At 45.1% G+C, this 135,617-nt stretch overlaps 3 protein-coding genes, 1 long non-coding RNA gene and 3 other non-coding genes across 7 annotated transcripts; 5 read left to right on the top strand and 2 right to left on the bottom strand.

Annotated features, from left to right (window-relative positions):
- Positions 1 to 18,837: 18,837 nt before the first annotated feature.
- On the bottom strand, positions 18,838 to 19,652 carry LOC144578759 (uncharacterized). The gene is made up of 2 exons (XM_078346609.1): positions 19,499 to 19,652; positions 18,838 to 19,304 (listed from the first exon to the last, which is right to left on the bottom strand). Exons 1-2 carry the CDS (start codon positions 19,617 to 19,619, stop codon positions 18,964 to 18,966), a joined length of 462 nt encoding a protein of 153 aa, XP_078202735.1. The 5' UTR covers positions 19,620 to 19,652; the 3' UTR covers positions 18,838 to 18,963.
- Positions 19,022 to 65,935, top strand: EIF3A (eukaryotic translation initiation factor 3 subunit A). Its single transcript, XM_035269247.3, has 22 exons — positions 19,022 to 19,210; positions 27,001 to 27,191; positions 27,362 to 27,498; positions 27,926 to 28,089; positions 30,322 to 30,521; positions 31,770 to 31,978; positions 36,099 to 36,270; positions 39,947 to 40,051; positions 40,441 to 40,539; positions 41,621 to 41,737; positions 41,924 to 42,109; positions 43,060 to 43,407; positions 44,815 to 44,919; positions 45,001 to 45,114; positions 51,324 to 51,446; positions 51,952 to 52,105; positions 52,669 to 52,853; positions 56,077 to 56,165; positions 57,517 to 58,235; positions 61,965 to 62,166; positions 63,245 to 63,435; positions 64,718 to 65,935. Exons 1-22 carry the CDS (start codon positions 19,162 to 19,164, stop codon positions 64,951 to 64,953), a joined length of 4,095 nt encoding a protein of 1,364 aa, XP_035125138.1. The 5' UTR covers positions 19,022 to 19,161; the 3' UTR covers positions 64,954 to 65,935.
- LOC118146620 (U1 spliceosomal RNA) lies at positions 26,745 to 26,910 on the top strand. The gene has a single exon (XR_004732467.1). It is a non-coding gene; the product is annotated as a U1 spliceosomal RNA (small nuclear RNA).
- Positions 40,168 to 40,297, top strand: LOC118146577 (small nucleolar RNA SNORA19). The gene has a single exon (XR_004732431.1). It is a non-coding gene; the product is annotated as a small nucleolar RNA SNORA19 (small nucleolar RNA).
- On the top strand, positions 41,184 to 41,316 carry LOC118146576 (small nucleolar RNA SNORA19). The gene has a single exon (XR_004732430.1). It is a non-coding gene; the product is annotated as a small nucleolar RNA SNORA19 (small nucleolar RNA).
- On the bottom strand, positions 65,772 to 71,147 carry NANOS1 (nanos C2HC-type zinc finger 1). Its single transcript, XM_078346608.1, has one exon. It carries the CDS (start codon positions 71,057 to 71,059, stop codon positions 70,178 to 70,180), a length of 882 nt encoding a protein of 293 aa, XP_078202734.1. The 5' UTR covers positions 71,060 to 71,147; the 3' UTR covers positions 65,772 to 70,177.
- Positions 71,148 to 71,779: 632 nt separating this feature from the next.
- Positions 71,780 to 72,403, top strand: LOC144578760 (uncharacterized). The gene is made up of 2 exons (XR_013525140.1): positions 71,780 to 71,909; positions 72,245 to 72,403. It is a non-coding gene; the product is annotated as an uncharacterized LOC144578760 (long non-coding RNA).
- Positions 72,404 to 135,617: the final 63,214 nt, after the last annotated feature.

The raw sequence follows: 135,617 nt of genomic DNA, 5'->3' as shown, positions 1-135,617 counted from the left end.
GTGGGGCACAGATGCAGAACCAGTCTGAAACCCAAGTAGAAACTGTGCACTCAGCAGGGCCCAGTGGATCACGCCTGTAATCCCAGCACTTTGGGAGGTCGAGGCAGGCGGATCACAAGGTCAGGAGTTCAAGAAGCCCGGCCGACATGGGTAAACCCTGTCTCTACTAGAAATACAAAAATTAGCCAGGCATAGTGTCGGGCACCTGTAATCCCAGCTACTCGGGAGGCTGAGTCATGAGAATGGCTTGAACACGGGAGGCAGAGGTTGCAGTGAGCCGAGATTGTGGTACTTCACTCCAACCTGGGCAACAGAGTAAGACACCGTCTCAAAAAAGAAAGAAAGAAAAAAAAAAAAAACCGGCTGGGCACAGTGGCTCACACCTGTAATCCCAGCACTTTGGGAGGCCAAGGTGGGCAGATCACCTGAGGTCAGGAGTTTGAGACCAGCCTGGCCAACATGATGAAACCCCATCTCTACTAAAAAAAAAAAAAAAAAAAAAATACAAAATTAGCCGGGCATGGTGGTGCATGTCTGTAATTTCAGCTACTGGGAAATCTGATGCAGAAGAATCACTTGGACGCAGGAGGGGAAGGTTGCAGTAAGCTGAGATCACACCATTGCACTCCAGCCTGGGCAGCAAGAGCAAAACTCTATCTCAACGAAAACAAGCAAACAAACAAACCACTCTTGGGTGGGGCGAGGTGGCTCACGCCTCTAATCCCAGCACTCTGGGAGGCCAAGGCGGGCAGATCACCTGAAGGCGGGAGTTTAGACCAGCCTGACCAACATGGAGAAACCCTATCTCTACTAAAAATGCAAAATTAGCAGAGTGTGGTGATTCATGCCTGTAATCCCAGCTACTCAGGAGGCTGAGGGAAAAAAAAGAGAGACCCTTAAGTTCAAATGGGGCCATCCATGGTAGGCCTTAATCAATATAATGGATGTCTTTTTCTTTTTTTTCGAGATGGAATTTCTTTCTTGTTGCCCAGGCTGGAGTGTAATGGCACGGTCTCGGCTCACTGAAACCTCTGCCTCTTGGGTTCAAGCGATTCTCCTCCCTCAGCCTCCCGAGTAGCTGGGATTACCCACCACCAAGCCTGGCTAATTTTGTACTTTTAGTAAAGACAAGGTTTAGCCATGTCAGCCAGGCTAGTCTTCAACTCCTGACCTCAGGTGATCCACCTGCCTTGGCCTCCCAAAGTGCTGGGATTACAGGCAAGAGTCACCTCGCCTGGCCCTTGGATATCCTTATTAAGAGAATAAATGTGTGCAATGGCTCAAGCCTATAATCCCAGCTACTCAAGAGGCTGAGGCAGGAGAATCACTTGAACCCGGGAGGCAGAGGTTCTGGTGAGCCCAGATGGCGCCACCACACTCCAGCCTGGGCAACAGGAGCGAAACTCCATCTCAGAAAAAGAACAACAGCAACAAAAATACAATTCTCGGCTGGGCACAGTGGCTCCCGCCTGTAATCCAAGCACTTTGGAGGCCAAGGTGGGTGGATTACCTGAGGTCGGGAGTTCAAGACCAGCCTGACTAACATGGTGAAACCCTGTCTTTTTAAAAATAATAATAATAATAATACAATTATTGAGGTCAAATAAAACAGGGAAAAGAAGCCTCAGAGGTGATCAGAATGAAAGCATCTTAGGTTTATTGCTCTCCTTGCTCCTTGTCCCTGAATCATGGTAGGCGTTCTAAATATTTCCACAATGAGCCATGGCCCATGGGTGCCATCTTTGTCTCTGGCACACAGGAAACATTTACGAATAAATGAGGACTGGCCAGGCACAATGGCTCATGCCTGTAATCTCAGCACTTTGGGAGGCTGAGGTAGGTGGGTCACTTGAGGTCAGAAGTTCAAGACAGGCCTGCCCAACATGGTGAAACCCTGTCTCTACTAAAAATACAAAACTTAGCTGGGCATGGTGGCAGGCATCTGAAATCCCAGCTACTCAGGAGGCTGAGGCAAATGGCTTGAACCCAAGAAGCAGAGGTTGCAGTGAACCAAGTTTGCACCACTGCACTCCAGCCTGGGTGACAGTGAAACTTCATCTCAGAAAAAAAAAAAAAAGAAATGAGGATGAAGATGATGATGAACAGATGATAAAACAAAGGAGAGAGAGGTGATAGTGGGTTCCAGGAGGGGAAAGATCATGAAGGGTGTGTCCGGGCTTCAGTGAGTGGGAGGATGCCTGGAACTGACTTCCCTCCTATTTCTCTCTCTATGTGCTGTCTAACCTGCCAGACAGGTTCACCAGGGTGTAGTAAAAAGGAGTAGAGAGCAGACAGAGGCAACACATCTCCAACATTTAGCAGTTAAGACTGACCTCTGCGCTGTCGCAGACAGATGGAGCTGGGTATGGAAACAGACAACCTGAGTTCCAGCCCCCATTGCCCATCTTAGCTGTGAAACCTCACACATCTTCCCTGTCTTTTCTGTGCATGTTTTCTCAGTGATCAATGGAGCTAACCACACTTTCCTCTGTGACTCTCCCAATAAAGATTTGAATCAGGGAAAATATTTAAGCTAATTTTATAGATAAGAATAGCCTAATTTTATAGATAAGAATATAAAGGGTCCTCAACATAGACCTCCCAGATTCAATGATTTGTTGGTAGGATTCTCAGGATTCAGCATATAGCTATACTCATGGCTATGATATACTTTTTTTTTTTGATGGAGTTTTGCTCTTATTGCCCAGGCTGGAGTGCAATGGCTCAATCTTGGCTCACCGCAGCCTCTGCCTCCTGGGTTCAAGTGATTCTCCTGCCTCAGCCTCCTGAGTAACTGGGATTTCAGGCATGTGCCACCACATCCAGCTAATTTTTTGTATTTTTAGTAGAGAGGGGGGTTTCTCTATGCTGGTCAGGCTGGTCTTGAACTCCTGACCTCAAGTGATCCACCACCTTGGCCTCCCAAAATGCCTGGATTACAGGCATGAGACACTGCGCTCCACCTGACTTTGGCAGTTTTGAAGATTGGTCAGGTATTTTGTAGTCTATTCTTCTATAAGGATTTGTCTAATGTTTTTCTCATGATTGGACTGCCTGAAACATTTTTTGTAAGAAAGACCACAGAGGTAAAGTGCTGTTCTCATTAAGTCATATGAAGGGTACATCAAGGTGTTGACCTTGATCACCTGCCTGAGGTTGTTTGCCAGGTTTCTCCGCTGTAAAGTTACTCTTTTTCTTCCTTTCTTTCTTTAATTTTTTTTTTTTTTTGAGACGGAGTTTCGCTCTTGTTACCCAGGCTGGAGTGCAATGGTGCAATCTTGGCTCACTGAAACCTCCGCCTCCTGGGTTCGGGCAATTCTCCTGCCTCAGCCTCCTGAGTAGCTGGGATTACAGGCACGTGCCACCATGCCCAGCTAATTTTTTGTATCTTTAGTAGAGACGGGGTTTCACCATGTTGACCAGGATGGTCTCGATCTCTTGACCTCGTGATCCACCCGACTCGGCCTCCCAAAGTGCTGGGATTACAGGCTTGAGCCACCGCGCCCAGCCTCTTCCTTTCTTTCTATTTTCCTTCTTCTTTTTCTTTCTTTTTTTTTTTTTAAAGACAGGGTCTGGCTCTGTTGCCCAGGCTGGAATGCCATAGCGCCATCTCAGCTGACTGCAATCTCCACCTCCCAGGCTCAAGCAATTATCTGGCCTCAGCCTCCTGAGTAGTCTATTCTTCTATAAGGATTGCTTGAGTCCAGGAAGTGGAGGAGGCTGCAGTGAGCCGAGATCATGCCACCACACTCCAGCCTGGCGACAAGACCCTGTCTCAAAATAAAAAGAAGAAGAAGAAAAGAAAAGAAGAAAAGCACTACATGAAGTATCTCATTTAAACACCACCACAACCTTATTGTGGCTGTTTTGCAGATGGGAAAATTGAGGCTCACAGAGAGATTACGTGCCTAATGTCACAGAGCTAGTAAATGGCAAAGTTGGGGTTAAAAGCCACATCTGACTCCAAATGGGGCGCATTTACAGGGTGAGATGAAATGCATTTATGATCCTATGTCTGTAGAAAATAAAATGCAAAGTGGGTGTGGTGGTGTGTACCTGTGGTCCTAGCCACCTGGAAGGTTGATGTGGGATCACTTGAGCCCAGGAATTTCAGGCTGCGGTGAGCTTTGATCAGGCCATTGCATTCCAGTCAAGGAAACAGAATAAGACCTTGTCTCTAAAAAAAAAAAAAACGAAAGAAAAGAAAATGAAATGTACTTTCTAGTTCTAAAAACATCAATGTGGAGTACAATAACATGTTTATAGTCCCAGTTTCCCTGTAGGAGGTTGTTGCTTGAGCAGTCTGAATTGTACAGTTAAACCTTAAACAATCTCCTTACCTCCAGTGAGCCGTATTTCTGTTTTCATTTCACGTAAGGCAAAAAGGTTTTAAAATTTTAAATTGTCAGTGTTTCATTCTCGCTTCTCCAATAGTTAATGCTGGCCAGGTGCAGTGGCTTACACCTGGAATCCCAGCACTTGGGGAGACTGAAGCAGTGGATTACTTGAGGCAGGAGTTTGAGACCAGCCTGGCCAACATGGTGAAACCCGACCTGTACTATACAAAAATACAAAAATGAGCGGGGCGTTGTGGCATGTGCCTGTAATTTCAGCTACTGGCGTGGCTGAGGCTTGAGAGTCGCTTAAACTTGGGAAGTGGGGGTTGCAATGAGCCAAGATAGTGCCACTGCACTTCAGCCTGGGCAACAGAGTGACTCTCTGTCTCAAAAAAGGAAAAAAAAATAGACAAGGCTTGGTGGCTCTCACCTTAATCCCAGCACTTTGGGAGGCAGAGGTGGACAGATTACAAGGTCAAGAGATCGAGACCATCCTGGCCAACATGGTGAAACCCTGTCTCTACTAAGTAAAGTATAAAAGTTAGCTGGGCATAACGGCATGTGCCTGTAATCACAGCCATTCAAGAGACGCAGGCAGGAAAATCACTTAAACCTAAGAGGCAGGGGTTGCGGTGAGTCAAGATCACACCACTGCATTCCAGCCTGGCGATAGAGAGAGACTCTGTCTTAAAAAAGAAAACACACAAAAATAACCAAAAGAAAAAAGAGTTAATGGCAAGAAAACTGTTAAGGTCTCTGTGTCTGTATCAGTTTTCTGTTGCTGTGTAACTAATAAAATTTAGAGGCTTAAAGAATACCCTTTCAAGGCCGGGCGCAGTGGCTCACATCTGTAATCCAGCACTTTGAGAGGCCAAGGCAGGCAGATCACCTGAAGTAGGGAGTTCGAGACCAGCCTGACCAACACAGAGAAACCCCGTCTCTACTAAAAACACAAAATTAGCCAGGCATGGTGGTGCATGCCTGTAATCCCAGCTACTCAGGAGGCTGAGGCAGAAGAACCGCTTGAACCCGGCGGGCGGAGTTTGCAGTGAGTCAAGATCATGTCATTGCACGCCAGCTTGGGCAACATGATCAAAACTCTATTAAAAAAAAAAAAAAAAAAAAAAGGCCGGGCGCGGTGGCTCAAGCCTGTAATCCCAGCACTTTGGGAGGCCGAGGCGGGTGGATCACGAGGTCAAGAGATCGAGACCATCCTGGTCAACCTGGTGAAACCCCATCTCTACTAAAAATACAAAAAAATTAGCTGGGCATGGTGGCGCGTGCCTGTAATCCCAGCTATTCAGGAGGCTGAGGCGGGAGAATTGCTTGAACCCAGGAGGCGGAGGTTGCGGTGAGCCGAGATTGCGCCATTGTACTCCAGCCTGGGTAACAAGAGCGAAACTCCGTCTCAAAAAAAAAAAAAAAAAGAACACCCTTTCATTGGCTTACAGTTCTGTAGGTGAGCTGTCCAGGAAGCGTGTGACTGGATACTCTGCTCAGCATCTTACCAGGCTGTGAATCCAGGTGCTGACAAGGCTGCATTCCTCTCTGGAGTCTCTGGGGATGCATTTGCTTCCAGGCTCATTGAGATTATTGACAGAATAACTTCCTAGCAGGGGCAGGGCTGAGGCCCCTGTTCTCTGCCTGGCTGCTGGCCGGAGGGCTCGCCTCAGCCCTTGGAGGTGCCTGCAGTTCCCTGCCATGGGTTTCCTTCTGTGTGCCTGCTCATGCTTTGAATCCCTTCGTTTGCTTCTGACCTCTCCACATCGATATAAAAGGCTTATGTGATTGGGTAAGGCTCCCCCCCACCCCCACCCCCAGCTAAATACTCTGCCCGTCAATCTTTGTGTGTGTGTGTGTGTGTGTGTGTGTGTGAGACAGAGTCTTGCACTGTCATCCAGGCTGTAGTGCAGTGGTGTGATCTTGGCTCACTGCATTTTTTGCCTCCTGGGTTCAAGCAGCTGGACTACAGGTGTGCGCTGCCACGCCCAGCTAATTTTTTTTGTATTTTTAGTAGAGACGGGGTTTCACCATGTTGGCCCGGATGGTCTTGATCTCCTGGCCTCCTCTTCCGTCCCCTCGGCCTCCCAAAGTGCTGGGATTACAGGTCAACATAGTGAAACCCCGTCTCTACTAAAAATACAATAAATTAGCTGGGCATGGTGGTGCGTGCCTGTAATCCCAGCTACTCAGGAGGCTGAGGCAGGAGAATTGCCTGAACCCAGGAGGCAGAGGTTGCAGTGAGCCGAGATCATGCCATTGCTCTCCAGCCTGGGTAACAAGAGTGAAACTCCGTCTCAAAAAAATAAATAATTAATTATATAATAAAAATAATGACACCTTGAAAAACAATCAAAAACAAAAAAACAAAAACAAAACAAAATGACACCTTGTTATCATGCAGTTGGAATCATCGAGGTGTTCTGAAATATACTGAAGATCTCTCTGGAGAGAATTAAAATAAGTAGTCTTGGCCAGGTAGGTGGCTCACACCTGTAATCTCAGCACTTTCGGAGGCCGAGGTGGGCATATCACAAGGTCAGGAGATGGAGACCATCCTAGCTAACATGGTGAAATTCCGTCTCTACTAAAAATACAAAAAATTGGCTGGGCGTGGTGGCTCATGCCTGTAGTCCCAGCACTTTGGGAGGCTGAGGCAGGCAGATCACGAGGTCAGGAGATCTAGACCATCCTGGCCAACACAATGAAACCCCGTCTCCATAAAAAAAAAAAAAAATTAGCCAGGCATGGTGGCACGCACCTGTAGTCCCAGCTACTGGGGAGGTTGAGGCAGGAGAATCGCTTGGACCCGGGAGGCAGAGGTTGCAGTGAGCAAAGATGGCATCACTGTACTCCAGCCTGGGCAACAGGTCAAGACTCCGTCTCAAGAAAAAAAAAAAAGGAAAGAAAAAAAAGGTAGTCTTTTTTTTTTTTTTTAATTTGTTTTGTTCTTTTTGAGATGGGTTCTCATTCCATCACCTAGGCTGGAGTGCAGTGGTGTGAGCATGGCTCACTGCAGCCTTGACCTCCCAGAGTCAAGTGATCCTCCTGCCTCAACCTCCTAAGTAGCTGGGGCCACAGGTGCACCACCACACCTAGCTAATTTTTAATTTTTGTAGGGAGGTCTCCCTATGTTGCCCAGGATGGTCTTGAGCTCTTGGGCTCAAGTGATCCTCCTGTTTCAGCCTCCCAAATTGTTGGGATTACAGGCTTATGCCACTGTGCTTGGATAAAACAGACTTAGAGCAAATGACCGTGAGAAGGCTCTCTGAGGAGGTGCTGTTTAAGCTGCTCTGTGAGAAGCTCATACAATGAAAAGTTATGTGTGAAGATTATCTCATATACACACCCCCAACATAAAAGTCCACGCCCCGTGGTTTTACGTTTCCTTCTAATCATATTTAACATATTTAACAGAGATGCTTGTTTTCAAACTACACCCCAAACCACTATGCATAGTGGATTACTCACTCTGCTTGATTGGCCCTGGCTGGTCTGTGTGGCTTTGGGCATAACCTCCTAAATCCCCAGGCAGGAGCTGTGCTTCATGACATGCCAATAATGGCATGTGTGAATAAATGCACTGATCCCACACACATGCTCCTCTCCCTCCCCTCAGCCTTCTGGAGTCTGGTAGAACCTTGAAGGGTGAAGACAGCCAACTGTATGATGCATTTCTCCCAATAAGTAACAAATACTGCCAGGACATGTTTTTACTAAATATACACTTGAATGAAGCTGCATTCCAATTTTCCTGATTTGAATTTGCAGAATCCAAAGGTCCAGCAAAAACCGTCTAGCTCAGGCACAGTGCACCTCACATCTGCACCTCACATCATGGACCACTACTGAAAATTGCCAACCCCGGTTGGATACTTTCAGACCTTGTTATGACACGGTTGGAACCATCAAGGAGCTCTGAAACATACAGTGAACAACTACTTTCTGCTGTTAACTATGTGGCAGGCACTATCTACACACAAAAATGAACCGTCCCAGTGACAACCTTCAGGGACTTCCAGGCATACAGGAGACCTACATGCAGACAGACAATCATAACATAGGAAACTTCCTTAATACTGCAAAAATCCTCTACTACAAAAAATACAAAAATTAGCTGGGCATGGTGGCACATGCCTGTAATCCCAACTACTCCAGAGGCTGAGGCAGGAGAATTGCTTGAACCTGGGAAGCAAAGGAGGCAGTGAGCCAAGATCACACCACTGCAGTCCAGCCTGGATGGCAGAGCAAGACTCCATCTCAAAAAGATAAAAAAATTGGCTGGGCATGGTGGCTCACACCTGCAATCCTAGCAATTTGGGAGGCTGAGGTGGGCAGATCACCTGAGGTTGGAAGTTTGAGACCAGCCTGACCAACATGGTGAAACCCCATCTCTATGAAAAAAAAAAAAATTAGGAGGGCATAGTGGCAGGTGCCTGTAATCCCAGCTACTCAGGAGGCTGAAGCAGGAGATTCACTTGAACCTGGGAGGCAGAGGTGGCAGCGAGCCAAGATTGCGCCATTGCACTCCAGCCTGGGCAACCAGTGAAACTTCGTCTCAAAAATAAATAAATAGGGCTGAGCGTCATGGCTCACGCCTGTAATCCCAGCACTTTGGGAAGCCCAAGGCGAGTGGATCACAAGGTCAGGAGTTCAAGACCAGCCTGACCAACATGGTGAAACCCGTCTCTACTAAAAATACAAAAATTAGCCTGGTGTGGTGGCATGCACCTGTAATCTCAGCTACTCAGGACCCTGAGGCAGGAGAATTGCTTGAACCCAGGAGACAGAGGTTGCAGTAAGCTGAGATCATACCATTGCACTCCAGTCTGGGCGACACAGCAAGACTCTGTCTCAAAAAATTAATTAATTAAAAATTAAAATAATAAAAATCTTAGCTCCGAAAATCTCAATTTCAAAATTCACTTTTCGGCCACTACCTCCTATTGTTAACTCTATTGTGCTCCAACTCTAACGACCCTTCTGCTTTACCAGGACCTGCAATTCCTTCATTAATCCTGCTTTCTTTTCACTACCCCTTATTTCCCCTGGCCTCTATTTCTTCCTTTTCCAACTCAGATTCTACAGTTTTGTTCTTTTCTTCCTCACCTCTCCCTTTATTCTACTTGGCAAACCCCAACCCTGGTCAAATTCAACCCTCAACCTATCCCTTGCCTGCAGCCTAATGTGGCCGAAGAAGAGTGTACAAGCGTTTTGACAGGTTTCACCTTAAATTCAAGGCCACAGGCCTCAACAAGCACGTTGTTGCTGCTCAGCTGTCCTGCTACACGTCTCTCTGCCCTATCCCTTTCTCCCAGATGGCTGTTTCACGCTTTTTCCTCTCTCCAATCCTCTAGTGCCTCCTTGCTCTACTTTACTCTTAGCCATGTCCTGCTTTCCTACAGCACTGAAAACAGTGAGGCAGCTAGAAGAGGACTTGGGCACCTCGCCATCTCTCCCCCAACTCATGGTCTGCAGCTGTGTTCTGATGCTCCACCTTCCCTCCTCCCACTTTGCAGTCTGGGGCTCCTCTCTCAAGCCAACTCCTGCACAGCCACACATTTGATTCCATCTCTCACGTGCAGGGGTGACACCTTCGTGTCCTTGAAATACTTTCTTCAGCTGGCCTCCACTCTCACCCTTTCCTGATGTTCTCCCTACCTTGCTAACTACTCCTTGCTGGTGTCTCCTCATCTCTCTGGCCTCTGAGGTTGAAATATTCCAGGGCTCAGACCCTGGACCGTATCCTTTCTCTAACTATGCTCATCAGTTGGTTTTAGCTCATAGCTTTAGAAATCATTTTTAGGTTCAGGCACAGTGGCTCACGCCTGTAATTTCAGCACTTTGGGAGGCTGAGGTGGGCAGATGACCTGAGGTCAGGAGTTCAGGACCAGCCTGGCCAACACAGCAAAAATCCATCTCTACTAAAAATACAAAAATTAGCTGGATGTGGTGGCATGCACCTATAATCCCAGCTGCTCAGGAGGCTGAGAAAGGAGAATCACTTGAACCCAGGAGGCAGAGTTTGCAGTGAGCCCAGATTGCACCACCTGCACTCCAGCCTGGCAGCCTGGGTGACAGAGCAAGACTTCATCTAAAAAAAAAAAAAAAAAAAAAAAAAAAGGCTGTGCGTGGTGGCTCATGCTTGTAATCCTAGCACCTTGGGAGACTGAGAAGGTGGATTACCTGAGGTTGGGAGTTCGAGACCAGCCTGACCAAGATGATAAAACCCCGTCTCAAAAAAAAAAAAAGAAAAGAAATCATCTCTAGGGCCGGGCTCAGTGGCTCATGCCTGTAATCCTAGCACTTTGGGAGGCAGAGGTGGGCAGATAACCTGAGGTCAGGAGTTCAAGACCAGCCTGGCCAACATAGGGAAACCTCATTTCTACTAAAATTACAAAAATTAGCCAAGCATGGTAGTGCGTGCCTGTAATCCTAGCCACTTGGGAGGCCGAGGCAGGAGAATAGCTTGAACCCAGGAGGCGGAGGTTGCAGTGAACCCAGATCATACCACTGCACTCCAGCCTGGGCAACAGAGCCAGACCTCATCTCAAAAAAGAAATCATCTTGGCCGGGAGCAGTGGCTCACACCTGATATCTTAGCACTTTGGGAGGCCGAGGTGGGCGGATCACAAGGTCAGGAGTTCAAGACCAGTCTGACCAACATGGTGAAAATCTGTCTCTACTAAAAATACAAAAATTAGCCAGGCGTGATGGCACGCACCTGTAATCCCAGCTACTCAGGCAGCTGAGGCAGGAGAATTGCTTGAACCCTGGGAGGCAGAAATTGCAGTGAGCCAAGACTGTGCCACTGCACTCCAGCCTGGGTGACAGAGTGAGACTCCATCTCAAAAAAACAAAAAAAACAAGGAACAACAACAAAAAAGGAATCATCTCTAGGCTTATAAGTTACAAGACTGCCCTAGACCCCTCTCCTGAAAGCCAGACCTCTCACATTCAAATGCCTGTTTGGCACATCTATTAAATGTTCAATGTACTACACACATTCAACCTGCCAAACACCAGACTCCTGGTCTCCTCTACCTCCAATCTTCCCCTCCTGCCATCTTTCCCATGTTAATAATGGCAACCTGGTTCTTCCAGTTGCTTGATCAAAAAATGTTGGAGACATCCTTGACTCCCCTTTTCCTGCTACCTCCCCATATCCAATCAATCCATCAACGAATCCCATATCTGCCACCTCCATGGCTGCCACCTGGCCCATGTCACCATCATTTCTCAACTGGAGTACTGAGTAATCTGCTACCTTGTCTGTGAGTTTCCACCTTGGAAACCTTACCTTTACTCTCCCAATAGCAAGCAGAGAAATCTTTTTACAACAAAAGTGAGATTATTTCAATCCCTGATCAAGACCCTCTTGTGGTTCATCAACTCAGTGAAAGCTGGTGAATGTCCTTACAATGGCCTGCAAGGCCCTACCCAGTTCTTCCTCACCACCCCAGTGTCACCTTTTCAGCCATGATAACCATTCCTTACCTCTTTAAAGTCATAACATCCCTTCCACCCATACTTCCTAGCTCCCTTCTCTTCTTGATTTTCCTTCTCTCTCTCTCTCTCTCTCTCTCTCTTTTTTAGACAGTCTCTGTTGCCCAGGCTGGAATGCAATGCAAGATCTCGTGGCTCACAGATAACCTCCACCTCCGGGGTTCAAGCGATTCTTGTGCCTCAGCCTTCCCAGTAGCTGGGATTACAGGCACCTGCCAATATGCCCAGCTAATTTTTTGGGTTGTTTGTTTGTTTGTTTGTTGAGACAGAGTCTCACTCTGTTGTCCAGGCTGGAGTGAAGTGGCATGATCTCCACTCCCGGCAACCCCTGCCTTCCGGGTGCAACCTCAGCCTCCCAAGTAACTGGGACTACAGGCACACGCCACCACGCTTAGCTAACTTTCTTTTTATTTTTTATTTTTTTAGTAGAGACAAGTTTCCACACCATATCAGCCAGACAGGTCTTGAACTCCTGACCTTGTGATCTGTCCACCATGGCCTGCCAAAGTGTTGGGATTACAGGTGTGGGCCACTATACCTGGTCTTTCCTTCTCTTTTTGATCAGGTTTATCACATCTGATCCCCATATATTTTATGAATTTATTTATTTATTTTGAGATGGAGTTTCGCTCTTGTAACCCAGGCTGGAGTGCAATGGTGTGATCTCAGATCACTGCAACCTCTGCTTCCTGGGTTCAAGCAATTCTCCTGCCTCAGCCTCCCAAGTAGCTGGGACTACAGGCGTGAGCTACCATGCCCAGCTAATTTTTGTATTTTTAGTAGAGACGGGGTTTCACCATGTTGACCAGGATGGTCTTGATCTCTTGACCTCGTGATCCACCCGCCTCGGCCTCCAAAGTGCTGGGATTATAGGCGTGAGCCACCGTGCCCGGCCTATGAATTTATTTCTTTATTGTCCACCCCTCTAGAATACAACGAGCTTGATGAAGGCAAGGATTTTGCGTCTGTTTCATTCACTGCTGTACGTCTAGCACCAATGAGAGTGCCTGGCACATAGTAAGCACTCAGTAAATTTCGGTTGAATAAATAGCTGGATTAAAGGAAGCTTCCTATATTATGATTGTTTGTCTTTTTTATTTTTGAGACAGTCTGGCTCTGTTGCCCAGGTTGGAGTGCAGTGGTGCAATCTCGGCTTACTGCAACCACTGCCTCCCAGTTCAAGAGATTCTCCTGCCTTGGCCTCTGAAGTAGCTAGGACTACAGGTGTGATTCACCATGCCTGGTTAATTTTTGTATTTTTAGTGGAGATGGGGTTTACCATGTTGGCCAGGCTGGTCTTGAGCTCCTGACCTGAAGTGATCTGCCCGCCTCGACCTCCCAAAGTACTGGGATTACAGGCATGAGCCACCATTACCAGTCCTAAGATTGGCTGACAAGGTCTAGCATGGGTGTCAGCAAACTATGTCCTGTGGGCCAAATTTGATCTACTGCCTATTGCTTTCAGCCTTGATCTAAGAATAATCTTTACATTTTAAAATATAAAATACCAAAAAAAGGCTGTTATCCCTTTAGCAAGCACAGTTGCTCAAAGAGTTGAAGACATTGCCTCTTGGCTCACAAAATCTAAAATATGTACCATCTGGGCCTTCACAGAAAAAGTTTGCCGACTTCTGGTCCAGACTCTAGGGTACGACCATGTGTGCAAGTGGCTGAGGTAAGACAGAGGACCCAATCGTGAAGGTCACAGTTGGTCACTGATGCCACCTCCAGGCGTCAGCTGCCTGTGAGGGTCCAGGGGTAGCAGAGGGCTCAGGAATGGGTGAAGATGGAGTTAATGGTTGCATGAGCCAAGAGAAGAGACAAAGGGGCAGTTTAGTCACCCCTCGGTTGTCAGGAAAGGCTTTGCAGAGGAAGCCTTTGAGCTGAGGCTTGAAGTACTAGAAGCAGATAGTAGGGTGAAGGTGGGTGGAATGGGGAGAAGGAAAGGGATATTTAGGTATAGGAAAGCCAGTATCTTACTATTTTTTTGAGATGTATCAATCTGTCGCACAGGCTGGAGTGCAGTAGTGTGATCTCAGCTCACTGCAACCTCCACTTCCTGGGTTCAAGGGATTCTTCTGCCTCAGCCTCCCGAGTGGCTGGGACCACAGGCATGCGCCCCACCACCTAATTTTTTTGGATTTTTAGAAGGGACGGGGTTTCACCATGTTGTCCGGGCTGGTCTTGAACTCCTGACCAGGAGTTTTAATTTTAATTCTTTTAATACTGTCTTTCCAAAATCACAAATAAACTTTGATACAGTCGGAGGTTCAGAACCAGGGTAATTAGGAGCTTTGGGTAAAGAACACTACTGTTTCTTTATTCATATTTACGAGCTTAGGTATACTGGGATCTCTGTGTAGACGCTCTGTGAATTAAAGACACACATTGGACTTTAAATCTTGTTCTTAGTTCCCCACAGATACAGTGGGAAGCTGTCTTATATACATCTTTATATGAAGATTCATTTTTTTTTTTACCAGCATTGTTTGAGAGCAGTCTATCTGCCCATTGCTCTACCAGGCATTAGGGATATTGCAGTGAAGAATAAATCTGGTTCCTCCCTGCTCTGAGCTTTCAGTGTACAAGTAATTACATTGAAATAGGATCAATGCTAAGACAGGATGTTATTGGTGCTCACTGTTTTGGTATCTAACCTAATCTGGGGGCCAGGGAAGAATCCTGGAGAAAGTGACATTTAAGTGGAACCTGATAGAGAAACAGGTTGTTGCCAGAGCAAGAAGAAATGAATGGGTAGTGAGGACGAATGTTCCAAGTGAAGTGATAACGTGTCAAGTTTCGGGTGGGAGAGAGGTCTATCCAGGGAAATGAAAAGACATTGCATATGGTGAGATGAGTCTGGACTGTAGTGGGTCTCAGTCTTCACTGAACTCTGGGTGAGTGTTTTAAGTCTGGCTTCCCTCAGAGAATGCAAAATCTGTGAAGTCAGAAAGCTAGTCTGTCCTGTTCATAGCTGTAAACTCTACACCTATCAGGCATGTACCCACTGTGCCTGATACTTGAAATGCACTTGATAATAGTTTGTTGAAGGAATGTGTTACTGTGAACCTTAGTTTACCTCTTTGAAATTCGTTATGCTCATCGACCCTCATCACAAACTTGTAAATAAAACTAAAAATGTGAAAACACTTTGTAAATTGTAAAACATGCTACTTGTTTAAAAGCTGTATGATACTATGTTGCAAACATGTCTAATGCAGTACCTCTGTTGTACTCCTAATGGTTGTCTTTCTGGGAATCATGTTTACTCCACTCAAGTCAGAAAAAAATCCCTAAAACATCATATTAATGATCCATTCATATGTAATACAAAGTAATTTGATTAGTTAGGAAAAACCATCAGCCTGTTTACTTCCTCTTACCATTTCCCAAAGTGGTTTCTATCATCTTCGCCTATTTTCTACTAAGTAACCATTAATCAATGGGAAGTAATTACGCTTTCCCCCGGCCCAGATTAGATCCTATCTTGTTGCTCATTGTGTACTCATTTTATTTACACCAGTGAATCATTAACTCCTTGAAAGCAGGCATCTTGATCCTTTTATCTTCAGCATCCAATGGCTGTTAGCTGCTACTGAATATTTGTTGGTAGACATTTTTATTTTATTTGAGACGAAGTCTTGCTCTGTGGCTCAGGGTGGAGTGCAGTGACGCGATCTTAGCTCACTGCAACCTCCGCTTCCTGGGTTCAAGAGATTCTCCTGCCTCAGCCTCCTGAATAGCTGGGACTACAGGTGTGTGCCACCACATCCGGCTAGTTTTTTTTTTGTTGTTGTTGTTGCATTTTTAGTAGAGATAGGTTTTATCCATTGGCCAGGCTGGTCCTGCCTGACATGGACTTCCAAAGTGCTAGAATTACAGGTGGGAGCCACCTTACCCGGCCACATTGGTTAAATTTAATAGGTAAATTTATCCTGGAAATTGATGTTATACCTTTACTCATTCCCAAAATGGCAACAGACTGTACATAATTTTATTTGAATACACTTATATGATCACTGGTTATTATATTACCAAATGCTTTATATACTTTAAATAATTTGAGAGGCAAAAGGATCAATATGTAGGGCTACTGGATTTCATTTTATTTCCCAAGTTTCCAGTGTTTTTCTTGTTGTAGGCATACCAAATAATGAGTAATAATGAATGAGGCCATTTTACATTTTTTTTTTTTTTTTTTGAGATGGAGTCTCACTCTGATGCCCAGGCTGGAGTGCCGTGGTGCGATCTTGGCTAATGCAACCTCTGCCTCCTGGGTTCAAGTGATTTTCCTGCCTCAGCCTACTGAATAGCTGGGATTACCGGCATGCGCCACCATGGCCAACTAATTTTTGTATTTTTAGTAGAGATGGGGTTTCACCATGTTGCCCAGGCTGGTCTCTTATTTCTGACCTCAGGCCATCCGCCCGCCTCAGCCTCTCAAAGTGTTGGGATTACAGGCATGAACTACCTCGCCTGACCCATTTTACTATTTTCTATAAGAAATGATAATGGGGCCGGGCGCGGTGGCTCAAGCCTGTAATCCCAGCACTTTGGGAGGCCGAGGCGGGTGGATCACAATGTCAAGAGAACGAGACCATCCTGGTCAATATGGTGAAACACCGTCTCTACTAAAAATACAAAAAATTAGCTGGGCATGGTGGCGCATGCCTGTAATCCCAGCTACTCGGGAAGCTGAGGCAGGAGAATAGCCTGAACCCAGGAGGCGGAGGTTGCGGTGAGCCGAGATTGCGCCATTACACTCCAGCCTGGGGAACAAGAGCGAAACTCTGTCTCAAAAAAAAAAAAAAAAAAAAAAAAGAAGAAGAAATGATAATGGAAAGTTAAGAATGTCAGCAAGCATTTTTTCGGATTTTTAAAGGCCTACTTTATTTTGTTTGCATCTCTCTATGGTCTGCTAAATAGTTTCCTGTTTACAGCACTTAAAAGAAGTATGTGCTTATATGTTTTGCTCTTTAATTTTTTTTTGAAATGTAGTCTTGCTGTGTTGCCCAGGCTGGAGTACAGTGGCAAGATCTTGGCTTACTGCAACCTCTGCCTCCCGGATTCAAACAATTCTCCTTCTTCAGCCTCTCAAGTAGCTGGGACTATAGGCGCCTGCCACCATGGGCCTGGCTAATTTTTTATATTTTTAGTGAAGATGGGGTTTCACCGTTAGCTAGGATGGTCTAGATCTCCTAATCTCTTGATCTGCCGGACTCAGCCTCCCAAAGTGCTGGGATTACAGGTGTGAGCCATGGCGTCCAACCACTTGCTCTTTAATTTTGACTTAATTATTATACATACAAACAAGTCTCTTGATCTTGCCCATAAAACAGTTCCTGAAGCTTCTCAGTACTTGTTGCTTTCATATCAACCCTGCCTGGCAATTAGCTCTTATTTTTTTGTCAAGTAAGTTCAGACACAGAATAGTCTAAGCATTCTGGAGGAAGAGCTCTCTGAAATTAATTTAAAAATAAACTTCCTTAGAATTTGTGATTTTTTTTGGGTTCATGTCTACATTTCCCACATCTTCTTTCTTTATAGTGATAAATTTAGTTAAATAGAAAAACCTCTCCTGTTCATGTTTAAAAATAAAAGAAAAACCTTTTTGTGAAGGCAAAAGTAATGAGGCGGGAATGCTTTTTGTGTGTATATCCTGTGGTTTCCTTTTTCTTTGAGACAGAGTCTCGCTGCCACTCAGGCTGGAGTGCAGTGGCGTGATCTCGGCTCACTGCAACCTCTGCATCCCAGGTTAAGCGATTCTCCATTCTCAGCCTCCTGACCAGCTGGGACCACAGGTGTCTGCCACCACGCCAACTACTTTTTGTATTTTTAGTAGAGATGGGGTTTCACCATATTGGCCAGGCTGGTCTTGAACTCCTGACCTTATGATCCACCCACCTCGGCCTCCCAAAGTGCTGGGATTACAGGCATGAACCACAGCGCCTGGCCGACTTACTCATTCATTAATTCACATATCTCATCTATTAAATGTGTAACACATTGCCAATAATCTAACGCACTGATGTCGTTTAAATTTTCCTTCTGAGGCCGGGCGCGGTGGCTTACGCCTATAATCCCAGCATTTTGGGAGGTCGAGGATGGTGGACCATCCTGGTCAACATGGTGAAACCCCGTCTCTACTAAAAAAAAAACAAAAAAATTAGCTGGGCGTGGTGGTGCCCTCCTGTAGTCCCAGCTAATCGGCAGGCTGAGGCAGGAGAATTTCTTGAACCCAGAAGGCGGAGGTTGCGGTGAGCCGAGATCACGCCATTGCACTTCTGGGTAACAGTGAAACTCCATCTCAAAAGTAAATAAATAAATAAATAAAATTTCCTTCTGAATTTATCTTTATTTCATACCAAGGTCTTGAGAATTAGATTCGGGTTAAACGGTTTTCAAGTTTTAGGGACAGTAGTTCGTTGTCTGCAAACATTGAAATTGTTAAGCAACAATAAAAGACAGGCCTCTCAATTTGATTTTTTTCACTAATTTTTCTTAATATGTCTGTGACGTGCGTTGTAAGTAAAAAGCGAGGACACTCCCTTGTGTTTTCAAACACCAAGCAAGTCTGCTGTGCTCCCGGGCTTTTTCTCCTTTGGCAGGTCGCTCGTCTCCACTCGCCCGGAGTGCCCCTATTCCTCAGGCAATCCCTCTGACACCAACTTTTTACTTTACCAAGATATAAACTAACCTTGCTTGTTTATTTTCGGCGTCAATCCTCCCCATGCTTGTCCCTTACAGTTGAGCGGCGCTGGCCTGCTCACTGCATTTCTGTTAAATAAACTCAGCATTTTCAAGTAGCCAAGACCAGCCATTCCCAGCGTGATGGGACATTATCGTAACTTTGCAGGACTCCGTACAAGTCGCAAGTCGCGTGGAAAATGAATCTGCAGACGCTTGCTTGCTCTCCAGACAGAAACTCTGACCTCACACTCACCCTTCCCACCCCAATTCTCGCTCGGGTATTGAAAGGCCTGGGAACCGTCTCTCTAACTTTACCCAGAAAAGGCCTAGGTAAAGACCTGATCTCCCGCGCCAAGGACCCCGGTGTCGCCACGTCTATTGGCGTGCGTGACGTTAGCGCGCTTGCGCGCATGGAGGCCCGCCCCCCCCCTTACATCCGGGGCCTGGGCGGCGGCAGGGCCGCCGCGCGGGGGTCACGTGGTTTCTTCCTTTCCGTCTTTGGCCGGCTGGGCGCGGGCGACTGCTGGCGAGGCGCGTGGAACCTTACGCTGGTTCCCCTTCGTCTCCTCTCCCGGCCCGGGCCATTAGGGAGTTTGCTGACGCCGGGTGAGCTGAGCCAGCCGCCAAGATGCCAGCCTATTTTCAGAGGCCGGAAAATGCCCTCAAACGTGCCAACGGTAAGTAGCTGATCCCTGGCGTGCCGGGCTGGGGCGGCCCGAGGCCTCGGAGGTCGAGAGTCCGGGCCTGCTTCCCACTGCTCCGCCGCCCGGCCTGCGGCGAGAGAGGAGACCGATGCGGCCTGTCCGCCGCCGTCCCAGCCCGTAGTTGGGCATTGGATTTCCTTTTCCCTCCACCGACTGGGGTCTGGGAGGCGCGGAGCCCGGAACCGTCGCCCAGGGTCCCTTCCTCCCTCCCACCGCCTCAGGGTGCGTCGCGGGGACTGCAGCCCGGGAGACAGCCCTTACCCGGGCCGGAGCTCCTTCCCCGCTGCCTTACTCCGCTGGCTCTCCAGGTCCCCGGGGCTTTGGTCTGCTTAGGCCCCGCGCCCCTGGCCGCCATCTGGGAGTGCCGGGGAGTAAGAAACATGGCTCCCTCCCGGGGACAATGCGTGCTAGAGCCTCGGCTCCACCTCCTGCCCGGGCCGGGAGCCCTACGGACCCACCTCCGGCCTCCCCGCAGCCACCCTCGCTCTCTGAAGCCGCGCTCGGTGCTTTGCTGGGTCAGGGTCCACTTACTTTTCACCCAGCCGCTTTATATCCACTTAGGGGCCTCTAACCCATTTAACGTGATTCTTTTTTTCCCTAGCATTCATTAGAAGCAGTCCGAAAGCCTGTTTTGAATCACTGAAGTTAGAATAGAGTTAACGTAAAAGGGACTTGAGGTCTCCTTTAAAGATAAACGAAACAGGCCTAGAGAGAGGTTTCCCCAAGGTCACTCCGGGAGTTGTCGAGCCAAGAGAGTAAAACCAACATCTCCTGACATTCAGATCACTCCTTTTTTTCTCGTTTTTTTCTGCCCAGCACTGCTGTTCTGCTATTTCTATTTCCGTATGTGTGCTTAAGCCTTTGGGGCTTGAGGGAAAAAGTTGTGTGCCCCGATCGCCAAGGCATTTGTTACCTTGGCGTTCTGAGGATGCACGTTCTTGCTTGTCTCTTAAGAAACTTTTGTTTTTTTTCCCCCCAACCAGGCATTTTTTTTTTAAATCATTGGGCATGCATAGCTCTTATTTTCATCTTTACTTCACCAAAACAGAAGTTTTGGGTCTTATCCATGTTGTAGATGAATATACCATGTGAGTTACAGTCTCATGTTTGGAGAGCTTATTTTGTTAGGTTCTTTGAAAATACATCTCGTGAAAACAGCAGTTTGAGTCAGCACATAAACTGATAATCTGGCAGGACCAGAGATATGTTGGTCATACACTTTTTGTTTGAAAGTAACACTTTTGTGGGGAGGGAACTGGTCGATGGAATAGGATAATTCCACAATGTGTGGAATGGAGTCATTGTTTTAAAAAACAAACTACAACCTAGGTGTGATCATGAATTCATTCTAATGATAATCAGTGATCTAATGATAATCAGTGATCTAATGGTTAGAGCAGACAAATTTTAGGATGTTAATTAATATGTTGGAAAGAATAGATTGAAATGGAACTTTGTCACTATAAACCAAACGGTAGCAAAGTTTGACAACTTAGAATTTGTAGTATACAAAATGACCTGTGTGAAATTACTGCTCTGCATGGCTGTTGTCGATGTCTTACAGTCATCTGCATGCTTTGCCCAACAGGTATTTTTTTCCCCATGCTAGTAGGCTGAAGCACTATAATGGCCTAAATATTGCATATTTGTTCAGGCCTTGCTTTCTTCATTGCTTCTCTTTTTGGAATCTTCATAAGAACTTGATATAGAAAAGATACGTAATGTGCATCAAACATTTTTTTCCTGTTTCTAAATTGGCATAGGCTTGATTCATGAAGGGCAGGTCCAGGAAAGTATCTGAAATTTAAGTAGAGAAGATGAGGGGCACTGTTGAGGGAACTTTTAATTTTGCTTGTGTAGCTTTTTAAAAAAGACTGTGGACACCTTGCTTGCAGCCCTTTGAAGCTGTAGGATGGGGACACATGCCTTACTGTCAGAGTAGAAATTCATGCCTTTGATCTTGTGAGGGATCCCTTCTCAAAGTGAGGTTGTGGATGGCCCAGTGCCATGCTTCCAAAGTCAGTGAAGGATCAAAGGGCATTTTCTTTTTTTTTTTTTTTGAGATGGAATTTTGTTCTTGTTACCCAGGCTGGAGTGCAATGGTGCGATCTTGGCTCACCGCAAACTCCGCCTCCTGGGTTCAGGCAATTCTCCTGCCTCAGCCTCCTGAGTAGCTGGGATTACAGGCATGTGCCACCATGCCCAGCTAATTTTTTGTATTTTTAGAGAGACTGGGTTTCACCATGTTGACCAGGATGGTCTTGATCTCTTGACCTCGTGATCCACCTGCCTCGGCCTCCCAAAGTGCTGGGATTACAGGCTTGAGCCACCGCGCCCGGCCTAATTTTTGTGTTTTTTTTAGTAGAGATGGGGTTTGACCATGTTGCCCAGTCTGATCTGGAACACTTGGCCTCAAATGATCTGCTTACCTCGGCCTCCCAAAGTGTTAGGATTGCAGGTGTGAGCCACTGTGCCTGGCCAAGGAATCATAAGTTTTTATTGGCTGTTCAGGAAGTGAAAAATGGTTTCAGTTCCATGTCTAAACAAACTCTTTTGAGATTGGGAGTTGGGTACAGTAGTTGCTGCTTTGATTTTCTTAAAGTATAAATTCACTTAAAGGCATTTACTCCCAAGTTTTTTGATAAGAGACTGTTTTTGTTAAATAGTTACGAAGGACACCTAATTTATTGTTAACATTTTATTTTATATTTTTATTGTTATATATTTTTTTGAGACCGTCTCCCTCTTGCCCAGGCTGGAGTGTAGTGGCACAGTCTTGGCTCACTGCACCTCTGTCTCCTGGGTTCAAGTGATTCCTATGTCTCAGCCTCCTGAGTAGTTGGGATTATAGGCGTGTACCACCACACCCAGCTAATTTGTGTTTTTAGTGGAGACAAAGTTTCACCATGTTGGCCAGGCTGGTCTTGAACTCCCTACCTCAGATGATCTACCCCCCCTTGGCCTCCCAAAGGGCTGGGATTACAGATGTGAGCCAGGGCGCCTGGCTGTACTGTTAGATTTTAGAAAACATTATGTGCCCTATAGGAAGAAGACTGCAAGTTTTTCCTCTCCCACCCCCACCCCCCACTATCAGGGAAGACTTTTTTTTTTTTTTTGAGATAGTCTTGCTCGGTAGTGGAGGCTGGAGTGCAGTGGCATGATCTTGGCTCCCTGTAACTTCCACCTCTGGGATTCAAGTGATTATCCTGCCTCAGCCTCCCAAGTAGCTGGGATTACAGGTGTGCACCACCATGCCCGCTAATTTTTTGTATTGTCTTATTTTTGAGGCGGAGTCTCACTCTGTAGCCCAGGCTGTAGTGCAGTTGCATGATCTCCCTCACTGTAACCTCCACCTCCCTGATTCAGCAATTCCCCTGGCTTCAGCTGATTTTTTTGTATTTTTAGTAGAGACTGGGTTTCACTATGTTTACCAGACTGATCTTTACCAGACTGGTCTTGAACTCCTGACCTCAGGCAGTCTGTCCGCCTATTCCTCCCAAAGTGCCAGGATTATAGGCCTGAGCCACCAGGCCTGGCCATTTTTTATATTTTTAGTAGAGGGGGTTTCACCATATGGCCAGGCTTGTCTCGAGCTCCTGACCTCAGGTGATCTGTCCATGTCAGCCTCCCAAGGTGCTGGGCTTACAGGTGTGAGCCACCATGCTCGGCCACAAACTTTTTAATATGTTGGAGAGGTGGAGTATTTTTTGTGGTTTTCCTGGAGGAAAGAATGTTGGGAAGCATCATTTCTGGAAGATATGATAGTTGAAAGAAGAAATGGTAGAAAGAGAATTATTAATTTGTGGATCTAGTAAGCCCCCCAAATAAGGGACATGTTTGCCTATTGGTTGCCTAGCAGAGTTAGTAGATAATGCTATATATTATCAACTCTTAAAAGAAAAAGCATTCTGGCCAGGTGCAGTAGCTCACGCCTATAATTTCAGTACTTTGGGAGGCTGAGGCAGACAGATCACAAGGTCAGGAAATTGAGACCATACTGGCTGACATGGTGAAACCCTGTCTCTACTGAAAATACAAAAAATTAGGTGGCCATGGTGGCAGTGTGTACCTGTAAGTTGCAGCCACTCCAGAGGCTGAGGCAGGAGAATCGCTTGAACCTGGAAGGTGAAGGTTTCAGTGAGCTGAGGTCATGCCACTGCACTCCAGCCTGAACGATGGAATGAAACTGTTTCAAAACAAAACAAAACAAAACCAAACCAAAAAAAATTCTTCTAAGGAAAATAATGATATTTTTAAAAAGGAGATATGCATAGTGTTTTAAGGCTTTTTTTTTTAAATAGTGTAAACTAGTGTTTTAGTTCCCCCAAATTATTTTTTACATGTTCAGTGGAAAGTTTGTGTGTGTGTGAAATTTGGCAATTAGTGAATGTTAAGATGAATTTAACCAGTTGATTTAGGTTAAATAATCTCTTTTCTCCCCCAGTCTATTAAGTGTACAAAAGAAAATAAAAGATGATGAAATGTAAGGTTTTTTTTTTTTTTTTGAGACAGAGTCTCGCTCTGTTACCCAGACTGGAGTGCAGTGGTGCAATCTCAGCTCACTGCAACCTCCGCCTCCCAGGTTCAAGCGATTTTCCCTGCCTCAGACTCCTGAGTAGCTGGGATTTCAGGTGCCCGCCACCATGCCCAGCTAATTTTTGTATTTTTAGTAGAGACGAGGTTTTGCCATGTTAGCCTGGAGTTAGACTGGTCTCAAACTCCTGACCTCATGTAATCCACCCGCCTTGGCCTCCCAAAGTGCTGGAATTATAGGTGTGAGCCACTGCGCCCGGCTCCCTGTTGATTTTTAGTAACAACTAATGAACCAGTACTGACACATTATTAACTGAAATTCATTTTACATTCAGATTTCCCCCCAGCTTTTCCTAATGTCTTTTTCTGTCCTGGTATCCTATCCAGGATACATTATATTTAGTTGTCATATTTCCTAATTCTCCTCTTGATGGCTACAATTTCTCAGTCTTGTCTTTTGTTTTTCAAATAGTCGTGGGTACTTCTTCATGTCTTTCCTTATTTTTGATGACTTTAATAGTTTTGAGGAGTACTGGTCAGGTATTTTGTCAAGTGTCCTTTTTCTTAGTCTGTGGCTGCTGCTGACATAATACCACTGCTTGAACATTGTAAACATCGGGAATTTATTTCTCGGAATTCTTGAGGCTGGGAAGTCCAGGATCAAGATTTGTTGACAAGACACCCACAGATTTGGTGTCTGGCGAAAGCTGGCTCTCTGCTTTTATGGTGGTGTTTTTTTTTTGAGACGGAGTTTTGCTCGTTACCCAGGTTGGAATGCAGTGGCGCGATCTCGGCTCACCGCAACCTCCGCCTCCTGGGTTCAGGCAATTCTCCTGCCTCAGCCTCCTGAGTAGCTGGGATTACAGGCACGCACCACCATGCCCAGCTAATTTTTTGTATTTTTAGTAGAGACGGGGTTTCACCATGTTGACCAGGATGGTCTCGATCTCTTGACCTCGTGATCCACCCACCTCGGCCTCCCAAAGTGCTGGGATTACAGGCGTGAGCCACCGCACCTGGCTATGGTGGTGTTTTTTTACTGCCTTTTCAGGAGTGGATGGACAAGCACTGTGTCCTCACACTGGAAGGGACTAGCTATTTCCCTCAAGCCCTTCCACAAGGCTCTACCCTGATGACTACCTATGGGCTCTACCTCTTAATCATCTTGTATTGAGTTAAGTTTTTCTTTTTTTCTTTTTTCTTTTCTTTTTTTTAAGATGGGGTTTCACCATGATGGCCAGACTGGTCTTAAACTCCTGACCTCAGGTGATCCACCCGCCTCGGCCTCCGAAAGTGCTAGGATTACAGGCGTGAGCCACCGCGCCTGGTCATTTTTCCTTAATGTTTTTTTTTTTTTTTTTAAAGACAGGGTTTCCCCATGTTGGTCAGGCTGGTATTGAATTCCCGACCTCAGGTGATCCGCCCGCCTTGGCCTCCAAAGTGCTTGGATTACAGGCGTGAGCCACTGTGCCCGGCCAAGAATTAAGTTTTAATACGAATTTTGGGTGGACACAAAACATTCAAACCATACCATCCTTCAATTGGGGTTTATCTATTTATTTTTTCATATTTAGAATGGGGTAAATAAGTGGGGAGAGATTCTGTATTTAAACTTGATCTATAGAGTCAGTGCAGTTCAATTAAAAGCCCAGTGAGTTATTTTGTAGATAACTACCACTGATAATAAAATTTACATGGAAAGATAAAAGACCTACTATAGTCTGTACAGTCCTGAAGAATAAAGTTGGATTTTAAGACTTTAGTAGAAGACACAGCAGTAATCAATACAGTGTGGTAGTGCTGAAAACTAGACACATTGGCCAGGTGCGGTGAGCTTCATTTCAGCACTTTGGGAAGATGAGGTGGGCACAGATCACCTGAGGTGTCAGGAGTTCAAGACCAGCCTGGTTAACACGGTGAAACCCTGTCTCTACTAAAAAATACAAAAATTAGCTGGGTGTGGTAGTGGGCGCCTGTAATCCCAACTACTTGGGAGGTTGAGGCAGGAGACACACTTGAACCCAGGAGGTGGAGGTTGCAGTGAACCGAAATCATGCCACTCTACTCCAGCCTGGGTGACAAGAGTGAGACTCTGTCTCAAAAAAGAAAAAAAAAAATGCCGGGCACAGTGGCTTACACCTGTAATCCCAGCACTTTGGGAGGCTGAAGCAGGAGAATCTCTTGAACCCAAGAGGTAGAGGTTGCAGTGAGCCGAGATTGCACCACTGCACTCCAGTCTGACTTGTCTCAAAAAAAAAATTCTAGACACATTGATTAGTAGAGAATGATCAAAATAGAAAGCCCAGAAATAGCCTTACTTAGCTATAGTTAACTGATCTTAAAGTAGCCAAGGCAATCTAATATATTTCTTTACCTCATATTGTAGCATGAACTAGTAAAAATTTCATTAACTAATTCAGCGTGACTGTAAAGTCATATTTGAATTTTTCTGTGTTTGCAGTGGGAGATTTTCTTCTTCACTAGTCATTTCAGTTTCTGGAACTTTTTTTTTTTTTAGATGGAGTCTTGCTCTGTCATGCAGGCTGGAGTGCAGCGGTGCAATCTCGGCTCACTGCAACCTCTGCCTCCCAAGTTCAAGCAATTGTCCTGCTTCAGCTTCCCTAGTAGCTGGGACTATAGGCGCATGCCACTACGCCCGGCTGAGTTTCGTATTTTTAGTAGAGACGGGGTTTCACCATGTTGGCCAGGCTGGTCTCACAGTCCTGACCTCTGGTGATCCACCTGCTGCGCCTTTCCAAAGTGTTGGAATTACAGGCTTGAGCCACTGCGCTTGGCCTGGAACTTTTAAATCACAGTGTAATACAGTTATACTTACAGATCATGTTTTGATACAGTACAAATCTCTTTATTGTTTTACCTTTGATAATTATGGCATATCTTTAGAAGTCAAAAATAACTAACCTCATAAAATGTTGGGAGTTGGGGAATTAAAACAGCTGGTCAAAAAAAGTAAAGTTTAACCTGGCAGGGGAGATACCATGATCACGAAGGTGGTTTTCCCAGGGTGAGGCTTCCATTCATTATACTCTGAATGTGCTGACCCCTGCGATTTCCCCAAATGAGGGAAACTCAAGTGCATAGTTTGTGATAGTGGGGGACTGTGTTTGCGCTTTCTCCTGGTTTAAAAATAAAAAATAAAAAAATAAGAAAAGTGAAGTTTAGACTTTTTGTTTAGTGTACATGACTAATTTTAATTCTGCATTTTTCAGAATTTCTTGAGGTTGGCAAAAAGCAGCCTGCTCTGGATGTTCTTTATGATGTTATGAAAAGTAAGAAACATAGAACATGGCAGAAGATACACGAGCCAATTATGTTGAAATACTTGGAACTTTGCGTGGATCTTCGCAAGAGCCACTTGGCTAAGGAGGGCTTATACCAGTATAAGAACATTTGTCAACAGGTACAAACAGAACTGGGTTGTATATTTTTAATAAGTGCTTTTAGTAATCTGCAGAAGAGCTAACCTTTCAAAGTTAATATATTTTATTTCTCTTAAAATTTGCCTTGAAATCATAGTTCATTGGAAAAATAGGTTTTAAGTTCTGAAGAGTTTTTGTATCTTTGGATTAGGTGAACATAAAATCTCTAGAGGATGTGGTTAGGGCATATTTGAAAATGGCTGAGGAAAAAACTGAAGCTGCTAAAGAAGAATCCCAGCAGATGGTCTTAGATATAGAAGATCTGGATAATATTCAAACTCCTGAGAGGTATGTGGTTTAGACATCTATTAAATGCTGTGTTAATTTAGTGTTTTCCTTTACATGGGTCTTCATCCCTGTTTGAAATAGATGTTTATCAGAAAAAAATGTTAATCTTTGAAGTTTTGAATGTATGGTAACCAATAAATTTATGTAGGTAATAATCACAATTCATAGAAGTGGAAAATGAAAAGCCTTTTTTTTTTTAAATTTCTTTTTGACAAGCCTTAAGATAGAAGGGCAAATACTAAATTAAATGATCATAATGCAGATTGGGAATTCAGGGAGTAGATAGTGACACCTTTGCAGTGTATACACAATTGTGAAAGAATTTGCACTGTTTTCTGATGGAAATTGTTGGTTTTGGTTTTTAATCATATGGCAAAGTAGGACACTGTCTAAAATTGTTTTCAACGTTTTTTTTCTGTCTTTGTAGTGTTCTCCTAAGTGCTGTAAGTGGTGAAGACACTCAGGATCGTACTGACAGATTACTTTTAACTCCATGGGTTAAATTCCTGTGGGAGTCTTACAGGCAGTGTTTGGACCTTCTTAGAAACAATTCTAGAGTAGAGCGTCTTTACCATGATATTGCCCAGCAAGGTAAGATGAGAAGATAAAATCTGAGTGACATGCTGTGGAATTGACTGAGGAGTAAATTTTGCAAATGAACCCCTTTTCTGAAGAGTGCTTAAAATGAACTAGTTTTTATTCTTACTGAAATGTTGGCATTCACATGAGTGTTAAATGACTGAAGCCTGATGCGGTGGCTCACACCTGTAATCCAGGCAGGCAGATCACTTGAGGTCAGGAGTTTTGGGGCAACCTGGCCAACATGGTGAAAACCCCTTCTCTACTAAAAATACAAAAAAAATTAGCTGGGCATGATGGTGCATGTCTGTAACTGCAACTACTCGGGAGGCTGAGATGGGAGGATTTCTTGAACCCAGGAGGTGGAGGTTGCAGTGAGCCAAGATGGCACCACTACACTCCAGGCTTGGTAACAGCAAGACTCTGTCTCAAAAAAAAAAAGAAACACCAAAAATGACTGAATAAGAAATTTGTTTTACTTATTAAGGGAGTTTCATGTGAATTGTATTTAATTGATGCCTGAAAGATCTTTTGTTTTTCTTTTTACACAAACATCAGTAACAGTGAAAGACATTTTATAGTCATTTTTCATTTTGGAATTCTCCATGTGACTGGAACAATAAAGTCCCCCGCCCCCGCTTTTTTTTTTAATAGGAAATTCAAGTACCCTACTGTTGCTTTTTTTCAAATTTTATTTTATTAATTAATTAATTTATTTATTTATTTAAGATGGGGTTCACCATGTTGGTCAGGCTGGTCTTGAACTCCTGACCTCAGGTGATCCTCCTGCCTTGGCCTCCAAAGTGCTTGGATTACAGGTGTGAGACACCACGCCCGGTTCTAAAATTTATTTTTAAAAAAAGAGCTAGGGTCTTGCTTTGTTGCCCAGGCTGGTCTTAGACTTCTGGACTTAAGTCATCCTCTTGTTTTGGCCTCCTGAAGTGCTGGGATTACAGCTGTGCCCAGCCTGAATTTTCACTTTAAACACAAGTAAATTTGGATTTTTTGCTAGCTGTTGATATAAATATGACCTTGAAGTTAAACTGCAACTCCATTTTAGGCCTGTTAAAATAGACATACTTTTTTTTTTTTTTTGAGACAGAGTCTCGCTCTGTCACCAGGCACCAGGCTGGAGTGCAGTGACGCAATCTCGGTTCACTGCAACCTCCCCCTCCTATGTTTAAGCAATTCTGCCTCAGCCTTGCGAGTAGCTGGGATTATAGGCGCTCGCCACCACGCCCAGGTAATTTTTGTATTTTTAGTAGAGACGGGGTTTCACCGTATTGGCCAGGATGGTCTCAATCTCTGGACCTCGTGATCTGCCTGCCTCGGCCTCTCAAAGTGCTAGGATTATAGTCATGAGCCACCATGCCCAGCCTAGGCATACTATTTCTTCTTTTTTTTTTTTTTTTTTTTTTTTTGAGACGGAGTTTTGCTCTTTTTGCCCAGGTTGGAGTGCAATGGCATGATCTCGGCTCACCGCCGATTCCACCTCCGGGTTCAAGCGATTCTCCTGCCTCAGCCTCCCAAGTAGCTGGGAGTACAGGCGTGTGACACCTCTCCTGGTTAATTTTGTATTTTTAGTGGAGATGGGTTTCTTCATGTTGACCAGGCTGGTCTTTGAACTCTTGACCTCAGGTGATCTGCCCGCCTCGGCCTCCCAAAGTGCGGGGATTACAGGCTTGAGCCACTGTGTCTGGCCCTAGACATACTATTTTTAAAGGCAAAGGAAGTCTAAAAAATACTCTGATATTACATATGTGACAGTAAAAAATTAATGTGTGCATTTAAATGACAGAAAAAGTAGTTCATACATGCATCTATGTAATCTGTTGAAATTAGGTTACCATAAGCCTTCAATTTGTATTTTATAGTTTTAATTCGTATGGAACCTTGTTGCTTTCTATGTAAGTTAGATATCAAAGTTCATCGTATTTCAGACTGGAATTTCTTAGGATTTAAAGTGATGGGCCTTTGAAAGTTGACTCTTAGATCTAAATTCTAGTTTCCTATTTGTAAACTCTGCCAGAACCATGTTTTAGTTCTAGGCAAGGACTGATGATTATGTCTTTGGTAAAAAGGTGGTCTAGATGAAATAGTTGATTGTCACTGTATCACAAAGACCAATGATAAGTTTGGGGAATCCTATTAAAATAACTGATTTTAATGTGTGAAATAAAACCTATTCAAATACTGAAGTAGACAGTGGAAGGTACCTAATATATTTTACAATTATGCTTATAGCTTTCAAATTCTGCCTCCAATACACGCGTAAGGCTGAATTCCGTAAACTGTGTGACAATTTGAGAATGCACTTATCGCAGATTCAGCGCCACCATAACCAAAGTACGGCAATCAATCTTAATAATCCAGAGAGCCAGTCCATGCATTTGGAAACCAGACTTGTTCAGTTGGACAGTGCCATCAGCATGGAATTGTGGCAGGTATGTTGGAACTATTAGTTTTTCTTTCTAGAAATAATAGTTTGTGTTACTTTTTTACCCCCTTAATGAATAGCTTCATCTTCGTATGCATTGGTTAATTTCAGTAGATTAGGTAAGGAATTAAAATTGCCTGATGGTCTGTGAAAAGTTCTCAACAGGAAATCTCAGAATATCTTTGTTCTAGTTGGCTTCTATGAATTCTGGACCAAACCATGTAATATCTTTCAGACACAGTTTCTCGGCATATAAAACAGTACGTCGCCAGTACTGCTCAAATGTGGTTTCATGACTGCTGTCATTTGTGAACTGTCTGGACTGTGATGAAATCAGTATAGAGGAGAAAAGCATATGCAGAGTTTCTTAGTAGGCATTTTATTGTAAATTTTTTGTGTGTTTACTATGATAAAAATTGAGCTTTTTCTGTTTCATTTTTGTGGTAATTTTGCATTTTATATTCTTTGGTAAGAGGTTAGAAATTAAAAAAAAACAAAAACGAATCCTTTACTACTGGTTGTTGCAGAAGTGCTGCCATAGGTTATTTCGAGATTTCTTAGTGCGGCTTTAGCTGACTGTTGTGCATTGGAGATCTCTGTGGTGGTGGCGGGAAGCTAGTCCTCTACCTGGCCCTTCTCTAAGAATTCTACAAAGATACTCCATACAATTGTGTAGTCATGTGACTTTGAAGTCTTTTATATATTTGACGGACAATATTTTATTGAAATTATAGAGGAAGAAACTAAAAATTGGGAGTCTTTGAGCCAAGTGAAACTGATTCCATGTCTTGTTCTTCCCTATGTTTCCTTTTCTGTAGGGACACCCATGTTAAAATACTACCAGTAGAAGATAAGTAAACATGCTCATGATAGAAAAACAATGTATAAGTTAAGAGAAATATTCATCCATTATCTTATCACTGAGAAATAACTTGTTGTATGTCCTTCTAGATTTTTTTCTTATTGCCTCGAGTGATGGGATAATATGCAAATATTTTCTTTAGTCTGTTCTGTCTACTTTCCAGTATTTCCTAAAGAACTTAAAAGAGTTTAACAGGAGTTTGTGTTTTTGTAATTATGGCAGTTTTCTAAAATATATTAGATATTAAATTATACATGAATAAAGAGAACCACACATCAAGGTATTTTATTTGCTATTTTTATGTTTTCCATGTTGTAGATTTTATAGAAATTTGAATTAGATTTATTTTATGTTATAGAATGCAGTGACTTTAATTTATACTACTAATTTTAGGAAGCGTTCAAAGCTGTGGAAGATATTCATGGGCTATTCTCCTTGTCTAAAAAACCACCTAAACCTCAATTGATGGCAAATTACTATAACAAAGTCTCAACTGTATTTTGGAAATCTGGAAATGCTCTTTTTCATGCATCTACCCTCCATCGTCTTTACCATCTTTCTAGAGAAATGAGAAAGAATCTTACACAAGATGAGATGCAAAGGTAAGAATGTTATAGTTGGATAATGTTGAAATTCTGTAACAAATACTGTCTATATGACACGGTATTATATTCTAGGCCATGGTTTTCAGCCTCTGCGCTATTGACATTTTGGGTTGGATGATTCTTAGTTGTCGGGCTGTCCTGTGTTCTGCAGGTTGTTTAGCAGCATCCCCAGCTTCTACCCATTAGATGCCAGTAACAGCCACCCCCAGTTGTGACTACCACAGATGTCTCAAGACATTGCCCTTCCTGAACAGTATTCTTGGTCTTCAGTAGTTTGACAAGTAATCCCACTAAAAGCCCAGTTGAGATATTTGAATATTACGAAAAACACATTTAATGGATGAGCTTTCTACAGGTATTTGAAGTCTATTTTTTTTTTTTTTTTGAGATGGAGTTTCTCTCTTGTTGCCTAGACTGGAGTGCAATGGTGTGATCTCAGCTCACTGCAACTTCCACCTTCTGGGTTCAAGAGATTCTCCTGCCTCACCCTCCCCAAAAGCTGGCATTGCAGGCATGCCTACCCCGCCTGGCTAATTTTGTGTTTTTAGTAGAGACGGGGTTTCACCATGTTGGCCAGGCCCGTCTCGAACTTCTAACCTCAGGTGATCTGCCCACCCTGGCCTCCCAAAGTGCTGGGATTACAGGTGTGAGCCACCATGTCTGGCTGTTCTTAGAACAATAGAAAATTGAGATAAATGCTGCTGCTCCTTTTTTTTGTTGTTGAGATAGAGACTTCGCTCTTACCGCGCGGCTGGAGTGCAATGGTGTGATCTCGGCTCACTGCAACCTCTGCCTCCCTGGGTTAAAGTTTCTCCTACCTCAGCCTCCCAAATAGCTGGGATTACAGGTGTGTGCCACTATGCATAGGTAATTTTTTGTATTTTTGGTAGAGATAGGGTTTCACCATGTTTCGTCAGAGTTCGGCTGGTCTCGAACTCTGGTCCTCAGGTGATCCTCCTGCCGTGGCCTCCCAAAGTGCTGGGATTACAGGCGTGAGCCACCACGCCCAGCAAGGTAAATACTTCGATCAAGTCATTTTTTCCTTATTGTAAAATATTAACTGTAGACTATTTGGGGCATTTTTATTCTCGTATAAATCGATATGAAAAGAAGGGTCTGTAACCTAATAACCTATAGACCACTTTTTCCCTGTATTCCATGTATTCAGAGAGACGTCTCTAGCAACAAACTACAGAAATGAGCCCTGAAGGCATCTTCCATTTTATTCTTTTTAACGTTATGTATAATCTGTTTTCTGTCACTTTTAAAAAATATGTTTCTGGCCGGGCATGGTGACTCATGCCTGTAATCCCAACACTTTGGGGAGGTGGGAGATTACTTGAGGTTAGGAGTTCAAGACCAGCCTGGCCAACATGGTAAAACCCCGTCTTTACTAAAAATATAAAAATGAGCTGAATGTGGTGGTGCGCGCATGTAATTCCAGCTACTTGGGAGGCTGAAGCAGGAGAAAGGCTTGAACGAAAGGATTGAACCCAGGAGGCGCAGGTTGCAGTGAGCCAAGATTGTGCCTCTGCATTCCAGCCTGGGCGATAGAGCAACACTTCTTCCTAAAAAAAAACAAAAAACAAAAAACAAAAGCTATTGTATTTAGATAACACATATACCACCCGTTTTTTGTATTGGTAAACTGGTTATTTTGGTATTCAGTATAATTATGTACAGCAAATTGTCTTATATAAAACTATTTAGAGTAATTAATGAGAACAATTAAATGAATCCCGCTAGTATATATTGTTTTTTCCTTTCTCTCCTTTGTTCTGTTTTTCTTTCCTTTCTGATAGCGTCTTGCTCCTTGCTCAGGCTGGAGTATAGTGGTGTGATTGTAGCTCACTGTATGCATCCTTGAGCTCCTGGGCTCAGGCGATTCTAATACCTCAGTCTTCTGAGTAGTAAGGACTCCAGGAGAGCACTACTATGTCCAGCTAATGTTTATTTTTTTATTTTTTATTTTTTGTGGAGACAGGCTCTCGTTATGTTACAGGCTGGTCTCAAAGCTTCTGGTCTCAAATGATCTTCCTGCTTTAGCCTCCCAACGTGTTGGGATTGTTTTTAAATTTTTTTCAGATGGAGTTTTGCTCTTGTTGCCCAGAACAGAATGATGCCATCTCTGTTCGCTGCAACCTCTGCCTCCTGGGTTCAAGTGATTCTCCTGCTTCAGCCTCCCAAGTAGCTGGGATTACAGGCATGTGCCACCACGCCTGGCTAATTTTGTATTTTTAGTAGAGACAGGGTTTCTCCATGTTGGTCAGGCTGGTCTTGAACTCCCAATCTCAGGTGATCCATCTGCCTTCGCCTCCCAAAGTGTTGGGATTACAGGCATGAGCCACCGTGCCTGGCCACGTGTTGGGATTTATAGGATGAGCCACTGTGCCTGGCCACTAGTATATTTTCTTAGAAACTTTTGAGGATGGTGTCCATTATGGCATCCACTGTCACTTATGTAATTCACATCCTTTTTTTTTTTGAGACAGAGTTTCACTCTTGTTGCCCAAGCTGGAGCGCAATGGCATGATCTTGGCTCACTGCAACCTCCACCTCCTGGATTTAAGTGATTCTCCTGCCTTAGTCTCCTGAGTAGCTGGAAATACAGGCGTGCGCCACCACACCCAGATAATTTCTCTCCCTCTTTTTTTTTTTTTGTATTTTTAGTCAAATGGGTTTCACCATGTTAGCCAGGCTGGTCCTGAACTCCTGACTTCTGGTGATCCACCTGCTTCGGCCTCCCAAAGTGCTGAGATTACAGGCGTGAGACATCATGCCTGGCCCACATCTATTTGTTACGAGAAGAACATGTTCTTCAAGACACCTTTTAGAGAATACTGTAATAATAGTAAGCATTAGGCTGTCCAGCCCTTTGTACATTATTTGGTTTAACCTTTGCAATAGCTTAATAACTCAGAAAATTAAGTATCTTGCCTTAAGGTCACAGTCTTGGAAATGGTGAAAGGGAGATTCTAGCCCTTTGCCTCCAGAGCCCACAATCTTTGAGGTCTCGCTGTGCTCTGAATGCAGCCCGATTTCCTGTCTTTCAGGGATGTGAAAATTTAGCTTCTGGTTCCTGTCTACTTCTCTCCCTCACTACTACCATAATAGTGTTTCACTTGTGATTTTTTTTTTTTTTTTTTTTTTTTTTTTTTTGAGATGAAGTTTTGCTGTTACCATGCTGGAGTGCAGTGGTGCAGTCTCGGCTCACTGCAACCCCCGACTCCTGGGTTTAAGCGATTCTCCTGCCTCAGCCTCCCAAGTAGCTGGGACTATGGGTGTGCGCCACCATGCCCAGCTAATTTTTGAGTAGAGGCGGGGTTTCACCATGTTGTCCAGGTTGGTCTTGATCTTCTGACCTGGTAATCCGCCTGCCTTGGCCTCCCAAAGTGTGGGATTACAGGCATGAGTCACCATGCCCGGCACACTTGTGATTCTTACAGTTTTTTCTCCCTTATTGTCATTTATTTCTTTAGTTTTTTTTTTTTTTTTTAATATGGAGTCTCATTCTGCTGCCCAGGATGGAGTGCAGTGCTGCAGTCTCAGTGCACTGCGCAACCTCTGCCTCCTGGGTTCAAGTGATTCTACTGCCTCAGCCTCCTGAGTTGCTGGGATTGTGGACGCCCGCCACTATGCCAACTAACTTTTCTGTTTTTAGTAAAGATGGGGTTTCACCATGTTGGCCATGCTGACAGCAGTATAGTGTTATCCCGACCTTAGGTAATCTGCCCACCTCAGCCTTCCATAGCGCTGGGATTACAGGCATGAGCCACTTCACCCAGCCATTTCCTTAGTTTTTAAAGCTGCCTTAATTTTGTAAGGAAGTATGGGGTATATGAATGTGCCTTTTCTGCCATTTAATCACAGTCTTTTTCTGTAGCTTGAAAACACTGACAGTACTGAGTGCACAGATGAAGTTCTGATTCTCCAAGTATTCATTTAAACATAGTCTGTTTCTCTTACTCCCATGCTTTGATGGGATAATATTTATAAGTATAGTGCACTGTGGCGATGCACACGTTCTGTCACTTTCCATAAGATTAAAGAGAAGTGCTTTCCTGCTTATCAAGTGTCATTTACAAACCTAACAGGTTTAAAACTTTGTTCTCTGTAGAATGTCTACTAGAGTCCTTTTAGCCACTCTTTCCATCCCTATTACTCCTGAGCGTACGGATATTGCTCGACTTCTGGATATGGATGGCATTATAGTTGAAAAACAACGTCGCCTTGCAACGCTCCTAGGTCTTCAAGCCCCACCGACACGAATTGGCCTTATTAATGATATGGTTAGTATTAATTTGCATATTTATAGCTTTGGGCAGAAAACTTTGTGGTCAGGTTTAATACCCATGATTAAATACTAGGAATTCTGATTCATTGCCAGGGGATTCTGATGTATAGACAGGGAAGCACTGGTGTCAATCACTGTTCAGTTGAGGCAGTTCGCTCCAGTGGGTGAGCTGGGCTTAAATTGTTGGGAGTTTTGACGTAGGAGGACTTGGGTTGGCTCTGAGGAATACTGTGGACCATTCAGTAAGAGAATAAGTATTGATGGGCAAGAGGGGTCATGGCTTATTTCATGGGGGCTCTAGGAAAACTAAGCCGTGTGTGGGAAATATAAAGAGGCTAGGTATATTAGTATGTTCTCGCACGGCTGTAAAGAAATACCTGAGGCCGGCTGTGGTGGCTCACGAATGTAGTCCCAGCACTTTGGGAGGCCGAAGTGAGCAGATACCTGAGGTCAGGACTTAAGAGACCAGTCAACGTGGTGAAACCCAGTCTCTACTAAAAATACAAAAATTAGCCGGGTGTGGTGGCTCACGCCTGTAATCCCAGCACTTTGGGAGGCCAAGGCAGGTGGATCACGAGGTCAAGAGATCAAGACCATCTTGGTCAACGTGGTGAAACCCCGTCTCTACTAAAAATACAAAAAATTAGCTGGGCATGGTGGCGCGTGCCTGTAATCCCAGCTACTCAGGAGGCTGAGGCAGGAGAATTGCCTGAACCCAGGAAGCGGAGGTTGCGGTTGATATTGCGCCACTGCACTCCAGCCTGGGTAACGAGAGGGAAACTCCATCTCAAAAAAAAACCAAAAAAACAAAAATTATCTGGGTGTGGTGGTGCATGCATGTAATCGCAGCTACTCAGGAGGCTGAGTCAGGAGAATCTCTTGAACCTGGGAGGCGGAGGTTGCAATGAGCTGAAATCATCCCACTGCACTCCAGCCTGGGTGACAGAATGAGACTCTGAAACAAACAATCAAACAAAAAAATACCCGAGATTGGGTAATTTATAAAGAAAACAGGTTTATTTGGCTTACGGTTCCACAGGCTGTATAGGAAGTATAGTTGCTTCTGTATCTGGCAAGGCCTCAGGAAAATTACTGTCATGGTGGAAGGCGAAGGGGAAACAGGCATGGCTTATATGGCTGGAGCAGGAGGAAGAGAGAGCGGGGGAAGGTACCACACAGTGTTTTCCTCGAAATGGAGTCTTGCTCTGTTTTCCAGGCTGGAGTGCAGTGGCACAATCTTGGCTCATTTGCAACCTCCACCTCCTGGGTTCAGGAGATTCTCCTGCCTCAGCCTCCCTGGTAGCTGGGATTACAGGCACCCACCACTATACCCAGCTAATTTTTGTATTTTAGTAGAGACAGGGTTTTACCATCTTGGCCAGGACTCGAACTTTCTCCTGAACTCGTGATCCACCTGCTTCAGCCTCCCAAACTGCTGGAATTACGGTGTGAGCCACTGTGCCCAGCCCAGATATGTGTATCTTTTCAGTGTTTCACACTGATGGAATCTTCCATTCAGTAGAAATTTGAGTGCCTATTAATGTGCCTAGCAGGTGAAACTGAAGGCAGAAGTTGTATTCTAGGGGAGTTAGATTGTAGGGATTCTCATCATAACAGTCTGAGTTGGCGATTATTGTAATCACCTCCAGTAGATTACTTTGGGATAATAGAAAAAGAGGGGTAAGTATTAGAGAAAAGTATTAAGGAAAAATCAAGTTGGCTGTATGTTTACCAAAAATGGAATTTAAATCATTAACAGACCCTAATTATTCACAAATTGAGCAATTAAAGAAATCATGAAGATAATGGCAAGCTCTCTTAGATATTTTTAAAATGTGTTCTGAGAAAACACCTGTAGTCACTCTGGTAAAAACTAGGTAAAAGGCCTAAATTTTCTGTAGTAGTCAATTTAAGAACAAATACGTTTTCTAGATAGTGGCATTGTTCTTTTGTGACACTGTAATGCAGATCTGCTTTATAGTTAATTTTTGCAAAGAGTTTCTACAGAGCAGCTTTTTCCTACTTTGTGCCTCCATGTTTTACTCTGCTGCCACTGCCCACAGAGTTCAACTTTTTGTTTATGGGACTGATGTAGGACTCAGTGTAATAAAGCAACAGCAGTTTCTTGAGAAAGATTTTATTAGCAAATGTTTTAAAAATTTGCTTCTAATTTTTTAGGCTGAAGAAATGTACCACACTGAAAGGATAATCCATGTCACCTTGCTGTTAAAGGTGATTTCTTAGACTTAGATTTAATGAACTGCCATATGTTGTCCCAGAGCGAAAGACATTTACAGTTGGCTGGAAGTAGAATTTTTAAGCCACTAAAACTCTGTGAGTGAGTCATAGTGATCACTAATGGGGAGCATTGGATCAGCAGCTAGGGCATCTAGATTAGGGTCCTCCTTGTACCCCATAGAGTGTAGACTTCTATAAGGGTACCTGTTAGTGTCAAGTGAATGGATTAGCTGACTGCCGAGAGTCATTTATCAGCTTTTTAGTTGACCATATATCCGAGGTCAATACCTGAGTGTGAGGGTGCCATAACTGAAATTTGTGAGACAGTGTGATTCCATTATCTCAGGAAGACTCAGGTGTTCGTAAGAGTGACTTTTAAATCAGAAAGCAAGCCAATTGTGTATTTTAGTGAGAAATGTAATTCAGTAGGTTATGGCAGCCTTTTACATTTGGAGGCGAGCTGCATGAAGAATCTAAAATAATTTCATAGAAATGAAATTAGAGCAGGGAACTTTTTTTTTTCTTAAAGACAGATTTCAAGTTAGTTAGGGAATTAAAGATAAATGGATGCTTATAAGGGCGAAGTATTAGACTGTTGTAGGTTGTCAGTCTTGTACCCATTTTACATTGGAGTGAATCTTAGACCAAGTGCTGGTGTGTTTGGGGGCACCCTCCTTGCTTGGGGATGGGATCTGCCAACATTTGCCTCAGTTTTGTCACCCACTCTCTGTGGGAACACGCTCCTGGCCTTTGCTGTGTCCCAGCAGTTATTCTGTCCTTGGGTTAACAGTTCCCAACAAATGACATATTTCTTGGTAAAATTGAAGTCCATATAAATGGGGTGATATGTGAAATTCTTTTTCTTACATGTAAGTTTATGTTTGTGAGATTGATTCATGTGTTCTATATAACTTTTGTTTTTTTGAGCATTTTTATTTATTTTATGAACACACCACCCTCCTCTTTATAAGTAAGTGAATTCTTCCCAGTTTGGGGCTATTAGAAATAGTGCAGCCATGATAATTTTTGTGTGACAATTTATATAAAAGTAAAACTCTGTGAATCTAAAGCCTGAGCTGAAAGTGAAAAAAACAAAAAAACAAAAAAACTAAAACTCTGGTATTTTCCTTGTTATTGGTAATAAGCTATTCTGTTGCCCACAGTTTAATTGGTTGTGGTTGTGTGTTTTAGAGTTTCATTTCCTTTTTACATACTTCTCACTGTAGGTTAGTGTCATAGTGTGGGGCAAGAGACCTAGCAGAGTTGTACTTGGATTCATCTTTGGTAAATTTAGAGGAGGTTGAGGCTTGGTGATTTTTTAAAATCATTTTTCAGATTTCTAGTGCTATCATTTTCTTTAATTCATAGTCAGATCGGAATCTTAGTTGGAAAATTTCCTTTGGCAGTTACAGCTTTTGCTCTGCTTACTCTAGGTCAGATTTAATGTACTGCAATATGTTGTCCCAGAAGTGAAAGACCTTTACAATTGGCTTGAAGTGGAATTTAACCCACTAAAACTCTGTGAGCGAGTCACAAAGGTAAGCCTTTGGATTTAAGTTCTTTCTGATTGTTACCATGGAGTTGGCCTTATTGCAATTTTGGGTTGTACTGATATTTGTTAAGAAAGAAGTATTGTCTTATGTGTTAGAGTTCAGCGCACATTTCATTGTCTTTTTTCTTTTATTTCAAAAGAAAAGGTATTTCCAATGTACTAAACAAACCTTTGGAGGTTAATTAGCAGTATGACTAATTTAGTCATTGCTGTCAGTCACCTTCAAACAAGTATCAGTAGCTTCATGATACCTTTTGTATTTCTCTGCATTGGATGATGTTTTTGTATCTTAAAAAAAACTGAAAGAATTTCAGATGTTTTGGATCTGTTAATTGTAGAAAGTATGATTCTCTTTCAATTTAATGGCTTTTATAGGTTCTAAATTGGGTTAGGGAACAACCTGAAAAGGAACCGGAATTGCAACAGTATGTGCCGCAACTGCAGAGCAACACCATCCTCCGCCTTCTGCAGCAGGTACAAATTAAAAAAGGTTTTGTGGAAGAATTGGAGTTTCCTTGTTTGTGTGTACTGATCATGAAACGAAAAACTGGAAAAATCTAGAACTGTTTAGGAAGTGAGAACCTCCCCAGGTTCTACCCTTGACAACAGTTAGTCTCATACTACTTACTAACTTGAAAAACAGGATAATTGTATTTACACATTTTGTAACTGACTTTTTTTTTTTTTGGATGAACATTGTTTTGGGCATCTTTCCTTGTTGGTAATGTAGGACTACCTTATTCCTTTTAAGATAATGTGGTTTATTTATTCTGACTCTCTTGATGAAAACCTGTATTACTAGATTCTTTTTTCTTGTTAAAAATCTTGTAGCATTGAGCATCTTTCATACATGTATCTTTACATACTTCTGTTACTTTCTGTGGCATAAGAAGTGGAATTAGTTGTAGGGGTTATGCATTTAAAGCTTTAATAGCTGTTCAGAACCCTGGATTAATAGATCCTCCCACCATGAGTGAATGAGAGAGCCTTTTCATGTATTTTAGTCCAGGGGCTTGAGTAAGTTTTAATGTTTTGGCTTATAATGGGGGCTTAAGTGTTCCCATTTTGTTTTTCATTTGGGAAGGAAGGCCTTTTATTATATTTTTACCTCAGTGTTTGTGCACATTTCATTGACCTGCTTTCTTTTGTACATGTGAGCAGTGTTATTTCTTCTGTGCTATACAAATAGTTGAAGGCTAATTAGCAGTATTAACTATAAATAGTAATGCTGCCAGTCTCCTTCAGACAAAAATTATTTTAAGAAGTGTTTATAAATATATTCGGTAAGTAGTAGATTTTTAGTTTTTTTTTTTTTTTTAATATAATGAAAACTAGGATTTGAAAGGATTATAGGTTTGAGGAGTAGTATGATAATAGTTCTCAAAGCATGAGGTTTGGAGTTGATAGTCTGGGGATTAGAATTCTGGCTTTAACAATGTACTGCTAACATAATTCACTGGCGTAAGTTCTACTTCCCATGACTGTCATGAGATTGCACATAAAAGGTGCTGAATAAATAGTGGTTAGTGTTATTAACGCTATGTTTTCTATGCAGGTGGCACAGATTTATCAGAGCATTGAGTTTTCTCGTTTGACTTCTCTGGTTCCTTTTGTTGATGCTTTCCAACTGGAACGGGCCATAGTAGATGCAGCCAGGCATTGCGACTTGCAGGTAGGTATGTTCTGTAAGGGGACAGGTAGAAGGCCCTTAAGGGCTAGAAAGACACGTATCCTTTGTTTCTCATTTTAAAGTTTACTGAGTGAACTTTTCTAGCTTTTGTATGTGACTTTTTTTGTTGTTTTTTTTTGACTGCATGCTTACATATGGATTTAACCATTTATAATTTAATTTTCAAAGGTTCGTATTGATCACACTTCTCGGACTCTGAGTTTTGGATCTGATTTGAATTATGCTACTCGAGAAGATGCTCCGATTGGTCCTCATTTGCAAAGCATGCCTTCAGAGCAGATAAGAAACCAGCTGACAGCCATGTCCTCAGTACTTGCAAAAGCACTTGAAGTCATTAAGCCAGCTCATATACTGGTATGCATCTTCTAGGGGAAATAAATCTCAGAAGTTTTGAGAGAGTCTTATGCCATGTCTTTCACAAAAAGGTTTGAGATGATATCTAAGAGAAGGGATTTATGATATATTTTCTATAGATTGTACTTGGTAGAATTCTGTAGAAGTAGAATTCTATAGAATTGTTACTTTATCAAATACACAAACCATTGAGCTTTCTTCCACTAAACAAAATAATATTACTCTGTATAGGTAATGTAATAGTGTGGATTATGTTACAGAAGCAACCAGAGTGGACATATGATTCCTCAAAGAGTGAGGTACAATGACCAGATTTTTCCCTCCTGCTTCTTTCTTTCTTTCCTTCTGTATTTATTTATTTATTTGTTTGAGATGGAGTCTCTTGTCACCTAGTTTGGAGTGTAGTGGCACCATCTTGTCTCGCTACAGTCTCTACCTCTTGGGTTCAAGTGATTCTTGTGCCTCAGTCTCTTCTGTAGCTGGGACTACAGGCATGCACCGTATGCCCTGCTAATGTTTTATATTTTTGGTAGAGATGGGATTTTACCATGTTGGCCAGGCTGGTCTGAAACTCCTGGCCTCAAATGATTCAACCCACCTTGGCCTCCTGAAGTGCTGGGGTTACAGGCGTGAGCCACTGCCTGTAACAAGTTATTTCTTCTTTGTGAGCTCTGTTAATGAACACCTAAGGTAAGTTTGGTGCAGAGAAAAGTTGTCTTAGCTAGGAGAGCTTCTTTAGCCGCATCATTGCTATTTAAAGACTGAATAGGAGCAACACGATAGCATTTGATACTGAAAACAAATGTTTATCTTGGATAGTGTCATCTTCCCAATATCAAATGCAGATACATAGAAAGGCAGTGCATCAGGATTATTTTGTAATTTCTTTGATGCCTACTACCAGAGAATATTAATTTTGTTCATTTTTCAAAATTCATTTGTTTTCGAAGCAAGAAAAAGAAGAACAGCATCAGTTGGCGGTTACTGCATACCTAAAAAATTCACGAAAAGAGCACCAGCGGATCCTGGCTCGTCGCCAGACAATTGAGGAAAGAAAAGAGCGCCTTGAGAGTTTGAATATTCAGCGTGAGAAAGAAGAATTGGAACAGAGGGAAGCTGAACTCCAGAAAGTACGAAAGGCTGAGGAAGAGAGGCTGCGCCAGGAAGCCAAGGAGAGAGAAAAGGAGCGTATCTTGCAGGAACATGAACAAATCAAAAAGAAAACTGTCCGAGAGCGTTTGGAGCAGATCAAGAAAACGGAACTGGGTGCCAAAGCATTCAAAGATATTGACATTGAAGTGTGTAGCATTTTAGTCGTTAAAAAACTTAGTTTTATCCAGGTCTTTTATACGCTTAGAACCATAGTCCTTTGCCATTTGTTGGCTTATTTTGAGTTATTTTATGCATTTTGGTACAGCTGGTCATGACTAAATCTGTGAATAAGCATATGTTTAATCGCTCTGTGCAATTTGTTTTTTTTTTTGAGACAGAGTCTCACTTTTATTTCCCAGACTGGAGTGCAGTGATGTGATTTTGGCTCACTGCAACCTCTGCCTTCCGGGTTCAAGCGATTCTCCTGCTTCAGCCTCCCGAGTAGCTGGGATTACCGGTGCCCGCCACCACGTGCAGCTAATTTTTGTATTTTTAGTATACGTGGGGTTTCACCATGTTGGCCAGGCTGGTCTCAAACTCCCAACCTTAGGTGATTCACCTGCCTCAGCCTCCCAAAGTGCTGGGATTACAGGCTGAGTCACCGTGCCTGGCCTGCTCTGTGCAGTTTTAACCGCTATATATTAATCACAGGACAGGTTATGTATCCCTTACCCAAAATGCTAGGGAGCAGATATGTTTCAGATTTTGGATTTCTTTGGATTTTGGAATATTTCCATATACATATAAAGAGATATTTTGGGGTTTGGACCAGAGGCTAAACACGAAATTCATTTGTTTCATAAGACACTTTTTTTTTTTTTTTTTTTTTTTAAAGACAGTCTCACTCTGTTGCCCAGGTTGGAGTGCAGTGGTATATTGGCTCACTGCAACCTCCGCCTCCTGAGTTCAAGTGATTCTCTTGCCTCAGCCCAAGTAGCCAGGATTACAGGCTTGTGCCACCACGCCTGGCGGCTAGTTTTTGTATTTTTGTAGAGATGGTGGTGTCACCATGTTGGCCAGGCTGGTCTTGAACTCCTGACCTCAAGTGATCAACCTGCACTTGCCTCCCAAAGTGCTGGAATTACAGGTGCAAACTACCATGACTGGTCTGTTTCATAGACATGTTATACACATGGCCTGAAGGTAACTTTATACAGTATTTTACACAATTTTGTGCATGAAACAGTTCTGAATGCATTTTGACTGACCTGTCACATGTGTTAGGTGTGGAATTTTACATTTGTGGCACCATGTTGGTGCTCACCAAGTTTTAAAATTTGGAGCATTTCAGATGAGTTTTTGGATTAGGTTTGCTCACCCTATAGTAGAGTATGGGGAGATGTAAATTAGAAGAGTGAGAAAAAGATGTGTGGATTTTTTTTCCTTACGGTCAAATGGAAATAAGGCTATTTTATGATACTTTTACATTTCCTAAATTATCACCCATTGTAACAATAAAAGGAATTTAGGATTTTATTCTAGAAAACAGTGAATTATGTTAGGCATTGCTTGTTTATCCTTATTAACAATTGTGCATTCGTATTACCTTTCAGGACCTTGAAGAATTGGATCCAGATTTCATCATGGCTAAACAGGTTGAACAACTGGAGAAAGAAAAGAAAGAACTCCAAGAACGCCTGAAGAATCAAGAAAAGAAGGTAAATGAAAGATGGGTAAACCCTTAACATACCAAGTTAAAAGAGATTTGTAGAAACGACGTTTGTTTTCATGTCATTTAGATTGACTATTTTGAAAGAGCCAAACGTTTGGAAGAAATTCCTTTGATAAAGAGTGCTTACGAGGAACAGAGAATTAAAGACATGGATCTGTGGGAACAACAAGAAGAAGAAAGAGTAAGTTTTTAATTTAATTGTAATATTTTTAGATTATAATTAAATCCTCTGCCAGTAATGGAACCAAGGATTCAGAATTGCTTTCAGAATCTGTTAGAAATGGTGCTCTAATGGTTGCCTATTAACAGATTACGGGATTATGGGTGTGAGCCACCGTGCCTCCCCCAACCCCCTTCCCCATATTATTATAATTTTTATTTTTATTTTTTCTTTTACAAATTGAAAGATGGAAAATTTCACGATTTAGGTTACAAATGAGTCTTGTAAAACAAAGGATAACTGAAAAGCTCATTTTACAAAAAACTGGTTTATATACACTTTATTTATTTAGAGATGGAGTCTTTTTCTGTCACCAGGCTGGAGTACAGTGGCGCGATCTCGGCTCACTGTAGCCTCTGCGTCCTGAGTTCAAGCGAGTCTCCTGCCTCAGCCTCCAGGTAACTGGGACTACAGGCGCCTGCCACCAGTCCAGCTAATTTTTGTATTTTTAGTAGAGACAGGGTTTCACCGTATTGGCCAGGCTGATCTGGAACTCCTGACTTTGTGCTCCCAGCCTCAGCCTCCCAAAGTGCTGGGATTACAGGCGTGAGCCACCGTGCCCGGCCCACAGTCTAATTTTAAAACATATATCAAAAAGAAGTTCTAAACCCATTAGCAGTAGTCATCTTTGTTCTTCCTCACCAACCCTGCCTTAGGCAACCACCAAACTGCTACTGTCTGTAGATTTGCTGATTCTGGACATTTCATATAAATGGAATTGTGTACTGTGTGGTCTTTTGTAACTAAATAGGTCATTCTGTAGTTTTGTTAGTTTATAGTATGTATTACATTTACCTGATGATACAAAAACAGGGTTTTACAAATGCTTATGGCAGCAAATATGTAATAAAAGTGAGTGAACAGACCTGGTTTAACAAAGTAACCGTAGGTGGTAGACAAACATTAGTGTAGAGTGTGATAGGAGAATGCAGCCTTTTCTTGGTTTCATCTGGTGGTTGTCACCTGGAGATTAATGGGCCTAGGATTGCCAGCTCTTCACATTTTTTTTTTCAGGAAAAGTTGGAATTTTTGTGATAATTCTCTTAACATGTAAATATTAAAAATTAATTAGAAAAGTGCCGCACACGAAATTGGGTTGATTTTGAGCTTTCTGTTTTTTCACGTAGGGCAGAAAGGAAATAGCCTTATATTATCCTGCATTAAATCCTGGTGTTTTTAAGGATGAAAATGCCTTTAAAAATTAAACCATGGCATTTGTTATTACTGTGTCACATTATTTTATTTTACTATATATAGGTACACCTCGTTTCATTATGCTTTACTTTATTGTGCTTTTGTGTTACCCAGGCTGGTCTCAACTATTGCGCTCAAGCTATCCTCTCAGCTCGGCCTCCCAAAGTTCTGGGATTACGGGTGTGAGCCACCATGCCTCCCCCAACCCCCTTTCCCATATTATTATAATTTTTATTTTTATTTTTTCTTGTACAAATTGAAAGCTTATGGTAACCTTGCATTGAATAAGTCTGTTGATACCATTTTTCAACAGCATGTGCTCATTTCCTGTCTCTCTCACATTTTGGTAATTCTCAAAGTATTTCATAGTTTTTCATTATTATATCTGTTATAGTGATGAGTGATATTTGATGTTACTGTTGTTATTATTTTGGAGTGCCACAAACCACACTCATATAATCCACTCGTATATAGATTATGAGCTTAATTCATAAATGTTGTGTCTGTTCTGACTGTTACCGACTGGCCATTCCCTGACTCTCTGCCTCTCCCTGTCCTTGAACCTTCCTATTACTCCCTGAGAGAGAGAGAGAGAGTGCGAGTAAGTGACACATACACACACAAACACACATTTTGGGAGACAGTTTCACCCAGGCTATAGTGCTGTGGCACCCCAAGTAGCTGGGATTACAGGTGCCTACTACCATGCCTGGCTAACTTTTGTGTTTTTAGTGGAGACTGGGTTTTTAGTTCACCTAGCCCAGTTGGCTGGATTGGTCTTGAACGCCTGACCTCAAGTGTTCCACTGGCCTGAGCCTCCCAAAGTGCTGGGATTATAGAATTGAGCCACCTCGCCCACCCTCTGAGACATAATACTGAAATTAGGCTAATTAACAGTCCCACAGTGGCTCCTAAGTGTTGGAGTGAATGGAAGAGTCATCTGTCTCTCACTTTAAATCAAATGCTGGAAGTGATTAAGCTTAGTGAGGAGGGTATGTTGCAAGCTAGGCCTCTTTGACGAATCGTGTTGTGAATGCAAAGGAAAAGTTTGTGAAATTAAAAATGCTACACCAGTGAACACATAAGCAGTAAGAAAGGGAAACAGCCTTATATATATGGAAAAAGTTTCATTGGTCTGGACAGATGATCAAACCAACCACAGCATTCCATTCAGCCAAAGCCTGATCCAGAGCAAGGCTCTAATTCTCTAATGAGTTAATACTATGAAGTCTCAGGGAGCTTAGAAAACTGCAGAAGACCAATCCTGGTGGCTCATGTCTGTAATCCCAGCACTTTGGGAGGCTGAGGTCACTTGACGTCAGGAGTTCAAGACCAGCCTGGCCAACATGGGGAGACCCTGTCTCTACTAAAAATACAAAAATTAGCTGGGCATGCTGGTGGACATCTTTATTCCCAGGTACTCAGGAGGCTGAGGCAGGAGAATTGCATGAACATGGGAGCCGGAGGTTGCAGTGAGCTGAGATCGTGCCACTGAACTCCAGTCTGGCGACAGAGTGAGACTCCGTCTCAAAAAAAAAAAGAAGCTGCAGAAGAAAAGTTTGAAGCTAGCAGAGGTTGGTTCATAAGGTTTAAGGAAAACTGTCTATAACACGAAAGTACAATGTGAAGCAGCAAGTGCTGTTGTAGAAGCTACAGCAAGTTATCCGAAGATTTGGCTGAGATAATTAAAAGAAAGTGGCTACACTAAACAACGGATTTTCTTTCTTCTTTTTTGAGAGACAGGGTCTTGCTCTGTCATCCAGGCTGGAGCGCAGTGGCGCCATCTCAGTTCCCTACAACCTCCGCCCCCTGGGCTTAAGTGCTCTTCCCACTTTAGCCTCCTTAGTAGCTGGGATCACTGGTGTGCACCACCATGCCTGGCAATTTTTTAAATATTTTTAGTGGAGACAAGATCTCCCCAGTGGCGGCTCAAACTCCTGAGGTCAAGCAGTTCACCTGCCTCAGCCTCCCAAAGTGCTGGGATTACAGGCATGAGCCATTGTGCCCAGCCAGTAGATTTGCAGTGTAGATGAAACAACCTTCTATTGGAAGAAGATGCCAACTAGATCTTTCATAGCTAGAGAGAAGTCACTGACTTCAAAGTGTTGAAGGGTATACTCACCGTTTTTAGGGGTTAATGCAGCTGCTGACTGGAAGTTGAAGCCAATTCTTGTCATTGCAAAAATCCTAGGGTCCTTAAGAATGATGCTACAGAGTCTACCTTTTCTGTGGTCTATACATGGAGGAACAAAGCCTGAATGATAGCATATCTGTTTATAGCATGGTTTGCTGAATATTTTAAGCCCCCTGTTGAGACCTGTTTAAAAAAAAAAAAGGCCTTTCAGAATATTACTGCTCATTAACAATGCATCTGATCATATGACAGTTCTGATGGGGATGTATAAGAGAGATTAGCCAGGTGCAGTGGCTCACATCTGTAATCCCCAGCACTTTGGGAGGCGGAGGTGGGTGGATCACGAGGTCAGGAGTTCAAGACCAGCCTGACCAACGTGGTGAAATCCCATCTCTACTAAAAATACAAAAAGTAGCCTGGTGTGGTGGCAGGCACCTGGAATTCCAGCTACTTGGGAGGCTGAGGCTGGAGAACTGCTTGAACCCAGGAGGTGGAGGTTGCAGTGAGCTGAGATTATGCCACCACCCTCCAGCCTGGGCCACAGAATGAGATTCCCTCTGAAAGGAAAAAAAAGATTGATGTTTGTTTTCATGGCTGTTAATACCAGTATGCATTCTGAAGCCTGTAGATCAAGGAGTAATTTTGTCTTTCAAGTCTTATCATTTAAGAAATAAATTTCATAAGGCTGTAGCTGCCATAGTGATTCCTCTGATGGATTTGGACAAAGTGCATTGAAAACATACTATAAGGAATTCTTCATTCCAGATGCCACTAAGAGCATTTGTGATTCACGGGAGGAGGTCAAAATACCAACATTAATAATAATTTGGAATAAGTTGATTCCAAGCCTCATGGACAACTTGGGAGGGGTTCATGAGTAGAGTGGAGAAAATAATTTTAGATGTGATGAAAACAGCAAGAGAGCTAGAAAGATATAGGCTGGATGCAGTAGCTCACTCCTCTAATCCTCTTATCCCTGAGGCAGGCAAATTGCTTGAGTCCAGGAGTTTGAGATCAACCTGGGCAACATAGCGAAACCTTCTGTCTCTACCAAAAAAAGAAAAATTAGCCAGGAGTGGTAGAATGTGGCTGCTTTTCTAGCTACTGGGGAGGCTGAGGTAGAAGGATGTGGAGTTTGCAGTGAGCTGAAATAGTGCCACTACACTCCAGTGCCTGGGTGACAGAGACAGACCCTGTCTCAAAACAAAAACAAAAACTAAAACTAAAAAACAAAACACGAAACAATGTCTAGGCACAGTGGCACACGCCTGTAATCCCAGCACTTTGGGAGGCTGTGGTGGGCAGATCACAAGGTCAAGAGATCGATACCATCCTGGCCAACATGGTGAAATCCCGTCTCTACTAAAAATACAATAAAAACTAGCTGGTTGTGGTGGTGGGCCTGTAGTCCCAGCTGCTTGGGAGGCAGAGGCAGAAGAATGGCTTGAATCCAGGAGGTGGAGGTTGCAATGAGCTGAGAGAGGGCTATTGCACTCTGGCCTGGTGACAAAGTGAGACTCTGTCTCAAAACAAAAAACCACTATAACCTGAAGATGCCATCTCATGATAAAACTTGAATGGGTGAGGAGTTGCTTCTTATGGATGAGCAAAGTGAGTGGTTTCTTGAAATGAAATCTCCTGGTGAAGTTGCTATGAACATTGTTGACATGACAACAAAGGATTTAGAATATCCATTAAGTATAGTTGATAAAGCAGGAGCAGATTTTGAGAGGATTGAATCAAATTGAAATTCTTTTTTTTTTTTTGAGACAGTCTTATTCTGTCGCCAGGCGCCAGGCTGAAGTGCAGTGGCGTGATTTCAGCTCACTGCAACCTCCGCCTCCCGGGTTCAAGCAATTCTCCTGCCTCAGCCTCCTGAGTAGCTGGGACTACAGGCACATACCACCACGCCCAGCTAATTTTTGTATTTTTAATAGAGATGGGGTTTCACGATGTTGGCCAGGATGGTCTCAATCTTTTGACCTCTTGATCTGCACGCCTTGGCCTCCCAAAGTGCTGGGATTAGAGGTGTGAGCCACTGTGCCTGGCCTGAAATTCTACTTGTAAGTAAACTGTCAGCCAATGCCACATGCTAGATAAATCTTTTGTAAGAGGATGCAATCAGTGTGGCACACTTCATTGTAATCTATTTTAACAAATCACTGTAATCACCCCATCCTTTAGTACTTGCCACTCTGATCAGTCAGCAGCTGTCAACGTTGAGGCAAGACCTTCCACTAGCAAAAAGATTATGATTCATTGAAGGCTCAGGTGATCTTTAGCATTTTTTAAGCAAGAAGGTGGTTTTTGTTTTGTTACCTTTGAGAACAGGAGCCTCACTGTGTTGTTCAGGCTGATCTTGCACCCCTAGGCTCAAGTGATTCTCTTGCCTCAGTGTACTACTGCACCCGACTTATAAAATTAAGGTTTGTGCATTGCTGTTTTAGACATACTGTTGTATACTTAATAGAACGCAAATTTTTATATGCATTGGATAACCAAAAAAATCTGTGTTACTTGCTTTATTGCAATATTTTCTTTATCGTGATAGTCTAGAACCAAACCTGCAGTGCCTCCAAGGTATGCTGGTACATCATAGTTTTTCCTTTATAAAGTTCCTGGTGCCGAGGACTAAATAAATACTGTCTCTTCTAAATGACTCAGGATTACTCTTGCTCCTAATTGCCTTTTGGGGACCTGTTAGTTACGCTTTGGTTTTTATGGCATGATGGAAGGGACAATGGAGCAACTTCTAATTTTTCAGGAGTATTTGTCAGTAATTTGGGGTAAATGAGTTTTAAAAAATGATACTTTGAAATTTCACTGTATTTTGTACTTGCAGATTACTACAATGCAGCTAGAACGTGAAAAGGCTCTTGAACATAAGAATCGAATGTCACGAATGCTTGAAGACAGAGATTTGTTCGTAATGCGACTCAAAGCTGCACGGCAGTCTGTTTATGAGGTGAGCTTGCTGATTTTTTTGGGAAATGTTTATTCTTGAGCTTTCTAGTATTGCCTTAAGGGTTCTCCCTTAACAAATTTGTATATTGTCTTGACTTACTATGTATAATGGTCATTCAAGTAATAGGAATGTTTGGGTAGTATTTCCTGAGCCAAACAATCACCTGAAGGAAGTTTTCTAAAGGTGCAAGTTGAATACAGGTTTTTGTTAGAAATGAAAAAACTAGATCAAAATGTCCTGGGCTTAGGTTCTAATTTGATCATTGAATTTGTTTTGTGTAAAGACAAACCCACTGGGTGTCAGTAATATCAACAATTTAAATTTTTAAAAATTTGGCCTGCTGACAAGTTAATGGTCTTTGGGAATTTAGAGTTTTTGTGCTGAGAGGCTGCTTTCAATGATTTCAATACATTTGAGAGTCTTTTGTAAATGTAATAGCTTTCTGCCTGTTGATTGCTCTTGACGAAATCTGACCTTTTTGGGTTGGGGGTAACTTTGATTGCAGGAAAAACTTAAACAGTTTGAAGAGCGGTTAGCAGAAGAAAGGCATAATCGATTGGAAGAACGGAAAAGGCAACGGAAAGAAGAACGCAGAATCACTTACTATAGAGAAAAAGAAGAGGAGGAGCAGAGAAGGGCAGAAGAGCAAATGCTGAAAGGTATGTAGGTAGAACGGGATTGGAAGGGAACCTGCGCAAAGTTGGTGTTAGATCTAGTTTTTAGTGATCTTATGTAGAAAATACAGGAATCAAGGTAATTGGCCTGTTAGCACTATTGCTAACAGGAATCAAGGTAATTGGCCGGTTCTCAGAACCCAGTTTGCTATATGTGAAGCTGTTACAACTTGTACCAGCATTTCCCCACACATTTGATGTTCTTTTAAAAATTAATCCTTTTTGTTTTTTTTATCACTATATTCTGTGTATTAACTAACATTTATTGAGGAATACATTCCAGATGATGGTTGTCAAATGATGCTGTATCTGCAATCTCAGATTGCTCAGGAATGGGGGAATGATTCTGTAGTATCTTATTACAAAACTATAGGTGAAGGCTGTAGTACTAGTTTGTTGACTATATTCTGTCATGTAGCTGATCGCAAACTATTTTCAAATTCTTTTACTTGTACATTATGTTACCTGTTTAGTACCAGGAAAGTAGAACTAGCAGTAGGGGAAGGTGTGGCTGGGAGGCACACTTAGTAACCTACTCGGTGGTCTAGAGCGTGAAGAGAGAGAGCGCGCTGAACGAGCGAAACGCGAGGAAGAGCTACGAGAGTATCAGGAGCGGGTGAAGAAATTAGAAGAAGTGGAAAGGAAAAAACGCCAAAGGGAGTTGGAAATTGAAGAACGAGAACGTCGTAGAGAGGAAGAGAGAAGACTTGGCGATAGTTCACTTTCTAGAAAGGTGAGTATAGGATTTATTGATTTTATTTTGTTTTAATGTGTGTGTGTGTCTTGTTTTAATGTGGTGTGTGTGTGTGTGTGTGTGTGTTTTGAGATAACAGTCTCACTCTGTCACCCTGTTTGCCCAGGCTGGAGTGCAGTGGTGCGATCTCAGCCCCTGGCTTCAAGTGATTCTTTTTTTTTTTTTGAGATGGAGTTTCGCTCTTGTTACCCAGGCTGGAGTGTAATGGCGTGATCTCGGCTCAACGCAACCTCCGTCTCCTGGGTTCAAGCAATTCTCCTGCCTCAGCCTCCCAGGTAGCTGGGACTACAGACGTGCGCCACCATGCCCAGCTAATTTTTGTATTTTTAGTAGAGATGCGGTTTCACCACGTTGACCAGGATGGTCTTGATCTCTTGACCTCGTGATCCACCTGCCTCGGCCTCCCAAAGTGCTGGGATTATAGGCATGAGCCACCACGCCCGGCCCTAAGTGATTCTTGAATGTGTCTCAGCCTCCTGAGCAGCTGAGATTACGTGCCCAGCTGCTTTTTGTAATTGTGATGTATTTTTTTTCTTTTTTTTAATTTTTTTTTTTTCAAGACGGGGTTTCACCATGTTGGTAAGGCTGGTCTGGAACTCCTTACCTCAGGTGATCTGCCCGCCTTGGCCTCCAAAGTGCTTGGATTACAGGTGTGAGCCACTATGCCCGGCCAATTGTGATGTGTTTTTATTAGTCAGCTCTCTTGCAGGCTACCTATGTAAATATATTTAAATCAGTCATTTTCACATCTTTTTTTTTCTGAGATGAAGTCTTGTTTCATTGCCCAGACTGGAGTGCAGTGGTGTGATTTCAGTCTTAGCTCCCTGCAACCTCTGCCTGCCGAGTTCAAGCCATTTGCCTTCCTCAGCCTCCTGAGTAGCTGGGATTACAGGCACCCACCACCATGCCTGGCTAGTTTTTGTATTTTTAGTAGAGATGAGGTTTCACCATGTTGGCCAGGTTGGTCTTGAACTGTATTCTCTGCCTCCTGGCTTCAAACAATTCTCCTGCCTCAGCATCTGGAATAGCTGGGATTACAGGCAGCCACCACCAAGCCCAGCTAATGTTTGTATTTTTAGTAGAGACGGGGTTTCACCATGTTGGCCAGATTGGTCCTGACCTCAGGTGGTCTGCCCACTTTGACCTCCCAAAGGGCTGGGATTACAGGCGTGGGTGAGCCACAGCGCCTGGCCAAAGTATGCAACTTAACGGGATTCCTAGGTGATTCAAACTGAGCTCTAAATAATGATTTTTAATTGTACTCAGGTCCAAAATCAACCTGTGTTTCCTTCTTTGACTTGTGCCTTTGGAATTCCCTCTCCTGATTCACCAGTCAGGTGAATGGTACCTACTTAGTCACAGCTTTGAACCTACTCCTCCTCTTTTATTTTCCTATGTTACTACCTTAATTCAAATTTTTCTTGCCTGCAATACTTGTTGACCTACTTACTAGTCTAACTCATCATTTTCCTCCAGCTTCAGACCTTCCTCTACATTGTGGCCTGCTTGATTATTTATTTATTTATTTATTTTTAAAATAATACAGCATGTTTGATCACTATGCCTGCTATTTGGGTTTCAGAACTTTCATTAGTTGGTATTCATGACTGAGAACCAACATAAAAAACTGCTAAGGTAGTCCCTTTGGACTCCCTTTGGCGTTTTTTATGTTACTGTGGTTTTCATCAGCCTGGCCAGCTTTGTAGATACTTACTTTAATCTTCCCACCCTATCGTCAGATATCTTTTTTTTTTTTGAGACGGAGTTTCGCTCTTGTTACCCAGGCTGGAGTGCAATGGCGCGTGATCTTGGCTCACTGCAACCTCTGCCTCCTGGGTTCAAGCAATTCTCCTGCCTCAGCCTCCTGAGTAGTTGGGACTACAGGCGTGCGCCACCATGCCCAGCTAATTTTTGTATTTTTAGTAGAGACAGGGTTTCACCATGTTGACCAGGATGGTCTCGATCTCTTGACCTCGTGATCCACCCGCCTCAGCCTCCCAAAGTGCTGGGATTATAGGTGTGACCCACCACACCCGGCCTATCGTCAGATCTCTTAATATATCTTCCAGAGTTCTCACTTGTCTGATTATGGCTTTTGGTTACATTTGTAAGACTAGTCACCCTGTATCAGAGGATGTCTATGATTACATCATATGAGCATTGCACCCTGGAAAGGGTGTACCAGGTTTACTTTTCACAGTTTTTAATATCATCAAAATACTTGGAATAGAGAAGTGGTGTCAATTTAACCACTCCCATTAGACATTAAGTAAATTCTCTCCACCTTTCTTTGAAACGGCACTGTGATGTCCATTTCAGGGCACTTGACTTTCCTTACGTCTGTGGAGGTGTGTATTCCCAGGTTGCTTTCTGGTAGTGTTAAATCGGTTTGTAAGGCTACTCACTATATGAGACTGCCAGTTTCACTGTAGTGTCAGTCTGATCTCAGATTAAAAAATAAATAAGCCGGCATTGGGGCTTAGGCCTGTAATCCCTGCACTTTGGGAAGCCAAGGCAGGCAGATCACCTGACGTAAGGAGTTCGAGACCAGCCTGACTAACATGGTGAAACTCCACAAAAATTAGCTCGGCGTGGTGCCATGTGCCTGTAATCCCAGCTACTCAGGAGGCTGAGGCAGGAAAATTGCTTGAACCTGGGAGGCCGAGATTGCAGTGAGCCAAGAGCGTGCCATTGCACTCCAGCCTGTGCGACAGGGCGAGACTCTGTTTCAATAAATAAGTAAATAAACAAATAAATAAAAATTTAAAGCTTGCCTATGGGCTGGGCGCGTTGGCTCAAGCCTGTAATCCCAGCACTTTGGGAGGCTGAGGCAGGCGGATCACAAGGTCAAGAGATTGAGACCATTCTGGCTAACATGGTGAAACCCCCTCTCTGCTAAAAATACAAAAAATTAGCTGAGTGTGGTGGCATGCCCCTGTGGTCCCAGCTACCTGGGAGGCTGAGGCAGAAGAATTGCTTGAACCCGGGAGGTGGAGGTTGCAGTGAGCTAAGATCACACCACTGCACTCCAGCCTGGTGCCTGGCGACAGAGCGAGACTCTCTCTCAAAAAAAAAAAAATTGCTTATTTAAGGTCTTCATATTATTTAATATGAGTATAAAAAATATTTGAATGGTAATATCAGTAGTTGTAATAGTAAACTGTTACCAATGTAATGCCTCTTTTTCACTTTGTCAATGAAGGACTCTCGCTGGGGAGATAGAGATTCAGAAGGCACCTGGAGAAAAGGACCTGAAGCAGATTCTGAATGGAGAAGAGGCCCACCAGAGAAGTAAGTAGAGTTGAGGAAAATAGTGCTGCTCTAGTTCCTGTTAATATCTTATTCATTTTAAAATTTGGTTAATTTTTGTGGGGCAGGGGATTGGAGGGGGAAGGAAAGCCATGAAGAATTGTGTGCATGTCTGATTTTGTGTGGGTTCCGTTTTTTTTTTTTTCTGGGTCTGCCACCCAGGCTGGGGTGCAATGGCATGATCTGTGCTTACTGCAACCTCTGCCTCCTGGGTTCAAGTGATTCTTGTGCCTCAGCCTCTTAAATAGCTGGGATTACAGGTGTGTGCTACCACACCTGGCATATTTTTGAATTTTTTAGTAGAGATGGGGTTTTGCCATGTTGCCCAGGCTGGTTTTGATCTCAGGTGATCTACCTGTCTATTTTTGAATTTTTTAGTAGAGATGGGGTTTTGCCATGTTGCCCAGGCTGGTTTTGATCTCAAGTGATCTACCTGTCTCAGCCTTCCAAATTGCTGGAATTACAGGCATGAGCCACTGTGCTTGGCCTGTTTTTTGTTATTGTTTTGAGGTGGCATCTCACTTTGGAGTGCAGTGGCGTGATCCTTGCTTACAATAGCCTCGACTTCCCTGGGCTTAGGTGATCCTTCTGCCTCAGCCTCCTGAGTAGCTGGGATCACAAGTGTGCTCCACCATGCCTGGTTAATTTTTATATTTGTTTCTTTGTATTTGAGACAGAATCTCGCTCTGTCATTCAGGCTGGAGTGCAGTGGCCTGATCTTGGCTCACTGCAGCCTCTGCCACCTAGGTTCAAGCAATTCTCATGGCTCCCAAGTAGCTGGGATTACAGATATGCACTGCCACACCCAGATAATTTTTGCATTTTTAGTAGAGACGAGGTTTCACCATGTTGGCCAGGCCGGTCTTGAACTCCTGACTCAAGTGATCCGCCCGTCTTGGCCTCCTTGGCCCAATTCAGCACTCCTGAAGTGCTGGGATTACAGGCGTGAGCCACCACATCTGGTTAGTTTTTGTATTTGTTGCAGTGACAGGGTTTTGCCATGTTTCCCAGGATAGTGTCAAACTCCTAGGCTCAAGCAATTTTCCCACCTCGGCCTTCCAAAGTGCTGGGATTACAGGTGTGATCCACTGTGCCAAGCTGCATGTCTTATTTGTAGTAGAAATGGGGTTTTGCCATGTTGGCCAGGGTGGTCTTGAACTCCTGACCTCAAGTGATCTGCCTGCCTTCACTTCCCAAAGTGCTAGGATTAAAGGCATGAGCCACTGTACCTAGTCGATACTGAAGTTTTAAAAAAGCATGTGAAAATATAATCCTCAAAGGATCATACGGTTTTTTATTTTAGATGGTTTTAATTGTTTTTGTTGCTATGTAGGGAGTGGAGACGTGGAGAAGGGCGAGATGAGGACAGGTCTCATAGAAGAGATGAAGAGCGGCCCCGGCGTCTGGGGGATGATGAAGATAGAGAGTCCTCTCTTAGACCAGATGATGACCGGGTTCCTCGGCGTGGCATGGATGATGACAGAGGCCCTAGACGTGGCCCTGATGAAGATCGATTTTCTCGTCGTGGGGCAGACGATGACCGGCCTTCCTGGCGTAACACAGATGATGACAGGCCTCCTAGACGAATCGCTGACGAAGACAGGGGAAGCTGGCGTCATGTGGATGATGACAGACCACCTAGACGAGGACTGGATGAGGACAGAGGAAGCTGGCGAACAGCTGATGAGGACAGAGGACCAAGACGTGGGATGGATGACGACCGGGGGCCGAGGCGAGGAGGTGCTGAGGATGAGCGATCATCCTGGCGTAATGCTGATGATGACCGGGGTCCCAGGCGAGGGTTGGATGATGACCGGGGTCCCAGGCGAGGGTTGGATGATGACCGGGGTCCCAGGCGAGGGTTGGATGATGATCGAGGACCTTGGAGGAATGCCGATGATGATAGAGTTCCCAGGCGTGGTGCAGATGATGACAGGGGCCCTTGGAGAAACATGGATGATGATCGGCTCTCAAGACGTGCTGATGATGATCGGTTTTCCAGACGGGGTGATGACTCAAGACCAGGTCCTTGGAGACCATTAGTCAAGCCAGGTAAAATTCTATTTTCTTGAATATGCCTAAGTGTTCACCTGTTAAAGCAAAATTAAGATGGATAAATGTCAGGGCCGTATTGTTACTTTCCAGATAAACTGTTCTTTTGCCTTTCCTTGAGTATCATTGCAGGGACTTACCTGTCAAACATTTGCCTACAGAATACCACCATACAAAACGGATCAACAGCCCAACCCTTCTCTCTTCTTCAGTGGTGTGCTCTTTATTTTCCTTCTGCTTCGTTGACTACTTCTTTGAAGGCTCTTCCTGTACTAATCCCTTCAGTATTGGTGTGTTTTTCAGGTTTTATTGAGAACCAGCCTCCTTTTAAAAATAAATAACTAAAACCAAAATGTACATGATATATTTGTTTCTGCCAACCATGAGATTATGCACGGAGGAACTCATTTTACTTTACTTTCTTTGAGACAGAGTCTTGCTTTGTTGCACAGGCTGGAGTGCAGTGGCACAATCATGGCTCACTATAACCTTGACCTCCCAGTCTCTAGGGAGCTTCCCACCTCAGCTTCCTGAGTAGCTAGGACTACAGGCGCATGCCACCACACCCTGCTAATATTTTATTTTATTTTTTTTGAGAGACGGGTTTCACTATGTTGCCCAGGCTGGTGTCAAACTCCTGGGCTCACTCCTGCATCTCCCTCCCAAGGTGAAGTGCTGGGATTACAGGTGTGAGGCACTGCACCCTGCCTCATGTTCTTTCTTAGCTCTGGGCCTGCTTGTTGTTTCACACTTTATTATTCATGAGCAGTTGTATGCATGTCTGTGATATGTGTCTATTACCATTATCTTTCTTTCTTTTTAAGACCGAGTCTTGCTCTGTTTCCCAGGATGGAGTGCAGTGGTGCAATCCCAGCTCACTGCAACCTCCGCCTCCTGGATTCAAGCGATTCTCCTGCCTTGGCCTCCCAAGTAGCTGGGACTACAGGTGGACACCACCACACATGGCTAATTTTTTTGTATTTTTAATAGAGATGGGGTTTTGCCATGTTGGCCAGCCTGCTTCTCGAACTCCTGACCTCAAGTGATCCACCTGCCTTGCCCTCCCAAATTGCTGGGATTGCAGGCATGAGCTACTGCGTCCAGCCAGTTTTCTCTAGGTGATTTCTGTGTACTGCATGCAGGTGACAGCTGCTTACTGCATACAGCACATCTCCACCTGGTAGTCTCCCTGAATGTCAAGCACAGCCTATCCAAAACTGGATTCATAACTAACACACACACACACACACATGCATTTGTTCACACCCACCCACCCCTCTGATTCTCTTCAGGGGCATGACTGTCCACCTAACTGTCTGAGCTAGGAATCTGGGAGTTGTTTTGTCTTTGTTTCATCCTTTATGTTAAATCAATCAATCCTTTCTTTCTTTCTTTCTTTCTTTCTTTCTTTCTTTCTTTCTTTCTTTCTTTCTTTCTTTCTTTCTTTCTTTCTTTCTTTTTCTTTCTTTCTTTCTTTCTTTCTCTTTCTCTCTTCTTTCTTTATTTATTTTTTGAGGTACTTTTGTGTAAAAGTTAAATCTTTATTTAGTTCAGTTCTGCCTTTTTGATGTTCCTGAAATCCACCCTCTTCTCCATTCCCACTGCTTGTACTTGATCCTGGGTTAGCATCAATTTCCTTATCCCCTAACTGGTTTTTGCTGGCTCTCTGACTCTCAGCTTTAATTTTGTGGGTGGGGGAAATAACAGGAGCAGTTGTTCTACGTGTAGATCTAAGTGAGCTGCTTCCTTGCTTTCCCTAGTTTCTGTTGCCTACTTTGTCTCTTCTGGTGTCACCTCATTCTACTGTTCAGCTGTTAACTTGTGTAAGCCACTTAATTTTTCTTTGCCTTATGTTAACTTGGGTAATAATATGGCAGATTCTTAATAATTTGATAATTATATTTTATAAAGTTGCCATGAATACTGAACTCCTGTTCATAGGGGAAATAGGTTAGGATCTTATGAGCCTCTAGTCATGATATTTTTGTCAGTCAGTCATTCCATAAAATGTCTTTTACGTGTTTAAAGATCCTTTATTTCTGACATGTTGTTGATTATTAACATTGAATTCATGGTCCACAGCATTATAACTCATTCATGAACAAAGCTTATCTAATGCCTGTATTTTCTCCTTAAGGCATATTGTAGCCACCTTGTGCTTGGAGTCACTAAACAGCATTTGTTTCTTTTTTGAGGCAGGGTCTTGCTCTGTCGCCCAGGCTGGAGTGCAGTGAGTGACATGATCTCAGATCACCGCAACCTCTGCCTCCTGGGCTCAAGAGATCCTACTACCTCAGCCTCCTAAGTAAGAGTATAGGTACATATCAGTAAGCCAAGCTAACTTTTGTAGTTTTGTAGAGATGTGGTTTTGCCATGTTGCCCAGGCTGGTCTTGAACTCCCGGGCTCGAGGGATCCACCTTCCTCGACTGCCCAAATTTCTGAGATTACAGGTGTGAGCCACCATGCCTGGCCACTAGACAGCATTTTCGCACTACACTTGGAAGCCATTTTAAACAGTGAAGTCACCAGCAAATTTCTCTCTCTATAATCTATATAAAATGTTCCTAGATTCATATATTCGATGGATAAGTATGAGACATTGTACAGGGTTAAAAGATTTATCCATGATTAATGACTAGATAATGGTGGGCTGGTAAATGGTGGAGGATGGACATATAAAAAGAAAGATTCTTTTTTGGATATGAAGGCCTTGAAAATGTTGCAAGGTATAATAAATACCACAAAATTGGGACTCAGAGAAAACTCTTGAAGTTTTCTTTTTAAATGAGTGATCTGTTTAACATCAGAACAGATACTATGCTGAAATCTGTATGCAACAGGAACAATTATGAAATTTTCAATGATGATTTTGTTTATGGAACACTTAACCCAGATCATTTAAGTTTTTCTTTTTTTCCCCTTCTGTTTTTTTGAGACAGTCTCACTCTGTCCCTTAGGCTGGAGTGCAGTGGTAGGATGTTGACTCACTGTAACTTCTGCCTCCCAGGTTCAAGCGATTCTCCTGCCTCAGCCTCCCAAATCAAGTAACTGGGACTGTAGGCATGCCACCACACCTGGCTAATTGTTGCATTTTTAGTAGAGACAGGGTTTCACCATGTTGGCCAGGCTGATCTCGAATTAATTCCTGGCCTTAAGTGATCCACCTGGCTCAGCCTCCCAAAGTACTGGGATTACAGGTGTGAGCCACCAAGCCTGGCCCATTTTAAGTTTCTTATAGATATATGGTTTTTTTTTTTTTTTTTTTTTTTTTGAGATGGAGTTCTGCTCTTGTTGCCTAGGCTGGAGTGCAATGGTGCGATCTTAGCTCACTGCAACCTTTGTCTCCCAGATTCACGAGATTCTCCTGCCTCAGCCTGCCAAGTAGCTGGGATTATAGGCATACACCACCACACCTGGCTGATTTTTTTTTTTTTTTTTTTTTTTTTAAGTAGAGACGGACTTTCTCCATGTTGGTCAGGCTGGTCTTGAACTCCCAACCTCAGGTGATCTGCCCGCCTTGGCCTCCCAAAGTGCTGGGATTATAGGCATGACCTGCTGCACCCAGAAAATACTGTTAATAATGTCTACGCAGTGATTTACACAGCTTTAGTGTTTTTTAAAATTATTGTCTTAAATTATAGAATGATGATGAATCATGATTGCCAATCTGTGTGTTTTTTTAAAAAAATTAAAAATATTTTGCTTTTTCAAAAAAAAAAAAAAAATAGGTGGATGGAGAGAGAAAGAAAAAGCCAGAGAGGAGAGCTGGGGTCCTCCTCGAGAATCAAGACCATCCGAAGAACGTGAATGGGACAGAGAAAAAGAAAGGGATAGAGATAATCAAGACCGAGAGGAGAATGACAAGGACCCTGAGAGAGAAAGGGACAGAGAGAGAGATGTGGATCGCGAGGATCGCTTCAGAAGACCTCGGTGCGATGTTCTTATCAAATCATTTGTACGGGCTGGGTGCAGCGGCTCATGCCTGTAATCCCAGCACTTTGGGAGGCTAAGGAGGGTGGATTACCTGAGGTCAGGGGTTCGAGAGCAGCCTGGCCAACATGGTGAAACTCCATCTCTATTAAAAATACAAAAATTAGCTGGGTGTGGTGGTGGAGCACCTGTTATGCCAGGTAACTCCCGAGGCTGAGGTTGGAGAATCACTTGAACCCAGAAAGCAGAGGTTGCAGTGAGTGGATATCGCACCATTGCACTCCAGCCTGGGCGACAAGTGAAACTTTGTCTCAAAAAAAAAAAATTATTTTTACAGCTTCAGTTGGGATTTAGACACTGGCCTGTGTGATCCAAACTATTTTTGAGAAATGATGTTCTTCATTATCCCCCAGCCTCCCCCTGCCCCCATGTCTTAGAATCATAATGAAGGTTTTATAAATGTTTTAGAGGTTATCTAATTGAACATTCCCTCTTAAAGTTAGCAAGTGGAGGAGCAAACTTTGTGACTGTCTATAGGCTGTGTGACTGTTGGGTAATGGAACCAGTATTGCCGTCTTTGCCAGTCCATTGCTTTTCCCCTTGTGGTTTAGGGCAGTTTTCTTGCCCTTAAAAGACCAAAAGCCCCCTGATTTTATTAGTAGTAGAAGTTCTAGCTTGCTTCCTCTGCCTAAGTGGCCTTACACTGCAGACCAGCAGTATTCAGTGCAATTTTCTGCAAGGAAGAAAATGTTCTGTGTACTGGCCAGTATGGTAGTCACCAGTCATATTTGGCTGCTAAGCACTTAGACTATATGGTTGGTGCTCCTGAGGAAATATCCCCATTTTACGTTAGATACATTTAAGCAGCCACATATGGGTAGTGGCTACCAAGTGAGAACAGATCTGGGTGTTCTCTTTTGTCTTCCATGTCCCAGCTATCAGGCGAGGTCAGTTTATGAGTTTAAACTGTCCTTGTTGTATTTGAATTTTGAGCACCAGCTTGGACAGGATGTACTTATAATTATGCATTTGGTCTAACAGTATGAAGAACCTGACTTGTCATTTTAAATTGCTACAGGGATGAAGGTGGCTGGAGAAGAGGACCAGCTGAGGAATCTTCAAGCTGGAGAGACTCAAGTCGCCGGGATGATAGGGATAGGGATGACCGTCGCCGGGAGAGAGATGACCGGCGTGATCTAAGAGAAAGACGAGATCTAAGAGACGACAGGGACCGAAGAGGCCCTCCACTCAGATCGGAACGTGAGGAAGGTATAGAGGTTACATACAACTGAAGTGTTGGAGAACCATCGTTTCTGGTGGGGGGGGATTTGAATTATTTAACTGTACCACAAATTTGAATGAATGCCAACCATAAGAGAGTTGATGTTTATTCCATTTGGAATTCATAATTTTCATACAGTTACTCAGTGGTCATGTTGTGAGGTGTACTTATCTCTAAATTCAAGGTACAGTAGTAGACCAAACTGGATAGCAGGTGATAAATACTGATAAAATTTACTTAATAAAAATAAAAAAATTTATTATTTAAAAGTAAATTCCTGGCAGATTAAGCCCAAAGTAGAAACACCTTTTCTCTTAAATTTTAACAGTTGGAAGTCCATTCTTTTTTAAAATATATGTATTTTTAATTTTTAAAATATCCTTTTTTTGTTGGGTTTTAAGAAATTATTTTTCTGTGTTTTGACATCCTGAGATAATTTTTCTGTTATAGCTGTAACTTTAAACACTTCTATATTATGTGTGGCTAATTTGCTGTTAAAATTCTTCATGAGCCAAAAATCCTTTCAGTTTTAAAATTTTTTTATTTTTTAGAGTCAGGGTTTCACCGTATTGGTCAGGCTGGTCTCAAACTCTGAACCTCAGGTAATCTGCCCACCTCAGTCTCCCAAAGTGTTGGGATTACAGGCATGAGCCACTGCGCCTGGCCCTTAAAATTTTTATTTGGCCAGATTTTTGCTACCTTGTCTTATGGGTTTATACCAATTATAGTCCTTCCCAGGCCAGTGGCTTCTGCTGGTTTTCAAATTTTGAGTTTTATCTGTACATCTGTATGTTAAAAATTTTGTCAGGGGCTGGGTGCAGTGGCTAACGCCTGTAATCCCAGCACTTTGGGAGGCTGAGGCGGGTGGATCACTTGAGGTCGGGAGTTAGAGACCAGCCTGACCAACATGGAGAAACCCCATCTTTACTAAAAGTACAAAAATGAGCCAGGTGTGGTGGTACATGCCTGTAATCCCAGCTCTTTGGGAGGCTAAGGAAGGAGAATTGCTTAAACCAGGAAGGCAGAGGTTGTGGTGGGCTCAGATCTCACCATTGCACTCCAGCCTGGGGAAAAGGAGCAAAACTACATCTCAAAAAATATAAAAAGATTTTGTCAGAAATCATAAGAGCTTTAATTATGATTTTGTATTGTTAATCTTTAGGAATTTTGGGTAATTTGAGGCATTCTTTCTGCTTGTTAATTTGAGCCAATAGAATATAGTACTTAGTTTTTTTTTTTTTTTTTTTTTTTTTAAATTAAACTTTTTAGTAAGTTCTTGGAGACGTGCTGATGACAGGAAGGAGGACCGGGCAGAAGAGCGGGACCCTCCTCGTCGAGTTCCTCCCCCAGCTCTTTCAAGAGACCGAGAAAGAGACCGAGACCGAGACCGAGAAAGAGAAGGTGAAAAAGAGAAGGCCTCATGGAGAGCCGAGAAAGATAGGGAATCTCTTCGTCGTACTAAAAATGAGACTGATGAAGATGGATGGACCACAGTACGACGTTAAGTCTCAAGATAACTGATTTAAACTGGTGTCTTCAATAGGTTTGATCACATTCAAGGATTATTATACTTGTGCTTCAGCCAATCTAAATTGGATTCTTTAATGTTGTTTCACCATAACACAAAAAGCATGAACTTGTATTAATCCTATATAATAGATTGATCATGCACCATATCCACAGGAGGTTGGAAAAACCATGCCATTTTCTGGAATTTAGGGGTGTTGCATTATTTCATCAATCATTTGTTGACAAGAAACCTAAAAAATAAATTTAAAATGTGAACCTTCAGGTATTGAGTAACACCTTTATCTTGGTATAGAACTGATCTTTTTTTAAAATTTTATTTTGAAATACATTAATTTGGAATGAAGTAAGATTCTGTTAAAGAAAACATATTTGAAGACCCTTTAGAATCTGAAACGATTTTCACACCTTTTCAAGTGGTTGAAATATACCTCTTTTAGGTATTTTGAGGTATTTACCACAAACTAAATTTAGGAAGTTTTTAGATTCACTTTAACATTACAAACATTGGATGCAGTGTGGCTTTCTTTAGATTTTACGTGAGAGAAGGTGAGTATAAAGCAATTTGCAGTTACTATTGTAATGACAAGAATACTGCCCAAGTGCGAATCCAAACAGTACAGCTTTTAAATTTTAAAGCATTTGGTCTAAGTTTTTTTTTTTTCTGTTGCCAATAGCAAACTGCTTTTCCATTAACGGAGAATTCATGCCTTTCAAGCATTTTAAAATATGACAATATTTATAAATGTATGGTTTGGAGGAATCGTTTAAATTCTCTTTCCTAATATTCTTTCTCTTCAAGATAGATTCTTTCAACAAGTAATTTGTAGTAATGACTGTGTTGACTTCAATTTTGGAGTGTAGTAGCTATGTTAAAGATTAACTCTTTGGTCTCATTGAAGCCAACACAGAACTTGCTGCTGTGTTTTTTCTTCAGTGATAAATAAAATACTTACAGAATTTGTTTTAGTGTTGATTTGTGGTTATAGTTAGTATTTTGTTTATAATGGTAAGTTTGCATATTCAGTTGAGTTTTTTACTTGAATTTTTATCAGTGCCATTAAATGTCTGTGTTTAGTATCAACGAAAATGAACCTAAATATAACAAAGCCTATGTGGCTAGGCTTTCTCCCCTAAAATGTCTTCCTTTGTTAATGCAGGAATTCCTTAGTTTCCTTGTAAGGCCGTCCTCTTGAGTTTGTGTGTGCATGTGTGTGTTTGAAGTACCACCTTGGGTTTTCACCTGAAATTAGAAAAATCATAGTTAATTTGAGAAAATATTACAAATTCATCATGGCTGTAGGCACTTACTATTTCTGTTATTGAGTAGTGGTGAGAATTCATATTGGTACAGCTGTAGGGCCAGAAGAGGGAGTATTAATGCTTTTTTACTTAACCAGATGCAGCCTTTTCTGTTTGATGTTACCAATTATAGAAGTCATTTTAAACACCTTTCTTATTATCTGGTACTTCAAATAAGTAGAAGTCTTAAAAGGTCTTTTGTGAAGGACTTTTCTTTCCTAACAAGAGAATTTCAGATCAGTGGTTATAAGTGGGGCAGTAAACCTGCTAAGAGTTTGCTTCCTGGAGAGTAGATCTGTACATGTGACATCACAGGTAAGCCCCAATTATTTATTTAATCAGATTTGTTCAGATGAGTTAACAGCTGCCTACATCAGTGTTAGGTTTCAAGGCTAGTCAGCAAACCCATCCTTTCTGCTCAGTTTCCTGTACTGTTTTCCCAAGTTCTTTGTCCTGGGACTCAGAACCCAAGTGCAAGAGGAGGGCAGAAGAGTCCGATGCTGTTACTTTGCAATCCTACTCTTGGTTTCCAGGCTGTACAACCCTGTCTACTCCCTGGTATTTACCAACAGGTGTTAAAGGAAAGCTGAACAACTGGCCTACTCACCGATCTGCTAGGTGGTCTTCCATGTTCCCGGTGGCTTCTGCAGTTTTCATATAGAATAACATTGCTGTTAATACAGATGGATCCGATGGCCGAGACATCATCGGTCCAAAAAAAGACTCTGCATCTCATTAGTTGTCTATAGTGGCTACCAGGAGGTGGTTGGCATCTATAATGTGTGGGATGGGACGTTTTTATGTCAAGAACTACCTGTGTTTTTTTTTTAACCAAAGATACTGACCATAGATTGATTTATACTTTTATAAGTCTAATTGAAATATATGGGGTACTGTCAAAGGACTGTTCTTGAGTGGCTACGATTAGAAAATCAGGACTAACAAACTTTTCTTTGTCTGGAAGCATATATATTTGTGATATAATTTTAATATGTATAATTTTAGTTTAATAAATCAAATCTATGACAAAAGTTGTTCTCATCAAAGCTAATAATTCTGCAACTTCCAAAAAGGACTTTGTTGGAAAATTAAAATACAAAGAAAAATAAAAGCCACTAGAAATTTGAGTCTGTACAGAAAAGAACAGGTTAAGACAATCTGTACCTCTATAGTTGGAGAAGCCCTTTTGAGTATTCCCTGTATTTTGCTACTTAGCCAAGCATGCGGCATGTTCTTGCTAAGATAATTGTCACAATTACTTTGCATATTTCTTAAACTCTGAGAAATTGTTTCTCTAAATGTAATTTTGCAAAATGTTTGAAGTTTCACATTGAGTTCCAAAGATTTTTAAATGAATGTGTTTACATGTACTTTTCAAAAGAACTCTAGAAAATTAACTAGTCATATTCTAACTTCCAGTATTCATTGTCAGCTGGAAAACCTAGGCATATGTGCACAGGGGCTGAAAATGGGGTACTTTTTTTTTTTTTGAGACAGTCTCCCTCTGTTGCCCAGGCTGAAGTGGAGGTGCAGTCTGAGCTCACTGCAACCTCCGCTTCCGGGGTTCAAGCAGTTCTCCTGTCTCAGCCTCCCAAGTAGCTGGGATTACAGGCACCTGCCACCACGTCCAGCTAATTTTTATATTTTTAGTAGAGATGGGGTTTCCCAGCATTGGCCTCAAACTCCTGACCTCAGGTGATCCACCTGCCTCAGCCTCCCAAAGTGCTGATTACAGACATGAGCTACCATGCCCGGTCTGAAAATGGGGTACTTTAAAAATAGATGATAGTGGCTGCCTGACTAGTTAACAGAGGGTCTTCTGGATACGTTTCCTAATACTCTCCTGCCCTCAGGAAACTCCAGCTCAACGTGTTCTTAGTTCTGGTAAAATAGTAATAATGGTGTCAGAATGTGAAATTAACATTAGGCACATCTCGTCACAGTAACTTCACAGCCTCACAGACCGTCTATAATTTGACTCTTAAAAATACAAAATAGCTTAGTTGATCTTGCCACCTGCCTAGCCCTTTTGGCCTAGAGTAATGGATTGATCTGTTTATAGTGGTCCTTTGAAAAGGCAGAACTGGAGCAGTGGGAGAGGTAGGATTCGTGTTGACCTTAGAAACTTCACCCAGAAAGTGAAGCTCATTTAAATTGTTATATTTTCTAGTAAAAGGATGATTACAGTTTCATTAAGCTACTTAATTCAGGCCCAATCAGATCTGCAGTTCTCTAGTCTGGGAAGACTAGCAGGGTTGGATTTTCTCTTTCCTGGCTAAGAAATTGCTTTTCCCCTACCCGCCCCGGGATTCTTGATATGCACCTTTGCCCAAAAAGACAGCTGTCCAGTATTTTCCCCACCCTCTAAACACACCTTCAAATGAAGGTTCCTGATTGAGCCAATTTGCTGTGGAGGAAGTTAGCTGTGGAATGTGAAAGCAGTCTAATTGTCTAGCTAAATCCTCCTGCTGGGAGCGTAATACACGTAACACTGAATTTCGTGCTGGTATCTTCAAATAGTGATGCATTTCAGATGAGTTCATCTTAATTCACTTATTTTTGCCTTCTACATCTGTCTTGATTGGCAGCCACACTGGCTGCATTCCAGTGTGGCATTCAGTATGGCGGATTTAAAGTTGAGGGTGGGAGGGTAAAGTAGGGGTTAGGAACTGTTGCCTAAGGATCAGGTTTAGTTTTATGGGTAACTGGTGGGGTTCCGGAAATGGACGTGGGTCTTCCAGTAGGAATGGCAACATGAAGGACCTCCAACAATTGCTTTAATTAGTGCTTATTCTAGTTTGAGCACTGCCTGTATTCTTAAGGTCAGACGCAGCCCACGGTCGAACCTTCTTGAATACGAGTTGATAACACGAACAGGTCAGAGCTAGAGATCCATCTTCTATTTGAGAGGCAACAGCTGGAATGGGCTTTCCTCCACTAGGAACCCTGAAACTGAGCAATCCAGGGTGAATTAATACTGGTGTCTTGTCTTCCTCCCTTTGATCGTAATATAAACGTTTTTCAAGAAGTGAGTGTGTAGAGAAAAGGCCAAGTAGGAAAGTTACAGGTGAGATTAATGAATTCATACTGTTACTGTATAAATACACAAGTTTTTTAAACAGCACCATTTCCAAGTTATACACAATATGATTACGACTTGGCACAACTTTTAAAGGTGGAAAAGGCTAGTTGCTAGTTCAGTAATAAAAGATCTGGTACATAAAATGATAAGGAGCTGTATTCTACCTGCTACAGACTGTGCATCTTACACCTCCAGCTAGGACAGAAACAAGCCACAAGGAGGGAATACCCGCCCAAATTAATACTGGAAAGTTTACAAAACCTTCACTTCTCATAAGGGTGATGCTACCAGGGGCTTGCTTCATCTGGAATTAGAGTAACTGATTTTTAAGGACAACTAAGAGTATTACTCGCTTCAAACAATAAAATAGTCACTTTGCCGACATTTCATAAAATCGCCAGTTTTAAGCTCAGTTCAGAGGCTTTTAAAAAAATATTCTAGACCTAGTAAAGTGCCTCCATTCATAAAATGAAACATCCAAGATTAGATTGAGACAATTTCATACTGACGCGCATCTAAAATAGGTCGACGTATACAGTAAATAAACAGCGCCTCTATGTTGCCATATTTCAGTTAGTGGAATACACACCCAGCCTTCGCCGTTCTGGATGTGCAAACTAGAAACTGAAGACAAACGGGAATTTCAGCGTCTAGTCCCAACCGCTCCGCACGAAAGTACTCCACACGGTCGCTGCTTTTGAGAAACCAGGACGACGTCCCAAGTCGAGCTGACTGCTGAGCCAGGGGCGAGATGCTGCGCAGACCGAGCGGTTCGAGGGGCGGCAGTAGCGACCCTGGGGAGCCGAGAGCCAGGGTCCTCAGCGCAGCTTCTTACCGGGTGGGCAGTCCCTGGCGCTGCGGGGCGGCGGGCGGGCGGGCGGCGGCGGCGGCACTTTGGAGAGGGGGCAGTACTTGATGGTGTGCGCGTTGTCGCCGCTGGCGCCGCAGAGGGGACACGTGTAGCGGCGCAGCACAGGGCACAGCACTCGCCCGTCGGGGCCCTTGAGGATGTGGGTGGTGTAGAGCGCCATCGCCTCCTTGTTGTTCCGGCAGAACACGCACACCTGCAGCTCCGGCTTCAGCAGCCGGGAGGCCGCCGCCCCGGAGGCCGCGTGCAGCCGGGGCTCTGCCGCCCACGCCGGGGCCCGCTCTTCGCGCGGCGTCGCCTCGCCGGTGGTGGTGGTGGTGGCGGTGGCGGTGGCGGCGGCGGGCGCACAGCCCAGCAGCACGGCGGCAGCGCGACCCGCGAACGGGCTCAGCTCGGCGAAGCGCTCCTCCAGCAGCCCGGCCTCGGCGGGGCCAGTGCAGAGCTCCAGTGCGCGCAGCTCCAGCGCGCCCCCCAGGTAGCGGCCCCGGGACCCCGGCTCGTCGCTGTCGTCGTCGTCGTCTTCGTCGTAGTCGGGCGGTCCCAGCGCTGGCTCCAGCGCCCCGGGCCCGGCTCCCCCGTGTGGGGAGCAGCAGGACGAGTGGGAGGAGGAGGGCGGGGAGCCGCCGCCGCCGTTCCCACCGCGGGCGTAGCCGAAGCGCGGCTCGCCGTCCACCGCCTTGGTGATGAGCGTGGCGAGCCCCAGGTAGTCGTTCCAGGAGCTGAAGGGCTGCGGATGCGCCGGGCCCGGGGCGCTCACGTAGCGGGCGCTGGGCACGAGCGCCATGGGCGCGGGGGCGCGGCCGCGGCGGGGCGACCAGGGGAAAGCCTCCATGGGCTGGCTGCGGGCCGCGCGCCGCCTCCCCGCCGCCGGCGCGGGCCGGACGGAAGACACGCGCCAAGCCTGCCCGCCTGCCTGCCGCGGGGTGGGGCCGCCGAGCCGATTTTTATCGGACCTGCTCCTCCCCGCCCCCCGGCCTCGCCGCCGCGGCCCTGCCCCCTGCGCTCCCCCGCCCCGGCCACCTCGCCCGCGCCCTGGACGGAGGCGGAGCGGAGGCGGGCGGACTGTGAGCGCGCTCCGCTCCGGCCCGCGCGGCTCCCGCGCCCCGTGCGCTGCGCCAGCCTCGCCAGCTGCCGGGCGGCCTTCATTCCGGGAGGGGGCGGGTGAGGCGCCGCCTCGGGCCGCGGCGCTCATTGGCTGCCGACCATAGACCCGGCGCCTCGGGCGCCGCTCCGGATGCTGATTGGTGGGGTCTGGGGAGGGGGGCGTGCTCTTTACGTCCCTGGGAGGTGAGGAGAAAGTAGGGGAGAGCGCCGGGGAGGGGCGGCTGCCGGGGCCGGCTTCGTCTGAGCGCTAGGCCTGTGATTGGAGCAAGTGACCAGGCCTGGGTCTCCTCGGCCTGGTAGTGAGGCCCACCGAAGACGGGGTCAGGGTGGCCACAGGTTCACGCCCCCGTCTCCCAGCCTTTAATGGCCCCAGGCCCGCATCCTGAGAATCCCCGCTGTCCACCCCCTTCTCACCAACATCAGCAAGAAAAGCTGGACGCGATGGAAGGATGCAGCTTTCCCATCACAGCCCGCCCAACCAGCCAGTGGCTTCCGTTTGCACCGCGCGTTGGAACGCTTTCTCCTGTGCGAAATCCACACAAACCCTGAGGTTCGGGGAGGCTGTGGTTCCTGCTGTGGTAAGAGCGGAGGGACGCAGGACTTTTCCCAGCAGCCTTCCTCCCAACAAGTGCTCAGGAACCTCAGCTAATGGGTCGCCACAACACGGTGACTTAGGTCGGGGTTGGGCTGGGTCAGAAAATCTCATGGCTGGAGAGCCCAGGACAGTGATTGGGGTGTGTGTGTGTGTGTGTACCCCCTTGCCCCAGAGGCCTGGGTAAAAATGTGGGTTGTATGTGCACTTTGAAAAAACATGTAATCAATGTTCTGTTTTGTCTCCTTCCTTTCTTTTTCTCTCTTTTTTTTTTCTTCTTGCCTTGTTTTTTTTTTTTTTTTTTTTTTTTTTTTGAGACAGGGTCTCACTATGTTGCCTAGGCTGGTGTTGAACACCTGGCCTCAAGCGATCTTCCTGCCTTGGCCTCCCAAAGTGCTAGGATTACAAACATGAGCCACCACACCTGGCCTCAACGTTATAATTAAACACTTTCAAATGAATAAAACATGTTGTGTAAAAGCCATGGAGAATAAGAGCCAGAAGATGAGTTTTGATTAGGAAGATGACAGGTGGTCTTATCCTTTCCAGCTTTTTAAAAAATTGAAAGTAGGAAAGGCTTTAGATGTTGAGGGCTCTTCTAGGATGAAACCTAGAACTGGGATCAGGAAAATGCCTTCCCTGGTAGATGGGCTGTGGCAGGGTGGGCTGCATGGGGCGGGTGGGGGTTTCCTTCCCCATTCTGGACCATGCAGTGGCTGAGGAAACAGTGAGCCCTCACTAGGCCTGAGGCCACACTCACATGTCTTGGCTGTGCCCAGCACATTTAGAATGGCCCAGCAGGTGATGCCCAGAACCTGGTGCTGGCATTGGTTAATATTAGAGTGAGTGAGTGAGGGAATCAGAATGTCAGCATGGGAAGGGATCTTTGGGATTATTCTGTTAGATCTTTCCTTGCCTTTTTTTTTTTTTTAATAGACGGACTCACTATGTTGCCCAGTCTGGTCTTGAACTCCTGGCCTCCTGCCTTGGCCTCCCAAAGTGCTGGGATTACTAATGTGAGCCACTGTACCCAACCTGAAGTCCAGTCCTTACAGATGAAGAAAATGAGGCCTAGAGAGTAGGACTTTTTTTTTTTTAATGAGACAGAGTCTCAGCCTGTTGCCTAAGCTGGAGTGCAATGGCATGATCTCAGCTCACAGCAACCTCCGACTCCCAGTTCACATGATTCTCCTGCCTCAGCCTCCTGAGTAGCTGGGACTGTAGGCATGTGCCACCATGCCCAGCTAATTTTTGTATTTTTAGTAGAGATGGGGTTTCACCATATTGACCAGGCTGTTTTTGAACTTCTGAGCTCAGGCAATTCTCCCACCGCAGCCTCCTAAAGTGCTGGGATTACAGGTGTGAGCCACTGCACCCGGCTGAATAGGACTTCCTTAAGGCCACAGTGATGATATGACAGAACTAAGGCTCAGGTCTTGTTACTCCTGCCGGGTGGACTTCCCACCACATCACAGACTGGGAAGGTATCTCAGACAATGAGTCTGTGCATGTCTCATTAGAACTCTAAGGCAGAACACACGGGAAGCTGGAAAGTGAAGTGAGGTGGGGTGATGTGGCCTTGCCCTCAAAGAGCAATCCAGGGCTGTGGCTGGTAGGTGTGGGAAAGGACTCGAAGCAGTGAAGTGAGGCCTGTTTTGGCCGCCTCTCTGGGTTAGGGGTTAAAGATCCAGCAGCGCCTCTTCCTCTTAGTCCCCAATGGTTGATGTAAGTCATGAAACCAGGCAGCAATATTCAGCACTTGCCAACCCAGCTCCTTTTCCAAGTTTGTGTTGGCATGCAAGGTAGAAAGTCTTTCCTTTATTTCCTCCCCCTCTCCACCAAAAATAAATAAAAGAGCCTTGGTGCCGCAGGGCTCCTGCAGAAGCCTGGTAGGTTTACTGACCCTGAACTCGGAGCCCTTACCATGAGACCTCCAGCCCTCAGAGTGATATGAAGATTATTATTCTATGAATGGAAAATTCCACTGGGTTCACACAGCCCTCCAGCCTGCATACTTTCAAGGTATGCAGACTTTTCAAGCTCTGAAGATGGGGAGCCCCAGTTCTGAGAATAACTTCGGCAGGGAAAGTTTAAAACTGCAGCTGCTGTGTCTGACTCCTCTTGGTCAGGCCACAGAGATGATGGCACAGAAGCGGAGGCCTTCTTCCCTCCCCACATGGTTTTCAGCCCTTGTGCTTGTATGGGGAGAATGAAAGCTTTTAAGGGAATATGAATAGGAACAAACACCTTAGCTGGGACCTGCAGCCTGGGTGTGTGGGAAGTGGAGATGGGACAGAGATGCCCCAGGAGGAAGTGGAAGAGTGAATGTGGCTTGGGGTCTGCCATGTGCTATTTCCCCAGGCTGCTCCCCTTGACTGCCATACGAGGTAAATAGACATTTGACCCAGAAGGGAAGTCAGGAAGTGGAGGTCAAGTGTGTGCAGGCTTTTGTCCTGGAGCACATGCTGGGCCTCGGTACTCTGTGAACCTTTGCTGTCAGTGACCATAGAAAGAGCAGGGTGGGCACCCGGCCCAGCTCTGGGTTAAATAAACAGTGACTTTTGTCCCACAGCAATAGGCCTGAGCCTGGCTGTGAGCTCTCCAGCTCTTTGAGGTGCTGGGACTGACTCCAGAGATGTTCTTAGCGCCTCTGATGAAGTCTGACTGCTTTTTGCTCACTTTGCAGGAGTCTGGAATGATACAGACAGAAACAGCCAGTCTGTGAAAGTTTCTTCAAGGTATCCGGCAGAGGCGGGAAGGCAGGTGGGCATGGGCCACACCTCAGAAGTTAGAGGGTGCTATTTGGTTTCTTCTGGAGTGGGGCCTGCCTGGTATTTGCCGAGGGATCTGGCAGGGCAGGGCTGGGCGGTGGGTTCTGTGCTCCCACCTCTCCGCATGGCCCCCAGCCCGGCCATTTCCTTTGCTGGCAGCAGAACTGAACCCTGTGAGGCAGCACACAGACCTCAGGCTCCTGAGGTTCTTCAGAAACATGAGGTCAGGCCTGGGGAATGAGGCAGCTTGGCCAGGGTTCAGGTGGCTGCAAAGATGCTGTTTGTCAAGCTCTGGGTTCCTGCTGACCCCCTGCCAGGCCTTTGCCAGGGACAGAAAGTGCTTTGGCTCCCTCAGTGGTGGGCCTGGAGGTGGGTGAGGCGCATTTGGGCACGAGGGGCTCTCTCCTGGCTGACTTTGTCCACATTAGGGCTCTGTCAAGCTCAGGGGGTCCTGGGATGGGGCTTGGGCTTGGAGTGTGCTGTTGTGGGGAAGCCATATGGTGAGGTGGGGAGAGCTTACTGAGCCCTGGGGCTGTGGTTGCACCCTGGTCCTGGTGCAAAGTCATGTGTAGCTGTGGACAAGCGACTTAACCTCTCTGGGCCCCAGCTCCTTCTGGTCAGTGAAGGGCTCTTGTCAAGTAAAATGGCAGCCGCTCCCCCTCCTTGCCGACTTACTTTGTTTTGATTCCCTCCATCAGCCTCAGGGCTTAACTGTGACAGGTTTAAGCCACGCAGAAACATCCCATTTCCCCTGGTCACCGTTGGGTAAGAGGAGGGCTGGTGACCAATTCTGGCCCTGGAGGTCTCAGCGGACATCTGCTGTCTGCTGGGAGAATTCTGGGAAGGGGCTTGTGCCCTTATTTAAAAAGGGGAAAGAAATCAAGAACCAGGACCCTCATCTTCTTCAGCTCAGGCTATAGAGCTGAGGTGACAAGGCTTAAGGACACAAAGCTGGCATGAGGTGATGGCTTACCAGAAAAGTTAAAACAGAAAACAAACCTTGGTGATATTTTTATTGATGACTTGGTGACTTGTTACACAAGATAATAAATATCTTTATTGTTTCAGCCACTTCCAGTATGTATGTATGTATTTATTTATTTGAGTCAGTGTCTTGCTCTGTCACCCAGGCTGGAGTGCAATGGCGTGATCTCGGCTCACTGCAACCTTCAGCTCCCAGGTTCAAGCGATTCTGGTGCCTCAGCCTCCTGAGTGACTGGGATTACAGGCATGTGCCACCACACCCAGCTAACTTTTGTATTTTTAGTAGAGACAGAGTTTCAACATCTTGGCCAGGTTGGTCTTGAACTCCTGACCTCAGGTTGATCCACCTGCCTCAGTCTCCCAAAGTGCTGGGATTACAGATGTGAGCCATGGCACCCAGCCCAGGTATCCTTTTATACTTGCAGTTGACTTCATTCTTTTTTTTTTTTTTTGAGATGGAGTTTCGCTCTTGTTACCCAGGCTGTAGTGCAATGGCACGATCTCGGCTCACCGCGACTTCCACCTCCTGGGTTCAGGCAATTCTCCTGCCTCAGCCTCCTGAGTAGCTGGGATTACAGGCACACGCCACCATGCCCAGCTAATTTTTTGTATTTTTAGTAGAGATGGGGTTTCACCATGTTGACCAGGATGGCCTCGATTTCTTGACCTCGTGATCCACCCGCCTCGGCCTCCCATAGTGCTGGGATTACAGGCTTGAGCCACCGCGCCCGGCCGACTTCATTCTTAATCAAGCTTGTCCAGCCTGTGGTCCAGGACAGCTTTGAATGCGGCCAGATGTGAATTTGTAAAGTTTCTTAAAACATGAGATTTTGTACAGACCTTTTTTTTTAAGCTCTTCAGCTGTCATTATTGTTAGTGTATTTTATATGTGGTCCAAGACAATTCTTCCAGTGTAGCTCAGGGAAGCCAAAAGCTTGGATAGCCCTGTTCTAAATGGGACATGTAATAATAATATGAAAAAATGCGTTTGGTTATCCTGTCGAAAACGTAGATTCTGGGCAGGTGGAGGTGGCGACCATGTCAGAATCCTGTGTGTGTGTGGACAGGCCTAGGAGGCCATGGGGAGAATGGAAAACAGGTGCCTGTGGTGTCGTCTCACACCGCCTGCCTTGGGCTAAAGTCTCCCAGCTGGTAATAATCCCACCACCATCAGCACCAGGTGCTTCACATGCCCCATCCCACATGCCCCCACTCCACACCCTGCCCTGCAAGGCAGGTACTCTGGTGACCTCCTGTTGGAGATGGGGCAAGGCTCCGAGTGGAGCCCAAGGCTGAGAAGCTCAGAAGCAGCAGGGCTGAGGTTTGCACCCACGTTTCTCTCCCCGAAGTTGGGTTTGTGCCTCCTTGGTTGCACCCGGTCATTCTTGGGGCTTCTGGGGTCCAGATGTGGGGGAGGCTGGCCAGCAACAGACAGCATCAGGGGCAGGAGAGGACACATTCCAGTCCATGTCAGCAATGTCCCCTGAACAAAACCAACCCCTTTTAAAAGCAGTCTGGGTGTTTCTATTTATCCAGTAGTGGGTACTTTGGTAAAGTGAGTAATCCTTTCGCTCTGCAGCGCTTGCCCTCCTCCTTGCCATGTGGTTTTCTTTTAGAAATCTGGAGTGTCCCAATTTTGTTTAAAGCAGGAGCTGCCTGGAGGCTGACAGGCGGAAGGGCAGACGTCCCTGGGCTGATGATACTGATAATAGCAGTAACAGTAGCTCACAGGTGCTGAGCCCTCACCGCACACTAAGCATTCACTCATATCATTTCTGAAATCCTCCCAGCAGGCCTACAATGATAAGCATTTCACAAAAGGGAAAATGAGGTTTTGGGAGGCTAAAAGCCTGCCCAGCAGCTCACAGCTAGCTGGTGGGTGGCATTTCTTCACGGCCTGCACTGTTAACCCTCACTCCTCCTTGCTCAGCCCTTGGCCGGTGGTTACTCATTCATTTGGAATTCACTATGTCTGGCCTCCCCGCCTCCTCCCGAGCTTCCCTAAATGGGGCCTTCAGCCTGCTCTCACCCATCGCCAATCCCTGCTGTCTTCAGGGGTGGGGAGTAAAAAGCTGAGAGGAGGGAGTTATACATAAATGGTAAGCTGTAAGGTCAAGATTGTTCTCCAATGGGTCTGAGGGCTCTAGGCAGAGGGAGGGGAAGCGGAGAGATGAGGGCAGTGGAAGGGAGAAGACCAGACTGCCAAGCAGGGAGTGCTGTGTATGGTTCTGCAGGTTGTGTACTGCACAACAGCGTCCCATCGAAGGGGGCACCTTTACTTCATAGACATGGGAATCTGTGATCGTTTTCTGGCAGACCCCAAAGAAAGCATCTTCTAACGAAATCAGTGTATTATGACGCTTTACTGACAGATAGAAAAAGATGTCTTGTGGAAGAAGTGTCTTTCCTAATTTGCTCAAAGCCCAAAGATTTGGCTCTGGCCAAGGTGTGAAATGCTAAGCTTCTTGAAGGTGGGCTCAAATTTGACATTAGCTGGTTTCCCCATTCTGAAGCTTCAGGTGGAGAGTCTCCTGACTTGAGCTGATCAGGTGCTGGGTACAGTTCTGCCTTGGTTGTTATGAGCTGTTCCCTTAGGACTAACATTTAACTTATGAGCTGTTGTATGAGCTGTTCCCTTAGGACTAACATTTAACTTAATTTTATCTTTGAGACAGAGTCTTGCTCTGTCACCCAGGCTGGAGTGCAGTGGCATGAGTTTGGCTCACTGCAACCTCTGCTTTCTGGGTTCAAGCGATTCTTCTGTCTCCACCTCCTGAGTAGCTGGGACTACATACAGGTGTGTGCCACCTCGCCTGGCTAATTTTTGTATTTTTAATAGAGATGGGGTTTTGCCTTGTTGCTCATGTTGGTCTCGAACTCCTGGGCCCAAGCCATCTGCTTGCTTTGGCCTCCCTGAGTGCTGGGATTATAGGTGTGAGCCACTGTACCCGGCCGGGACTAACATTTTAAAGATTGCTCAAGTCATTTTAATCACTTTATTCTGGTCTTGTCTGACTTGCACTGATGCTCTCCCAGCTGTCTTCTCCAGGGATGTCTTGTGCTCGGAGCTGCCTCTCCACAGATGTGTCTGTCCTCAGTTTCTATGGCTTAGTGACCAGAAGGCAGGCGGGCCCCAGGGAGCTGCTGGAGGATCCAAGCTCTGCATGAATTAAGTAGCCTCAAGCAAAGTCATTTCCCTTCTCTGGATCTTAGTTTTAAATTTCAGTTTAAAATAATTGGGTTGGCCTAAGTGGTTTCTTGGCCCTTTCCATCTCTAAAGTTCATTTACTTACCATCAAGATCTGGAGATAAGTGGCAAATAAGACTGACTGACTTCTGACCTCATGGAGCTTATACTCGGATTGGGCAGACAGACAAGTAAACAGGGGATGACGCTTGGTGGGGGCAGGTTCACTTCCTGTGGCAGTTGTAACAAATGACCACCCATGTTGTGGCTGAAAACAATACACACAGCTCTCTGGAGGTCACAAGTCTGCAGTGGGTCTCACTGGGCTGAATTCCTTTGGAGGTTCTTGGGGGAACCTGTTTCCTTGCCTTTCCCAGTGTCTGGAAGCTGCCTGCATTCATGTGGCTTGTGGTCCTTCTCTTTTCAAAAGCCAGGGACAGCAGGTAGCTGAGTTCTTCCCACGCTGCACTTCTGTTTTCTCCCACCTCCCTCCTTCACCTTCAGGACCCTGGTGGTCCCACTGGGTTCACTTGGATAATGCAGAATGATCTCCCAATTCTAACATCATTTTTTTTTTTTCTGAAACAGTCTCGCTCTTGTCAAGGCTGGAGTGCAGTGGTGCGATCTCATCTCACTGCAACATCTGCCTCCCAGGTTCAAGTGATTTTCCTGCTTCAGCCTCCCAAGTAGCTGGGATTACAGGTGTGTGTCACCACACCCAGCTAATTTTTGTATTTTCAGTAGAGACATGGTTTTGCCATGCTGGCCAGGTTCATCTCAAACTCCTGGCCTCAAGTGATCCACCTGCCTTGGCCTCCCAAAGTGCTGGGATTACAGGCGTGAGCCACCGCACCCAGCCCCTATTCTAACATCATTTAATTAGCAACCTTAATTCCACCTGGAGCCTCTGTTCTCTGGCCAGATCAGGTAACAGATCCACAGGTTGTAGGAATTATTCAGCTTACCACGGGGAAAGTACAGAGGGCTGTGATCTCCCTGGAAAGGGCACCCCACCCACACATTAGCATGTGCCATGGATCCCAAGACCTTGGTATAGCCAGAGTGCAGCTGGGCTGGGGTTGTCAGGTTTCCTCTCAGGAAGGGCCTGACACAGTACAGGGGAAGCTGTGAGGTGAGGGAGCCCTACACAAAGTGTGTGTGTTTGTTGGAGGGGACCCTCAGGCAGATGGAAAGTGATTGCAGAGGAAGGGTCTGAGTTGCAAAGAGGATTAGTGAGCAAAGAAAGGCGTACTTGTGTGGGAGACTCTCAACATACTTAAAATATTAGGTTGGTGCAAAAGTAATTGCGACTTCAATCCTTTTTAATGGCAAAAACCACAATTACTTTTGCACCAACGTAATAATAATGCTGTTATTTAATTTGTCGTTAAAACAAAGAGCCAAGTACAACAAAAATACCTAGCAATAATAGAAGAAGCATCAGGAGTGAGAGACTGGAGTGAAGGGCTCTACAATCCTTACATGGTTCAAGGAGAGGGGAAAGATACTAACTTTATTTTATAACCTATGGGTAATTTCAAGAATTACAAAAGTAAAGATCATAGCATAATGAATCTGAACTCAGTTTATACTTAATAACCAGCTACTCTTATTTTTAACTATCCTTGCACCTGTTTTTTTTTTCCTATCTCCCATACTATGGATTATTTTGAAGAAAGTCTTGACTATCAACACTAATTAAATTTAGATTTTGAGAGGCTAAACATGTATGTTAACATTTTTAGGGAACCAATTTGAAAAAATAAAGAAAAGACATAGAGGGCCTGCCTGCCTGCCTTCCTTCCTCCCTCCCTCCCTCCCTCCCTCCCTCCCTCCCTCCCTCCCTCCCTTCCTTCCTCTCTCCTTCCTTTCCTCCCTTCCTCTCTCTCTCTCTTTCTCTCTCTCTTTATTTTTTTTGACAGTCTTGCGCTGTCACCCAGGCTGTAGTGCAATGGTGTGATCACAACTCACTTCAGCCCCAACCTCCCCAGCTCAGGTGGTTCTCCCACCTCAGCTTCCCAAGTAGCTGGTACTAGAGGTGCACAACACCTTGTCTGGCTAATTTTTGTATGTTTTGTAGAGACAGGGTTTTACCATGTTACCCAGGCTGGTCTTGAACTCCTGGGCTCAAGCAATCCACCCTCCTTGGCTTCCCAAAGTGCTGGGATTATAATTTTCAAAATAATAGATGTAAAGAAATGGAATGAGGAAAAGATAATAATTATGAAAGAAAGTACGACAGAGGGAAACATAGAAATGGTAGAACAAATTGGAAGTACAAAATAAGATGGTTGAAGTACATCCAAACACATAATTATTGTAATAAATGTAAATGGACTAAATGGTTTTGTTAAAATACAAAGATTTTAGGCTGGATTTAAAAATCTGCTGTATGTCCTCCATAAGAAACTCTAATAAAACATAAGGATACAGAAAGGTGAAAGGTAGAAAGATACAAAAAGTCATGGCAGGAGACACCACCAAAGAGCAGCTGATGTTGCTGTGCCAACAGCCAACAAAATACACCTATGGCCAAAAGCCTTACTGGCTATGTAATGTGAAAGGTTCGGTTTACCAGGGGGATATGACAATTCCAAGCTAATACATACTTAATAATTTAACTTCAAAGTATGTAAATAAAAAACTGATAGAATTGCAAGGAGAAATAGGAGAAATAGACAAATCCACATTAGTGGGAGATGTGACAACTCTCTCATAGGTAAAGCAGATGATATTATTCAGATATTTAATAATACTGAATAATGATGTATATATAATTATTATACATATAAATATACAAACACTGCCTTGAATAACTGTAGAATTTACATTCTTTTCGCGCACTCAGAGCATTTATAAAATTTGACTGGGGCCAAGTGTGGTGGTGCATGCCTGAAATACTAGCTATGTGGGAGGCTCACTAGAGCTTAGGAGTCTGAGACTGGCTTGTGCAAGCTAGTGAGACCCTCATCTCTTAAAAAAAAAAGTTAATGGGATTCTGTGCCATCAACCAATTATTAACAAGTTTTTTAGGATTGGTGTAAGATTCTCTGGTCACAAGTTCATTTAGTTAGAAATCAACAGTGGAAGAAACTAGAAAAGGTACAATACAGAGAAATGAAGGAATTAGTGAAATAGAAAAGATATGAAAAATGATTGACAAAGCCAAAAAGTTGATTTTTTTTTTTTTTTTTTGGTAGTGGCAAGGTTGGCAAGGATTGCTTGAGACCAACCATGTTGCCCAGGTTGGTCTCAAGCGATCCACCTTCCTCAGCCTCCCAAAGTGCTGGGATTGTAGGTATGAACCACTGTGCCCAGCCTAAAAAAGTAGATTTTTATAAAAGACTAATAACATTAACAAATACTTAGCAAGATTTATCAAGAATAAAAGGCATAACAAACAAACAATTCCATGACTCTAGATACTTCATAAATTTTACAATGTGGCTGGGTGTGGTAGCTCACGCCTGTAATCCCAGCACTTTAGGGGGCCGAGGCAGATAGATCACTTGAGGCCAGGAGTTGGAGACCAGACTGGTCAAATGGTAAAGCGCTATCTCTACTGAAAATACAAAAATTAGCTGGGCATGGTGAACCCGGGAGGCAGAGGTTGCAGTGAGCTGAGATCACACTACTGCACTCCAGTTTGGGTGACAGAGTAAGACTCTTGTCTCAAAAAAAAAAAAAAAAGATGTATATGAAATGGACAAACTGCTGGAAAAGTAAAACTCAAGAATTTAAAAACCTCAACAATCCTGTAACCGGTTAATAAATTTAGAGTTAAAAATTTCCCCACAAAGAAAACACTAGATCCAGATGGTTTTGAAGATAATTTCTGCCATTCAAGGACCAAATAATTCCAATTCTACACCAAACTTTTATAGGAAAAAGACATTTTCTAATTCATTTTCTGAGGCTAGTATAATCTGTTATAAAGCACAAGAAGTACAAGAAAGGAAAATTACAAACCAACCTCACTCATGAACATGTGTAAAAATCTGAAATACAATATTAAACCAAATTAGTAATTAAAGAATAGTAATTAATCAGGTATAAGATGAATTTACCTCTGGAATAGAATGTTGGTTTAACATTAAAAGTCAGTTAATATAAGGCGGGGCTCAGGGGCTCACACCTGCAATCCAGTACTTTGGGAAGCTAAGGTGGCTGGATCACTTGAGCTCAGGAGTTCAAGATCACCCTGGGAAACATAGTGAAACCCCGTTCTACTAAAAACACAAAAATGGACAGGCGCGGTGGCTCAGGCCTGTAATCCCAGCACTTTGGGAGGCTGAGGCAGGTGAATCATAAGGTCAGGAGATTGAGACCATCCTGGCCATGGTGAAACCCTGTCTCTACTAAAATACAAAAAATTAGCCGGGCATGGTGGTACGTGCCTGTAGTCCCAGCTATTCAGGAGGCTGAGGCAGGGGAATTGCTTGAACCTGGGAGATGGAGGTTGCAGTGAGCCGAGATCGTGCCACTGCACTCCAGCCTGGCGACAGAGCAAGACTGCATCTCAAAAAAAAAAAAAAAAAAAAAAAAAAAAGAATAAGAGAGTTTAGCGAATTTGCTGGATACAAAATCAATACATAAAAATTAATTGCATTTCAGTATACCAAGACAAACAGAAAATGTGATTAAAATATTATTTATAATGGTGTTAAGAAAGCTCCCCAGAGTGTTTAATCCAATTCTGCCCACTCCTCCTGTTCTCCTGTGGTAGGTTTAATTTTATCCTTTTCCTGGGTCCAGCTTTCTTTCTTCTTTTGAGACAGGGTCTCCCTCTATTACCCAGGCTGGAGTGCAGTGGTGCCATCTTGGCTTGCTGCATCAGCTTCCCATGTAGCTGGGACTACAGGTTCCAGCCACTGATGCCAAGCTAAGTCTTGTACTTTTTTGCAGAGACAGGGTTTTGCAAAAAACCTCTCACTTTTATAAAGTTGTCCTCACTATTTGTGTGTTTATGTGTGTGTGTCAAACTTGACAAGCCAATTCTAAAGTACATGGAAAAACAAAGACCAAGAAAGTCAACACACTCTTAAAGAACTAGATGAGCAGGGAGATGGTGGAGCTTTCTATGCTAGAGATAAAAGTTATTCTAAAGCTTTAGATGCTTTCCACCACCCGTAGGTTGGTGGACCAAGGACCCAGCATTGAAAGTGCAGAACCAGACCCAGGCATATAAAGAAACTTGTTGTGTGATGGAAAATTGATCTATGCTGGACTTTACAATAGACAGTGTTTGGTTAATTGAGAATCCATATGGAGACAAAGAAATCAGACTCCTACATCACATTTTAGATGAGAATCGATTTCAGGTGTATTAAAGGCTTAGTGTGAAAGGCAAAACTAGCTTTTGGAAGACAACATAGGACAGTTCCTATGATTTCAAGGCAAGAAAGGATTTCTTAAAAAAGATGAATGCACAAAATAACCCGCTAACTATAAGGAGAAGAATTAATAAATGTTAATTAAAATGAAGAACTTCTGTTTCTTAGAATACACCACACAGTAAGTAAAAAGACAAGCGTGATGGCCCACTCCTGTCACACCAGCACTTTGGGAGAATCACTTGAGGCCAGAAGTTTGTGACCAGCCTGGCCAACATGGCAAAACCCTGTCTGTACTAAAAATATAAAAATTACCTGGGTGTCGTGGTACATGCCTGCAGTCCCAGCTACTTGGGAGGCTGAGGCACAAGAATCTCTTGAACCTGGAAGATGGAGGTTGCAGTGAGCCAAGATTGGGCAACTGCACTCCAGCCTGGGTGACAGAGTGAGACTTCATCTCAAAAAAAAAAAAAGCAAGAAAACCCCAAAAAACCCCAAAACACCAAAGCGAGAGGAGCTGTTTGCAATACATGTGATTGACTAAGTGCCCAGAAGATATAAAATAACCAAAAATTGATAGGAGATGTACAGGCAAATAGAAAAATTGGTGAAACATGTGAAAAGGCACTTATAGCTGTAGAAATGTGAATGGGTAATTAAAAGAAGAAACAGGATTATAATCAGGGGAATTCAAATTATAACTAAATGAGATACCACTTTACACCACCAGATTGGCAAAATCAAATATCTGTCAATATCAGACATTGACGAAAATGTAGTATAACTGGAACTCATACGTTGCTAGAGAGAATTAAATTGGTATAACCAATGCGGAAAACAACTTGGAGAAAAGCTGAAGGCAAAAATAATTTATGGCCTAGCAGTCAGCCAGACAGACACTCCTGAGCACCAGGAGACACGACTAAGAATGTTTGCAGACTACCTACCAAACTAAAGTGGTTGTCCTGAAAGAGAGTGGCAAAACCAAGTGAGGGTGTGAAGAAAACTGGAACTCTTCGACTCTCTGCTGGGAATGCAAAATTGCACAGCCAATTTGGAGAACAGTTTCATTGTTTTGTTTTTTGCTTCTTTTTAAGAGACAGGGTTTTGCCATGTTATCCCGGCTTGTCTTGAACTTTTGGGTTCAAGTACTCTGCCCGCCTCGGCCTCCTAAAGTGCTAGGATTATAGGTGTGAGCCGCCACACCTGGCCGTTTCATCTTTTTTTTTTTCTAAACATAAATTTATCATATGACCCAGCCATTCTTGCTGTGTCGCCCAGGCCAGAGAGAAATGTCATGATCTCAACTCACGGCTCACTGCAACCTCGGCCTCCTGCCTCAGACTCCTGAGTGGGTAGGATTATAGGCATCCACCACCATGCCCAGCCAATTTTTGTATTTTTAGTAGAGACAGTGTTTTGCCATGGTGGCCAGGCTGGTCTCGAACTCTTGACCTCAGGTGATCCACCCGACTCGGCCTCTCAAAATGCTGGGATTACAGGCATGAGCCACCGTGCCCGGCAGCTTTCTATTAATTTTAACAACAGAGGTGGATGCTCATGACATACATCTGTAACTATGGTATAATTTCAAAATATAATTCTTACTATTTTAGAGACAGGGCCTTGCTCTTGTTGCCCAGGCCAGAGTACAGCCTTCCACTCCTGGGCTCAAATGATAGCTCACTGCAACCTTCTACTCCTGGGTTCAAATGATCCTCCTGCTTCAGCCTTCTAACTAGTTAGGATTACAGGCATGTACTGTCATGTCCAGCTATTTTTTTTTTTTTTTTTTGTAGACATGAAGTCTTGCTATATTTCCCAGGCTGGTTTCAAACTCCTGGGCTCAAGTGATCCTCCTGCTTTGGACTCCCAAGGCACTTTTGGAGGCCAAAGGAGGAGGATGATATTGAGCTACTGTGCCTGTCGTAATTCCACCGTATTAACAATGATTCTCCCTGGGCTGTGGGGTTATAGAAGATCCCTGCCCTTCCTCCCCGACCCTTCTTCTAGTGTAATGGTCTAGAGCTAGGTCTTGGGGTCAAACCCAACTCCATTTTCAAAGCTGGTGGAGGCCAGTTGAGTCTTTCTCACTCTGCATCTCTGACACAGACACTTCTGCCTCCCTGCTTGCTTATAAGGACCCTTGAGATTACACAGGGCTTTCCTGGATAATCCGGGATCATTTCCCTATTTTAAGATCAGCTGGCTAGCAACCTTAATCTCATCTCCATCTTTGATTCTCCTTTGCCATGTAAGGTAACACTCACCGGGTTGGGTGACTGTTTTTCTGCCTACCGCACCAGCTGTGTGACCTGGGAATAGTCATTTCCCGGAACCTCAGTTTCTTCATCTGTGACAGGGTTTCTCAACCCCAGCACCATTGGCGTTTTGGGCTGGATGATTCTTGGTTGTGGGGCTGAGCTGTGGACTGTAGGAGGCTTAGCAGCGTCCCCAGCCTTTCTCCTTTAAATGCCAGTAGTAACTGCCCCACCCCCCACCATGTGTCAACCAAACACATCTTCAGATTTTACCATGTGTCCCTTGGAGGCAAAGTCACCCCTGTTTAAGAACTGATCTATGAAGTAGCTGTAGTTCTCAGCTCCTGGTGTGGTTGTATAGAAGATGAGACAAGACGGTGTATGGAAAGGCCTAACATAGAGCCGCTGCACAGCAAGGTGCCCCCAAACGACATCGCTTGTGCTTCACTTTTCCGAATGCACATTACTGTTGTAGGCATTAAAACTAAAGTTATGGCCAGGTGTGGTGGCTCGCGCCTGTAATCATAGCACTTTGGAAGGCTGAGGCAGATGGATCACTTGGAATCAGGAGTTCAAGGCCAGCCTGGCCATCCTGGTGAAACCCCACCTCTACTAAAAATACAAAAGTTAGCTGGGCGTGATGGTACATGCCTGTAGTTCCAGCTACTCAGGAGGCCGAGGCAGGAGAATTGCTCGAACCCGGGAGGTGGAGGTTGCAGTGAGCCAAGATTGCGCCACTGCACTCCAGCCTGGGCTACAGAGTGATACTCCATTTCAAAAAAGGAAAAAGACCTCCAAAAACTAAAGTTATTAAAAATCAACTCTTACTGGTTGGGTGGTAGATTTGAAGAGTGAATACCATCAAAGGCAGCCAGGCATGGTGGTACGTGTCTGTAGGCCCAGCTACTTGGAGGCTGAGGCAGGAGGATCAGTTGAGCCTAGGAGTTTGAGGCCAGCCCAGGCAACATAATGAGACCTTGTCTCTCTCTAAAAAAAAAAGAAAAAAGAAAAGACTATCCTCAGAGGCAAAGGGTGCCTTTTAAATGGGAACACTAAAAATAAATTTTAATTATTCAAATGGTGGATTAATTCCTATTATAAATTCAAACATTACAGACAAGGATAATATTTTCCTTTATCTCCTTGACTCCCACCCTCTGTCATTTCCTCTCTGGAGGTGACCCTGCAGTGTAAATGCCATGAAGGCAGATACTTGACTTGTACTTTTTATCACTTTATCTCCAGAGGCGGGAGTAATGCCAGGCACACAGTAAAATGAATGAGTTTAGTGAGTATTCTTCAGTTCTTTAAAAAAATTTGCTATATAAATCTTAGTGATTGTTATTATAATCCAGTTCCATATGGTCTGGATATAATAGCCATATTTACTATGCCATATGGTCAAGTTACTTAACCTCACAGAAGCTTAAATGGAGTTAACAATACTACTGCCTGGGGTGGTTGTGAGGAATTCCAGGCTTTTTGCCATGCATTTATACACACACACACACACACACACACACACACACACACACACACACTCTCTCTCTCTCTCTCTCTCTCTCTCTCTCTCTTTCTCTTTTCAATTTAGTATATCTGTGATACTGCAGTTTGCTTTTATCATTTACTATGTCCTAGAATCTTTCTAAGTCAGTATATATATACTGCCACCTCATTCCTTTTTCTGCTATGAAGATGAATCATGGTTTACTTAAGAGATGATAGCAGACTCCCTGGCCTCTCCTCCCAGGACCTGGCAGGAGCGCAGCCAGCGAATCTCTCTTGCTAAATCTCTGTCTGGTTGAGTAAGGAGCTCTGCAGGCTGGAGGAGCCTGTCGATATTTTAGTTTTCATCAACTGTGCAAATCTGTGAGTCTTTTTGGTTTGAGCGCATTGATCTTATCTGGAAATTTACCCTGAGACTAATTTTAGCCTCTTAGGCCAGGGGTGTGCCTCTTTGTGGTCCAGCTGGTTGTCTGCAGGTGCGGCCTCCAGCGGATGATCACGAGGACTTTTAAGATATGCCTGGGCTCTGGGGGGACTTGTCTTGCAGGCTGTTCTGAACTGTGAAGCAGGGTTGCAGGTCTCCTGGGATGAGCTCCAGCTAAGAGGTAAGGGACTGGAGGGGGATTCCTGGGTCCTTTTCCGATTCTGCTCACACTTCTCTGTGGTGCTGCATGGACACTGATGGGACATTTACAGTCTGGCCTCAGCCTCTGCCTCAGCTCCTCAGAAGCTGCAAACATTCACACCTCCGTACCTGTGCACAAGCCATTTCCTCTGCCAGGAATACCCTTCCCTTTTTTTTTGAGATGGAGTCTCACTCTGTTGCCCAGGCTGGAGTGCAGTGGTGCAGTCTCGGCTCACTGCAGCCTCCACCTCCCAGGTTCAAGTGATTTTCCTGCTCTGCTTCCCGAGTAGCATAGCTGGGATTACCAGCGTCCTGCCTTCTTTTTGTTCTTCAAGGCCCAGCTCAAATGTTCCCTCTTTAGGAAAGCTTTCTCCTTTCCTATGCAGCAGAGCTTGTCATTTTGTCCTCTGAGACCCTAGGGACTTTGTACTTGCTACCTCCTGGCCACAAGACAGGACAGACTATTGCCACCTGTCTGTTCCCCTCACTGATGGGGGCTTCTGGAAAGAGGGACCCTCAGTATCCTCTTGGTGCCTGGCACATCATGGGACTTGGCAAATATCTGTTGGGTGAGAGAAGCTCAGTGACTGCAGAATAATGCATTGAGTGCCCTGGAGAGGAACAGAGATCAGGTGATCGGAAACACGGGGTGTTTGCCGGGGCCACACCTAGCTGGCTCTGTTCAGGACGTGTCTCATCATCCTCAAAGTGGTCCTTACAGGCTGGAAAGGGAAGCCCAGTGTCAGAGATGTGAATTCAGCTCAGCTGAAGTCTCTCTCAAATTTCTAGAAAAAGATGAACAGAAGATGCTAATTATTAGGTTGGTGCAAAAGTAATTGTGGTTTTTGCCATTACTTTTCTTAGCAAAAACTGCAACTACTTGTGCACCAACCTGATATTTCAGTGACAGTAATTATGCATGTATCTAGAAGACAAAGCATCCTGAAGCACTCTCCGTTTTGAAAGTCATGTTTGGATGAACAGAATATTGGTCCCCTTTCTAGGAATCTGACCCTCAGAAGCTCAGCCATCTAGGAGGAGACTGAGGGGTTGGGAGTGAGTAAAAGGCTTCGGGTAACTCTCTCATGTTCTACTGAGTATTTTTGCTATACGGACGAGTCACCTCCTTTCCAGGAACCCATGAACTCTTTACGTACATTTGTAACATGGTCTTTGATGACTCATGGTGAGCTCAGGCCATTGAGTTGGTGGTGATAGAGGAGGTGGTGATACTCAGCCACTTCTATGGACAGTATTGTGGGTGGGATGGCAGAATGTAGTCATTTGGTAGTGTCAATTCTGAATTATTGGAACATGTTAAATTTCATTTACTCTGTTTAAAAAGGCAGGAAATGCCTAATACATTTAGTTTAGAAAATGATTAACACACCTGGCCAGGTGCAGTGGCTCATGCCTGTAATCCCAGCACTTTGGGAGGCTGAGGCAGGTGGATCACCTGAGGTCGAGAGTTCGAGACCAGCCTGACCAACATGGTGAAACCCCGTCTCTATTAAAAATACAAAAATTAGCCAGACATTATGGTGCATACCTGTAATCCCAGCTACTTGGAAGGCTGAGGCAGGAGAATTGCTTGAAACCAGGAGGCAGAGGCTGCAGTGAGCCAAGATCTTGCCACTGAACTCCAGCCTGGGTGACAGAGCGAGACCCTGTATCAAAAAAACAAACAAAACAACAGAACAAAAAGAAATGATTAGCACACCTGGCCGGGCGTGGTTGCTCACACCTGTGATCCCAGTACTTTGGGAGGCTGAGGTGGGTGGATCACCTGAGGCCAGGAGTTTGAGACTAGCCTGACCAACATGGTGAAACTCCATCTCTACTAAAAATACAAAAATTGGCCAGGCATGGTGGCATGTGCCTATAGTCCCAGCTACTTGGGAGGCTGAGACACAAGAATTGCTTGAGCCTGGGAGGCAGAGGTTGCAGTGAGCCAAGATTATGTCACTGCAATCCAGCCTGGGCAACAGAGTAAGATTCTGTTTCAGAAAAAAGAGAAAATGATGAGCACACTAGTTGGTGTTTTGAGTGTCTGTGATGTGGTTACATTCACTTAGGCGGTGTCTCTCCTTTCTCAGCACCACCAGGTAAATAATAAAAATGGTGGGTAGCCAGGCATAGTGGTGCATGGCTATAGTCCCAGCTTCTGGGGAGGCTTACATGGGACGATTCATTGAGCCCAGGAGTTGGAGGCCAGCCTGGGTAACATAGGAAGACCCTGTTTCTAAAAAAGCAAACAAAAAAAAACCGTAAGTAACCTACCTAGCAGTATGCTAAGAGTTCTCCCCTGGCTCCTCATTTAAATTCCAATAACCCAGGAAGGAAGGTATCTTGAGTAATCCCATTTTATAGATGTGGAGCCTGAGATTAACACACCCAGGGAATGTAACACACCCAGGGTCACACAGCAGCAAGAGCTGGATGGGAATTCGAACCCAGGCCAACAGATTCCAAAGCTGGTGCCCTTCACTCTTCAGCTCTCTGACTGCTAAGGTTTTCCTCTCCTTTTGGCAGACTGCAGCCTGGTGGGCATGTCTGCAGCCTCGTGGGTGTCTCCAGCTATCCTTTTTTTTTTTTCTTTTGAGACTGAGTCTGGCTCTGTCACCAGGCTGGAGTGCAGTGGTGTGATCTCGGCTCACTGCAACCTCCGCCTTCCAGGTTCAAGCAAATTCTCCTGCCTCAGCCTCCCAAGTAGCTGGGACTACAGGCGCATGCCACCACACCCAGCTAATTTTGTATTTTTAGTAGAGACGGGGTTTCATCCTGTTGGTCAGGATGGGCTCCATCTCTTGACCTTGTGATCCACCCGCCTCGGCCTCCCAAAGTGCTGGGATTGCAGGCGTGAGCCACCGCGCCCGGCCTCCAGCTGTCCTTTAACTTCTCCATTTCCCCTAGTTCCTTGGGAAGGTTCAGGGTGGTGGGGTTGCCTTTCAGGATCCTTTCATCCTCAGGGCCCTTGTGCCCACTGCTGTGACATTTGGTGATGAACAGCTCCCTTCCTGGAGCCAAAGAGCCTTCATTGTCTGGCCACAGGAAAAGCAGGCCACATGTCCCCTGACTGCCTGGACATGCCTTGGGGGCTGTACCTGTGCCCTGTGGTTGAACCAGCCACACCTTATCTCTTGGCCAGATGTAACATCCAGACTCATCTCTCTGTGTAGTAACTGGACACAGCTAGAGGGCAGGAGGTGATAGCTCCTGGGAAGTAGGGTCCAGGGTCCTGGCCAAGCAGTCATGGTGGCTGCTCTACAGGCTGCCCTGAGGCTGAGAGCTGCGTGAGTCCTAGGATCTGTTGGGGAGGCTCAAGGCGTGTCACACCACTTGCTCCTAACTGCTGCCTGCAGCTGGAGGCCACAGGCCCCCCATGTTGAATAAGTGTCACCTTCAAAGGGAGGTCACCATGCAGCAGCATCGTGGCTGGAAAGGATCAGAGTGAGCGAGAGCCAGGTTCCTTGTTTCTGATCCACCAGTGACCTGCAATGTAGAAATGGCAAGTTACTTCTCTCCTCTGGATCTCAGATTCCTCACCTTTAAGTAAAAGGGCAGGCAGTGGCATGGAACCATGCTGACACCTATCACTGTTCGTCGAGGCTGGGACACAGTCTGAGCCCTGCTTCTTCTTCTCATTGTTAAATGAAACAGTTGGTATGTATCTTTGCTTCTATATATCTTGTGAAAAAATATAAAGATATATAAGAAAATGTACATAAAAGTGTAGAAGGATATACATGAATTGCTTACAGTGGTCTTCTCCAGGTGGTAGAATTATGGGTAGCTTTTTTGCGTAGTTATATGTTTGCTTTTTTTTTTTTGAGTCTGAGTCTCAATGTGTCACCCAGGCTGGAGTGCAGTGGTGTGATCTCTGCTCACTGCAGCTTCCACCTCCCAGTTTCAAGCAGTTCTGCCTCAGCCTCCAAAGTAGCTGAGATTATAGGCGTTTGCCATCACACCCAGCTAATTTTTGTGTATTTATTAGAGATGGGGTTTCACCATGTTGGCCAGGCTGGTGTTGAAGTCCTGACCTCATGTGATCCGCCTGCCTTGGCATCCCAAAGTGCTGGGATTACAGGTGTGAGTTACCACACCTGGCCTGTTTTCTTTTTTTTTAATACAAAAAATTTGAAAGCAGGATGTTAGGTTCTAAATCCTGAGCTCTGTCTCATCCTTGCTACTGCCTTCGCTCTGTGGTCACCCAGCAGCGATTGCCTCCCTTGTCTCTGGAGACTGCAGCCAGTTTGCCACAGGCACCGAGCTCTCCAGCCAGAAAGGTATCAGTAGCTGTACCTGCCGATTTGGCCGCCTCCTTCCTCATGATTGCAGCATTGCACACCTGAGCATGCTTTCACCTCGGATTTGGTGGTGCCAATCTCCATTTTTAAATGGCCTAACTCGAAGTCAGCGTGCTATCTGCTTCCTCATTTGTCATCATTGCACCCACTGCCCCATCCCCAGAATCAAGCAGCAGACAGCCCAGGAGAGGTGAGAGGTGAGAGGTGAGAGGTGGAGCAGATAAGGCCAGGGAGTGGGGCTCTGTGTTCCTCCGCCTGCTTCTCCTTCTCCAGCCATTCCCTGGCATCACTCCTGTCGCATGCCTGTTTGCTCTGCCTCCTCACTGTCCCCTAGTAGACCGTGCTCAGCCGTCAAGGCCAGTTCACATGCCATCTCAAGCCTTCAGTGGTCAAAGCAGCCTTCATGCACTCCTTTCTCTGGCTTTCTCTACACAACTCCTCCCTCATGCCCAGGTTCTGGTAGGGTTGTCGGTCACAGCTCTGCTCCGGCCACAGGTGAGTAGATGACACAGACTGTCCAGTCTGAAGATCTTGTCTCCCTGGTCACAAAGATTGGTTCAGGCATGGGCATGTGACCCACACAGGGCAAGTCAGATCCTTCCCTGGGAATGATGCTCGTTTTGCTGTCATTACTCATGTGGGCTATGATGAATCTGTGACTGCAGTGGTCATATTCCCTCCACAGGAAGAGCGTCCGCTGCCTGCAGACGCAAACCACATTCAGAGCCCTAATGACATCATTGCTTCAGCCCCTGGATCCAGCCAGGCCTGAAGCAGGGTAACCCTGGACTTCCCAGTGAGGTGAGTCAGTACTCCTGTTTGTTTGAGCTGATTTGATATAGGATTCTGTTCCCTGACTGCACAGTCCTCTTCTGCTCGAGTTAGTAAACTCATGCATCTACTTCTGTGCGACACTCTTGTTCCTTGCTGCTGCCTTCCTCAGCAGGACTCCCTGCTCCTCTTCAGGCCCACAGTTCTGACACCATAGGGGGTAGTTAGTGAAGGGTGACTGAGTGAACCAGAGGAGACATGCGTGGATATAGCCAACTTGAGACCCTTTCTGCAGCTGCTGACACTTCTGCTCAAGGACAGGCTGGGTCTTAACTTACCTGAAAGGAGGCTTTTTTTAAAAAACAAAACAAAACAAAACAAAACAACAACAACAGGCTGGGTGTGGTGGCTCATACCTGTAATCACAGTCCTTTGGGAGGCCAAGGCAGGCTGATCACCTGAGGTCAGGAGCCAGCCTGGCCAATGTGGGGAAAACCTGTCTCTGTTAAAAATACAAAAATCAGCTGGGCATTGTGGTGCACCCCTGTAGTCCTAGCTACTTGTGAGGCTGAGGCAATGAGAATTGCTTGAACATAGGAGGTGAGGATCACGCTACTGCACTTCAGCCTGAGCGACAGAGTGAGACTCTCTCTCTCAAAAAGAAGAGCAAAAACCAACCCTCCCAACCCAAAACCAAACACACACACACACACACACCCCTAGCACTACCAGCTGGCATTCCTACTTAGGAATGCAGACGAAGCTGATTCTGGACAAATGAGAAAGCCGGAAGCCATAGCACTGGCACCTGCTGGCATTCAGGGCACATCTTGGTCTCCTGGAGGGCAGCCAGAAGCCATTCAGGAGGCCTGCCTGAGGCAGGTCTGCCGGTAGAAATGGGGCAGTGTCATGGACAGATTTGTTTGGAAAGGAAACTTGACCATGTACAAAAGTTCAGATTTATTTCGTGTGATGCAATCACAGGACATAGGTGCTGTTTTCGGTATAGCTGCAAGAATACAGCTTTTTTTTTTCTTTTTTTAAAAACGGAATCAAATGATCATGTTTCCAGGTCTGCAACTTGTAGAAAGCTTGGTGGACAGTCGATGTTATGTTTTCCTTTAATAAATTAGAAAGTGTTGGCTTTCTTCCTCTAGCTAATCTTTCATAATAAATTGGATCATAGTAGGCAGGATTCAGAAAATAATTCTTCCTTGAAACCTTATTTTTGCTGGTCTCAAATTGCCAGAAAAGTCCCTTAATAAATAGAAAATGGAGGAAGGTACAATGTTAATTCTACAATTTGCCTATATTTTATTTGGATTTGTGGAAGTCACCCTCTCTTCCTTACACCGGCCTCCAAGTAAATTTTAGTAAGCCCACATATGCTGGTTTTAGCAGAAGTGTGGCCAGTAGGGAAAGCAAATCCATGTCTAACGATTCTATTCCAATTAGAAAAGTTTTGCTCCTTCCATGATTGAAATGATACAATGTAATCAGCTTGCCACAGGATCACTGGCTGGTTCCCTCGGGGAATGGTGACATATCTGTAGCCAGGTGGGCCTTAAGGAGATGTTCTTGGGTGACCTCAGGTACTGGAGGCTTACTTGAAGAATGCCCAGGGATAGAAGGCTGCCCCCATCCCCTGCAGGGAAAAAAAGGATGCTGGAAGCCTGGTTTTCACACCCTCTGAGCAGCCCTGCCACTGCTCCTCCTGCTCCTGCCTTTGGCCAGGCCCTTCTCACCTAATCTGTTTCTGGCTCCTACCACTCCAGGACAGCTAAGGACTTGACAGAAGCCATTAACCACCATCCCTAAGAGAGGCTGACATCAGAGCTGCATCTTCAGTCTGACTGCGGAGGTTCTACTGTCATTACCTGACTTCGCTTCCTTTCCCCTCTCTCTGCTTTTCCCCTGCCACACTCTTGCATCAACATTTGAGAAATGATCTAGAAAAAAACCAAAACCAAAACAAACAAACAAAAAAATCTTGTTGCTGAGCCCATTAGAACCTCTATCCGTGATGCCACGGCCACTTTGCTTGGTATCGGTTCAGAGCAGGGTTTAGTAATCCTTCCAAAGTCTGGTTATTTCCTCTTTTCCAATGCACAGTAACCTGGCCCATGGTTGCAGGTCACGTTGAGAAGGTTATTTGAAATGTGGCCGAGTTCTTTCTCAAGCGGATAGGTTGGATTGTATTATCCAAACATGGCTGCATTAAATGTAGCCCATCTCACATGTTCTAGTTATGATATGACGTTGAGACTTCTCCATTGAGACTCCTCCATTGTAGGGTCTATGTCTCTTTATCGAAATATGAGCTGTCAGTTCTGAAAAACAGAACATAGAAGAAATAATGCTGCTTGGTATCTGAAACTAGGTACTAAAAGGTGATTTAGATTTAGTGTTTTCTGTTTTTTTTGAGACAAAGTCTCGCTCTTGTCCCCCAGGCTGGAGTACAATGGCACAATCTTGGCTCTCTGCAACCTCCGCCTCCCAAGTTTAAGCCATTCTCCTGCCTCAGCCTCCCGAGGAACTGGGATTATAGGCTCCTGCCACCACGCCCAGCTAATTTTTGCATTTTTAGTAGAGATGGGGTTTCACCATGTTGGCCAGGCTGGTCTTGAACTCCTGACCTCAGGTGATCTGCCTACCTCGGCCTCCCAAAGTGTTAGGATTACAGGCATGAGCCACTGTGCTCGGCCATGTTCTCTCTCTTTCTTTGTCTCTCTCTCTCTCTCCCTTTTCCCTATTGTGCCGTGGGAATCCTGACCCAACATATAAGAAGTCTGGCTATGCTGAAGCTGCCATCCTGGACAGATCGCAAGTGAAGGCCACATAAAAACAGAGAGAGGTAGTGGACGGGTTCCAACTATCCTAGTCCCCAGCTCTTAGAGTCCTTTAAGCTTCAACCACCAGGTATCCAGATGAGCTTTCAGATAACCCCAGCCTGAGTTGTTCCAGCTGAGGCCAAGTCGCATGGAGATGAGGTGTTCCCTTGATGCCCTGTCTCAAATGCGGATTTATAAGCAGAAAAGATGGTGTTTTCTTTTTTTTCCAAGGTGCTGTTAAAAATATGGTGTTGTTTTAAGCCACTAAATTCTGATGTAGTTTGTGACACTGCATTATTTATGGAGGCTTTGGGCCTCTGGACTGGCTCAAGTCGGAATTGTTGATGTCGGTTCAGAGCCGGTGTTTAATAATTTCTAAAACGTCTAGTTATTTCCTCTTCTTCCATGCACAGTAACCTGGCTGATGGCTGCAGGTCACGTTGGGAAAGGTATATTGGCAGTGTAGCTGAGTTCTTAAATGACACGGTAGATTGTATTATCCAAACATGGCTGCGTTAAATGTAATCCATTTCACATGATGTAGTTATGATGTGATATCGAGACTCCTTCATTGAGACGTAGAGTCTGTGTCTACGTGGACTCTTTGACTTTGACTATTGTGTTAATTCAAGTCAAACTTCTGATCTGGAGCTTTTGTGTTTATATAAACCTGGTGAGTAGTAGGTTGCACATTTCTTTCAGTTCTAGGGAGACCACGATCTTTCAGCCTATGACATGATGTAGTCTTGTCAAACCATTAACACTTTGGTTCTGTTGCTCATTGTGGAAACCATGCCAGCCTGGCCTCTTGGGGTCCTGTGCCATCCCGGGGCTTCTGCTTCCCTGGATTTCATTTTTCCAGTTGAATTCAGGGAACCCAGTTTGACATCATTATCATTCCTGTTCTACTGAAAATAACCGCTTGGAGATCTTAAAGGGTGTGATGTAACCCCACCAAAGTATTTCTCAGAGTAATGTTTTATTTATTTTTATAAAAGTATCCTCTAGATGCTTCCAGGGGACATAGTTAGAGGGCAGGTGAGAAGTCTCAGACTGTAAACTCACTCCAGTATTCCCATACCCTGAGCCTTTGGATATAGTCCTCTACGGTACACGAAGGGAGTTTTATTTCCTCAACCGCATTTGATATAGACACATTTGGGTCTATGATTTAAGATCCAAGAACCAAGTCAATAAGAACTGGAAGCCTTCTGTTTATGACACCTTTCAATATAGAGTGAGTTAAGGTCTGTGATAGAGGACTTCCATGCTGAGACGTTAATGTAAAATACAGGCCCTCTGGCACGCTTTGCAGAAGCATATGTAAGACTGTCAACAGCAATTCTTTCACAATTCAGGGCCCAGGGACTGGACTGCTGAAGGTGAGCTCAGAGTCCAGAATCACAAGGGACATGAAGAATCACCATGAGGAAGAGATCAGATGTAGGATGAGGAGTCTAAGAACCTGGGCCATTTGAATTTACTAAAGAGAGAGGGCGAAAAAAAAAAAAAATGAAAAGAAACAATAAAGAAAGAACAGGGTACCATAATAAAACCAGATTTATAAAAGAACCAAATTTAATTTATAGAAAAAAACAGTCATTGAAATGAAGATATTCACCCTTCTGTAAGAGGCAGCTTCAAACAAACAAGGAAATGAAGACACTCAGTAGATAGATTAAATAGTGGGTTAGACACAAAGAGGAAATTAGTGATGAGAGTCTGTCAAATGCAGCACATAAAGATGATAATATAAAAGAGAAGTTAACAGATATGGAAGATACAATGAGAAAGTCCAACATACCTCTAATAGGTATTGCTGGAAGCATAGCATGGAGTGACTCAGGAAGAAGTAATATTTTATTTATTTTTATTTTATTTTTGAGACAGAGTCTTGTTCTGTTGCCTAGGCTGGAGTGCAGTGGTGTGATCTCAGCTCACTGCAACCTCTGCCTCCCAGGTTCAAGTGATTCACCTGGCTAAGCTTCCCAAGTAGCTGGGATTACAGGCATGAGCCATCACACCTGGCTAATTTTTGTATTTTTAGTAGAGATGCAGTTTCACCATGTTGGCCAGGCTGGTCTTGAACTCCTAACATCAGGTCATCTGCCCACCTCAGCCTCCCAAAGTGCTAGGATTACAGGTGTGAACCACTGTGCCAGGCAGAGAAATTTTACACACACACACACACACACACACACACACACACATATATATATATAGGCATTGACCTCTAATCAACACCTTGCAGAGAAATCATATTTAAAGAGATCATGGCTGAGAGTTTTCTAGAACTGATGAAACATATGAATTTTCATACTGAAAGTGGAGAAAGTGGAGTGTTTTACCTCTGAAAGTAAATCTATACCATGTACATGGAGTAAAATTGCAGAAAATTTAAGACAAATCTTAAAAGCAAACATCGACACCAATAAATTACCTACAAAATAACAATGATTTGGCTGACAGCAGACTTAGTAGCAATAGATGCCAGAAGACAATGGAACTAGATGATAAAGATACCACTGCAAATAATTGTTACTCAGAAATTCTGCAGCCATCTACAAGTGAGGGTGAAAAAAAGATGTGTTCAAACAAAGTCCAAGAGACTCTAGCACTCACAGATATAAGTATTTGAAGTCAAAAAATTGGCCAGGTGCAGTAGCTCACACCTGTAATCCCAGTACTTTGGGAGGCCAAGGCAGGCAGATCACCTGAGGTCAGGAGTTCGAGACCAGCCTGGCTAACATGGTGAAACTCCATTTCTACTAAAAATACAAAAAATTAGCCAGGCATGGTGGCATGTGCCTGTAATCCCAGCTATTCAGGAGAATCGCTTGAACCCGGGAGGTGGAGGTTGCAGTGAGCTGAGATCGCACCATTGCACTCCAGCTTGGGCGACAAGAGCAAAGCTCCATCTCAAAAAAAGGTATTTGAAGTCAGTAGGAAGAGTCTTTTAAAAATGCCGAACTCAGGACAAAGAGCTATTGTTGGAAAACAACAACAACAAACCCTGATTAGCTCGATAGAAATCAGGAACGGAGAAAAAAGAAGCAATAAAATAAAGCAAAGTGAAAAGAAAACACAAAATAGGATACTGGAAGGAAATCTGAATTCTTCAGCTATCACAGTACATGTAAATCGATTGTGTTTGCTATTTAAAAAACAAAAATTCTCGCTGGATTAAAACCACTATCAGTGCACACCTGTGGTCTCAGTTACTTGGGAGGCTAAGGCAGGAGAATGCCTTGAGCTCAGGAAATCAAGGCTGCAGTGAGTTGTGATCATGCTACTCCACTCCCTGACAGTGAGACCCTGTCTCAAAAAAACAACGAAACCCCCAAAAGACCACCGCTACCAACACTAGCAACACCAGCCTCGCCGCCAACTCCGATCTGGCTTTGTGCTATTAACAGTGGGGCATCTGGAAGATGAGGGAACTGAAAGGTTGAAAGAAATGGAAAAAGTATACCCAGCAACTTCTGACCAAAAGAAAGCCAATGTAGCAATATTATCAGACACAATTCATGAGAAAGAGGCCTTACATCATGTAAAAGGAACAGTTCACCAGGAAAATACACCTGGACTTGGATCTCTCCCCTCATTTATTTCAAATATTTATAGGAAATAGACAATTATAAGAAGAAATGGAAAGATTTGCAGTCTTAGTGGGAGATTTTAACATGGTCTTTTAGAAAACGGAGCTGTGATAGGGAAACAAATTAGCACAGATACAGAAATTTTAAAAACCATCTTTATCAACCTCAGTAGGATACATACATAGAGAACCCCAGCCCTGTATTTATCATTTACATATATATATGTTCAATATATATGGAAATTTAAAAAAATTGATTGTTTACTAGCTCAAAGCAAGTCTCAATAAATACCAAAGGACTACCATATATACGCAGACCACAGTCTTAAACCACAATCAAATAAAACTACAAATCAATCAATAGCAAAAAGTTAGCCAAAAAGAAGAATGATTATGTTCAGGATTTCTCAACCACACTCACATCATGGGCTTATGGCATGCACCCCAGATTGGCAGTCACCGTTGTGGGCAGAGGGTACTCCGTTTTTCCTGGGGCAAACCACCCCTTCCTGGGCAAGTGAGAGGATCCAAGGATGGAAAGTGTGTTATAAGCATGACTCAGCTGGTGTCCTTGAGGCTGGTTCCAGTAGCACCAGCACCTGAGTGCTGATGAAGTGGAGATGTCACTTCCAGGCTCTTACGTTTGGCTTTTCCCTTAACTCCCTGCAGACTCCAGATTCTGGATGGAAACCCATCTTCAGGCTGGAAGCAGCCTCCACCCTGAGTACTATAGGGATGGCTTGTTTTGACCTTTGCTTCTCTGTGGCCTGGACCCCCATCAGGCCTTACGAGGTGGGTGCTGAGGGAGCATCTTACTCTATGGTGGCTTTAGGACAGCTTTGGGTTTGGCCCTTTGGTTTGGTCTAATGCTGGACCCCCAGGCAGAGGAAGAGAGGCAGTTTGTCATATGGAGAACAGACTGAGATTCAAGCAACCAGAGTTCTGGTTGGTCCCTCCCTAAGATGCTCCATGTCCTCAAAGAAGTCACAATTGCCCCATGCCCCACTGCATACCCTTTACCAAGCTACTCAGTACCTCAGAGTCAAGTTAGGACTCTGGGGGCCTTAACCAGGACTCTGGGTTACCAGGACAGAAACCCATCTCAGACTGGCTCCACAAAAAAGGAATTAATTGGCGGATGAAACTGGGAAGCTCAAGAATGGCACTGGCTTCAGTCTGGCAGGATCCAGAGCCTCAAATAAGCCCATTATTATGACTTTGTCCCTCTCTCCATCTGTCAGCACTGCCATTCTCTGAGCTGGCTTCTGCCTGAGGCTCATACTCTCCACTCTCAGCAAGGATGGCATCTGCAGATCCAGGCTTCCATCCAATCAGTTTTGAGGCCCTAGTGTAGACCCAGGCTTCCATCCAATCAGCTATGGAACCTCAGTGTGGATCTAGGCTTCCATCCAATCAGCTTTTGGGCCCCCGTGCAGAGCCAGGCTTCCATCCAATCAGCTTTGAAGCCCCAGTGGAATGATGTCTCTTCTCTGACAGTTTTAGCAAACATCCCAGGGTCAAATTTCGTTGGCCTGGGATGTTTCATTGGCCTGACAGGTCATGTACCTATCCCTGAACCAATCACTGTGGCCGAGGATTGGAACCCTCCAACTGTCCAGGGCATGGGCATGGTCATGAGCTCCTCCCAGGAGTGGAGGGAAGCAGTTTTTCAAGAAGTACAGGATATTAGAGAAGCAGCCCGCAGCAGCCTGGGGCAGGGCAGGTGCTTCCTGGGCATCTGACCTGAATGCAGAATAAATTTGGATCCTAAATTGCTTACACTGTGGAGGAGGCACATAAATACACAATGAACTATAATACCAGGCAAATAATTTCAAAGCGCACATAATGTACCATTGAAACACAAAGAAAGCAATGATTAACTGCTCCTGGAGGTCAGGGAGGGCTTCTCAGAGGAGGTGACATGTCTTCTGGCTTGCATCTCTCTCTTTACTTTCTGCCTGTACTCATGGATGGCCAAGCCCTGTGGGTGACTCAGGGCTGAGCCTGGGAGCAGGACCTCAGCCTCCACTTCACCTGAGAAAAAATGTTGAGAATCGGCTGCAGCAGCTGTGAATCTGATTATTGGGAAGTGAATGGCTTCTAAGGACTCCTGGAGGAGCCTGGCTTTGCACATCTAAATATGGAAATTTAATAACCATACTTGATATAACTCTTTATCTCTATCTGCACCACTCCAGAGAGAAAATTAGTCTTGGTATTTGCAATTTTACAGACATTAGGGGGCTGGTGCCAAAACATTGGTTCCTGAGTTTAAGGGTCTGAGGTGACAGATAATGCCTCCCTGTTTGGTTGATTGTTGATAGAATCATAGAATGTGAGAGTTGGGAGGCTTAGATGGGATTCAGGTCAGGGATCTTCACATGTGGTCTATAGGCTCCTAAATTATGGGCAAAATTGTGTGCCTGTGTGTGTGTGTGTGTGTGTGTGTGTTTTCATGTTCCCTAGAAACTGTGTTCACTGCTTTCATCAGATTCACAAAGGGATTTGTGACCATCAAAACACTGAGAATCCAGAGCTGGGGCCAAGCCCCTCAACTGGGGGTGGAGATAAATGGACCCTGAGGAGAAGGCATGCCCAAAAGAGCCCCTCAGGTCATTGTTCAAGGTGGTGCTGAACCGCAGGTGTCCAGATTCTGGGCTGAGGAGGTTTCCCTTTAAGCCAGGGGTTCCCTAGCCTGAATAAGCATCAGAACCCCCTGGGGGACTAGCTAGCCACCTGATTTCCTGGGCTAGCTCTAGACCTGCTGAATCAGGGAATGGGTGAGCCCCAGGATCCTGTATGGATAACAAGCTCCCTGGATGGTTCTAATGCTGGTCACCAGAACTGTGCTGGGACAAAGATCTGAGTCCATCGTTCAAGGAGAACATGCTCCAAATGAGTGGAGGATAAAGGAGCCCTCTTCAACAGGGATGGGTAAGTAGATACTGTGAAAGGAAATAAATCTTGGGACCCTAAATCACTAAGCAAGGGAATAGTCAAGTGAGTACAATGTCAGGCAAGCCTGCATCCTATTTATTCCTAAATGAAATGGCTCTAAAGATAAAAAAGCTACATACTGGACAGGCATGGGCCACGCATGGTGGCTCACACCTGTAATCCCAACACTTTGGGAGGCCGAGGTGGGCGGATCACAAGGTCTGGAGTTTGAGACCAGCCTGGCCAATATGGTGGAACCCCCATCTCTACTAAAAATGCAAAAGTTAGCTGGGTGTGGTGGTGGGCACCTGTAGTCCCAGATACTTGGGAGGCTGAGGCAGGAGAATCACTTGAATCTGGAGGGTGGAGCTTGCAGTGAGCTGAGATTGCGCCACTGCACTCCAGTCTGGGTGACAGAATGAGACTCCATCTCAAAAAAAAAAAAAAAAAAAAAAAAAGCTGCATACCTTCTACATAATTTGTCCACAGGGAAATTCCTTGTGGCCTTCAAGATCTTTACCCTAAACAATTCTGTTGAATTTCCCCTGGCAATGTAAACTGATAGCTTATCTTCACAGGTGTGGGACAGAAATCTCTCTGCTAACCTGAGACAAATGCATATCTGATTGCTTCCTCTGTTTATGTAAAACGCATATTCACTGAGCAGACTAAACTGTGTATCCAATGAAACATTGATCAAGAACTTGAAAGAAGGCAACCTTTTGTCTCTTATCTACCTATGACCTGCAAGCCCTCCCAGTTCGAGTTGTCCTGCCTTTCTGGACCAAACCAATCTACATCTTACACATATTGATTTATGTCTTATGTTTCCCTAAAATGTATGAAAGCCAGGTGTATGTATCCTGACTACCTTGGGCACATGTCAGAACCTCCTGAGGTTGTTGAGGGCACGCCCTTAACTTTGGCAAAGTAAGCTTTTCTATATTGGTTGAGATCTGTCTCACATATTTTGGATTCACAGTGTGTCCTTACAGGCATTTCTGAGATTACTCTCAGGTTTGGTGAATTGCTAGAAGACTCATAGGGCTCAGCATACAGTCATACCTGTGGCTGGGATTTATTCCAGCAAACCGATACAAAAAGAAATAGTAAACTGAAAAAATGCATTGGCCAAAACCTCGAGAAACCAGGTGCAAACTTCTAAGCATCCTCTCCCAGTGGAGTCCATAGGCTACGCTTAATTCCTCCAGCATCAGACTGACAGAGCAGGTGTGAATGTTGTAAAATGGGGAAGCTTGTCTGTGCCTAGGAGTCCAGGGTTTTTATTAAGGGTCAATTTCATAGGCACTCTTTGCCTAGTATGTATCAATTTTCCAGACCCCCCAGAAGGAAAGCAGGTGTCTAGCATAAACCACATTGTACAAACTTTTTTTCTTTTGAGACAGTTTCACTCTTGTTGCCCAGGCTGGAGTGCAGTGGTGGTATCTCAGGTCACTGCAACCTCCGCCTTCCAGTTTCAAGGGATTCTCCTGCCTCAGCCTCCCAAGTAGCTGGGATTACAGGCACCCACCACCATGCCCGGCTAATTTTTGCCATTGAATAGTTTTGGCACCCTTGTCAAAAATCAGTAAACCTGGCTGGGTATGGTGGCTCATGCCTGTGATTCCAGAACTTTGGGAAGCTGAGGTCAGGAGTTTGAGACCAGCCTGGCTAACATGATAAAACCCTATTTCTACTAAAAATATAAAAATTAGCTGGGCGTGGTGGTGGGCTCCTCTAATCCTAGCTACTCAGGAGGCTGAGGCATGAGAATTGCTTGAACCCAGGAGACAGAGGTTGCAGGAAATCAAGATCCTGCCACTGCATTCCAACCTGGGCAACAAGAGAGAAGCTCTGTTTCAAAAAGAAAAAAAAAAAAAAGATTAGAGAGAAACTCTGTCTCTCTGTCTAATAATAATAATAATAGTAAACCCCATGTAAGGGTTTATTATTTCTGGGCTCTCTATTCCATTGATATATTATCTTTATGCCACTTCCACACTGGTTTGATTACTATAGCTTTGTAATAAGTTTTGAAATCAGGAAGTAAGAGTTTTCCAGCTTTGCTGTTTTTTTCAAGATTGTTTTGACTATTCATGGTCCCTTGAGATTTCATGTGAATTTTAGGATGGGGTTTTCTATTTCTTTGGAAAACATAATTGGGATTTTGTTAGGGATTGTATCAAAACTGTAGATTGCTTTGGGTAGTATTGACATCTTAGCAGTATTAAGTTTTCCAATCCATGAATGTGGGATGTGTTTCCATTTATTTACATCTTCTTTATTTTTATTTTTGCTTCCCCAGAGTTCCTGTTTTGGAAACTTATATGTATTCTTTATTTTATTCACTTATTTTTATTTTTTTTGAGACAGGGTCTTACTCTGTTACCCAGCCTGGAGTGCACTGGTGCAGTCATGATTCACTGCAGCCTCAACCTCCAGGGACCAAGCAATCCTCCCACCTCAGTCTCCTGAGTAGCTGAGACTACAGGTGTGCACTACCACATCTGTTACATTTCTTTTTCTTTTTTTTTTTTTCTGTAGAGATGGGATTTCACTATGTTTCCCAGGATGGTCTTGAACTTCTGGGTCCAAGTGATCTTCTCACCTCGGCCTCCCAAAGCGTTGGGATTACAGGCGTGAGCCACCATGCCCAGTGTATGTCTTCTTTATTTCAATGTTTTGTACTTTTCATTCTACAAATCTTTCATCCCCTTGGTTATTTCCTAAGTATTCTATCCATTCTGTTACTGTTGTACATGGGATTGTTTTTGTAATTTCCATTTCAGATTACGCATTGTTAATGTATAGAAATGCAGTTAGTTTTTGTGTGTTGATTTTGTATCCTGCTACTTTGCTGAATTCATTTATTATTTCCAACTATTTTTTTGGGGGATGAAATACTTAGGATTGTCTACATATAGAAATCGTATCATCTGTGAACAGAGATAATTTTGCTTCTTTTTTTTGTCCAATTAGATGCTTTTATTTCCTTTTCTTAACTGATTTCTCTGGCTAGAACTTCTATTGCTATGTTGAAGTGGCAAAAGTGGGCATCCTTGCCTTCTTCTTGATCTTAGATGAAAAGCTTTTAGTCTTCTACCATTGAATGTGACATTTGTTGTAGGTTTTTTATAAATGGCTTTTATTATATGAGGTTTTTTTTCTTTTAGATGGAGTCTCACTCTGTTGCTAGGCTGGACTGCAGTGGTATGCTCTTGGCTCACTGCAGCCTCTGCCTCCCAGGCTCAAGTGAGTCTCTGGCCTCAGCCTCCTAAGTGGCAGGGATTATAGGCATGTGCCCCTGTGCCTGGCTAATTTTGTATTTTTAGTAGATACGGGATTTCGCCATGCTGCCGAGGTTGGTCTCGAACCCCTGACCTCAGGTGATCTGCTCACTTCGGCCTCCCAAAGTACTGGGATTATATGGGTGAGTTACTGTGCCTGGCCAATTGAGGTATTTTTTTTTTTTTGGTATTCCTACTTTGTTGAGTGTTTTTTTTTTAAGTCATGAAAGTCTGTTGAATTTTGTCACCTGCTTTTTTCTGCATCTATTGCGATGAGCATGTGACTTTTCCCCCTTCATTCTATTAATGTAGTATATCACATTGGTCAGTTTTTGTGTGTTGAACCATCCTTGTTTGAGAACTAAATCTCACTTCGTTATGGTGTATAAGGCTTTAATAAGCTGATGAATTTGGTTTGCTAGTATTTTTTGAGAATGTTTGCATCAGTGTTCATAAAGGATTGGTCTGTGGTTTTCTTTCCTTGTAGAGTCTTTATCTGGCTTTGGTATCGAGGTAATGCTGGCCTCATAGAATGAGTAAAGAAGTGTTCCTTCATCTTCAATTTCTTGGAAAAGTTTGAGAAGGATTGTTGCCCTTCTTTAAATGTTTGATAGAATCTACCAGTGAAGACATCAGGTCTACTAGAGCTTTTCTTTGTTGGGAGATTTTTTGATACTGGTTCAATCTCCTTGTTACGGTCCTCCCTTCCTCTGTCCTTCCCTCCCTCCTCCCTCCCTTTTTCCTTCCTTCTTTCTTCCCTTCTTCCTTCCTTCTCTCCTTTCTTCCCTCCTTCCTTCCTTCCTCAGCCTAGGCTGGAGTGCAGTAGTGCAATTTTGGCTCATTGCAACCTCCTCTGCTTCCCAGGTTCAAAGCAATTCTCTCACCTCAGCCTCCAAAGTAGCTGGGACTACAGGTGTGCACCACCACACCTGGCGAATTTTTGTATCTTTTGGTAGAGAGGGGATTTTTCCATGTGGATCGGGCTGGTCTTGAACTCCTGGCCTTACCTGGGCCTCCCAAAGTGCTAGATTATAGGTGTGAGTCACTGTGCTCAGCCTAGATTTTCTATTTCTGAAAACAGAAATTAGTCTTGGTTTTTGTGTTTCTAGGAATTTGTCTATTTTATCTAAATTATGTAATTTTGGGGTATACAGCTGTTCATAGTACCTGCTTATAATCTTTTTATTTCTATAAAATGTGTAGTAATATTTTCACTTTCATTTCTGATTTAGTAATTTGAGTCTTTTTTTTTTTTTCTCAGTCCATCTATCTAAAGGCTTGTGAATTTTGTTGATCTTTCTGAAGAGCCAAATTTTGGTTTTACTGATTTTTGTTACTCAAGGATGGACTTCTATCATTTTTCTGTTAGTTTTTGATATGCCTTGTAGCTTTTTAAAATCTCTCACTTCCTGTGTGAGAGTTTTATTTTGTGGTTAATTTTCTTTAGTGAATTGTTTAAATTCCTTTCTCATTTCTTTTTGTGCATTTTTTTTTTTTTGAGACAGAAAAACACTCTGTTGCCGAGGCTGGAGCACAGTGGCATAATGGCTCACTGCAGCATTGACCTCCTGGGCTCAAGCAATTCTTCGACTTCAGCCTCTCAAGTGTCTGGGACTACAGGTATGTGCCACCATACCCAGCTAATTTTTGTACTTTTTTTTTTTTTTTTGTAGAGACAGGGTTTTGCTATGTTGCCCAAGCTGGTCTCAAACTCCTGGGCTCTAGCAATCCTCCTCCCTCAGCCTCCCAAAGAGCTGGGATTACAGGTGTGAGCTACCACACCTGGCCTTGTGCAAACCCTATAGCTGTTTTTTTAGTAGTTACTGTGGGGTTTGGTTACCTTTAGCATGCTAAAATTATAACACTCTAATTTGAATTTATACCTTATTAACTGCAATAAGACACAGAAACTCTGCTCTGTTACAATTCTATCCCCACTCCTTCTACTTGCCAATGTCACAAAACTACATCTTTATACAGTGTGTCTAAAAATAAAGCCAATGGCTGTTTTAAATCCATTAGTTTCTAAAATTATGTAGATAATAAAATGTGGGGCTACAAACCAAATTTATAATAATACCAGCTTTTAGACTACTTTTAAAAAAGGTAGTAGTCTCTCTGAAATCATGTAACAATCAGATGAAGTTACATATAATTGTTACAATAATATATCTCTTGTAATTACACATATATTTACTTTTATTGAGATCTTTATTTCTTCACATGGCTTCAAGTTACTGTCTAGGGTCTTTTCATTTCACCCTGCAGGATACCTGCAAGCATTTCTTGCAGGGTAGGCCTAGTGGTAACAAAACCACTAGTGAACACTCTCTTAATTTTTGTTTATCTGAGAATGTCTTAATTTCTCTTCATTTAACATTTTTTTTTCACTTTAAATTACATTTATTGGGCTGGGTGCAGTGGCTCATGCCTGTAATCCCAGCACTTTGGGAGGCCGAGGTGGGCAGATCACAAGGTCAGGAGTTCAAGACCAGCCTGGCCAATATGGTGAAACCCCGTCTCTACTAAAACTACAAACAAATTAGCTGGGGCGTGGTGGTGTGTGCCTGTAGTAGACTGAGGCAGAAGAATCGCTTGAATCCATGAGGTGGAGGTTGCAGTGAGCCGAGATCATGCCACTGCACTCCAGCCTGGTGATAGAGCAAGATTGTCCAGAAAAACAAAAAACATTTATTTCTTTTATTTTGAGTTAACACATAATTGTACATGTTATGGAATAGAGAGTGATATTTTGATATATGTATATGATGTGGAATGATCCAATGAGGATAATTAGCACATCCATTACCTTAGACATTTATCATTTCTTTGTGTTGTGAACGTTCAAAAATCTTCTCTTCTATACCACAAATTATAGTTAACCATTTTCACCCTACAGTGCTGTAGAAACATCAGAACTTATTCCTTCTATCTAGCTGTGATTTTGTATCCATTGATTAAAGTCTTCATATCCTTACATCCCCCTCCCCTTCCTAGCCTCTAATACCCACAATTTTACTCTCTATACCTATTCTCCTTCATTTTTGAAGGACAATTTTGCTGAATGTAGAATTCTTGGTTGACAGTTCTTTTTCTTTCAGCACCTTGTATATATTGGCCCACTGCCTTCTGGCCTCCAAAGTTTCAGATGAGAAATATGCTGATAATCTTGAGAAGCTCTTGTATGTGACCAGTCATTTAACTCGTTTGATATTATTTCTTCTTCTTCTTCTTTTTTTTTTTTTTTGAGACAGGGTCTTACTTGGTTGCCCAGGCTGGAGTACAGTGGCATGATCTCAGCTCACTGCAGCCTCGACCTCCCAGGCTTGAGTGATTCTCCCACCTCAGCCTTCCAAGTAGCTGGGACCACAAGTACACACCACATAGTCAGCTAATTTTTGTATTTTTTGTAGTGACAGGGTCTTGCTATTTTCCCCAGACTGGTCTTGAATTCCTGAGCTCAAGTGAGCTGCCTACCTTGGCCTCAAAAAGTGCTGGAATTACAGGCATGTACCACCATGCCCAGCTGAACGTTTGATTGTAATGTGTCTCAGTGTGGGTCTCTTTGAGTTCATCTTACTTGGAGTATTAGGCTGGGCACAGTAGCTCATGCCTGTAATCCCAGCATTTTTGGAGGCCAAGGTAGGTGGATTACAAGGTCAGGAGTTCAAGACCAGCCTGGCCAATATGGTAAAACCCCATCTCTACTAAAGCTTGGATGTTTATATTCATGTCTTCATAAAATTTGGGACATTTTCAGCCATGATTTCTTCAAATATTCTTTCTTCCTCTTTCTCTATCTCTCTTTCTGAGAATCCTACAATGTGTATGTTAGTCCACTGAGTCCCAAAGCTCCTTTGGCTCTGTTCACTTTTCTTTAATTTTTTCTTTCTGTTCCTTAGACTCAATAATTTTATTTGTTCTGTCTTCATTTTCATTGGCTTTTTCTTCTCTCTGCTCAAATAAGTCTTTGAATATTTCTAGTGAATTTTACATTTCAGTTATTGTACTTTTCAGCTTTGAAATTTCTTTTTGATTAATTGTTTTCTATTTCTTTATTGATTTTTCCATTTTGTTACAGGCCATTTCTTATAACTTTTCTACATCTCCTCTAGTTTTTGAGCATCTTAAAGACAGTCGTTTTAAAGTCTTTGTCTAGTAGATCCGCTACCAGCTTTTTTCAGGGGCAGTTTCTGTTGAGTTACATTTTTCCTTTTTTTTTTCTTTTTTAAAGATGGGGTTTCACCCTCTTGGTCAGGCTGGTCTTGAAATCCTGACCTCAGGTGATCTGCCCGCCTTGGCCTCCAAAGTGCTTGGATTACAGGCGTGAGCCACCACACCCAGCTTTTTTCTTTTTCTTTTCTTTTTTTTAAAGACATTTCTCCTTTGAATGGATCACACTTTCCTATTTCATTGTATGGTTTGTTATTTTTGTTGTTGTTGTTGAAAACTGAACATTTGAATCTAATAATGTAGTAACTCTAGACATCAGATTCTCCCCCTCTCTCCCCTAGGGTTTGCTGTTTTTCTTTTTGTCATTGTTGCTATGTATGTATTTATTTATTTTCAAAATTGCTGTAGGCTGTCTCTGTGCCAAGGATCAGCCTGAAGTGTAAATTTAAGATCTTCTCAGTTTCTTTTTATTTTTTTTCTGAGCCTGTTTCTTTCCTTGGGCATGAGTGGGCCACTTTCTAATTTTCCTTGTATATCCAGTTGCTTTTGAATGTCATGGTCTTTACTGTATGGCTGCCAAAAGGGAAACAGAAAAATGGAGTGGGGGGGTGGTAAAGGACACTGTTCCTTTAAGTCCCCTGGAAGTCAGTTCAGCCAGGAGAGGGGCTTACAACAATGGGGAGGTGCAGCAATGCCCCTTTGCACATCAGAAGCTGCAATCAGCAATCAGAACACAGATCCTGAGATTTGGAGACCGGGGTCAATTTTTGTTTACCCTGGCTCCCACAGGCTATGTGTAGGTTGCTCCAGGAACAAATGTACAGCTGTCTGCCACAGAGCTGGGAGTGGGGGATGGGAAGCTGCTGCCGCTTTGCTAAAAGCTGAGTTTGGCTGTGATTAACCACAATGTACAGACCAAGCTTTCCCCTGGATGTTGCAAGCTTCTGGTCACCCCTATTTAAAATAGGCTCCTCCAATGGGCTCCTTCAGAGTCCCAAAATAGTTATGTAGGGCAGATTCTGCCAGTGCAGTTATTATCTAGGTGGGGGCAGCTTCCCTGTGCTCCCTACACTGACATCTTCCTGGAAGTCTCTCTCATTGTCTCTTTTTTTTCTTTGAGACAGAGTCTCGCCCTGTCATCCAGGCTGGAGTGCAGCAACCTACACCTCCTGGGTTTGTGATTCTCGTGCCTCAGCCTTTTGAGTAACTGGAACTACAGATGTGCGCCACCATGCCTGGCTAATTTTTGTGTTTTATGTGGAAATGGGGTTTCACCATGTTGGCCAGGCTGGTCTTGAGCTCCTGATCTCAAGTGATCCACTCTCCTTGGCCTCCCAAAATTCGGGGATTCCAGGCATGAGCCACCGTGCCCAGCCTCATCTTCTTTTCTTATGAGGGCAGCAGCTTTATTGGATTGGGGCCTACTACAATGACCTCATTTAACCTTAATTACCTCTTTATAGACCCTGTCTCCAAATAAAGCCATATTCTGCAGTATTGGCAGGTAAGGCTTCAACATATGAATTTTGGGAGGACACAATTCAGCCTATGACAGCATGGACTTCCCCAATATAGGTAGGGGGCTTGGATGCTGGGCACACTCTTGAAGAAACAACCCTGGGATTTTAGTGTCTAGTTGCTTCTGAGGTCATGATTATCCTGTCCTGAGCTTTTCCCCTGGGTAATGTAAATGTCCTCTTCCTCCCTTGGAATTTCATGATTCTAGAGGGAGAAAATGCAAACTAGTTTCTGTGTAATAAAAACAAACCTAAATAAAAACAACCATGGTGGGTCAGTCAGTAGATTCTGATGTCCTCTGAGGTTGAGCCTGGGACCCTCAGTCATATGACAGACTTCAGGAGACGTCAGTGCAGCTCTGACCCCTGTTCTCTCTGGCTTTCCCCACCTGCTCTCAGGTACCCTTGGCTCTGATATCTGGGTAGAGAAGTGGGAAATGTGGACAGTTTTCCCAGACCACACAACAGTGTCCTTTCTTTCTTGGTTTCTTGCAGAAAGCGCCCTGGTTCCAAGAATAAAGTCCTGGGGGTAGATTCTCAGCTGTAGGGGAATTTGAGAGTAGTGGCTGGGCTGCCACATTGCCTGAGTTCAGGCCAGGGACCTCCAAGAGCCTGTAGCTAAAAAGAGAAAAGCCAGTAAAGGTGGACATTGACCTTTCCCTCAAACCCCCAAACTCTGATTCTGCTTTGTAAAATGTCTCCCAGGGCCTACTGGGATCAAGAGACCGTCACCTCTTGAGTGATGCCAGCATGGTTGGGGCAGATAGAGCGCTCTGGTGAGGGCACCTGGAGAACCAGGGACTACAGTCATGTGACCTTCCAGGGCCTTCATTTCCTCATCTGCAAAATGGGAGAAGCACTCCCTGATCTGCCTCCTTCATGGGATTGCGTGAGGATGGGATAGGAAGCAGAGTGGCATTGCTAGGGCCTGACAGGTGTGAGAAGGTTCACACTTCTTCTGCGGAATCTTTTGTAAGAAGGCCAAGATTTTGGGCTGTGACTGTCCCAGGCAGGCTAATCCTATGGGACCCCTATACACTAACAACCCTTAGGTCCTGATGCAACATGTATTCAGAGGAGAGTCTGATGTTGTGCAGAGAATGAGTTGGTGGTGGTCCCACTCACACCCCCATCTCACCCACCCTAGCACCAACTGCCCTCCGTGCTTACTGGAGTTTGTCCCTTCAAATAGCAAACACTCACCTTTTGATTTTGAAGGGCAGAGGTTGCTGCCTTCCAGCTGCGGTTTCCATGGTCTGGGGAGCAGTCATACCCATTGTTCACACTGAACCATGCTGATCTGCTTGGAGTCAGCCTCCCACAGTGGGAGTTGGGGAGGCAGCCCTGTTCATGCTGCAGCTACCCCGTCCAGGAGGGAGCCAGCACTGAGGGTATGTTAGTTGAAGGAATGACTTTGGATGAGACTGGCTACATTTTGGCTGGGAGAGAGCTGGGAGCAGAAAGAAGGCAGTGACAGCACCTGGCCCCTGGGAGACATGGGCACAGGGCCTTTCCAGGGTGTGCTGGCCGTAGCTGCTCCTGGTCTGCCTGTGTGGTTTGTTGGGGTTCACAGTGTTTTCTGTTGTGCTGTGCTTTGTCTATAGCTGTTGGTCACCTCTGGTTGTCACTGTCAAACCTGAGAGCCCTTAGAAACTCACTTCTTGGCTGGGCGTGGTGGCTCACGCCTGTAATCCCAGCACTTTGGGAGCCCAAGGCGGGCAGATTGCCTGAGCTCAGGAGTTTGCGACCAGCCTGGGCAACATGGTGAAACCCTATCTCTATTAAAATACAAGAAAAATTAGCTGGGTGTGGTGGCATGTGCCTGTACTTCCAGCTAATTGGGAGGCTGAGGCAGGAGAATTGTTTGGATCCAGGAGGCAGAGGTTGCAGTGAGCCAAGATCGCGTCATTGCACTCCAGCCTGGGCGACAGTGAAACTCCGTCACAAAAAAATAAAACATGTTAAAACAAAATGAAACAAACAAAAAACGCACTTCTCCTGATTCCATTGTTTTCCGGTCCTTTCTCTGGCTCGGTTGAGCTCTGGAAGATCCAGGTCTCTTCTCAAGGGCTGGGGAGGAGGCTCCTCCAAGCTTAGCAGTAGGGATGGGTGGAAGGTTCTGTGAGTTGTCTGAGAATTTGGACTAGAACAAGGCCTTGGTCATCTTAAAAGCTCCTCCTCTGGACATGGGGCACCTGGCCACTCCCAGGCTCAGTGGGCGAACAGACTGGCCCTTAGGTTTGTGAGATTAGGAGCTGCCCTTAGAAGAAAACTCTCCTCCAGGAGAAGGAGACAAAACACATTTTAATTGAAACCGATTTCAGTCAGTTGCTACATCGCTTCTTGTTTGGCTTCTAATGCTGAAGGATGTCTGTGCTTTAATGAAGCCGCTCTCTCAGGGGACCCAGCTCCCTGAGAGCTGGGTAGTGAAGTGGAGTAATTGTGGATTTTTGTTCTTTGTTCTTGTTTTTATTGATGTTTCAAGTGCATGTAAGGAAAATGACTAAAGCGCTGGCTTCGGTCCCTGGGACTCCCTCACTGCAGGGTGAAGCTGGAGGAGGCTGCAGGGGAGGCAGCCTGGCGTCAAGGTAACAGCAGCAGTGGCAATAGTGGCTGCTAGGATTTTTGATGTGCCAGGAATTATGCTAAGTGCTTCAGGAATGTGAATGTCATTGAATTCTCCTAGTAGTCCCATGAAGTAAAGACTATTATTATCATCCCTATTTTACCCATGAGGAAGCGGAGGCACAGAGAAGTAGCTTGCCGGGAGGAGGAGCTGTCCCTTCGGCCAGGCTGAGGGGTTTCAGAAAAGGCACAGACCCTTCAAGTCCATGTCACAGGCCCAGGTGGTCTGATGGTTCTAACTGTGTGACCCTGGGCCCTTGGAGGAGTCACTTCCCTGTCAAATGAGGACCCCATTCCTCTCTGATCCAAGGCTGTGAGAGGATCACATGAGATCCTGGTTATGACAGTCTCACCCCGCACAGGCACTGTATTGTGACAGAGGCTGTGGTTGAGGATGAGTGGCAGTGGGGCAGCACCTCAGTGTGGCCCCCACCTGTTCCTCTTGGTGGAGCTGTCTCCCACGGGGGCCCCCACCTGTTCTTCCTGGTGAAGCTGTCTCCCACGGAGGCCCCCCACCTGTTCCTCCTGGTAGGGCCCCCACCTGTTCCTCCTGGTGAAGCTGTCTCCCACGGAGGCCCCCCACCTGTTCCTCCTGGTGGAACTATCTCCCACGGGGGCTCCTCACCTGTTCCTCCTGGTGGAGCTATCTCCCATGGGGGCTCCTCACCTGTTCCTCCTGGTGGAGCTGTCTCCCACGGGGAGCCCCCACCTGTTCCTCCTGGTGAAGGTGTCTCCCACGGGGCCCCCCACCTGTTCCTCCTGGTGAAGCTGTCTCCCACGGGGAGCCCCCACCTGTTCCTCCTGGTGAAGCTGTCTCCCACGGGGGCCCCCCACCTGTTCCTCCTGGTGGAGCTGTCTCCCATGGGGGCCCCCACCTGTTCCTCCTGGTGAAGCTGTCTCCCACGGAGGCCCCCCACCTGTTCCTCCTGGTGGAGCTGTCTCCCACGGGGAGCCCCCACCTGTTCCTCCTGGTGGAGCTGTCTCCCATGGGGAGTCCCCACTTGTTCCTCCTGGTGGAGCTATTGCCCACGGGGAGCCCCCACCTGCTCCTCCTGGTGGAGCTTTCTCCCACGGGGACCCCCCACCTGTTCCTTCCGGTGGAGCTATCTCCCACGGGGAGCCCCCACCTGTTCCTCCTGGTGGAGCTTTCTCCCACGGGGAGCCCCCACCTGTTCCTTCCGGTGGAGCTGTCTCCCATGGGGAGCCCCCAGGTGTTCCTCCCGGTGGAGCTGTGTTCCATGGGGGCCCCCCACCTGTTCCTCCTGGTGGAGCTGTCTCCCACGGGGAGCCCCCACCTGTTCCTCCTGGTGGAGCTGTCTCCCATGGGGGTCCCCCACCTGTTCCTCCTGGTGGAGCTATCTCCCACGGGGTGGCCCCTCACCTGCTCCTGCTGGTGGTGCCCATCTCCCATGCGGGAGGTCCCTCGCCTGTTCCTCCTGGCGGAGTTGTCTCCCATGGGATGGCCCCCACCTACGCTTCCCAAGTGCCTGGGGCTGTATAATCTGGCTGCCGCATTAGGGGCTGCCCCTGCTCACGTGCCAGCCCCATCATTCTGCAGCTGGGGTGCAGTGTCCTCACAGAGCTCTAGAGTCTCTGGGCTGCTCAGGGAATGTGGGGAGACCCTGGAGTGGTCTGATCAGAGGCTGGGTGGGCGGGAGTCAGGACCCCTGCACCGAGGCGTTGACGGGGAACAGGAGCTGCCAAGTAGCCTGGGGATGTGGTTCTCAACTGGGGACAGTTTTGCCTCTCAGAGGACACTTGGCAATGTCAGGGGACATCTTTGGTTGTCACGGCTGGCATGGGGGGTGTTGTTACTGGCATGTAGCAGATGAGGGTGGGAATCCTGCTGAACATCCCACACTGGACAGGACAGTGCCCCATGGCAAAGAATTATCTGGCCTCAAATGTCATTAGCGACAAGGTGGGAGACCCTTGCCAGGGTGAGCACAGGTCACTTGAAGGGCCTTGGCGTGTGTGGAGGGGTGAATGTAGCAGGGACATATGAGACCCAATGACCAGACAGCATGAGGGTCTCTTAGATGTCAGCTGGACAGAGAACAGCCGGGGCTCATCACTGCCCATTCCTTCTCAGGCCTTAGTACTGCATGAGATTTAGAAGCAAACCCAGAGAGAATTGAGAGGATGGGGACCCTTCTGGAAGTTTCTACTCTCCAGTGAAAAGGGGGCTTGCAACAGAAATTAAGTTAAACTACAGTTCAGTTGTGGCTCTGAGAAACAGATCTGTCAATACATCACCCCGTTTAATCTCACGGATTAAGTTGGAGTACTTCCACCATTTCATTTGGGGGTAAATGAGGCTCAGAAAAGGGAAGTCATGTGCCCAAGGTCTCATCTGTGTAGCGGTGAAGCTGGGATTTGAACCCAGCTTTGTCTGAGTGCAGGGCAGTGCCCCCTGCAGGTGTTTCCAGGCATGGATGAACTTGTGAAGGGCCTTTGACGGAAGTGCCAACCTCAATCTCTGAGCCTGAGCGAATCCAGGCTTGTCCCTGGGTCAGGTGGCCAGGCCCATTCACAGCTCATGGCTGTAGCTTGAACACTCTCTGGGTGGGAGTCACAGAGCTGCAGCGGTTTCCTCAACTCATCCTTTGCCTTGTTTCTGAGCCTGGCCCTTATTTCCTCCAAGGAGTCATAAAAACTGCAGCCTCGGATCAAAAGGCCAGCCTGGCCAATATGATGAAACCCCAACTCTACTAAAAATACAAAACTAGCTGGGCGCGGTGGCTCAAGCCTGTAATCCCAGCACTTTGGGAGGCCGAGGCGGGTGGATCATGAGGTCAACAGATCGAGACCATCCTGGTCAACATGGTGAAATCCCATCTCTACTAAAAATACAAAGAATTAGCTGGGCATGGTGGTGTGTGCCTGTAATCCCAGCTACTCAGGAGGCTGAGGCAGGAGAATTGCCTGAACCCAGGAGGCGGAGGTTGTGGTGAGCCAAGATCACGCCATTGCACTCCAGCCTGGGTAACAAGAGCGAAACTCCGTCTCAAAAAAAAAAAACAACAAAAAACAAAACTTAGCCGGGCATGGTGGTGGGTGCCTGTAGCTACTTGAGAGGTGGAGGCAGGAGAATCACTTGAACCCAGGAGGTGGAGGTTGCAGTAAGCTGAGATCCTGCCACTGGACTCCAGCCTGAGCGACAGAGCCAGACTCCATCTCAAAAAAAAAAAACAAAAAACAAAACCTCTGCAGCCTCATCACCAGGTACTGCTGCCTTCCCTTGCCTGAGACTTGGGTGTTTCTGAGGATGAGGCTGTGGCTTGGGGCAGTAGCCTCAGATCCACTCTCTGGCCTGGGCTTCCCACACAAGTCCCTGAGACATCCTCATACCCCTCCCTGGAGCAAAATGGGCACTGTGATATGGCCCTGCAAAGAGGCAGCCGCCCCTGCTACAGTGGGAGCTGAGGCTCCTGAGGCTGTCTGACCACACGTCCTTCAAATTCCATGGTGATGTTGGCCCAAACTTCTACCTCGCCTCCTGCCTTGGCCAGGTCCCCCCACCCTTTAGCCAGGATCCCCATCAGCTGCACCTTGCCTGTTGACACATCTCTTCCACTGTCCACGCTCTACCCTTACCAGGTCCATCTATTTGCCCACACTGAATTATGTAAGCCACGTGCTGATGCTTCCAAACGGCCTCCTGGCAGCTGGGATCGAAGTTCCCCAGGGTGGGTGGCAGTGCGGCGAGGCACAGGAACAGCCTTCCAGGCGCATTCGCAGGAGTGTGGCACTTGCTGGGGGACTCAGCAAGTCATTTGAGTACCATGGGGTGTTGGGGGGGTGCTCACTAGCTCTCCACCAGGCTGGTGTGAGGATAAAATGAGAGTGTAGGCAAAGGCATTTGCAAACCACAGAGCAATGTGGGGGGTGCAGCAGTGCCCTGGCCTTTCCACCTATTTGCTGACCTCTCTAGGAAATCCTGATTTTTTGCCTGCCCTGCTGCCAAGACACAAGCAGGGGTAGGGACTGCAGGGAAACAACTGGCTTGACTGACTCCAGCCGGGGCTGGGGAAAGGGGGCTGTCATGGCCGAAGGGCCTCCCTGGTGCCCATTGGCCCAGATCAGCAGTCCTTGTTTGTGCCTGCTGTGGTGATGGGCTCCCTGTTCCATGAGCTTAGAATCTTCTCTTCTCCAGATGCAGGCCCAGACTGAAATGCAAGGTGGGATTGTATATGCTGAGAAAGGGCTGGCGTGTCGCCCTCCTGCCTTTTTCTGTTCCAAGGTAGAATACGCGCAGGAGTAAGTATCACTGGGCCAGGCATGGTGGCTCACGCCTATAATCCCAGCACTTTGGGAGGCTGAGGCAAATGGATCACTTGCAGTCAGGAGTTTGAGACCAGCCTGTCCAACATGTTGAAACCCCGTCCCTACAAAAAATTAAAAAGTTAGCTGGGCGTGATGGTGCCTGCCTGTATTCACAGCTACTCAGGAGGCTGAGGCACGAGAATCATTTGAACATGGGAGACGGAGGTTGCAGTGAGCTGAGATTATGCCAGTGCACTCCAGCCTGGGCAACAGAACAAGACTCTGTCTCATAAATTCATAAATAAAATAAATATCACTGCTTTTTCTGGAGTCTGGGAAGCTTACACTTTCTGTGTCTTTATGAAATCTTTGCCTAAACCAAAGTCATGAAGATAATTCTCTTACATTAATTTCTAGAAGCTTTTGTTTTACTTCTCATGGTTCATAACTAAACAAAGAAAAAAAATCAAACACTAAAATATGTTTAAAGATTAGTTGCTGTGCAGTGCAACTTAATATGGGGCAAAAATTAGGTAATATCTAAACTTTGATTTCTTTAGCTGGAAAATGGGGGTAATGATTGCCCCTCTGTTATACACCAAACTGGGGTCTGTCTGCCTGGTACGGTATGACCAGATAACTACACCGAGTTTCTGCATTGATAGCAAAGAAGGTGTTTATTTGGTTTTTCCTTGTACCCAGCAAGGAGAACCAGGCAGCAAGTATCCAAATCCTGACCTCCCAGATGGCTTACAGGTAGGACTTTTTTTTTTTTTGAGATGGAGTTTTGCTCAATCTCAGCTCACTGCAACCTCTGCCTCCCAGATTCAAGCGATTCTCCTGTCTCAGCCTCCCAAGTAGCTGGGATTCCAGGCATGCGCCACCGTGACTGGCTAATTTTTGTATTTTTAGTAGAGACAGAATTTCACCATGTTGGCCAGGCTGGTCTGGAACTCCTGTCATTGGGTGATCCACCCACCTTGGTCTCCCAAAGTGCTGGGATTAGAGGCGTGAGCCACTGCGTCTGGCTCATAGGTAGGGGTTTTCATAGGCGGGGTAAATTTCAGGAAAGCAGAAGTTATTGACAAAAGCATACATCAATGCCTGGAGGTTACAGGTTGGATCTTCAGTGGAGCCAACAAGTCATAGGTGAATTCAAAGATTTTTCTGAGTTGTGATTGGTTAAGGATGCAAAGTTTGTCTAAAAATTTGGGATCAGCAGAACAGAATGTTAGCTCTGGCTCATGGGCGGTACCTCCTCCAGGCCCTGCAGGAAGAAAGTTAGAACAAATGACGGCAATCAGAGTTCAGTCCTTGGTTTTCCCTTATCTGAGGTCCCAGTCTCTGAAAAACAATTCAGAGATATGTGTTAAGATGTTATACCTAGTTGGTGCGGTGGCTCATGCCTGTAATCCCAGCACGTCCGGAGGCTGAGGTGGGCAGATCACATGAGGTCAGGAGTTCAAGACCAGCCTGGCCAACATGGTGAAACCCCATCTCTACTAAAAATACAAACATCAGCCGGGTGCGCCTATGATTCCAGCTACTCTGGAGGCTGAGGCAGGAGAATCACTGGAACTTGGGAGGCTGAGGTTGCGGGGAGCTGAGATCGCACCACTGCACTCCAGCCTGTCTCTTAAATAAAAAAGCCATCATTAGTTTCTCTCTCTTACTTTTCCTTACTTTTATTATTATTATTTTTTAATGAGACAGAATCTTGCTCTGTTGCCGAGGTTGAAGTGCAGTGGCAAAATCACAACTCACTGCAGCCTTGACCTCCTGGATTCAAGTGATCCTCCTGTCTCGGCCTCTAGAGTAGCTGGGACCACAGGCGTGTGCCACCCTGCCCAGCTAATTAAATATTTATTTATTTATGAGACGGAGTTTTGCTCTTGTTGCCCAGGCTGGAGTGCAATGGTGTGATCTCAGCTCACTGCAACCTCTACCTCCCAGGCTCAAGTGATTCTCCTGCTTCAGCCTCCTGAGTAGCTGGGATTACAGGCATGTGCCATCACGTCTGGCTAATTTTGTATTTTTAGTAGAGATGGGGTTTTTCTATGTTGGTCAGGTTGGTCTCGAACTCCTGACCTCATGTGATCTGCCTGCCTCGGCCTCCCAAAGTGCTGGGATTATAGGTATGAGCCACTGAGCCCAGCCTAATTTTTTTTTTTTTTTTTAAGAGATGTGGTCTTGCTCTGTTGCCCAGGCTGGATCATCCTTAGTTTCTACAGGGGAACCAAACATCTCCTGATTTTAGCATCCTTGGCTATTGTTTTAGGCGCCTGTTACCCTCTTGCTTATCAAGTTGCTTATTTACTTCTCAGGGCTAGCCAGGGGTCTGAACTTGCCCTTGAAAGAACTCAACATTTTCCTTTATTTCCATTGTTGGGGGTCACAGACCCCTAAGAGGGGTTCTTGCTTGTCTCACCTCCCTTGCATTCAATGTTGTGACATTAAATGACTCAGTACTTCTAAAACGCCCAGAAGAGGGGCAGCAGAGAGAAAGTCAGACTCAGCATAGGCTCTTAGTATCGTCCTGGACTCACTGTTAGATTTCACCGCCATCTAGGTATTCTGTTTGAGGGATCTGGTGCTTTTGCTCATTCGCATTTGTCCACTATTAGGACACATACGCATGCTTGTAAACATAGGCACCTGTTTTTCCTGCAGGGCAGACCGATTCTCCATGATTCCCTGTGCCTCCATCAAATGTCCCCCACGAAGTGCAATGCAGTGGAGGAAAGGACTGTGAAGACACCTCCAGGGGCCCAGCCCATTCCTATGGGAAAGGACGGGCAAGGAGCCGGTGCTGGAGGAAGAAGGCAAGTCAGTGAGATCTGCCCTCAGAATGTGGTGCAGGGCCAGGTTGCAGGTGGGAGGCCTTTGCTACAAGGTGAGAAAAAGGCTTGTTGGAGACTTTGTTCCTTCACAGGAGTAATTGCCTTTGATGGCTGTTAATAGGAATCATTATGTGATTATTAAGAAGGGAATGTGATGAGTCCAGCTCCAACTTGCTAAGTTCAGGGGTCTCCTGTCTTAGTTGTTTTTGCCTCTGCAAATAAGGAGCCAGGCCCCTTCCCTGGAAGGCCCTAGAATCAGGGGTTTTGGCCTTCTAGCCCAGCAGGATGGGGCAATTCCTGCGGGTGCCAATTAACTCCTGGGGTAGCTCTGGGAGGGGTGTGGTGGGGAAAGAGAAGGAAGAGGTGGGGAGGAGGCAGAGGTGACAGGGAGAGACGGTGTGAAGGAGAGAGATGGGAAGAGAGAATGAGAGAGGAAGGGAAAGACAGTAACAGACAGTGAGCAAAAGGAGAGGGAGTGAAGACAGAGTGGAGAGAGAGAAAGAACACTGACCCTCAGGCTAAATTCTAGAGCCTGAATCCTGGCTAGCATCCAAAAGGCCAGCTGGGAGCCGTCACCAATGCCGATTCTCAGGCTGTCCTGCCCTGCTGAGTTAATTTCTGCATTTACCAAGATCCCTGGGGGATCCTCTGCGTGTTCAAGTTTGAGGAGCCGTGGTTTGGTGGTCACCAGGGTAACCCACCCCAAATGGCCCAATAGGTCTGGAGCTTGGAGTGGGGTCTTTGGGGCCCATGAAGAGTCCGCAGAGGGGTGAGCAGGGTTTGACCTTGCTGAGAAGATAAACTAAAAAGTAGGACAGATGGAGAAAAGTGCTTGGGAGAGAAAAAAGCAGAAGAGACGGTGGTGGTTTTGAAGCAGGTGTCTGAGGAGTCACTGGGGGGCCTGTGTGGAGAGCCTTAAAGGAGGTGGGGACGTGAGCCTGCAGGTACCTGGAGATGAAACCCATGCAGCTCTTCCAGGCAGGTTCTGCTCTGAGCTCTCCATGTGCTCTTTGCCCTCCCAGAGGCTTCTGTCTCTCACCCGCTCACATGCTCAGCCTCAGCCTTATTATTTTTCAATTTTTTGAGATAAGGTCGAACTCTGTTACCCAGGCTGGAGTGCACTGGTGTGACTGCCACCCATTGAATTCGAAGCCAGCAGGGATGTGAGCAGTTTTGGCCCAAGTCACCTGCTGCAGCTGGAAGGAGCCATCACTGCTCCTCCTGGCTCTGAGGCATGCCGGGGCATCTGCCTGACACCCGGTTCCAGAAAGTCTGGTTTTCTTCCCAAAACCAGAGACCCTGTGCTTCATCTAGGAGGTGGCTAAAATGCCCAGGGGTAGGGGTGGGTGGGTGGGTCAAGAGGCTCGTAGGAGAATGAAAGTGAGGGCAGGGGTGTCGCTGCTCACAGCTTCCTGCACAGCTGTGGCTTCCATGAGTGATGGCCAGGTGGGTGACCTGCTTTAGGTCCCTGGGAGAGCGGGCTGGGGTGGCGCCGGGTGACTGGCCCCTGGTCTTGCAGCCAGAGCCTAAGGCATCTGGGGACACTGACCAGTTGCAGCCGGGAGAGAGCACAGCTGTCCTCTACCTGGGGGTTTGTGACACAAGGCAGCAGGGGTGGCTGAGTATGTAACAGCAAAGGAGACAGCAGCCGCGGAGTCAGGATCAGGGCACCGTGGTCCTCATCCCAACCAATACCAAGGACAAGCAGGGTAACCTTGGGCAAGTCAGTACCTCTCCAGGTCTCAGTTTCCTTTCCTGCAAAATGGGGACAATAAAAATACAATATTTACCTGGAAGGTTGTTTCTGTGCATAAATATTATCAGCTGTCAAAATAATAAAATTCATAGTGAGACCTCATCTCTGCAAAAATAAAGTAAAAAAATTAGTCAGGTGTGGTGGCATGTGCCTGTAGTCCCAGCAGCTTGGGAGGTTGAGGTGGGAAGATTGCTTGAGCCACATTGTGCTGTGACGGCACCACTGCACTCAAGCCTGGATGACAGAGAAAGACTCTATCTCAAAACATTAAAAAATAATAAAATGAATGGTAACGCATTGCTACCTGTATTGTTTTGTTCTTATTACCTCTCTGACTTCCTCCCTGCTTTGCTCAGCAATTCCATTCTAGCAGTGTTTCCCGCATGAGGAGCACCTGCCGCAGTGGCCCTCAAGCCTGGGTGAGCCTGGGCCAGGGCTGAGCAGAGCATGGCTTCCACCTCAGGCTGGAAATCCAGCTCCTCCAGACAGGAGAACCAGGCGTCTGAGCACAGAGGACCACCAGCATCACCTTACCTGGGTTTGGAGAGTTTGCAGACCCCTTTGTGGGATCCGGTCCTGGGACTCCTCTGCAGGTTACAAACCTCCCAAACGCTCACCTGGCCAGACTTTTCCATCGGCAGGCCCCTTGGGGTTTGCTTCACCTTTTAGGACACAGATGGCGCTGGGGGTTCATGAAGCACCGTGTCAAGCTCAAAGGGGACCTCTCCTTTCTTCATGCCTTCCAATCTGGCGCTGTATGCAGACCGTGGTCAGTGGGGGCTCTGTCCAAAATGGTTTAGTTTTATTTTTATTTTTAAATGAAAATAAATGAGAGGCTCTGGCTGAAATGCTGTTTTGTTCTTCCTGCTCTTTCTCTTCTCCCCATCCTTCCAGGGCTGCTGCATCCCAAATCTCTGGGGCATGGGACCAGGTCTGGGTTTTTTTTTTTTTTTTTTTTTTTAAGGCATCCAGGGTAATTTTTTTCTTATTTTAAATATAAAGACTTTTTAAAATTTTTATTTTACTTTAAGTTCCAGGACACGTACAGAATGTGCAGGTTTGTTACATAGGTAAACACGTGCCACGGTGGTTTGCTGCACCTATCAACCCATCACCTAGGTATTAAGCCCCATATGCATTAGCTATTTGTCCTGTTGCTCTCCCTCCCCTCGCCCCACCCCCAACAGGCCCCAATGTGTGTTGTTTCCCTCCCTGTGTCCATGTGTTCTCATTGTTCAACTCCCAGTTACGAGTGAGAACATTCGGTGTTTGGTTTTCGGTTCCTGTGTTATTTTGCTAAGGATGATGGCTACCAGCTTCATCCATGTCCCTGCAAAGGACATGATCTCATCCTTTTTATGGCTGTATAGTATTCCATGGTGTATATGTACCACATTTTCTTTATCCAGTCTATGGTTGATGTATTCCGGGTAATTTTATGGGCAGCCAGTGCTAAAAACCACTGCTTTGGGGGAAGTTGTTGTTATTTGGACCAGAAATCTCACAGAGGCCACAACAATGAAGGGGAACAGTAATTAGCAACAGTGACACCACTAGGACATGGCACAGCTCTCTTTCTTTTTTTCTATTCTCTTCTACATTGGCTCCTACCTCAAGTCCTAACCTCAGAGTCACAGAACAGCTGCAGCAGCTCCAGCCCTCGTATCCCCTCAGCTTTGAGTCCTGGAAAGAGGGGGAGGTTCTCTCCTAGGATGTTCAGTGGACGACCCACTGCATCTCATTGGTGCTTGCCCTCACTGTCTCTTGTTGGCTTGCCACTGCTTGTTTTCATTTGACACATAAGCTTTCTCCAGAAGGTGGACTGGTATGAATTCAGTTCGGTGGGGCGTGGTAATGGGGGATGTGTGAGGTGCTGTGGGAGTACTGAACGGGGTTACTAGCTGGAGGAGGGGTCAGTGACAGCTAAAGGGAAGCCCAGCAGAGGAACTAGGATATACAACAGCTGGGGGAGAGAAATGGAAGGACTCAGGAGCCACACAGATCCTGTGGCCATCAGCAGAGCCTGGGGAGGGAATACAAGTAGAAGTTAAAAATTACGTAGTGTCCTACAAGGCTTATAATGTAAAAACCGTAAGGCAATGTCCCCTACCCCCTAGTCTGCTGCTCAGTGTTCAGCGCTTTTCTGGAAATGTCTTCTGGTATCTACTTACATGTACCAATGTTGAATTTTCTATTGTAGACATTGTTTGCCTTCTCTGAAAGATGGGATTTCACATTCTTGTACCTCTTCACCCCGGAAGGTAGAATAATGGCTCTCCAAACACATCCATGCTCCCCAACCCCTCCAGACCTGTGACTCTGTTACCTTATGTGGCAAAAGAGACTTTGCAGATGCAATTGAAGCTAAGGACCTTGAAAGGAGAGAGTAGCTTGGATTATTCAGGTGGGCCCAATCTAATCCCGCGAGTCCTTAAAAGCAAAAGGCAGAAGAGGGAGCTGGAGACACCACGAAGAAGAGGAAGGAAAGAGTTGAAGTGTGAGAGGGACTCTACCCGCTGCTGATGACTTTGAGATGGAAGAAGGTGCTGTGAGTCAAGGACTGTGGGTAGCTTCTGGGAGTTGGAAACGGCCCCCAGCTGATAGCCAGCAGAGAAACGTGACTGTAGTCAGTCCTACCCTTCCCTGCAAGGGGCTGAATTCTGCCAATTCTGTCAGTGAGCAAGCAAGTGGATCCATCCGCCCCAGTGCCGCCAGAAAGGAATCCAGCCCTGCCCGAACCTCAGTTTTAGCCGAGGAAGACCGTCGTCTGATTTCTGATCTGTAAGTCTAAGATTACAAATTTGTGTTAAGTCACCAAGTTTGTGCTAATTTTTTTTTTGCCCCTTTTGTGATTTGTGTAGATAGAGGCTTATCAATTTAATTATTTCCAAACAATTCATGTTTGACTTTATTGGTTCTCTATTTTTTTCTGTGTCAGGATTTCTCCCCTTTAGCATTTCCTTCATTCTCCTTACCTTAGGTTCAATTATTGTTCCTTTTCTAAATTTTAAAAAAATTTACTTATTTTACTTCAGGTGCATACTATATCTGGCATTTCTCCCCATGTTATCCCTCCCCACGCTCCTCCCCTCCCTCCCCATCCCCCACTGTCTCTCCCCTACCCGCCCCAACTGCCCCCAGTGTGTGATGCTCCTCTCTCTGAGTCCACGTGTTCTCATTGTTCAACACCCACCTATGAGTGAGAACATGTGTTTGGCTTTCTGTTCTTGTGTCAGTTTGCTGAGAATGATGGTTTCCCGATTCATCCAAGTCCCTACAAAGAACATGATCTCATTATTTTTTATCGCTGCATAGTATTCCATGGTGTATATGTACCACATTTTCTTTGTCCAGTTTATCATTGATGGGCATTTGGGTTGGTTCCAAGTCTTTGCTGTTTGTGCTAATTTTTATAGCAGATGTAAGAACCTGGGGTATACCACAATGTGACATACTCTCCTTTTGATACATTTATAACTTTAAATCAAATTTCAGTGTTTACATTAATAAGGGTAAACAAATATCATTCCCCACTGATGCATGTAGAATGTGTACTATGATACATTTCTTTTTTACACTTTTTTCACCCTTGGAGTCAATAATTGCCTTTTTGTTTGCTTCATCTTCCGGGTACTTATGAATTCAGCCCTAAGTGTTTGGTCACACTATCCATCAGGTGCTTAGTTCCAACAACAACAAAAAGGATCTAGCTAGAAGGATAATTCATTACAGGATGTTCACTAGCTCCAGAATCCCCAGGAGGAAGGAGAGGTAGGCTTGGAGACAGCGCAACTAGGGACAGTCCTCTGAACTACTGGCTGTCAGGGGGATGAATACCGCCACTCATGCTGTCCCAGAAGGTTGGATGCCTCCCTGTCTACCTATTCTTGAAAATGGCTTCCCATGGATACTCACTTCCCTACATTGTTTATCCAGAAATGAAATCTCACATGGATGCAACTGACTGCTGGAGCTCAGGTCACATGTTCACACCTAGCTGCAAGGGAGGCTGGGAAACTTCAGTTTCATCAGGATTAGTTGTTCTCTAGGTCTGCTGCCCAGAAGTCATCTGGGATCTTGCTGCATCTTTCTGGATATTTTCTTTGCTTCTCTCCTCGGCTGGACCCGTTTCCTGGGTTCCATGTCTTCCTCTTTGTTTTGGTGGAACATCTCCTCCAATAACATTCTGAGAAGGAACAAGAGATAACATTTTTGATGTTTCAAGTCTGAAAATGTCCATACTATTCTCACAGGTAACTGATAATGCAATTTAGCTAGATACAAGGTTCTAGATGGGAAATACTTTTTCTTCAGAATTTTAAATTGTTCTATTGTCTTCTGGCTTCTAATGGGGAGAGACTCAATGCCATTATAATCTCGGTCCTTTGCATGTAGACATTTCCCCTCTTTCCCTGTGGGAAGCTTGTAGAATCTTGTCTCGGTCTAAAATTTAATCATCACATGCCTTCATGTAGGTGTGCTTTCATCCATTATGCTGGTACCTGGTAAGCCTTTTCAATCGATGCTCAAGGCCTCGGTCTTGAATTATTTCTTTGATGTGTTCTTCCCCTCTGTTTTTTCTGTTCTCTCTTTCTGGGGTGCCTATTATTTTCATGTTGAATTCTTGAAGTTGTCCCCTCATTTTCTCTATTTTTCTTTCTTTACCTTTTTTTGTCTGCTTTTGGGGAGATATTCTTATCTTTAACTTCTAAGACTTCTATTGAGTTTATTTCTGCTATCTTAAGGTTATTTTTGGTTCTCTAAATGTTTCTTTTTTTAAAAACAGTGTCTTGTTCAGATTTCCTGGATTTAATATTTTTGCTAATCTCTTGGAGAATCTATGATATAATTGAAAAATTAGTGGCTCCTCCTCCCCCAAAGATTTTCCCTTCCTATAGTTTGTTTTCTTCAAGTTTTTATATACCCGATTTCTCTTTTTTTTTTTTTTTTGTCTGTCTTTCATATACAAAGTTTTACTTCCCTATCCTGGCAACCCTTGCCTATCCAGTCATTTTAAAAATTATGTACTAGGATGCTGATTGGGCACTCTGATTGCTTGAGTGAGCTTGTCAAGTGCAGGCTTCACTGGATGGCAGTGATGGTAAACTTTTGGTGCACACTGGAATCACCTGGGGAGCTTTTATTTTTTAGAATAGGGAGCTTTTCAAACCAGGATGTCTGGCCCCTTTCCAGATTAATTAAATCAGAATCTCTGGAGGGTGGGGTTCTGAGATTGGTAGTTTTTAAAGCTCCCCAGGTGGTTCTAATTGCAGTCAGTTGAGAACATTGCTCCAGGGTGATTTAGTTCAGCTGTTTTGAGAAACAATCATAACAGCAGAAACATAATTCTGGAAACTTGTAGTCATACCTGTCAAATATGGTATACGGATTCCCGCCTCTAAAATAGAAAATGTGGGAAATAATACAGAGTGGGTGTAGGAAATTATGTTTTCTTTGACAGGAGGTAATTCCAAGTTAAAAGAAAAGTAAAGAAAACTTTTTTTCTTCACTTCTGTCATTCATTCTTAAAAGAAAGAAAACAAACATGTCAGCACCCATAACTCTTTTCTCCTGAGTTGGTCATATTCCCCTGTCAAGAATTTTCCAGCCTCCCGCTTCCTTGGCCAGCATTCTGAGATCTGAGTGGGAGAAGGAGACTGGGTCTTGATAGCCAATATGTAAGCTTTAATTTAATTTCCTGTTTTCAGTGCAGCTCCTCCCTTCCCATGGGTCCCTGGTGTCCCCAGTGCAGAGATGGCCATGTTAATTTCTCTAGACAATCAGTGTCCAGACTCCCGCTGGGGCACGAGGTGTGTTTGGCCAACCATGAGGAGTGGGAGAAGTGATTAGGGTCTGCCTGCCTTTTGCACAGACGTTCAACTACTTTTCCTGCTTTTTTATTTTATTTTTTATTTTTGAGACGGAGTTTTACTCTTGTTACCCAGACTGGAGTGCAATGGTGCGATCTCGGATCACCGCAACCTCCGCCTCCTGGGTTCAGGCAATTCTCCTGCCTCAGCCTCCTGAGTAGCCGGGATTACAGGCACGCGCCACCGTGCCCAGCTAATTTTTTGTATTTTTAGTAGAGATGGGGTTTTACCATGTTGACCAGGATGGTCTCGATCTGTTGACCTCGTGATCCACCCACCTCGGCCTCCCACAGTGCTGGGATTACAGGCTTGAGCCACCGCGCCCGGCCCTTTTCCTGCTTTCAACCTCACTTTGCCCCTGCCACCAGGAGCACCCGGCACTGCCCATCTCTCCACCATGGCAGGATTTCTTGGTGCAAATCCAGTTGAGTCTCAGCTTCCCCACCCAGCTTTCTTGGTTCATCAGTTACCAGATTCCAAAAAGTTGTTCCTGCTGTTTCTCATCCTTTTTGTTCTCACGTGTTTATTCCTTTAAAGAATCCCTGGTCGGGCGCAGTGGCTCACACCTGTAATAATCCCAGCACTTTGGAAGGCTGAGGCGGGCAGATCACCAGGTCAAGAGATTGAGACCATCCTGGCTAACATGGTGAAACCCCGTCTCTACTAAAAAGTAGAAAAATTAGCTGGGCGTGGTGGCACGCTCCTGTAGACCCAGTCACTTGGGAGGCTGAGGGATGAGAATTGCTTGAACCTGGGAGGTGGAGGTTGTGGTGAGCCGAAATCGCGCCACTGAACTCCAGCCTGGTGCCTGGCGACAGAGCAAGACTCTGTCTCAAAAAAAAAAAAAAAAAAAAAAAAAAAAAAAAAAAAAGAGAATCCCTTTATTGTCTTAACAGGATTCAGGGAGGGGAGGAATCGCAGGTGGATGTGTTTCAGCTGTTGTCTTTCATCGCAGGTGTTCACCATTACCATAGAAAGAATTTGTCCTATTGCTTTGTGTGGACATGTGAGTTATTTTAATTTTGGGGAAAGGCTTTTTAACAATTGCAAAGTTAACTGTTCAGATGTAATTTATTTTCTGTGAGGCCCAGGTTTCACTGTAAGCCTTCCAGGTAATGGCTGATGTCTGAGAAACACTCTATTGAACATTGATGGGACACTTTTTAAAAAAAATTTTGCTTTAAATTCTGGGATACATGTGCTGAATGTGCAAGTTTGCTACATAGGTATATGTGCCATGGTGGTTTGCTGCGCCTCTCAACCTGTCATCTGGGTTTTAAGCCCCACATGCATGAGCTGTTTGGACACACTTTTCCAGGACCACCTTGGTTTTTGTTTAGCTGAGACATGTGATGGAATGTATCAGAGATGCCGCTGGGAGCTGAGCTTGGGGATTTCTGCCGCGCTTTTTTCTCTGTGTTGGTTTTGAGTCACAATGGCTGCTGCTGTGTGTTTTACAGACTTTTTTTGTTTTTTGTTTTTTTCTGGGAGAGCTAGAGTTATGTATTTGGTTTTGTTTGGACATAAACATTTCTTCCTCTATTGCTCAATGCCAGGATTTGTAAAGTTGAACTCTGAGCCATGGACTCAGAAATTTATTTAACTGAAATGAAAGAAGACAGAGTTTCCAGGCTGTGTATTTCCAGAGAGGTGTCTTGAAATGAGGCTCCATGTGGTTCTATTTTTGACCAAGTGGTTTAGGCAGGAGGAGGGGTAGCTGGAGAGGCCAGGGGTTCTTGGAGAAGCTTTGCCTGTGTGGTTCCCTGGTCTGCCAGTCAAGATGGGGTAGGCACAGCTGTGGCCAGGTCAAAGACCAGGTTTCTTGAGTAAGACCCCCGACAGCAGGTGGGGAATGAGACATCCAGAAATCCGGACTCTTGGCAGGTGGCCAAGCACAGTGAACTTTTCACAAACGATTTCAGTGTCTCATCCTCCCTAAGGGAGCGGCAGCTCTGAGGAAGGGGAAGGAGGCCATGTCACAAGAAGGAATCCAGACTTCACTAGGTGAGGGGGCCCTCCTCTCACTAACTGGGCACACTCCTCCTGGAAAGTACTATGTGGCAAACAGTTTTAGGTTTTGTGGGCCTTAAGGTCTCTGTGCATTTTCTTTTTTTTTCTTTCTCTTCTCTTTCTCCTCTCTTCCCCTTTCCCCTTCTTCCCCACATTTCCCTCCCGATTTCATTAGAGACAGGGTCTTGCTATGTTGCCCAGCTAGTTTTAAACTCCTGGGCTCAAGCAATCCTCCTGCCGTGCCCTCCCAAAGTGCTGGGATTACAGGTGTGAGCCACCAGGCCCAGCCTTTTCTTTTTGTTTTATACAACCCATTAAAGCGGTTCTTGGCTTGCTGGCTATATAAAGAGGCCATAGGCTGGATTTGGCCCGAGGGCTGCAGTTAGCCAATCCCTGTACCACATCGCTCGGTTTATTTCCCTCCTCGAGCTTCTCACAGTCTGAAGTCTTATTCTGTTTTCCCTGCCATAACGTGAACTCCATAAGGACTGAGGACTGGGCTGCTTTATTCTCTGCTGTGCCCTTAGGCCTACGGCAGTGCTGAGCAGAGAGCGGCCCCTTAAATATTGGCTGAATGAATGGATGTTTTATTCTGGTTTCATCTCTGGGAGGTCATCCGCGAAACAGAAGACGTTGAAGAAGTCATGTTCTGAGATTTTTTTATTTTTGAGATGGAGTCTCATTCTGTCACCCAAGCTGGAGTGCAGTGGTGTGATTTTGGCTCACTGCAACCTCCATCTTCCAGGTTCAAGTGATTCTCTTGCCTCAGCCTCCCTAGTAGCTGGGATTACAGGCATCTGCCACCACGCCTGGCTAACTTTTGTATTTGTAGTAGAGACTGGGTTTCGCCATGTTGGCCAGGCTGGTCTTGAATTCCTGACCTCAAGCGATCCTCCTGCTTTGGCCTCCCAAAGTGCTGGTATTACAGGCATGTGCCACCACACCCAGCCTGCGTTCTGAGTTTCTAATTCCCAGAGCAATGTGGGGATTTGGTTCTTCTATAGCTGTGTGTGGATTTCCTTAGACCTCCAGGCAGGCTCCTGTGAGCAGGGGAGGGGAACAGCAAACAGCCCTGGAGCTGCCGGCTCCCTCTCGCCTGCATCTTTCCACAGCCTCAGGCCCATTCTGTCTATGTTCAAAGAGGGATTTTTCTGTAAAAACGGGTCTCATCTTATCAATCTTCTGTCGATAATTTGCTGCTCCAGCTGTTGTACAAACACACATGATAGTCAAATTATCAGGTGCAGGCACAGGCACTGGCCAATCAGGGCAGGTGCGGGCTAGGCCTGCAGCTGTTCTCTCCGTCTGCTTCTCCAGCCTTGGCCCAGCCTCTTCCCTGCACCGGGCCTTTGCCGTGACAAATGTTTCCACTTTCTTTGAATGACCCATGCCTTTCTTCTTTGTTCATGCCCTTTCTTCCACTTGGAATGTTCTTTCCCAAGCTTTTTTTTCTTTTGTCTGGCAAACTCCTATGCATCCTTTGAAACCCAACTCAAATGTCAGCTCCTCTGTCCCCCAGACACTTAGCTGCTCCCTTTTCTGCACTCCCACAGCTCTTCGACCTTCTTGGCCATCACACTTCTGTGAGATTATTGTCACTGATTTGGGTTTGTCTGTCCTGAGGATTTGGTCCTCAATGTCTAGCTCCCAATCGTAATCTATAAATGTTTACAGAATGAAAGGGATGTAGATGGAAAGAACAATCACATGGTAGATTTCAGGGAGCAAGCGTCTGGGCTAAATCTGACACCTCCCCTCCCAGGTTTTCATATTTGGCTTCACTGCCATTGCAAGTGGGCATTTTTGTGAGACTCGCACAAGTTGAGAGAATTGGATGGCAGAACCAGGCAGCTGGTCCTTTAAGAACTGGCACCTGTCCTGCCAGTGCCCCAGGTTCACTGCAGCCATCTGGAGGAGGTGGAGCTGCGGGGTGGAAGGCTGAGTCCAAATCTGGAGATGCCACTGGGAGGCAGGGGACTCACTGGGGAGCCACCTTACCGCTGTGGGCCTGGCCTTTCCTGTTTTTTTCACTGAAGTGCCCCACTCTGAGGTTCCCGCTGAGGTCCCTTCCAGAGCAATAGTGTCAGGGACTCCACAAAAGATGTTTGGTTATCAAATCAGATCTTTTTTTTGGCTGATAAAAAACCACCACCCATTCCTTAAATGCCTCCTTCCCTGGAAGTCTCCTCCAGTTTTGACTCAGAATCCTCTCTGGGGCCTCCAAGCTCTGAGCCACATTGTGCACAAGGTATGGCTGCGACCCAGAATAACAGCAGCTGCACCCAGAGTTCGGCTGAGCACGGGCACAGCACTAAGGGCACACTTGGCAATGCGTGCAGCTCGGCACTCACAGCAGCCTCCTCGCCCCAGCGTACAGTGTGGCTCAGAGAGGGGAGGCGGCCAGCTGTCAGCTCCCTGGGCCGCCCCAGAGGTCACCCGCGAACAGTCTCTGCACACGCTGGCGGCTTCCTGTCTCTCTTCCCTAGGGTATCCTCTGACTGAGGGAGTGTGCCGTCCTCAGCGCTGGCCTGGTCTGAGGTGCCAGGGAGTTGACTGACACCTTGGAGCATGCCCTAAATCCCCAACCACTGAGGATGGGTGGTAGATAGACACCACAGTCCCACTCCTCAATGGGACGGCTCCGGAGCATTCCGGCCCATCTCTGAAGGGTTCTCTGTGGAGGGAGCCAGCCACGGTGGAGGACGCGCATGGCTCCCTGCTGCTGACTGTACTTCTTGGGATCATGTCCCAGGTAAGCCACCTGCACCCACATCCTTGCACCAGGCTTGACTTCTGGGGAACTCAAACTGACCCTTGCCTGAGAACCCACAACTGCAGGGCACAATTCAATTTGAGCCAAGTCAGGCTGGTGCTTAGCCTCTCACGTCTTGGTAGGGAGTGGTTGGGTCAGGAGAAGTTTGTCAGGTCTAGGTCAGAAGCCCTTGGTTTGCAAGGCACTGGACTTCAGTGTGGCCTGGGTGACTTTTCAGTAGTGTTTGCTGACTGAAGGTGTTTGCTTTCCAGGAAGCCCGAAGAGGCCTGAGGATACCCCCTGCCTCTGGTTTCAGGTCAGGCTGTTGGCAGAAGGGGGAGAGATGGGGATGTGTGGTGGGGAGGGGACTTGAGGAATGCCATCTTTCCTTGCCTCTGGCCACTCAGGCTGGGTTCTTCTTTCCCAGGCCCACCTTCAGCTCTACCTGGCATTTAGCCACTGCCCTCAGGTTCCACAAACTTGGCCAGGAAAAGTTTCTGTGAAAGGTGTGACCAGCTCAACCTGCTTGGGAGGCCCTGTGGGGATGGGAAGGGGATGTACATCCTGGTCCCTAGCCCGAAGGTCAGAAACTGGCTTGGAAAACTAGATAGGCATCCTTGGAACAGTTGCAAACCACTCGAGGCTGAGGACATTTCTGTTCTAAATTGAGAGACAGAGACTCTCAGTGTTGATGGCAGCTCAAGAAGGAGGCTGGAGTAGTCCAGGGTGAGTTTCTTGAAGAGAGAAAGATTAGGCTCTGGCAGGAAACAGGGGACACCCAAGTGGGGTCTCTGAGAAGAGACTGGGAACCTTTTGCAAAGGAGGAGGTGGGGACACAAGTAAACCCACCTAGGATGGGACAGGACCTCATCACTAGCACAGGGAGTGAAGCTCTTACCACCCTGGCCAGAGGGTACAGGGGCATCAGAGCTGGTGTGAGAGCCGGGGGCTGCAGCAGAGGATCTCCTGTTTTGAGCTGCTGGCTGGAAGGCAAAGAACCAGCCCCTGCCAATCCGCAGCCCAGACGCCTTCTCCTCCCACTCTCCAGCCTCTGGCTGGCACCTTCCACTGGATGAGCTCAACCAGGAACTGAGGCCTGGGTCACATCAGCCCTGTGGCACAGAGCTGGATTAGGGACGTGGGGGAGTCCACAGAAGACATCCAGTCAGTGGGCATCCTGGTGGTCTGGCTTGCATTTTCCCATGGCAATGTCCAGTACAGATGGCAGCAGCCTGATATTGCAACCATATGACCTCCTGTTTAATCAGAAAATGTGCCAGGCCCAGAACTTGGTGTGTGGCTTTATTTTCAACTGGCTGCCTTCCTTTCTCTAATTCTAAAGCAACCGAACAGCCCGCATTTGGAATAATTGCTCTGTTCGTGCCATTGCTCATGTTTCCCTGACCTTGAAAGAGCCATTTTCCAGGACCGTTTTGCTAATGGACCTTCACGCGATTGCAATAAAATATCCCGGTGCTTGGAGG

The sequence above is a fragment of the Callithrix jacchus genome, chromosome 12 (genome assembly GCF_049354715.1).
Source record: "Callithrix jacchus isolate 240 chromosome 12, calJac240_pri, whole genome shotgun sequence".
Lineage (NCBI taxonomy): Eukaryota > Metazoa > Chordata > Mammalia > Primates > Cebidae > Callithrix > Callithrix jacchus.
The sequence above is the reverse complement of the archived record's forward strand: the minus strand, read 5'-3'. Positions and strand labels throughout refer to the sequence as shown.

Excerpts from the sequence above, each read along its gene's own strand:
- LOC144578759 (XM_078346609.1), bottom strand. The coding sequence starts at position 19,619 with ATGTTTCTTACTCCCCGGCACTCCCAGATGGCGGCCAGGGGCGCGGGG. Across the intron at positions 19,305-19,498 it reads GGGAAGGAGCTCCGGCCCGG|GCCGGGCGGCGGAGCAGTGG; the intron begins GTAAGGGCTGTC and ends CTCTCGCCGCAG.
- NANOS1 (XM_078346608.1), bottom strand. The coding sequence starts at position 71,059 with ATGGAGGCTTTCCCCTGGTCGCCCCGCCGCGGCCGCGCCCCCGCGCCC.
- EIF3A (XM_035269247.3), top strand. The coding sequence starts at position 19,162 with ATGCCAGCCTATTTTCAGAGGCCGGAAAATGCCCTCAAACGTGCCAAC. Across the intron at positions 31,979-36,098 it reads ACACAAGATGAGATGCAAAG|AATGTCTACTAGAGTCCTTT; the intron begins GTAAGAATGTTA and ends TGTTCTCTGTAG. Across the intron at positions 40,540-41,620 it reads TCCTCCGCCTTCTGCAGCAG|GTGGCACAGATTTATCAGAG; the intron begins GTACAAATTAAA and ends TTTTCTATGCAG.